The 144,179-nt window shown below is 38.2% G+C and overlaps 2 protein-coding genes and 2 long non-coding RNA genes across 5 annotated transcripts; 2 read left to right on the forward strand and 2 right to left on the reverse strand.

The window, feature by feature from the left end:
* Positions 1-2,967: 2,967 nt before the first annotated feature.
* On the reverse strand, positions 2,968-110,344 carry LOC126818650 (protein FAM221B). Of its 2 annotated transcripts, none has more exons than XM_050546176.1 (8): positions 110,335-110,344; positions 14,148-14,222; positions 11,146-11,338; positions 8,964-9,104; positions 7,954-8,064; positions 6,907-7,104; positions 5,576-5,695; positions 2,968-4,930 (listed from the first exon to the last, which is right to left on the reverse strand). In XM_050546176.1, exons 2-8 carry the CDS (start codon positions 14,187-14,189, stop codon positions 4,725-4,727), a joined length of 1,011 nt encoding a protein of 336 aa, XP_050402133.1. In that variant the 5' UTR covers positions 14,190-14,222; positions 110,335-110,344; the 3' UTR covers positions 2,968-4,724. The 2 variants fall into 2 exon arrangements, with proteins under 2 accessions (XP_050402133.1, XP_050402132.1); XM_050546175.1 differs by lacking the exon at positions 110,335-110,344 and adding an exon at positions 14,977-15,034.
* Positions 15,167-24,256, forward strand: LOC126818686 (uncharacterized). The gene is made up of 9 exons (XR_007679302.1): positions 15,167-15,224; positions 15,315-15,397; positions 16,109-16,157; positions 18,463-18,557; positions 18,948-19,053; positions 19,655-19,749; positions 20,639-20,696; positions 21,479-21,552; positions 22,707-24,256. It is a non-coding gene; the product is annotated as an uncharacterized LOC126818686 (long non-coding RNA).
* On the reverse strand, positions 31,779-103,449 carry LOC126818591 (uncharacterized). Its single transcript, XM_050546063.2, has 6 exons — positions 103,307-103,449; positions 63,049-63,200; positions 41,338-41,487; positions 40,937-41,028; positions 39,614-39,776; positions 31,779-39,273 (listed from the first exon to the last, which is right to left on the reverse strand). Exons 1-6 carry the CDS (start codon positions 103,316-103,318, stop codon positions 37,308-37,310), a joined length of 2,535 nt encoding a protein of 844 aa, XP_050402020.1. The 5' UTR covers positions 103,319-103,449; the 3' UTR covers positions 31,779-37,307.
* A 24,479-nt stretch (positions 110,345-134,823) lies between the features above and the next one.
* On the forward strand, positions 134,824-143,318 carry LOC126818696 (uncharacterized). Its single transcript, XR_007679316.2, has 5 exons — positions 134,824-135,082; positions 138,552-138,652; positions 139,409-139,557; positions 141,562-141,736; positions 142,651-143,318. It is a non-coding gene; the product is annotated as an uncharacterized LOC126818696 (long non-coding RNA).
* The last annotated feature ends 861 nt before the right edge of the window (positions 143,319-144,179 follow it).

A 144,179-nucleotide genomic window follows, 5' to 3' on the forward strand; every position in this document is an offset into this window, starting at 1 on the left:
TTATAACACTTACCTTTCTAAAACATGAACATTGTCCAGAATTATCAGGTAAAATACAATCTGTGCCATCATGATACAGTTTACATGATAAATCGGATTCACAATAAAGATATCCTCGACAAGCCATATCTTGTGAACAGGCCAGGGAACATTGGAGACGGTGGTCAACTTGTATATCTTTGATAAGATTATCAGAAGTACAACTATCAATAATGATATTCGTTTTTGAAAAATCCGAATATCTCAGACTCTCCACCATTTTCAGTATAATTATTAGATATATAAATATATAATTCATCTTTGATTTAATCAACGAAAGAAGAACGTGTCGTTTCCCAACGTGTATGAACATAGAGTGTGCGTTGAATGTCGATTGATGGCTATTGGAGATTTCCCTAACTCGAGTGAAGTAAGTAGATCGATATACCTGTTATGTTTAAAAACAGCGTATCATTCACTTAAAGGAGCTAAATCGCTAATATTTGGGATCTAGAAATTGACACAAATGGGCCGCAACACATACAATAATATAATATGAATGTATATAAATTGATTTACAATCAATCGTTTCTATTTTTTCTGTAATTTCTAATCGAAGTCTCAATCGAATGGAAATCTCTACACTGTAACAAAAATTTCCGTGAAAAAACGTAAAAAATTCCGGAAACAAAAATTACCAGGAAAATTTTATCCGTATTTGTTTTTCCTGTAATTTACAGAAATTCCTTCAATTAACATAAATTCCATTTTCAAATACAGAAAAAAAAATCCTGGTAAATTTTGTTTCCTGACCATAAAGGTGATAAAAATTTCATTGAATTAACCATTGACTTTATACGCGTGCGTGAAATAGCTTTATTTAACGTCCGCTTCCACCGAAGTGATATCGCAAATAATTTTTAAACGTAACCTCTTTTCGCTATTATAAGAATCGAGAGCAAGGTATCACAAACCGCTACTCGTCAGTGGTTGGAGGCTTTCAGATGTAAGTTTGCGGTATTATCAATTCGCAGGTATGCAGACTCTGCCATAGAGACAAACCGACTTACACTGGCCAACCGGTTGTACTATCCGGACTTTTGCGTGCTTGATTACCAGATATTACAACCTTAACACCCACAGCATTAAAACATACTTTTACATATTTATGAAAATACTTACAATCTGATTACCGTATGATGAATAACAATACACTTTATAGATCTTATAAATAATGGAAAATAGATATACATGTCAATTAATATACCAAACGTTACAAAATATGATTCTTCATATTATGGTTAATAAATTGAAATGAATACTATAACATGATGATTATTAGGAATGATTATATATGTATACGATTACTTATCGTTGCACCGTTTATCCCGTAAAACAACAGAATTAAGTCCATTACAGAACGGAATAAAACATTTTATCCCTAAATTTCACGGAACTTCCTTGTCATTCCACCGTTTATTCCGTAAAATAACAGAATTAAGTCCGTTACAGAAGGGAATAAAACATTTTATCCCTAAATTTCACGGAAATTTCCTGTTTAATACTGAATATTCCACAGAAATACATAAAACACGTAATTTGAAGAAATAATTCAGACAATTAACACAATTTCTCCAAAAAATCCATCGATTAACAGAAAAAAGGTGTTAAATTACGGAATTCGGCCACATAAAAAAATGGATATTTTTTACAGTGTAGCGTCTGGTTATTCCAGCCTACGCCGATAGTATTTATTGCGCATGCTTCCAGATAAGAATATAGCGTCACCGTTTGACATGACTTGTGGAATGTGCCTAGCTTCGTTTTTCGAGTCCTTTATTACCAATAGCGCTGATACACATTATGGTACACGATTCGTGTACCAATTGTAAAATGTTTATTGTGTCTTAAATATTAGATATCAGATATCAGAAGCCCATCTTTTTCCCGGTAAGATCACAACATCAATGTTGATTTAAACCGACAATTAATTCGTGTTTTCAATGTCGAAGATTTTGGATGATATTGAGTTAGAGACTTAGCTACTTTAAACTGATTACCTATTAGTTCTCCAATCCAATCAATCTTTGTTACCCCGATCAAATCGAAATTGAAATGAAATGAAATGGGGTTTATCGTCCTTCTGCTTCGACTGGGCTAATGATGACGGACATACGCCATGCAGTATGCTATGAGGGAAATTGGGCCCGGTCAGCGGCGCTACGGCCTACACTTCCAATGGTGAAGGGATCTTTAAGTGCATGCCAATGTGTACACGGGACCTCGGTTTTTTGTCCCATCCAAACGACTAAACAGCTGTCCTTGTCAGGTCCACCGTTCTGCACCATTAACAATGGGAAACCACAGCGCGACAATATCGAGAGATAAGCAAAACAAAATGGCGTATGCAATGCACCTTGTCGTGATGGAAATTTCCGCCTGTCGAATTATGTCAAGGGGTCTTTTACGTGCACACAAGCGTAGATATGGACCTCAGTTTCGTACCATCAGAGCGACTAGACCATGTGCCGTGTCAGCCCCTCCTTCTTGGACGACTAACAACAGGTTAATCACACAAAGCGGAAGGTGAAATAAAAGCTAATCGGAACTTGGGGAAGGGTGGGGGGGAGTGATTTATCACGTTGGCATTGGATTTATTTTCAAGTGGCGTGGTTCCGATTCCCAGAGGGTCGCCTGTTAAACCGCATTTACCCCCCCCCCCCCACTAGCCACTCTCTCAACGGGGTATTTTACGTGCACACAAGCGCGGATATGGACCTCAGTTTCGTACCATCAGAGCGACTAGAACACGTGCCGTACCAGAGCGACTAGACCATGTGCCGTACCAGAGCGACTAGACCATGTGCCGTACCAGCCCCTCCTTCTTGGACGACTAACAGCAGATTAACAAAAAAATCATTAAATCGATTTTCTTTGGAATAATAAAAAAAGCTGTGGGGATTATCAATAAAGATAAAAAAGAATACATCAAATAAAAGATTGTTTATAATATCTGGATTTTCAATAAAAACCATAAAAATGTTTTTTCTTCTTCAAATATTAACCGGAGAATCGACGGGAAGTCTCTGATTAGATATATAATTGAATAATTATGCATTTCAATTCAATTACAAATAAATTTAATAGAGCATTTATTAATAGAGCTGTTTATAATTACATGAAAATACTCTGACGTAATTATTTGATATTGGTGAGCCACGGTGGCTCAGTGAGTAAGTCGCTGGTTCACTAGCCTGGAGGTCCGAGGTTCGATCCGAGCAATGGTTGCGAACGTTGCCCGTGAATTTCCAGCGTGGTCTCCTCTTGTAAGTGGTGGAGAGAGAGAGAGAGAGAGAGAGAGAGGGAGGACCCGGCGAAAATCCACTAGTAGGCGACCCTACTCCTGACTCAATGACACACCTTGCGATCTAACCCCATAATTTGGGTGAGGTAGCATTATCACGGCAAGATTGATTTTGCACTGTATTAATCTATAAGAAGAGATCCATCTGGTCTTGGAGGGGTGGGGGGCATTTCCATACGGAAGAGTCATCTATCATGAATTCTGGGCAAGAATTAGGGTTACCCCAGGGTTACCCCTATCTGTATATCATGAGGTGTCTAACTCGGGGTGTGGGGATTTCCCCCGTCATCCCATCCGTCCTGAAAATAGACTACCCACCTGCATTTATCCACAAAAAAAGCTTAAAGAGAACATTGGATAAAATAGAGAAAGATGATATGTTGGTAATTATAATAAGTGTATAGGTAGGCTACGTGACAAAACAATATAAATACAATTTCACAGTGTGCTTTAAAAATACATATTTTAAAATAATAGACGGTATATTATCACAGATAAAACTATTTCAAAGCCGCTGGTATCGTCATCAAAAAATATATAATATCACCGTTTAATATCTACTCAATTCAAAGTTTAAACATACATTATGCAAGAGCTAAATTTATCTATTGCAGGTCTTTCTTTGGGCCTTAAATGTTAAATACATTTTTAATTAGACATTTATTAACATGCCAAGACCATAATCAACTCTCGATGCCGTTGGATACTCGAGATTTTAACTAGATTAGAACGGTCCCGCCATTTAATGATTTAATTTAAAAGTGAGGAAGCTAGGCTAAGCCTCTAATATACCAGTACCTTGGTTACGATAATACACAATCAATGCACACATCTAGTCAATACTACAAACAGTAATAACTTGGTTCAGAATAAAGTAATTTGAATGAAATTGTCAATATATTCATTTTACATTATCTATTTTAAACCTATTATAGCAAGAACGGTCAGCTCTTTATCCAAATCTTACATAATGTATCTTTAACAAACCAAAAACAATATTTAATTATTCACGGCGTGAAAAGAACCCATTTAAAAGTATAATTTAATATCCTGTGGGATATGTTTAGTCTCGTTCACCGAGCCGCTTCATTACCAATGGCGCTCGAAAACAATCTGGCACGGATTCGTTTGTCAATTTAAACATTTTCATTTTGTCTTAAATATTGGATATTAGAAGCTCATCTTTTCGCAGTAAGATAACAACATCAGTGTTGATTTAAATTGATCAATAAGTCGTGTTTGCAATGTCGAAGACTGTGGAGGATATTGAGTTAAGAGACTTGTCTCCTTTAAAGATTCAATGCTTACATTTCTGTACATATAGTTTATAAGGGATACAAAATCCTTCAAAGAATGACCAACGGCTTTAAGTTTATTTGATTTAGTCATAAGTTGGACGGAATCCGCTTTTACCAGAACTACCTCCACCAAAATTTACTGGTGCATCATTTCCTATTGCTCGCTGGTTTCGGGGAATTGACCCTTGACCTCCAGTCAGTGCGCGATACATGGAATCATCTTCTTCATCACCTGTCAGTGTTATGTTCCGTAAATTCGGCATCTCATTAAAGGGCAGATAATGCTCACCTGGTGAAGGAGAAAATTAAAATTAACATTGTTTATACGGCGATATTTTTCATAACATGCAAAATTGCACCAATATGACTAGTGGAATTCGATATAAGAGTAGGCCATAGTGCCACTGCTTGGGCAAAATTTCCGTCATAACCTGTCTTCATAAGCCCAGTCCGAGCAGACCAGTAGGACGTTAAACCCGATTTCATTTCTTTAGTCCCGTACTTAGTAAACATGGACAGGTGGGAAAACCTTAAAATGAGAGGGAAAACAATCATCTGTTGAAGACCCGAGGGAGAACTGTCTTCTCACAGAAATATTTATGAAGAACCACTGCCAGTCCAAACAAAGGTAGAGCATTTGCAACAGAAAACAATCTACACGTAAAAAGTGCACTCGCTCACACCCTATGCCAATTTACATACATGAGTAAACTATTCACATGGGTAAATGCTGCCACACGGTCAAATGTACTCACATATGGACGTTTTACACATTTGTATACAAATACCGTCATATAATTCAAACAAAGCTAACGCATGTAAGTATTTTAAGAGCAAGGGGCGTGGCTATTTTAAGAGCAAGGGGCGTGGCTATTTTAAGAGCAAGGGCGTGGTTATTTTAGGACCAAGGGGACGTGGTTATTTTAATAATTACCTATTGGAAGACCATTTTCAGCACGTATATCTTCTGTTTCAAAGAATGTTTCATGAACTTCCCAATGGCGATCACAAGCTGCACACAGGAAGTCGGAGAAGAATCGACCACATGAACACCCTGTGGAATACAGATTTATATAACGATATCAAATAGCGTCCCCTGTATTAGACAATCTCATTAAAAAACAGGAAGTCGGAGAAGAATCGAACACATGCGCATCCTGTGGAATAGAAATTTATATAACAACATTGAATTATAGCTTCCCTTGTATTACAAAATGAAATGAAATGAAATGGGGTTTAACGTCCTACTGTTCTGCTCCTAACCTGGGCTAATGAAGACGGGCATACGCCATACAGTGTGCTATGAGGGAAATTTTGCCCGGGCAGCGGCACTATTGCCTACTCTTATATCGAATTCCAACTGCCAAGGGATCTTTTACGTGCATTCCAATGTATACACGGGACCTCGGTTTTTCGTCCCATCTTAACGACTAGACAGCTGTCCTTGTCAGGCCCTCCGCATTTGTCTTATGAAACGGGACTATGTGCTTAAGGATATCTTGACCAGCCATCTGCGCTATAAGCGGTTGTATCTTATTTCAATGTTTAAATGCAACGGGATATTTTATCCAGCTACCAATGTTATACACAGGACCTCAGTTTTTCGTCTCATTCAAGCTATTAGACGCTTTTCCTTCCCTGTCGATCTACCCGGCACTATACTGACAAGACAAACCCATCTCAAACATCCTGGGATGGCATGAGCACGGTTACGTCTGGGATGGCATGTATCTGACATCATTAGACCAATCTGTGCAGAAACTAGGTCGTGAAACTGTGCAGAACAGTGGGTAGAACCTTAAAGGAGCTAAATCGCTATTCGTTGGCACCCAGAAATGGACACAAGTGGCTCGCAAGGCATATAATAATGTAATATGGATGTATATAAACTGATTTACATTCAACCATTTCTGTTTTTTACTGAATTTTTTAATCAGTTATGTTCGGCAAAATACGCGAAGAGTCCAAATTGAATGGCAAACTTTGGCTTCTGTTTATTCTAGTCTATTCCGGTAGTCTTAATGTTTAGCCTCGTTCATCACTTTATTCTGACACGCGAGGATAAAATTTTCATTGTGTCCTAAAAATTGGATACCAGAAACCCATCTTTTCAGGGTAAGATAACATTAATGTTGGTTTCAATTGGTCAATAGTTAAAGACTTAGCTACTTTAAACCCCATTTCATTTCATTTCTATTTCAGTTCAAACATTTTACGTGATATATATTCCATATACAGAGAATTTAAGAGTGACATGAAACCAACCTGACACTTTACACCTGTGACTTGTATTAGGGTCATGCTGTTCATGATGGTGTTTACATTTGCATTTGGCTCGCCATAACGCGGGCTCAAAATCACGACGTCTTTGGTGCCAAAATTCTCCGATTTCTTCCGGTCTAGCAGGAATCCAGGCATATGCTTTACAGGAACATTGTTGGCATGGAACTCGAACACTCCGACCTGATTAAATATTACATTTAAACCATGTATGATTGATTATAGATTATTGCATCTTTATTATTAAAATCCGTGTCTGTGATTAAAACTATACGCCACAGGCTTCCACAGTATCCAAGTAAACACTCGTTTTCTGATAGCCTACGAATTTGAGAATCAGAGTTTTCAAACGGTGCACTTAAGAAGTGTAGAGCTGTGTAGGTTTGTTGGTGACCATAATATTATGGCATGTTTTAACATTACTACTGAGGGTTTAACGTCCACTCGACACAAACTAGGTCATTTCGGGACTAAAATATGGTTTAACGCTTGCGTGTAGGGGTCTTTAGCAGTGGGAGGAAACCGGAGGACACGGAGAAAACCCACGAGGTTGGACAGGCGACCCTACTCCTTGTCACGTACAACCGGGGAATCGAAACCACGCTAGTTGACTCAATGACAGACTTCATGATTCAGCGCACACACGGTAACCATTCAGCCACCCCCACCCCCACCCCCGCCCTCGAAACAAGTTGTAGCCACTGCGTCATACACAATACCGTGCTGTAATACATTTCTACTACGTCAGTATACACATGAGGGCATTCCCAAGCACAGTGGCTCAGTGATTAAGGCGCTAGCTCACTAACCAGGAGGTCCAGGTTTCGATCCCGGTGTTGGTCTAGAGGAGAGAGAGAGGAGTGGGGTGAAACTAGAGGACCTGGAGAAAACCTACGAGGTTGGACAGGCGACCCTACTCCTTGTCACGTACAAGCGGGGAATCGAAACCACGCGAGTTGACTCAATGACAGAACTTATGATACCACGCGCACGTGTTAACCATTCAGCCACCCTGCCCGCCTTGGGACTTACCTGTGTATTTATTGTGCTCAGCTAACAGATGGCCACAGAAACATTTAGAATGTCTGGTTAATCTTTGACAATCATGTTTAAATTCTGGACATCGCCATCCTATATAGATTCCTGAAACAAAACAAAACATTGAGTCAAGCATTGTCTTAAGCCACCGAGGCCCTAATATTTCAACTTGTTTCAAATCCCTGGCTTTTTTTTTTTTAAGCAAGGAGTTTTAGCGTAATAAGCTAAATCATGGTGAACTATTTTTACCTCGTTGCATTAAACCGACACGTGCAGACAGTCCATTTAAGGCATCTTTTATGCAATGAAATAAAAAGGGGTTTAATGTCCTAATTTTCTGCAGCTATTGGGCTAATGAAGACAGGCATTTGCCATGCAGTGTGCTGTGGGGAAAAGTTTGCCCGGACAGCTACGCTACGGCCTACTCTTATTTCCAATTTCAACTGCCAAGGGTTATTTTATGTGCAGGCTAATGTACACACGGGACCTCGGTTTTTTCGTCACATCCGAACAACTAGACATCTGTCCTTGTCAGGCCCTCCGTCCTGCACCACTGGCAATGAGGAAATTACGTCGGAAAGTCCCGATGAGCTTTCCCGGTCAACCTAGGGATCGAACACGGGAAGTTCCGGTTAGCCTGCCGAGGGCTTACTCACTGGGCCACCGTGGCTTCCCCATCTTTAAAGAGAAGACAGATAAAGAATTGAAATGGGGAAACCACGCTAGAAAATCGAAAGGAACTTTCTGGGCCAAAACCGGGATTGAACTCACGACCTCCTGGTTAGCTGGCAAGCGTAGTAATCACTGAGCCACTGTGACTTCATACAATACAAGAACTCGGTGGTTCGATGAAAAGCTATTCTCATCCATTGGCACCAGTAAGTATCGTGCTTTATGAGACAATGCTGATGGGAATGATAAATCTAGTTGGGCGGGACACTGGTCGTATATTATGACTGTATGGAGATGAGGGATCCACTCGTCATATAAAGTATATAATTTACCGGTTCTCTGTGCTTCAATGGCGGCCTCTGTTTCTATATCAAACAGTTTCTTTAACCTGGGAGCAAAATCATCATTCATAGCACGAGCAAATGACACTACGTCATAATTCTTAGCTGGTTCAATCTTTCTCATTGTATAACCTGTTAATATAAAAATACAATGTGAACGCTGGTCAAGGGTATTATATTCAAGTGTCATGGGTTAAAGTCCAAGCTTGTGCGTGACATGGAGTCAGGTCGCTTGTCTATCTGAATGCTTTGATTTCCTCCCACTCCTTCAAGCAAGCTAATTATTCGTATACCATAATTATGTTAGTCCCCAAAATATCCTATTTTGTGTTAAAGATGGGTTCCCAGAAAAGATATTTATTGGGTGGTTATTTCCTATACAAGTATGGTAATTGTGGTATATATGGAAGGTAGAGATATCCAATCTTACTAGAAAAATACTGGATTCCCCGAAAAACACTCATGGAGCGTATACAGGACAAAAATGTAAGGGTTCCCCTAATCAACAGCCCGACGATTAGGAATTTCTGCACGCGTTATGTCAAAGGTCACACGCGAACATTGAGCGCTTGATGTACAAGTTGATAAACTTTATGAAGAGTTAGGAGTACAACACTTTCTGAGATAAAAATGACGGAAAAAGACGAGGGTAGTGGATAATCCGAGAATTTAATTAGGAATCGATATTTCTAATAAATAGTAAGCGATTAAAGACAGCATCGTCTTATGTATGCAATGAATTCTCGTCTCACTTCCAAGAGAGCAAGCTGATTAAAATACAGATCTATATTTCGTTTCGTTTTTATATACTTTCGATGGCCTACACTACATGAAGATCTGACAAGTTATAGCGATAGGTCACGTCAGGGGTCAAAAGACCGACTTATGACCCTATGGCGTCAGACATTTGATTAACCAATCAGCATTGATGTTACTAGTGGATTACCCACAGTTCCGTGAAAAACACGCCTAAAGTTCGCCGTAACAGACCGTTTCATTGGCTTATCCCTGACACCATTCAGAACACGAGTTATGCCCCCGTCAGACCGGGTAGGCGTCCTTACTGCTCTGCTGCGACCGTACGGCGACAAGAAAATGCACAAGGTCGCCGGCAAACGTGAATGTCAAATAAAATTACAAACTTGAAAAAAGTTGCTTTCTCACAGCTTTCCTGATCAGATTGCAGAACCTTGGCGTTTGTTTTTAACGTGCTCAAAATATACGCCATGACTCGGCGGTCATTGGCGACCATAGAGACCACAGCACGATTAGTGGCGTTTCCACCACGCTATTACCACGCTTATGGCGATCTTGACGCCCTCTGAGGCCATTTTCCGTCTCCGTAGCAGCGTAGTAAGGACGTCACCTCGGTCTGACGGGGGTATTAAATAACAACTCTTCCATATCCAAGTGTAGTAAAGACAAGTAAAACGAAATTTTGAATTATAAAAACGAAACGAAATAGGATCTGTGTTTTAACTAGATTGGTACCGGGAACCCATCTTTAAGTATGGGTTATTGTCAAGGTCCCACTGGGGAAAAAATCATCGGCGATGTGGAAATAAACAAATTTTCTCCCAATGGCCCCCATCGGTAGTACATAACCGAGGCAAAGAATGCCCAGTGGGACCTAGGCATAAGCCCTTCCCACCCGGGATATCTGCGCACTGTCAGGTCAGTGATAAATACTATAACAAACGACAATAGGTTGGTCAGCTTGCAAAAGTCGGGTTTACAACAGTCTTACATTTCATTTCGAGTGAAGTATTAATAATATCCCGTCACAAGAGGATGACCGTGTCCATTTTGTAAACATAAATTATGGTTAATTTTGTGATTTTATTAACACAACATAATATATAAAATTTTCCCAAGACTATAACCACAAAAAAATATATTCATTGGCTTTGGTTTTATAATGCTAATAGAACGAGAACGGATGTTCTATTTATAAGGCGATGTCCAAGAGACTATGTAGGCCTAAATGTACGTCATGTTTCACCCTATTCAATGACTATGCTGGCTATGTTTCACTATATTCAATGGCTATGCTGGCTACGTTTCACTCTATTCAAGAGTAATTGAACTTGAAATCTGGCGGCCCCCGTCTTTTAAGCCTATGATTGTATTTGTAGACTTGTGTCGTGTGTATGTACCATTCCGGTTAGGTTACCTTCAGGGTGGAGAATTCCGTCAATTTCTTTCATTTTGATTTGATTTCCACCAACTAGCGGTGCCATGGCTTTATTCCCTCGTGCAACTACAGCTTTATTTGTTGTTTTTGGTTTACTGGTTGCTGCTGTTGTTGATTTACTGGAACTACCAACAGCTCCTGGTTTAGAAGCAGACGATTTCCCACCAGTTCCCTAAATTCGGTTTAATGAAAAAACAAGACATTTAATTTGCTTCGCATGTTCGTGTGGGAATGGGTTTATTAGTTCCAATGGGTGGTGAATATGTTGAAATTAACGAACAAGGCCACACTAATTTGATTTGCTGTTTACGGTGTCTTGATAAATAAATAGAAACATTAGATAAAGAGCTGACAGTTCTCACTATAATAGTTTTAAAAAAGATAATGAAAACAGAATGTATTGAAAATTTCAGTCAAATTGCTTCACTCTGAACCGAGATATTAGGAATTCGATTTTAAGCTAGACTCGATGGTCATTACTACCGTAGGTACTACAATAAACAACTACTCGATTATCCATTTTTACGTTAACTCATCCATCACAAAACGTATTGAAATCCACTAAATACGACATGTTAACGATGACATCGAAAGTTGGTTATGGTCTTGATAATTAATTAAATAATATCTATATAAAGAAAGACATGCAATAGGCACGTTAAGCTCTTACATAATGCATGTTTAAATCACGCGAAAGCTGTTTTGTTTAAAATTTGGAACTACAAACTTTTGAACTGCACAACTAGTGGAAGGAATCTTGCCCAAACAGCGGCATTTCCGACTAGTCTTCTTCGAATTCTAATCGTCAAGGATTCGTTCGATTAATGTCTGGGCAATCTATTTCTTTTTTTTTAAATTGGAGATTTCGACATACTCAGAAACAAAACAACAACAACTAAAAAAGAGAAATTCTCTAACCATCAACTGAAAGAAAAGGCAAATATTTTGCTTTACAAGTCGGCGCAAACTAAGGTATCAAGTGATCTTACAAATTTTTATACGCATAGTCGCTGCCATTTTAAATAGCCGCAACATCAACGGTGGCGATCTCTAAAACGTCGCCTGCAAATTGACTTCACACACACACAGCCGTGATTTCGGCAGCATTCGGCAACATCGTTGGTTGCCTAAATATCTAAAAAATCGTGGTTTTTTTTTTGTCTCTGATGTGATCAATGAGTTGTTAACATTCAATTAAACGCTTGCATGAAGTCAATTATGTTACAATACAGAATATTTATTGATGGGAATATTTTATTGTGAAATGATTTTTAATAACAGGAAACACATTTAGTGTTTATGCTTTCATCGTTATCTATTATTCAATTCTGGAGTAAATTAAACGAACGGGCGTAAAGCTCTAAATCAATCTTCTCCAGAGCCTTCGACATTACAAACACGAATTATTGGTCCATTCCAATCAATGTTGATGTTTTTATCTTACGGTGAAAATATGAATAATTTTAAATCAGTCGGAGACGTCGTGTACTCTCTGCTCAAGGTGCCCATTTGTAATGCGTAAAGTGAAATGTCAAAGCGTACTCCTGATGTAGACTGTGTTAACCCGGCACGAGCGACCGTCATTCGATTTAAACTGCTCACAATCTGATTAAAATACAGATCTATATTTCGTTTCGTTTTTTAAGCTTTCGGTGTCCTCTACTACTTGAAGATCTGGTCGGTTGTAGGGGAAGGTCGCATCAAGTTTCATAGAGCGGCTTTTGACCCTATGACATTAGGCATTTGATTGAACAATCAGCGTTGATGTTTCTTATAGTGGTATACCCACAGTTCCGTGCATCGCACGCCAAGAAGTCGCCGTAAGAGACCATTTAATTGGCTAATCCCTCACATCAACCAGAACGCAGGTTATATAACAACTCTTCCATGCCCAAGTGTAGTGAAGACAAGTAAAACGAAATTTTGAACTATAAAAAAACGAAACGAAATAGGATCTGTGTTTTAATGGGATCGAACTGCTCGCGGATTTCGACGAACATAACTGGTTAGAAATTACAATAAAAACGTTTTTAAAAATTGAATATAAATCAGCATAGATACAGTCATACTATATTAATATGTGCCCTTTGGTCCAATTTCGTCCATTTCTGGACAGGTTCCAAAGAATACAGACTTAGTTACATTAAAACGGAAATAGAATATACTTGTAGGTTAAAATTAATTAAATGTGGTGATTAAAATCGATATCTCATATGCACTATCACACAAATATAAACTAAATATCTAATCGTTTATTCAATAAATTTTTTCGTCAACATTCAGAAAATTTATTAGTTTCATTAATAGATGGTAGAAATCTAACGTGCGTCAAGTAAATATTCAAGTAATAAACAACTTATCATCAATATATTCCACTTCCGTTGGGTGTTTAATTGATTCGCCACTGGAAGTACTTGACTAAACGTGCTGGAACGTATCTCTTTCAATCCATTTAAAGGTGTCAATTGAATGAACCCGATAATTACGGGGACACGTTATGCGTGAAAACTGAATATGTTACTACCTCGACCAATCAATGTGACACTGTTTGTAACATGAATTGATAATGTTGAAACCAATGCAAAACCGTTCTAGCTTCAACCATGTGTAGCAGGTGTTCATCAACGAAAACAGAGAGAGAGAGAGAGAGAGAGAGAGAGAGAGAGATGTGGTTTAACCTCCACTCGACACAAACTGGGTCATTTCGGGACTCACATATGGTTTAATTTTATTTCAATAATTCGCTTGCGCGTAGTAGTCTTTGGCAGTGGGAGGATACCGGTTGGACAGGCGACCTTAATCCTTGTCACGTAAAACCGCAGAATCGAAACCACGCCATTTGACTCAATGGCAGATTTATGATACAGCGCGCACGTGCTAACCATTCACCCCCCTCCCCCCACAACCAAACCCCAACGGAAACAGGCAGTGCCCTATCCACATTTTGATCTCACTATCAATTACCATGGACCTTATCCTACCTGTTTGGGTCTGGCACCAGATGGGTTTGGATTCTTACTCATGGTGTTGTATTATGTTGTATTAAAACCTCTACCCTACAATAAATAATTAATTGAAAATAAATCAGTGTTCCTACATAATTTTATTAATATAAAATGCGAATTTCCTTTATTCATTTTAATCTCGGAAGTTCTTTCTGTGAATGAAGTGGAAAGAATAACGTGAACCATATAACGTAACGTCCATTACACCCCCATGTTGTAGGTTCAAATTCAGGCCCGTCCGAGATCTCGTGAATATAAGCTAACATTTCGAATTAAAATAAAATCGGGTGTAAATGAATATGGAAAAGATTGTGTTCACACTTTTGGACGGGAGTAACAGTCGGCACTTGAAGGAATTTTAATTTCTTACATCATCTTATCTAACATACCAATATTGTAGTATGCTTGACAAGATAATGTAGGAAATTTTAATCCCTTCAAGTGCATGTGACCTGGGTGGCGACAGTATACGACTACGTAAATACAGTCGTATATTTAGGCCATACATTGCTTCAGGGGGTTGAACCCCAAATTAACTCGCATCTTAAATGCAGTTATCTCCCTTGCACACACTGTTGGTCTTCTCTGTACTCGCTTTCCATTAAAAAAAAGAAAAAATAGACTGACTCATATTATTTAGCATAGGCTACATTTAACCTTTACAAATCGTTATATCGCGAAGAAAGCCAAAATTGTAAACGTCGAATTAATTTCACCAAAGTGTTCATTCAAGAAGAAATTAAAAGCGTTTATTACACTATTTAGTATTAGGCTTAGTTGTGAAACACAAATTGAAATAACCTACACTAATTCCCAGTTCCACCATTTGTAAACAACTTGGTTGTTATCAAAAATAGAAAACGGAAATACCCTTAATAAAAATAATTTCCTAAAGAATAATTATTTTTAAAATTCATTACAATACTAGAAATTGTTATAAGTGGGAGGCATTTTGTACGAAATAAAGAAACGGACAAGTTCCTATTTTACGAACTACGTATTTTCTCGGACAAGCCACGTGACCATAGCTTTTCAAAATGTCGGATGATTGGGGTGAGAAACATGTGGATTCCCATATTTTTGACGATCTTGATCATAATATTACATTTTTTGAAATTATTTTTGTGTTTCTTTGTATTTCAGACGCAGACGATTTCGAAGTCAATGATTTCAAGAAAGAAAAGAGTGATAAATGGGATGGAGAAGACGAAGAAGAAGGGATCAAGGTAGATAATTTTAAAAAAATAGGATCGGGCGGGGTTGAATCATCATGATTAACAATGATGTGTTTATTCCATACGGTTATGAAATTTGGTTTTTGATTAATCCAGCCAATTAGGCCGATTAACTGCTAGGTGATCTAGGACTACTAGGAGTAATCATTTACTCAGGAGACTGTATTTATTACTAAAATTTAAAATAAAAAATAAAGTGTTTTCGTCCCCTATTTAGTAAATATAATTTAGTATTTAATAATATCATAATAAATATGGCCAAATAAAGAAACTTCCATTTGTAGTTGTTGATACATGTATATCAGCTCTGTTTTGAGTCAAGAAGTTTACTCTGTTATTTTGTTTCCATCTGATACGGTACCGACACATGAACTTCCAAGTTCCCTGGTGTGGCTCAGTGAAACTACTTTAACTAGTGACTAAGATGTTGGCTGAACACTTATGTATATAAGTGAAATTGCCTTGATTATATCTTATGCAGAGGATGACATACGTGTGTGTTGTGAAGTTTTTAATTCATGATTTCTTTGTAACTTCTGAAAGTGAAAGTGAAAGGAATTTAACCATTTTTGTACATAATATTAATTATTATATAACCCTTACACTAGATTCAACTTTCAAAATATGGTAGTTTGCAAGGGATACAAAATCCCTTAAATGACTATCAACAGCTTTATTAATTTTGTGTATTTATTTTTAAAGGACAGCTGGGAAGATGAAGACAAAAAACCAGAAAATCCAGAAATGAAAGGTATGCTACTCTTGTGATGAATTACGCTCATGCTAAGAGAGGGTGAGAGGGATGGTGTTTAATGTCCACTTGGCAAAAACTAGGTCATTTCGGGACCAACATATGGTTCAATTTTACTACAATAATTTGCTTGTGCGTAGGGATCTTTATTAACAGTGGCAGGAATTCAAAGGACCTAAAGAAAAGCCATGAAGTTGGACAGGCAATCTAACTCCTTGGGGAATCAAAACTATTGCACTTGACACAATGACAAACCTTATGATCTAAAGTGCATACTGCAGTACGTTAAACCATTCAGCCACCAAACCCCCTCACTCAGGCCAAGTAACATAATATCTTTATTTTATTCCAAGTTTAATTTGTCCACTCTTAGAAATAAAAAAAAAAACAGGCTAATGCCATGCAGTGTACTATGGAGGCACTTTTGGCCTTAACAACTTTTCCACCTACTTAAAGGGACAATAACACTCTTGCTGGCTTGAAAGCTCCAGAAAATAAATAATATATCTATCTAAGTACTAGATGTTTAAGTGTCCTACCTGTTGTGTAAATTATCCATTACATCCTATTTTACTTGTCCAGAGGGTTCGAAAATATTTTTAAATTGAAGTTTCATTTGAAAAGGTTTACGTTAGACGTTTCAAACCATTATGTTGAATTTTTCAAAATTTTTAAATAAGGTGTGTTAAGATGAAATTTGTATCATCAATTAATTGAAATATTCTAAAATAGTACAATTTGTTGACCAGAATAAAGATTGGGACATATTATTCAGTTACAATAAGAGTGGTATTGAGCCTTTAACTGTATTACATTCCAATTGTCAGTGTGTGGGTTTTTTTTTGTCCCATTCCAACAACTATACACTTTTTCCTTATCTGGCCCTCTACCACAGTATCTCGGTCATTACTGGGATGAAATCCAAGATCTGGTTAGTTAGCCAGTGTCGTTCTCACTGAACCACCGTGCCTTCATTGCATTTTTCGATAATATCTACATTTCGATTGATTAATCTACACTGAAATGTACTCAAATGGGTAAAGAAAACTAAATTAGAAACATTAGATAATTTCACAGCTTAGATTCATTCATAAAGCCCATCAAGAGTTGTCAGTGAAAATCATAAGTGGGCAAGTGGCACTGACTTGTATAATGACCATATTATTATTATATGCTATATGTGACTGGTGATAGCAAAATGAGTCTTAAGTCGCAGAAGTAGATTTCTAATTATACGCTAATTTGTGTCCCGAGTGCAAAAATTTTCAAAATTTGGTTTTGACCATTTTCGAATACTTGATCATGTTATTTATAGTACTCATTATAATATTCAACACACTACTCAGCCAATAGCGGCGTTCAAAATAGTAAACAAACCAGCCTTGTTGCTATGTGACGTTGTGGAGGTCGTAACCCAGTGATGTCAATGACGTTGCGACGTCTGATTGGTTGAACTCTGGCGATGTCGTCTCAACCAAGATGACATCCGCCTTTCGAGTTTTCGTCAATAGACATAAAGTTATGAATAAAACTGTAGTCATTTTTTTTTTTAAAAATGCGTAGTTTTAGTACATAAACCTCCCTTGTTTAAATGGCGATTTTTCGAAAGAGCAAACCGTGGCGAAATGTCTGAACGGTTTGACATCTTTTAAGTTGTCTGCATCAGCCAGTGTTCAACAATGGAACAATCTCGTTTTGGATTATTTTTGTGACAACATTCCCGAAAGCATGGTTTTATTGAAATTACGTGTGTCATGTTGAAATCTAATGTTCTTAACAATTGTGTCAAGTTTAGTGGAAGTTTGGCATTTTTAACCATGACTTTTGTCATGAATAACAGAAATTATTAACATAATCTTTAAACAAAGTTTTCTCGAAATAGGCCTTTCTGGACTCCCAGACTTTGAACTTGAATATCTCGACGATGTAGCAAGGTAGAGCAATGATTTTGGTATCATTAGACAGCTTGTGACATTCTCTTTAAGATGACGTATATAACTCATTTCTGAATTTTTGGTCATTAAGACTCATTTTGCTGTCACCAGTCACATATATCGTCTACAGTTGATGCTGAATGGAATTAAGCCACTGTCAGACTCCTATATCCTTTCAGAGATTTAATTTTCACAATGTACAGTAATAGTTTGCAAAGTATTAACAATCGCTGAAACGGTGATCAAAGGTGTCGTAGTCAGTGGCATTTTCCCAAAATGTTAAGAAGTCCTCTTATTTCAGAAATATTAAATAAATAGTACAAATATATTGACTTTGAGTAAAAAAAAAAAAATGTTTATTTATTTGATAGCATACCAGAGACCAAAGAAGAAACCGTTAGAGCAAAGAATAGCTGAACGAGAAGCAGCAAGGAAACAGAAAACGGAGGAAGTTAGATTAGAACTTGTAAGTTAAAGAAACATTTGGATCTTTCAAATTAAAATGACATTATTTTGCAGCTTCATAAATTTAATCACATACATGTATATACGCCATACAGTTTACTATGAGTGAAATTTTGCCTGGACAGCAGCACCACGGCCTACTCCTATATCAAATTCCAACTGCCATGGGGTCTTTGTAATATGTATTCAAACGACTATACATTGTACCTTGTCAGGACCTCTGTCCTACACAACTGACAAGGTGGAACCACACCAGAAACTTTCTCAGCCAACGCAAGGATAGGACACAGGACCTTCATGGTTAGCGAGCCAACCTCTTACTCGCGAGCCAACATGGCTCCCCCTTTGAAACGACAAGTTTGTTTAATATGGTAAATCTGTTTAATTACAGGAAGAAAAGGCCAGATTTAAAACAGCGGAGGGTCAGCAGGCAGAAAAATTACGTATTAAAAAAATTCAAGAAGAATCAGATTTTAAACTTGCTAAAGAGGCTTTTGGTATGATTCTGTTTTTCTTAATTTAATATTGGACAAGGTTATCCATAATCACATTGTTTATGAATACTGATTACCGTGTAAATAAACTATGAGAGGGACGATTCCTTCGTAAATACTTTTGAAGCATTGATGATCTAACCCTAGTGCATAGAAGGCTGCCAAGCACTTCTTGTGATTTTGGCTGGTGTGTGGGGAGATAGTCTAGTTGTTCAACATGTGCGCGTAAAATCACAAGATGTGGTTTCTATTCCCCTCTTGTACGTGACAAGGAGTACACTTAAACGATCCCTTGACATTCGTAGTATACTGAATTAACCCAGTAGATGCAGAGTAGCATTACCCCAGTGGTGCAAGATGGAAGGCATGGAAGGGAGCACGGTCTAGTTGTTTGGATGTGACAAAAAAAGCAGCCCTGTGTGCACACTGGCGTACACTAGGCAGTTGTAATTCAACAGAGTAAACGTCATGGTTTATGCCTGTTGTTATTAGTCGGTTGGGTGCAGAGCAGCACTGTTTCATTTGTAGTTTGTCTGATTTGTAAGCTTAGAGTAATTAGGGAAATAGCGATTTGTAATCCAAGGCTTCATTCTTGTTATTTCAGGTATATCTAGTGAATTAGAATCTATATCTGTAGAAACGGAAGAAGATTTTAAAAAATTATCCAAAGCATTAAAAGAAAAAATAACATCTTTTGAGGTAAATATAATCTATTTATTTATATAATCTATTGAGTGTTGGACTCCATAGCTAGAAGAATGTCTAGGTTTGATGGTGGTGGAAAATAGTCAAATTGTGAGAGAGGGGTTGGATGGCCAAATGGTTAAAGTGTGGACGTTGTATCATAAGGTCTGTCATTGAGTCAACTGCTGTGGTTTCAATTACCCGGTTGTAACAGACAAGGAGTAGGGTCACCTGTCCAACCTCGTGGGTTTTCTCCATTTCCTCTGGTTTCCTCCCACTGCTAAGGACCCCTAAACGCAATCGAATTATTGAAGTAAAATAGACCCATATGCTAGTCCCGAAATGATCTAGTTTGTGTCGAGTGGACGTTAAACCCCATTTCTCTCTCTCTCAAATTGTTAGAACACTTAGCTATCATGGCTTCTGCAAGGACATGGAAAGTGAGACTATTTGATTGTTTGGGAGAAAAATCAACCAATTCCACATGTGTACATCTCAGTGTACACATAGAGGAACCTATCTGATGGCACAAAAAAAATCTGATCCACTGGTGTACATATAAGTGCTCCTATTGGAATTTGAAGAAGAGCAGATGAAAATGCTACTGCCTGGGCAAAATTATTGCATTGCATACATAACTATAGAAACGGAATTAACCATAATAAATGCAGAAGAACTGCACTATATACAAAACAAAAACAATAAGACCGGGCAAACTCATAGTGCTGGCACGATATTAATGAATCGATGTATCATGCTTCACCTTCCAGTGATACATAGAACACAATTTTTATGGGAAACAATCACTGGTTTTATTTCTAAAAAAATCAGTGTTCTGTTTCTCAGTCACTATATGCCATTTAAAGATTAGTGTTAATCATTTTTTTATCATTTATCTTTACAGAAACATAGTTACTACTCAAGATTTTTAGAAAATTTAATTCAGGATTTAGCCGTAGATTGTAAGTTGTTTATATAGATTCCAATATAGCTCACTACAAGTTGTATTTTTTGTCCCGTGGAACTAGCAACATATTGTTGTCTAATTGCATTCGTTTCTTGGGGACACAGGTTCTCCGGTTTTCCTCCCACAGCTAAAAGATCTCTTTCTTTAGAAAATAATTGAAATAAAATTGAACCATATGTTAGTCCCAAATTGGGAGAATGGGATGGCCTAGTGGTCTAGAGTGTTGCCCTTCGAGTTCTGGCTGGTCGGACACCTCTGTCTTGTGGTCATGATTTCGATCCTTGGTGTATTACTCTGGGTAAAGTTGGAATTCGAAATAAAGAGTAGGCTATAGTGCCTCTGTCTGGGCAAAATTTCCCAGTCTTCATTAGCCCATTTGGAGCACAACAGTAGCCCATTGAACCACATTTCATTTTCTTTCATTTAGGGGGCTAAATGGGTTAAGACTCTTGCTCACTAGCCTGGAGGTCGGGTGTTCGATCCCAGCATTGGCCGAGAAAGTTCATCCAGATTTCTCGGCGTGGTTCCCGCTTGTCAGGGATGCAGGAAGGGGATCTGACAGCTGTCTTGTCCTTTGGATGGGATGGAAAACCAAGGTCCTGTGTACACATTGGCATGCATGGAAAAGATCCCTTGACAGTTGGAATTCGATATAAGAGTAGGCCATAGTGACGCTGTCCTGGCAAAATGTCCCTCATAGCACATTGTATGGCGTATGCCCGTACATGCAGATTTAACATTAAATATTGTGCTTAAAATGTTTTATTTTTATTTCAGTACCAGCAGAAGATATAAAAAGAATTAGTACAACTTTTACCAATTTACATCATGAAAAAGAGAGACAAAGAAAGGTCAGTTATTTATAAAATCGGAGTTGTCTCCCATTTTCTATTGTGCTGGCACAATATATCGTTGAATCAATGTATTTCAATTCTCCTTTGATTTGCATATTGAATCATGAGACTCTGAATTGATGTAAGTAACCTGTCATAGTGTTGCTGTACGGGCAAAATTTCCCTAATAGCACACTGTATAGCGTATGCCTGTCTTCATTAGCCCAGTGATCAGACATGGAATATATGAAAAGCAGAACGTTAGACCATGCAGCGTGCTATGAGGGGAATTTTGCCCGCACGGTGGCACTATGGTCTACTTTATATCAAATTCCAACAGACAAGGGATCTTTTACGTGCACGCCTGTGTTTTTACGTCCCATCTGAACAACTATATGTTGTCCCTTGTCAGGTCCTCTGTCCTGCATCACTGACAAGGGGGAACCATGCCAAAAAATCCTGAACTTTCTCAGCTAATGCATTGATTCAACATGCGACCTCCAGGTTAGCGAACCAAGGTCTTACCCAATGAACCACCATGGCTCCCATCTTGGAACAAAAATTTACCCTATGTAGGTCACAAAATGACATAAATATTGTGTTGACAAGACTTACAACCCAATTCTATTTCTTCAAACTTTAGATACATTAAAGGGGCATTAGGTCAGATTAGATAAAGAGCTGACATTTCTTGCTATAATAATTGGAACATGGATAATGAAAAGAGAATATGCTGAAAATTTCACTCTGAACCTAGATATTGGCGATTTAATTTTAGGCTAGCCCTGATTGTCATTATTATGATGATAAACAATCTTGAATGTCCATTTTTGCGGTTAATCCTCAATGGCCATTAAACGGCGAATTGGATTCAAATCAAATGAAAATCGGATCCATCAGATGGCATCGACAGTTGATTATGGTTTTGTCATTTTAATTAATGTCTAATTAATAATTTATATAACATTTAAGGCCTAAAGAAAGACCTGCAATAGGCAAATTTAGCAATTGAATTATGTGTCTTTAATACTAGAATAAATTAATAGTTTATATAACATTTCAGGCCTAAAGAAAGACCTGCAATAGGCAGATTTAGCTCATGTATAATGTATGTTTAAATGAAAAATTAAATATCGACTGTGGAATATTTCTACTTTCGCTTTATTCTTTAGGAATTGGAGAAAAAGAAGAAAAAGAAAAACAAAGCAGTGATAAAGATTGATAGAGCTGATGATTTAGATCTTATAGGCGATGCTACAGGAAATTATACTTATGAAGACGACGATTTTATTTAATTCATGGCCGTGACAAATTTATCATCCAGTTACAACAGTCTTTCTACTGCAGTATAATATAAAGTGACCTTGAACTCATGTCAGTTGTGACCTTGAACTCATGGCAGTTGTGACCTTGAACTTTGCTCTACATATGTGACCATATTTATGACCTAGATTAAAATCAAATTTTTAAAAACAAAAGACTGTACCAATGTTTGCATATGCTATATTGAATTGTATAGCAAATATTGAATTGTACAGCTAAAAGGCTGATTGGCAATTTCATTTGCATAACCTGGGCTTCGTGCAACATGGCCGGTAACCCTGTCTAGACTAAGGTCGACTGTCTTGATCCTACTGTGTAATTAAGTGTCAATGTTTATGATTTTCATCTGTGGAAAGTCTTTTTGTGGTGTGGGGGTTATATAATTATAACTGATTTGCATGAATCTGTATATCTTATCCGTTAAGCGCTTGGTATATGTAAATATTGACTACACCCAGTTCCTTGGAGAAAAAAAGAGATATAAATACATCCATGATACAGTCCAAAATGGCTGATCTTTATGGTTGTTTTGGTCGGTCTAAGTGCTAAAGGGTTTAAATCACATTGGACGTTCTCAGAAGAAAATAAAAACATTCTACCATACATTTCTTGTCTACAATAAAACAATGCGCTCTATTTATAATAAACTAGTGATTGTATTCCATGTAAATGGTGGCCATGTCGCAGAAAGTAGCCTGCTAAATTAAATAGTTTATATAGATTTTCCTCGCATTATGCTGTGTTAATGTGGGCCTTTAACCCAGCTTTAATAGTGGTAGCGAAATCAAACCAAGCTTTGATGTAAACCTTTGCATTATTAATAAAAGAATATACGATTTGATGCCTAAGGCCAAACCAAATTAATAATTCATAAATAGCAACTGAAGTCTTCGTTTACTGGTATTATGGGGTTTTTTTTGAAAAAATGAAAAACTTAAAATTTTGGGACTAAAAACTTTGAGACGAGCAAACAAATACTTTTTGTTGCTGAATTAGTTTTTTTTTTCAAAAGAAAAGGATGCAATAGTTTTTTTCCATAACAAAAGGAAGCAATGATTTTAAATAATTGTTCACCAAAGAACAAAAATTTAATTTGGTGTGGGCTTACTATTTTGTTATTCTGCAAGTCAGTGGTGTTAATATTAATTTCTGTTACTCAATTCAGAAAAAAATACAAAATCAATTGTAACTTAGTTATCTTTGTTCACATTTAATCAATTTCAAATGGTAACTTAACTGCAGGCCATAATCCAATGAAATTTGGTATGGTATTGAATGGCTATTATTATTGTTTATTTTTAAAAATGCATGAAATTTTTAACTTCAAATGATATATAAATAAATAAATATTGGAAGCGAAATGGTATTACCTTGTAATTTAATAAATATTAGATATCTATTTTGTTTTGGTTATAATCTTTTTTTTTTATGAATAGTAAGAGAAACCCAAGTGCACATACAGTAGGGCCTTAATGTAGCAATATTAAAAATATTTTCATTGACAAATATAAACCATGGTCAGTCTGTGTCGGGTGTTCGATCCCTGCATTGGCCGAGAAAGTTCATCCGGTTTTTCCGGCGTGGTTCTCCCTTGTCAGTGATGCAGTACGGAGGGGCTGACAAGGAAAGCTGTCTAGTCGTTCGGATGGGACGAAAAACTGAGGTCCCGTGTACACATTGGCATGCACGTAAAAGATCCCTTGACAGTTGGAATTCGATATAAGAGTAGGCCGTAGTGCCGCTGTCCGGGCAAAATTTCCCTCATAGCACACTGTATGGCGTATGCCCGTCTTCATTAGCCCAGGTTAGGAGCAGAACAGTAGGACGTTAAAACCCATTTCATTTCATTTCATATAAAAGTCTTAAATTATTCGGCAATCAAAATACGGCTTCTCTACAGAAAGTGACATACCATTTTATAGCCAATTACATATTGATTGAAGCTTACAAACCTCTCACAAATTTTTAAAATTCTTTGGCCTTCAAAATTAGGTTTCTTGAAACAGAGAAAGACATTATTCAAGAATATTGGTTAGACTTCTTAAACATACATTATGCAAGTTATAAATCTGACTATTGCAGGTCTTCTTTAGGCCTGAAATGTTATATAAACTATTAATTAGAGATTAATTAACGTATCCAGACCATAATCAACTCTCGATGGCATCGGATACTCAAGATTTTAACTAGATTAGAACGGCTCTCCATTTAAAAAATTAATTTAAAAATGGGAAAGTGAGGCTAAGTCTCGAATATACCAGTGCGCTGGTTACCACAATGCACACATCTTTCCAAACTACGAAACTTGATAACTTGGGTCAGAATGAAGTACATGTAATCTGAATGAAATTTTCATTTTACGTTATCTATTTTTGAGCTATTATAGCAAGAATGGTCAGCTCTTTATCTAAATCTTACATAATGTATCTTTAACTAACTATATTGATATGCATAGTCAACCATAAATATAAGTAAAAGGCTGATTGATTAATGCCAACAAATTATTCTGCTAATTGTCGAAAGTATGTGGAAATTGATCAGTAGAAAGTCAGGATTAATTTTAATTAATGAGATGAAAAGAATAATGTAAGCCCTTGTTATAATACCTTGATTATTCCACAGATAAATGTTGATTTAGAGAAAAATAAACATGGTGTTTATAACAATCTAATTATTGTACATTATTTATTGTGGTGATACTCTTAGCACAGGGGCTCACGGTGGCCAAGTTGGTAAGACACTGGATCGCTAGCCTGGAGGTCAGGTGTTCGATCCCTGCATTGGCCGAGAAAGTTCATCCAGATTTTCCGGCGTGGTTGCAGGACGGAGGGCCTGACAAGGACAGCTGCCTAGTCGTTAGAATGGGACGAAAAACCAAGGTCCCGCGTGCTTGTAAAATATCCATTGACAGTTGGAATTCGATATAAGAGTAGGGCGCAGTGCCGCTGTCCAGGCAAAGTTTCCCTTATAGCACATTGTATGGGAGCAAAACCCAATTTCATTTCATTTTCTACTCTTTCAACTTCAATTAAATAGTTGTGTATGGTTCGTCAATGTGGGATACAACCAAGCCCCCAACGTGTGCTTTATATCCCAAGCTTGTATGCAGGCCCATAGCTAGTCCAAAAGTGTTGGTGGGGGGAGGGTTCTGTTGGGTGCACCGATGTACCTACACATGAAGATCTACGGCGAAGGCCACCGTGGACGACGTCCCATCGGAGAAGGGTCTATGGTACTCTCCCCCCAGAACATTTTGGAAAATAGAGTTTACATCTGAGGAGAGGAAATAGGAAAATTTCAATTTTAAGACTGGATTTGCGATATTGGCCTATTATGATATTTTGATATGATTGATTCATTCTGAAAATTTGGGTGACAAATTCGGGGAAATAGCCCCCCCCCCCCCCACACACACACACACACATACACACCTTTGAGATCGGCCCCCTCTGCCTATGCTTATACTTGTCAAACTTGACATATAATACAGATGTAACCTTAGAGCCCTGTTGATAACTCTTTCCATTATAAGGGTCGCAGTTTCGATGGGGATTGTTTGCTTACTTTCCGCCCTTTCAATAAAGCTGAACTCTTGAAACTTATTCACAATTCCAAACCAACTTGGTGCCAACTAAATCCCGTTCCCACAAAGCTCATAACTGAGTTCCCGGATACGTTGCTACCAACCATTATGAAGATTGTGAATCTCAGTCTGGTGTGGTGCCCACTGTTTTTAAAACAGCAATCGGAAAGCCCTTGCTGAAGAAGTCAAATCTGGATATAAATGAACAGAAAAACTACAGGACTGTTTCAAACTTAACGTTTTTGTCTTGAGAAAACAGTCAAACAGCGGCTTATGGAACATTAAAACTATAACGATTTTTTATACAAGTTCCAGTCTGCTTAAAAGCCTTTTCACGGAACAGAAACGGCATTAAATTGTGTTTTGAATGAAATTAACATCAATGTAGATAATGGCAATGTTGCCTTATTGGTTTTACTTGATCTTTCTGCTGCTTTTGACACGCTTGATCCAACTGTATTGATAAACCGTCTCCGTGACGAATTTGGACTAGATGATACTGTGCTGAAGTGGTTTTCATCATATCTCCTAGACAGAAGTCAATCAGTCATTGTGAAAAACAGTCATTCAACATTAGTGACCCTACAATGTGGTGTCCCCCAAGGATCCATTTTGGGTCCTATCTTATTCACGCTCTATACTAGTCAACTTGGACAGATTATAACAAACTTTAGTTATTTCCCATCATATGTATGCCGATGACACCCAGTTACTTGATAGTTTTTCCTCAACAAATCAACCCAATAATCTTCTTAAGAACAATAAAACGTATCTCAAGGATAAAGTCATGGAAGTCTTTTAACAAGTTGAAACTAAATGATGATAAAACGGAAGTTATTCTAATTGACCACCATCAAGAATATCAAAAATAAGAATAGATAACATTCAAGTAGGAAATTCTTTGATCAAACTCTCCAGTGAAGTAAACAAATCTTGGAGTTTATTTAGATAGTAACAACAGCATGATTAGTCATGTGAACCATCTTACTGAAACATGCTACTATCATATGAAGAACATTAGTAGTATCCGTCATCTTCTCACAACTGAAGCCACAGCTACACTTGCTCGCTCGCTAATTTTGTCACGACTAGACTATTGTAACAGTCTCCTGCATCCTGTTAAATCCAGTATAACCCCTGCATTAAAATCATTTCACTGGCTCTGTTTCGCTGAAAGAATTGACTTTAAAATTCTATCTATTGTGTATCGTTGTTTAAATGGAACTGGTCCTGCATACTTGAATGAAATTTTCAGACTTTACCAACCACCAAGAAATCTTAGATCTCAGTCTCAACTTAACTTAGTTGTGCCTACAAGGAAATTGAAATCATTTGGATTCAAGTCCTTAGAAGTTGCAGCTGCAATTAAGTGGGATTCACTACCCGTATCTCTCAAATCTGCCCCGTCACTAACAACATTTAAATAACGTTTAAAGACATATCTGCTTGACAGTTCATACAGATGAACTTAGTTTTGTTAGCCCTTTGAGCAGACACTTTGTTCTGGAGTTTAGCGCAATATAAGAATCCTGATTATAATTATTATTATTATTATTAACTGTCCATAATCTAGCTGGCAATTTAAGATGGCTGAACTTGAGAGATCAGAATACATGTGTTACATTGAAATAAATATATACACGTCAACATGTCAACACGACTGAACATACAATAAGGAAGTGTGTAGTATTTCACAAAGTATAATCAACTGCCAACTAGATCAGGTCAACAAACCAGCCATCCATTATCAGTAAATTCCTGTTTCCACTGGTTCCTTCTGTACCAGAGGATGGTGTGAAGGGATACAAACTGAAATTGGACGTTTGAACCATGCCCACAAGTCACATTTTACAATGTGACGTCACTACAAATTTCGTACCTAAATTTAATTGTTGACGACTTAAAGGGCTGTATTGTCTTTAGATGCGGGAAGGCGGGATTTGGTTAGCGTGTGCGCGCTGTATCATAAGTTCTGTCATTGAGTCAACTGGCGTGGTTTCGATTCCCCAGTTGTACGTGACAAGGAGTAGTGTCGCCTGTCCAACCTCGTGGGTTTTCTCGCGGTCCACCGCCCCCCCCCCCCCCCACTGCTAAAGACTCCTACGCGCAAGCAAATTATTGAAATGAAATTAAACCATGTGTTAGCCCCGAAATTAACTAGTTTGTTTCCAGTGGACGTTAAACCCCATTTCTCTCTCTTTCTCTCTAGTTTCTTATGGGTCAACGTGACGACAAATAATTAGATTATTATTCTATTACAGGCAATTTTCTCTTGGTGTCTAATATCTATAGTTTGGTTTACATATTCCAGAAATAAGTACGAATGCACTATCGACCAGGAACCGAGTATGACGTAATGACATATCAAAAATCCGTCAATTGATGCGCAATTATCAAAGGAACAATTTCCACGTCGATCGTTTTTGAATTTGAGGATTATAAGGCGTTTTTCGAAAACAAAAAAAACTCTAAGAAGATTGGTAACGATGACGTCATACTCCGTTTCTAGTCCATAATGCGGTGATACATGTTTTCTGAGATTTTTGAATACACTATACCAACTAAATATTCCCGGGTACAATTTAATGGATACACAATTACAGGTATGTATTAAACTCAGTAATTGTGTATCCATAAAATTGTTCAATTACTAAATGGCAATCAAGGAAGATAAATATTCCTGAAGTTACTGATTGGGAATCAAAAACCATTACTTCTGTTATTAAATATGATTAGCTGTGAAGTATAACAATCTAAAACTTGAAGATGATAATGAAAACCTAGCGGGCATAGCATTGTATTTCAGGAAAACCACGTTAGGACATTTTCAAACAATTTGTGTGTGTGTGAGAGAGAGAGATGGGTTTAACGTCCACTCGACATAAACTAGGTCATATGGTTTAATTTTATTTCAATAATTCGCTTGCGTGTAGGGGTCTTTAGCAGTGGGAGGAAACCGGAGGACCCGGAGAAAACTCACGAGGGGTTGGACAGGCGATCCTACTCCTTGTCACGTACTCCTTGTCACGTACAACCGGGGAATCGAAACCACGCCAGTTGACTCAATGGCACACTTTATTATTCAGCGCGCACACGCTAACCATTCAGCCATTCAGCCATCCACCCCATCCCCACCCCCTCCCCTCCCAAATAGTTGCGTCATACACAATACCGTGCTGTAATACATGTCTTCTACGTCAGTATACACATGAGGGAATTCCCAAGCACAGTGTATGGCTCAATGGGTAAGGCGCTAGCTCACTTACCAGGAGGTCCAGGGTTCGACCCCGGTGTTTTTTCTCCTCGTCAGTGGTGCATGACGGAGGACGTAGCAACAGAAGCGTCTAGTCATTCGGATGGGAAGAATTGGCGTGCACGTAAAAGAACCCTTGACAGTTGGAATTCGATATAAGAGTAAACCGTATAGTCCCGCTATCCGGGCAAAGTTTCCCTCATAGCACACTGTAAGGTGTATGCCCCAGTCGGGGCAGATAAATAGGACGTAGGACCTTAAATCCCATTTCATTCCTAGAAGTAATGTGATACAATATAAGAGCACACAAATCAAATGTGGATTCAGAAAAATACAAAACACGGTTTTCAATTTCTTCCATCAGAACAATGGATTATACAGTGTGATTTCTCTGTATATGGACCCACGATAATACTTCAGACATCATGTGAAATTTATGTGTTAAGTTTTAAATTCATTTCTGAATCAAGTTATCTCATCAGTGTTTTCCCATCTTTCAAAATATACTATTCAAAAAAAGTAGGGGATATTTGATTTTTAAGTGTTATTAGAGTCACCTAATGAAACTGACGAAGAAACAAATGACAAAATGAAATGAAGTTCACATTCATCGATTTATTCCAAATGATCGTTAGACTAAGTAAGGCACAGACTGACCATTATAAGGGTAAAATGATACCCGGGGTCAAACAGCAAAGTTACCACAGCATCACAACCAAGTCAGTAACGGGTAAATCCTCCTCTGTTTGCCAAACAAGCATTGATCCGACGTGGCATACTCCTAATGAGACGTCTAAGGTCATTTTGGTCCAGATTGTCCCATTCCTGTTGCAACGCAGCAGCAAGTTCTTGGACATTGGCAGGACGTTGTTGACGTTGACGTAACCTCTGTCCAAGCATGTCCCAGACATGCTCGATGGGGGAGAGGTCGGGACTCAGTGCTGGCCAAGGTAATGTGATGATGTTCTGTTGTTGGAGGTAACCTGTAACGATCCTGGCCCTGTGACATCTTGCGTTGTCATCCTGGAAGATGACACGGCGGCCATGACGTCGTGCGAACGGCACAACATGGACTGTCAAGATGTTGTCCCGGTAGTACTGGCCTGTAACACGCCCTGCAACAACATGTAAAGCCGTTCTTCCAGCAACAGTGATGCCTCCCCACACCATAACAGAACCACCCCCAAATCGATCATGTCTGATGACGTTAACGTCTTGGAAGCGCTCGTTTCGACGACGCCACACCCTCCTACGTCTGTCCAAAAAATCAACAGTGAACCTTGACTCATCTGAAAACATCACATTGCTCCAGCGTCGATTATCCCAGTGTTGACGATCCCTACACCAACGACATCTTGCCTGAATGTGATGATCTCTCAAACAAGGGATCACGCGAGGACGTCGGGCGCGAATGTGACCCCTATGCAGTCGATACCGAATCGTCTGGCCACTCACTCTCACACCAGTGTCTGTTTGAAGACGAGCGCTGATCTGATTTGCTGTGATGACACGATTTCTCAAGGCCAAGGTACGGATAAATCGATCCTGGGCTTGAGTTGTCGCCCTTGGTCGACCTGAGCGTGGTCTGTCCTGTACAGATTGTGTATCACGGTATCTGGACCATAGCCTGCTTATGACAGACTGAGAAACATTCATCGTCCGCGCCACAACCGCCTGTGTTGTGCCGATCTGTAGCATGCCAAGGGCACGTAACCTTTCATTTTGGGTAAGCCGACGCATATCAAAATTTGTTTTCTGGTCACTAAAACAATTAAACTGATGTTTCCCCCTGGAATTCAATGCCACAATGACTGTAACATTCAAAGTCAGAGTCGTGCAAATCTTGGGTTGGACCCCCATAATGATCCCAAGCATCACCTGCATTCCATGCGGTAGCTATTGGTGCGTTTGGGCGTCACATGTAACTGGAAATGTTTCTTCTGTTAGGTTCTATAGTGACTTTTTTCGTAGTCATTTGCATATTTTAGTATTATGCCCCCAAAATCAAATATCCCCTACTTTTTTTGAATAGTATATGTTAACAAGCGATATCAGATGTTCTAGATAAACCAATAAACACAGTAGCTTTATATAAAACAGGCTTTATTTTGGTTGGGGTCATGGTGTAAAGGGGGAAGGTCAAGAAATAACAAAAAAGTAACAGTTTTTGGTCTGGAGTCAAAACATACAATGAAAATATACAAAGATAGATTTCAGATAAAAATAGAATTAAATTATAATTACAATAAAATATCATATAAATAATACTAGCGTGTCAAAGGATCGGTGTCCCAATGTACTTTTCTTCCATTATTGTATTTAACAAATTGTACCTAGAAGGAATACCAGTCCAAAAATGGTCTGATTCCTATCAGTATTTGTTAACATTCGGCATCCATTACAGATGATATTATGGTACAGTCTATCAATCTGATTAAAATACAGATCTATATTTCGTTTCGTTTTTTATACTTTTGATGGCCTACACTACATGAAGATCTGACAAGTTGTAGCGATAGTCGCGTCAGAGGTCATACGAGCGGCTTTTGACCCTATGACGTCAGACATTGATTAACCAATCAGCATTGATGTTACTAGTGGATTACCCACAGTTCCGTGCAAAACACGCCTAAAGCTCTCGCCGTAACATACTGTTTCATTGGCTAATAGCTCACATCATTCAGAACACGTCAATGATAACAACTCTTCCAGATCCCAGTGTAGTAAAGACAAGTAAAACGAAATTTTGAACTATATAAATGAAACGAAATAAGATCTGTGTTTTAATCAGATTGACAGTCAACATAAACTATCGAAATCTATGATTTTCACTGAAATCTATTGAAGAGTCTCTTTATAATCCTATTGATACCAAACCGGAAGATTATCTACCCTTGATATTAAATTTTGAGTTTCTTTTCCTTATTTGATTACACTTAAGTCGTGAAAAATTAGATATTATCCGAAAAATACGAACATTGGAAATGTCGATCCGATCAGGGACTTTTATAAATGAAATGTTGACAGATATCAGGTTATAACAACAATAATATTGATAATATTAATAATAAATAATATTATGGATAAAACGATAGAAAAATAGTGTAATGTGCCGAACACAATATCAATCTTTAAAATACATTAATTTTAAATCACAGAAAATGTGCACCTGCATGGTATAAATTATCAATGCACGTGTTAATTGGTGATGTCACATGATAAACGACAGAACACGAATTACATATATATCTACAGTATTTTTCCTTTTTTTTCGTAAAATATCGAAATGTTAACAATAACAAAATTTACACGGATAACAAAAAAAAAAAAAAATGTTTAAGATGCATTATGTAAGCTTAAGACACTGATAATGATAAATGAATATATTGAAAATGTCAGTCCAAGCTAGAACTCTTTTTCTGAGCGAAGTTATGAATATTGAAGTTTTGGCAAGAAAAAGTGTAAATAGTCTCGATTCTAAATTTTCTATTTTAACGTTTAACGAAGATATGGCAAATATTTCCTAATCCACTTAATATCTCATCCATCCGATAGTATAGAGGGTTGATTATGGGTTTGCAATGTGAATAAATGTCTATATAATAATTCATATAACATTTTAAGTCCAAAAATGCCTGCAATAGGCCGATTTAACTCTTACATAATGCATCTTTAACTATTATAGACAGGTTAAAGATAATATCCATTATATAATTGATTTGAAAAAAAAAATAATTAAAATGGTTTTAAAATAGACGCCATTTTTGTTTCATCTACATGTTGTTCCAATTGGGTCAGGACCGTCAGTGTTTTATTTAAGCAGCAATTTTCAAATATGTGAGCAGGAGAGGCTTAGAATTAGCATAATAAAAAATAATTCTCAATATGAGAGTATAGTTTTCATGTTCATTAGAAATACAACAATATGGTATTTCAGGGGAGTAATTTGTATCCCAAAAACCCACGATGACAATAATGTCAGCATCCATAGCGATTTAGGATTCAAATTAAAGTAGCAATAAGAGAAGTTAAAAGCCATCATCGTGCCATTAGTCATGACAATTTTTGAATTTGTTAGCAGCAACCCTAGCATGTAAATTCGTTGTTTATCTCTCGATAACTTCAGGGACTGTAAATAAACATCACTTTGGTTGCTAGCTAATACAAGAACTTGTATTTGTGAAATATGGCGGCTTGTAAAATACAGTAAGATCGCGATGATTGAAGTTTATTTAGAACAATATGGCCACTTTAAGGTATTTGTGAACCGGAAACTGATTGTATACACTTGGTAATCTACATTTGGCGATGTTCCCTTAGCAACGCTCTTCAAAAAGGCCCAAGGCATGTTTGTTCTTGAGACAACTACAATTCATGAAACGGGCGTCTCAATTCCAAGATGGCTGCGATGACGCCATATCCGGTTCCTGGTTCATAATACTATAATAGTACTTTTTAACTTGCGCTCAGTTTACTACATAAAGATTCTTGGAAAGTCAAAAAAGGAAAAATTTACACCTCCAAGGCGAAATAGAACACGAATATTTACATTAACATTAATAGAACTCTAACATTGGTTTTAGAAACAGTCAAAATTTACAAAACAATACAAGTTAAAGATGATAGAAGGTTAAGGCGAACATATTTGGAAGAATCTTCGTGGGTAATAAATTGAGCATTTAAGACTCGTCGCTACTATGATCGCCCACTTCAGCATATTAATATTTCACAACAGATCCACAGTTTCTGTTCAGACACATTCTCGTTATAAATACTATTTTACATTTAAATAGCGATTGAACTTAAAGGAAAGCTGATGTCACAACATTGGGAAAATAAAACCTTAAAAAAAACAGACACTGTCCGAAAAATGCAAATGACGATCAGCACCTTTAAGAATTTTGACAATGTGCGTGTGACAGAAAAATAACCCGAATACACAATAAAAAAATCATTTACTTTCAGAAATCAGCATCTACAACTGAGACGCTTATCCCATGAATGAAAATATATGCCTTACTTTTACTTAAGAAAAATCTTCCTATTACACTTTGAAACAAAACATGCAATTTGTTAATAATATGCTGAAAGATGCATATTGTTCTTTGGATATGCCTTCAGATTTGTAATTGAATACGTTCAATAAATACAGAAGCTATTTCGTTTCATTCTATTTTTAATTCCATACTTTTAAACATTTTTATTTCTAGTGGGCGAGGATGGGATATATTCGAAGGTATGAAAACGAAACGAAATAGGCTTCTGTATTTATTCCGATTGAATTCACGCGAACTATAAAAAGAATAAAAGAGATAAAGACATGTAATACAGCAATCAAACCAACGTGATTTTGAACACTGTATAAATTAAAATGTTGAGGGAGAAACTTAGTATTATTCGGCTAGCGCTTTAAGTTTCATCGGAACATCACCAGGCCTTTAATGCGCATTCTTTGTTAACAATAAAAGAGCAGTTATATATACACACTTGTCTTATATATTACATTAAATAATATCAATATGGCCTGAAGAGGTTCAAGAGAACTGAAAACGTTAGCCATAAACATGTGTTTATTTCTTTTTTCAACGTAATTTTATATATATTTCTCTGGGAGTAATTCAAAGAAACTTTTTTATGTGTATACATATAGCTATATAATATATATAATTTTATTATCTCTTTCGCTTTTTTAATTTTGGTAAATTTTCAAGGGATTTGTTTTGTTTGACTCTATGTCATCAGGAAGTTTACGTTTGGAATTGAAGAGTGGGCGAACTGTTGGGTTTTCAACGCATTTGACGTCAAACGTGTTTTATTATTTTGATAGAAAATACACTCGGCAATCGCTTATTGTGTGTTCCTCATAAAGTAGTCCAACTCTGTTAAAAACACACTCGACAGCTTTGAGGTGTGAAGTACACATCACTTATTACTTGTCGTCCGCTTGATTCATAATTTAGCAGATTGCATGGTAATGGGGTACTTTAATTTATTTTCTAATCGACAGGAAAATTAATTAATCTTAATGTTAAAATGTGTGGGGGTCATCTGACATTCAGAATTGCCTATCTCTTAAAGTTACATTTAATAACAGATACATTTTAAGATTTTAAGTATCGAAGTTTTAATGGCTGTATCGTTGTTGTTGTTAGTGTTTAACGTCCGCTTCAACAGAAAGTGATATCGCAGACAAGTGGAGTAAACCCATGAGGTTGAGAAGGCGCCCCCATCTCCAAGCCACATACGCGCACACCAGTGACCGAAACAACAACCATAAGCCAGAGGTGACCGGCAAGCTAGAGGTCGAATCGCGGCACTCTAGACCACTAGCCCCCCCCCCTCCCAATGGCTGTATCACAACTTCCTGATAAATATAATGCAACAACAAGCAGGTGGGCAATGCGATGTCGACAGTGACTTTAAATCTATTTTTAGAAGCACTCTCACCACCTTGTCGAAATTACCTTGACAGTTAGAAATCTTATTTTATGAAACAATATTTTTATACAGGATATCTGAATGGGATTGTGGAACAGGCTTAGTCTATTTAAACCTCTCTCCATTTAAAATTCGATTAAAATTGCCATTACAGAACAACGCATGGCATATGACGTCTTCATTATCCAACCAAGCTGGTAACGAAAAGTAGGATGTTCAACTCCCATTTCATTTTGTCAAATTCTAAGTCAGGAATATCAAAACAATTTGATGACAGAGGTTGGCTTGGTGTATAATATTTCGAATTATGTTGAAAATTAAATTGAACTGGGTATTAATTTGATCTCATAATGTCGGCTTCAGCATAAATTCGACCCACAACCGCTGCGTGGAATCGCAATTAAACCTGGAATTTTGTGCTATCGCGAACGTACAGTCGTTCCGATGGAACCGAGGTCCCGTGTACACATTTGCATGATGTAAACGAACCATTGCCCGGGCAAAATTTCCTGCATAGCACACTGTATGGCGTATGCCCATCGTCATTAGCCCAGAAGGACGTTAAACTCCATTTCATTTTATTTTGTATACTATCATATACAAGAAAGATCGAACGCAACTGGTAAATCGAACAGCACGATCGGATCGTTCGAACCACGACATCGTTGCATCGATTAATAGTCTTGCGTTAGAATTATGTCCGCCGCTATGCAATAAGCCAATGGTCGTTGTGTGTGTGTGTGGGGGGGGGGGGGGGGTATGAAATGAACCCATTATCAAACAAATTATCGATCATACTAGTGACTTAAAATTAGACCAAAGCCGAATTTCATTTGATTTATGACAATCGAAAACAATGGATAACGAGATAATTTCATAATCCCCATCCGCTTTTCGCATGAGTAATAGTGGACACCGGGAGAGGATTGAGGTTATTAGACGGTCCTGTTAAGGCCTAGATACAATATAATGGTTTTTAGGTCGTACCTAAGTAAGTTTTAAGGCTGTTCAGACATGCTTTTGTAGTGTAAATATCCCTTGATGATGTGTCGCTATTAGGCAACAATCAAGAGCATCACGTATCTGTCCGAATAACATTAAAAATGCCTTAGGCGTTGCAGGGCCATCGTTAGAAAGTATGACGAATTGGTTTTTGTCGTCTTGATGTCAAGGTTGCTAAGAATCGCCTGACTCTTCTTCTGGTAATTTGATGATAGGTATTGGGTGAATGGCGGCAGGTTGTGAGACGACAGCACGTGGTCGCGCACTCTCATCACCCCACGTGACTCGTCGCTCCTCCTCTTCGCCCTCGAATTCCTCCTCTTCTATGCTATCTTGTGGTGACAATCGACGAACCGAACTCGCACTACTGTCACTTCCCAAACTTGTACTACGCGTTTCCGGTGCCAAACGATCACGTCTTCTATCCTGACCAAACAAGGGGTCTGTGTGTTTCCGGTGTAACCGATGTCTGTTATGAAGTCGAGGCGACTTGCGTACACCAAGTCTTGTGCATGGCTCACGTGGAGGCTCTGTGCGAATAAAATCGTTAAATATTCTGTTCGTTTTCTCGTCTATACTATAATCTCGCGTTAAATACCGATCACGTGATCCCCTAGAATGGGATTTAAAAAATCTACTGAACACAAACATTTTACTGGGGGCTGTATTATCTTCAAAACTGTCACCAGAGGGCAGATCGGAACGCGAATCTGTTTCCGGTTCATTAATAGATTCGTAAACACGCACGGCTTGTCGACTGTATTCTCGCCTCTTTTTTGAAGCAGTCCGAACATTACGACGATCAAAATGATTGGGATTTCCATTACGTTTTCCGACTGACTTCTGAGCAGATTCGTCCACGGCGTCACGTGGTGGAGAACTGCGATTCATTGAACCGTTGGGAGGCGACGTCTTTTTTTCGCCATCTACGGAATCTTTAGTAGATTGTTGAGTTTCTAGCGATTTGTATCCGCTGTCAGCTTTCATTTGTTGCAGTCGATGTTGACTTTCCGTAGTACTGTCCGTATTGTCCGTCGTTGATTCAAATGACGTCGTAGTCACCTCGTATCGACTTGTATCCGATATTTCACCGTCCGTTTCAACACTATCAAAACTATTTTCACCGCTTGTTTGATTGGGACCGGCTTTTTGCAATCGACGGGTTAGAATATTTCTATAATTCTGCCTCCTATTTTCTTGATTCGGCGGATGAAGTAAGTTATTTACGCCCTTGTTGGATCTTTCCCACTGGATCCCACTATCTAACTGATCACTTACACCCGTGTCACTAGGCGGCTCTGTATTGGATTCAAATGACGTAGTATAAGGAGTCGCATGATCGCGGTCTGGGGATTCCTCCGGTGACGTCATATTTTCCATTCGAATTGTGTCACTGCATTCTTCTTCTTCCTCTAGTGTTGTTCGCAAACTCCACAATTCACGATATTTTTGTGTCCCGTTTAACGTTTCTGTATCGTCACTTTCGTCCGGCATGACGCCTTCTAAATCTAGGTCACCGAGATATTCTATATGTTCTTCGTTTAATTTCTCTAAACTTCCGGTATCGTTGTATCTCACTTTACAAAAGAATGGCGAATCACGTTCCGATATGACGTCATAGTCAGCACTATACACCGAGCCCTTGGAGAACTCAGTGATTTTGAGAACGTCATAATCCGCGACGTCTTCATAACTTTTAACCTTTCTAGTTTCTCGATAAAGTTTATTTTGAGTTGGGCTTACGGTTTCTAGGCTATGGGAATATGGCGGCTTCTGTCCAACGATAGTTCGCCGTAAATTGTGAGGCGGCATCGGTCGAAATTCTCGTCTTATTTCGTACAAGTCCCCTCTATATTCTCCTAACTTAGGCGAATACTGATGAATTTCCACAGAAACTTGCGTTTTGATTGGTTTGTTTATGAGTAATGGCGACCCCTGTGTGACGTGTGTGGGAGTAGGCGGGTCTCTGGCAATGACTGACAAGGAATGCCGATGTCGTTCGGGTAAACCTTTATTTATGCACGATTCTATTCCATTAAAAGAACCGTTTAATGCGGGAGTACCCAGGGAATATTGACGAGGAATGGAGACTTTAGCTATTTTAGAACGTTTCAGGTGATGAAAATCTCCCTCTGTATACCTGAAAATAAAATGTATCGATTAAAACACGGTATTATTAAAACTGAAAGTATCAGTTCGAGTTCGATGCAGAACAAATTTATTAATAAACTCCGATAATAACAACCTTATCAGTTCGCTAAATAAAAAAATTTGGGTGGCAAGAAGTGGGTGATAAGAAACGATGACTCAACGGTGCCGGACGGAGGAATTTGTAAGAGGGCATAAGGATGTTGTACGTAGCACGTACGAAAACATACTTGGTGAATGGGCAGATACAATTAACGCCATTTAATTCGCTCTGAAAGGTGCGATAACTCCGAGAAAATGAAAATGCCCGCCTCCGTATTAATAAAACTCACCTTCTAAATTTTCTAAGAGGATGATTTGGATTAGATTGTGTTTGTGGAGGGAGGTTTTGAAGTTGAAAGGATACTCTACGCGCGCCATTATGACTCTGACCTTCTTCTGAAAACGAAACAGGAGAACCGCCTTCTTGTTCGGATGTTCTGTCTTTTAGAGGCCCTGAAAATAATAAAGTAGGTATGCCTATAATTTATTGTCTTTTTTCTAGAAACTCATTAGGAACATCTACAGCAAAATCCCAAACAGACACTAAACAAAATGTCCCTCTAAATGTATAAAACTGTAAATATTTACGCCCCCCTTATGGCACCCTCGACGGCTTCATAAGTCCGGTAGGTGTAGAAAAGTAGAACGTTAAACCATTTCATATCATTGTTTATCAACTGGCGTGGTTTCGAATCCCCGGTTGTACGTGACAAGGAGTAGGGTCGCCTGTCCAACCTCGTGGGTTTTCGCCCGGTCCTCCGGTTTCCTCCCACTGCTAAAGACCCCTACGCGCAAGTGAATTATTGAAATAAAATTAAACCATATGTTAGTCCCGAAATGACCTAGTTTGTGTCGAGTGGACGTTAAACCCCATTTCTCTCTCTCTATCATTGTTTATTCTACAATAACGTCCACAGCAAAATATACAGCATACAACCAATGCCACTCTAAATATATATAATTGTAGGACTCGATATTATATAGTGAGAATCTACGCTCCACTCACAGCACACTGCCTGGAGTATGCCTGTATTCATTAGTCCAGAAGGTGTAGAACATTATGAAGTTAAACCCTATTCCATTTCAGCTCATTTACTGTTGTTGGTCTGTTTTTCAGTAAAGGGCTCGGAATTTAAAGTAGCAATACATTTATCAATTTATATAAACGAACAGAAATCCCTGAATATTATTATGGTCATTTACACAGTTATTGCCTTTTACAAATCTTTACATTTCTCAAATAAAGTGTTTGAAAACTCTAATTCTTAAATTGGTTAGCTACCAAAATTACGCTTGTCTACACCAAGGGATAAAGAATGGGCTATTTTTTAAGAATATTGCAATTATCGGGGTTTAAACAATTAGAATTTAAAAATTAATATACACATTCAGGAATAAAGATAAAAATGATTAATGACATATCAATCTCTCTGGCTTACACAGTTTAATTGCCTCTTGTCTTTCGGATGGTACAAAAAACCGAAGTCCCGTGTACACATTGGCGTGCACGTAATTGTACCCTTGACAGTTGGAATTCGACAGGGCAGAATTTCTATCGTTTGTGGGGAATTTTACTGTGTTATGCTACTTGTGACAATGGACGACTGGCTTACCCTTTTCATATTCTGAACAGTGTTTTAACGATTCTGGAATTTCATCAACTAACGAAACTTTATCTTGACCCTTTTCACAAGAAAAATTGTTTCTGAAATGAAAGACGTGTAAAAACATTTTATTAGTTAAATAATATAGTATGTCCTGATGTGGACGGGGATGCCTGGGGACAGATCCAGAGATGGAAATGCCAAATAACAGACCCAGAGATAGAGATGCCAGAGGATAGACCCATGGGAGGAGATGCCAGTTAACGGACCCACAAAAAGTGAGTATCGGGGGATGGATTCAGAGAAGGGATTGCTGAAGGCGGTTTCTTTTTTTTTTATCTAAACGGCGGTGCAGAATTTATCTAGGGTGGATTAGGCGTTGCTTACCGGGAATTTGTATAAGGACCAACCTTTGTTCTGTGTATCTTCTTGGACTAACTGGTGGCCCGTCTAACGAAGCACTGCTGTGATCTGAGAAAACGTCGGAGTTGATAGTTTCGTATCTCTGAAGTGGGGGGAATCTTCGATCGAATGGTTGGTCTCTTTCAAATGCTGAATATCTGAAATTTACAAATAAAACCCAATAAACTCAAGTCAAATATAAGTTGAGTATGGAACTGACTCATTAGACCCTGCGTCCCATGTTCGATTCCGGTGTTGGCCGAGGAATTTCACTGAGATTTCAAGACCAGGTTTCTCCTTGTTGCAGAACGGAGGGCCAACATCCTCTAGTATTTGGTTGGTACGAAAATCCGAGGTCTACTCGATGGAGCGCATCTAAATGAACCCTAGTAATCCACTCAAGTGTAGGCGGAAACGCCACTGTCCGGGAAAAATTTTCCTCAATAGCCCACTGAATCAAACAAGAAGGACGTTAAACCCCATTTCATTTTATTTCACAACCAGAGACACGATTATCTGTCTCGATTAAACCCGAGAATGAATAATTCAATTAATGAACATCACGACCATGACCTAATGTTTCGCCTACGACTCCTTTAGTGGTTAAAGTCACCTTTTCAACAAAAGTTCAAACCTTCGTATCTATTTCCTGTCCGCGATATACTGATTGCAAGCCTGTTTCCATTTGACGTCACGGGTGATTTTTATCGCTGCGTTTTTTAGCGATAATTGAGATTGACAGTTGGATATCATTTAGCAATCCATTACAATAATCAACATGTCACGCTACAACTACTGCCTCCTACACTAATGCATCTTTTGATTCATTGCGCATTTTAGAAAACCACGACTTGACTTATTGGGCTACACGGTGAGCTTTCGACCTATTTTGCCCACTGCTTTTGACTCATAATATTTTTATTGATGGAGTGTTAATCTCACACTGGAGTTTATTAATTGGTTGTGTTGTTAAAAGTTACTAAACGCAAATCTGATTTCATTTTAGGTTTTCATAACGATAGCAATTTCAATAATATGAGTTCAGATTTTCATCTGACATATATCCTATCTCCATTTGAATTACGAACCGTAAAATGACGTATGTAACTTTTACGTCATATTTTAAAAACCGTAAAGGTCACCAAACTCATCTAAAAAATAATACCACATAAGTGGTGTGCAAAAAGGTGGGGGGGGGGGGTAAAGGCGACGAGCATCCATTTCAGCGGGACATCCTCTTAAAGAGTGTAATTTAAATCAGTTTTTTGCAATTTAAAATTATCGTTAACTTTGTTGTACACACCGCCCTACTTAATTTAAATAAAGAGTTTATTTTATCTGTTTTAAGATATTTAAAATAAAATAAAACCAAGTACGAACAATCCAAACCATAAGACAGAATTCGAAGTCCTAAAAAACGTCATAACCCTATTTAAAATGTCTTATACTGTTATATTTAGGAGTTCTAGATCCTGTAAATGAATCTATGGTGCCTACAATCTAGGAATTGTACCCAATCTCACAACCAAACCTCTGCACGCCATTGTAAACGAATGCAACTTAATTCTGGGTACAATTTGAAAATTATATTCACCTCAAACCCTTGTACCTTGATGAAACCTTGGCTGTAACAGCACAAAGGGGGTGGGGTGGGGTGGGGTGGGGTGGGGTGGAACTACATTCGTATATCATGAGATCAAGAGAAGCAATTAGTAGTCGCAGACGTAGTCCATGCGGGGCCTATCACCATTGATTTCCCCATTGATTATAATGTTAATTCTGACCTCTGTGCTCGGCTCCAAATTTGTCCCAAATATTTGCTGGACTAAAAGGTTTTCACTACAGATAAAACAACCTCTGGTTTTATCACTCAATACTACATTCTACAGTAGATATCGCGTGAGTGATAAACTTCATAATCTACTGCGAAAAGAACTACATTTTTTTTATTTTCAAAGAACAATTCATTTTTTATTGAAAGTAACCTCTTTTTATATTAAAAATGAACTATTTTTATTTAATTGACCTTGATGGAATAGTGGGTCAGTATAAAGGACTTTGCAATGGTTGAATTGCTGTCAAAAATTGATGTATCACTACGCCGTAATATAACCAGGTCCAGTAAAAGTGAAATCTATAGCAAAGAATTATATTTATTTATTTGTGCACGTAAGAAAGGATTGGGTGATAAAAAAATCTCCTACTCGTCTTTTTTGATATAAAAAAATATCAAATCTCGTCGTTAAAGTAAAAAAAAAATAACCTCTGTAAAGTCTCGGTTTTTTTTTATTTTATCGACTTATGTTGATATTTTTGATATAAAAAAAGACAAGTATAAGACTATCTATATGTGTTTGCTCTAAAGTATTATGACCTTTAGACTTGATTACATCTTGACATAACACAGAATTACAGTCCATTCCACGTACTGTATAACGAACCAGCATGCGATAGAGCAAGAACTGGCCATGCCTTAGCTTCAAAGTCTGTATTACTTGTAGACACGATTATAACTTGACATAGAACAGAATTGTAGGTCGTTGAACCAGCATGGGCTTTTGTATAGCTATCGACACGATGCGAAAATATTATTTTTCGGGAATATCAAATTTTCCACGACTTCATCCATGCTAAATTAAGAAAGCAAAATCAAAATAACAATAGTACTACGCGGATTGGAATCAATCGAATTAAAAATGAGACCCATCAATCGACCGCAGCGAAACGCATACGTGGCACTGGCCTGTGTTGATTATGACCCATATATCGTCTCCAGTAAATGCCAAACAAAATTGCACCATTTTAGAGCAGTATTCCTTTTAGAGTTTCAACATAATAATGTAGTTTGCAACGAAATGCCCCCGACCCGACCCCTCCCACCTCCTTACATGACACAGAGACTTTGAAATATAGAATGTACAAAATAATTAAAAAAGATTCAATTAATTAAACACTTGTTTTGCTTCGCTGGCATTTTATGTCGCGCCCCAAGAAGCCATTTTTAAATCTTTAATACTAATATGTTTGTCTCATCGTCTTTCCGTACGTCTACTTTACACAGCAAGTGTCACTGGGTTAGTTCTTGACGTGTTAAATGGAAAGCTAAAAATTAAGATGACATTTAACTGTCCACGAAAACCAACAGAGATGTTAAGTTTTATTGAATATGTCACTATTCCCCGATTGGTTATTGTGACTGAACGTAATTTCCAATTTAGCCAGACACCATTTTCATGGTTAATAAACTATAATACATACTTATGGAAAACAGCAACTAATTTATTTGGGCGTCGTTTCGAAACGTTATCAATCTAATACAGTAATACGTTGAGAGAATACTCTTCGAGACGTCGCCCAAAATAAATAAGTAGCTGTTTATCCATAAGTATGTGCTATAGTTTATTGTTCTGTCCAGTTACTAAGTGTGGGGATCACGTGGCTAAGTGGGTAAGACGCTAGCTCGCTAGTCTGGAGGTCGGGTGTTCGATCCCTGCATTGGCCGAGAAAGTTCATCCAGATTTTCTGGCGTGGTTCTCCCTTGTCAGTGATGCAGGACGGAGGGGCTGACAAGGAAAGCTGTCTAGTCGTTCGGATGGGACGAAAAACCGAGGTCCCGTGTACACATTGGCGTGCACGTAAAAGATCCCTTGGCAGTTGGAATTCGATATAAGAGTAGGCCGGAGTGCCGCTGTCCGGGCAAAATTTCCCTCATAGCACACTGTATGGCGTATGCCCGTCTTCATTAGCCCAGGTTAGGAGCAGAAACGTAGGACGTTAAACTCCATTTCATTTCATTTCATAGTTACTAAGTGTAGGATAAAGCATGAGACCGAGGTTATGCTGGGGAAAGAAAGACTGAAGATAATAACCCGAGAAAAAGAAAAACCGAGGCCTGCAGGCCGAGGGTTTTCTGTCGAGGGTTTTTTTCTGAAGATTTTCTTCCCCAGCATAACCGAAGTCGAGGACTTTATCTTGCTTATAAACCGTCTATGTTTACATGTACACTAAATGAGAATATGCCAGAATTCCCATAAGAAAAACCTTAGATCATGTTTTCTTATGGAGAAAAAAAAACCAACCCTGGAAGAATAACCTGTTACAGGTTTAAAGAAAAACTTTCAGAAGAATAACCCCAAATTCCCCTCGACTTTCAGACCTCAAGTTATTCTGGGCATAGAATATACCCCAAAGATCAAAGAGATTTACCGTTACAGGTTTATAAATGCCTCTTAAAGATTATTTCCATGGTTGTTCGGTTCGCTAATGTCCCATTGTTCTTCCAGTGACATTCAGAGTTTCGGTAATGCATGTCCTGGTTGTGCGACTCAAATTTAGGGCCTAGTAATGACAATTGTGAGAAATAAAGACCTTCTATGTAAAAACAGATGACATAAATTCAAATTCGAATTAATACAAATGAAATGGGGTTTAAGGTCGTTCTGTTCTGCTCCGACTGGGCTAATGAAGACGGTCATACGCCATATAGTGTGCTATGTGGGAATTTTTGACCAGACAGCCGTCTATACGCTTATATCAAATCTCAACTTCCACGGGGTCTCGGTTTTTCGTCCCATCCAAACGACTATACGCTGTTCCTTGCCAGGTTCTCGGTCCTGTGCCACTGACAAGGAGGAACTACGCCGGAAAATCACGATGAACTTTCTCGGCCAACGCAGGAATCGACCATGGGACAGCGAGCCAACGTCTTACGCACTGATCCTCCGTGGCTCCCCGATAAATAGGGCGATAAGTTATCAGAGATAACTTAAAATTTAAGCAAAAATTAATTTCAATTTCACTGTTTGATTGGATGCTCATTATGAAATGGGTTCCTAGGGCTGTGACCCCCATTAGGTCCATCTCTCCACTTCACTGGACCCTTAACAATCAACAATGCATTTAGTAAACACATTATAGTCTAATTTTTATTCAGATAAATCTATTCTAAATTACGTTTTGATCATTTAAAGTTTACATTGTTTTTTTGTAGATTTCACAAGTCATCCTTACGTGTTGACGAATCATACCAGTCTAGTCGCCGAGACGTGTTGTGTCTACTTGTAAATAATAACATAATAACAACGGACTTTACATGTCCAACAGTGTCAAGTCGTTCGGATGGGATGCAAAATACCATAGTATCATTTACACGTTAGCGTGCACGTAAAATAAGCCGTGACAGTTGGAATTCAAAATCAGGATAGGCTGTAGTGGCGCTGTCCAGACACAATTTCCTTCATAGTACACAGTGAGGCGTATTCCCGTCTTCATTAGCTACCAAGTCCCATTTCATTTCTTTACCCTTGAAGTCCAACTGACATCTATCTTTTAAAGCTAAAGTCTGTAAACATTTCTTCACGTCGCGAACGGTCTTTTTTATTTATCGATTAAGCTTTTACGTTTTGGAATAAACTCCCACGATCTATTAAAGATGCATTATGTAAGATTTAGATAAAGAGTTGCCCGTTATACTAGTTCATAAATAGATAATGAAAACATGATTATTTTTAAAAATTCATTGAAATTATTTTAATTTGAGCAACGTTATAAGTGTTTGAAAGTTTGACAAGATATAACGCGGATTGTTAATTATCGTAGCAACAGTACTTGCCAATCGAGTCTAAGTCTCGATTATCCATTTTATCGTTAAATTATGGAGAGATGATTAAAAGTTTGTCATGTGAATAAATGTCTAAATATTAATTTATATAACATTTGAAGCCAAAATAATAACATGCAATAGGCCGTTTTAGCTCTTACATAATGCACCTTTAAACGCAATCTATTGGCTGAATTGTTAAAGATGTTTTAAAATTGTTTAAAAGCTCATGAAAGCGCCTTTTTTTATCTTATGGTCGTTTTATTTACATAAACACCATTTCATTTCATTTCATTCATCATAAAGCAAACCCATAATTTGTACATACAGTCTTTTAAATATAAAACACATTCCAGAGCTGACCCCGTTAACGCTGTTTGTTGCGTTTACTTTTGTATTGATGCTGTGGGAGTGACTCACATTCGTCCACCGTAAACACTTCACAATTACTAGATTTTGTCTTTACGCCTGTGTCAAATAATCAACAAAATAAAAGTAAAGCAATTTGCTTCATCTAGGAGTACTTATAAAATGCAATTCATGTTCCAATACTGTTTACGTCATTCGGAAGAAAACAATAACTACTGACGTCATCACTTTGTGTTCACATTCTTATGGAGTCTGTAAATACTTGAAATAGAGTGTTAACGATTGGATATTGATCGAGACATGAGCGCACTTTGCTTTGTGCCTGATAAGAGATTTCCAAACAGCTTATGTCATCCAAATCTATATGGAAATAACAAGAAAGAGGGCGTCGGTGGCATGAAATTATTTTGTTTGGAAATGTTTTGCTCTGATTTTCTTTCACGATAACATTCTCAATCCAATTGACATTTTGTTGATCAAAATCGATTTGAGACCAGAATTCCCAACAGGTGAATCTTATTGGTTGATGGTGACATCATAGTTACCAGATACAAGCTGATAAACATTTTGCAAATGATGTTTTTAAAGTACCGGTATGGATTATAAATGTTAGGTTTCCAGGCATCAACACATGCAACTACAGCAGCAACGTCGTCCACATAGTCCACAAAGGATGTCACATGTTACTGTTACATCATAATAACCAGATAAAAGATGTGTTAAACATTTGGAAAAGGTTTGCCGCATGTTACTGTAACAACATACTAATGAAATAAAACTTATTTCTAAGAAAATGTTTCAAAATACAGACAAAAATATATAATATTGTTATGTTGGTTTTGTTTTTTTTTTTTGGGGGGGGGGAGGGGGCTGTAAAAAAGATAGGGTGCCAGGCAAAATAAAAGCCAAAATATACATCCGCTACCGCTAAATAGTCAGATCAGGGTAATAATACCCCATCAAAAAATTAAATGTTAACATTGCAAAAACATTGCAATAAGCAGGTGATTTAGTTGTGCATAGTCATCGGATAGGCCTACTGTTGAAAGTCAGTCGACTCTTTCGTCTCTCGAACATTAGCAAATTAGGTCATTTCGGGACTAAAATATGTTTCAATTATATTTCAACAATTCGCTTGCGTGTAAGAAATCCGGAGAAAACCCACGAGGTTGGACAGGCAACCCTACTCCTTGTCGCGTACAAGCGGGGAATCGAAACCACGTCACTTGACTCAATGACAGACGTTGTGATCTAACGCGCAGGTGTTACATTATTCGGCCAACCAAACCCTTGAGCACGGGAAAGCCTTCGACTTTACTTCCGTAATAATAATAACATTATGTCTGCTTCGTGGAGCTTGCGTCATTAAGATGAAAACTAGGACATGTACAGCTGAGGAAACTACAAAGATAGATTTATAGAATTAGACTAGTTATGTCATACGAGCCAAAATATCCAATCACACTTACATGGCAATGTTGAGAAATCGATCCGCTATACCGCTTGTCATCCAAAAACACAAATTAAAGATACATTATGTAAGATTTAGATAAAGAGCTAGCCATTCTTGCTATAATATTTCTAAAATAAATAATGTAAAATGAATAATTTGAAAATATCATTCAAATTACTTTATTGCGAGCGAGGATATTAGCCTTTGAAGGTTTGACAAGACGTGTGCAATAATTTCAACCACCGTACTGGTTGTTCGAAGCTAAGTCGCGCTCCCCCATTTTTTTTAGCTTAAATCAAAATATGGCTGAACAGAGTTGATTATGGGCTAGATAAGTTAATTAATGTTTAATTAATAATTGTTAGATAAAATTTCAGCCCTACTGAAAGACCTGAACTAGGCAAAGAGAGAGAGAGAAATGGGGTTTAACGTCCACTCGACACAAACTAGGTCATTTCGGGACTAACATATGGTTTAATTTTATTTACATAATTCGCTTGCGCGTAGGGGTCTTTTAGCAGTGGGAGGAAACCGGAGGACCCGGAGAAAACCCACGAGGTTGGCTGAACTAGGCAGCTTTAGCTCTTGCATAATGTATGTTTAAAGTCCCGGAATGTCATTTGAGAGATTGGGGAATTCCTTGTATACTACAATACTGTGAACGTTGTTGGAATTCCGCACATGATTTACAAACATTATGACGTAATAAAAACATTCGACATCCTTTAGCTGCAGACGATATAAACAGCAGCCCCATCTGTAATATTGGCTAAAACTTTAATCTGACTGCATCGATGCCAGGACATTATCTAGCGTTGATATTTTGATTTTGCTTTCTTAAAGATGCATTGTAAGATTTAGATACATAGCTGGGCGTCCGTTCTATTGCAGTTCAAAAATAGATGAGGAAAAACGAATATATTATTCTGATTACTTTTTTCTGAGCCGGGGGATCACGTGGCTAAGTGGGTAAGACGCTGGCTCGCTAGCCTGGAGGTCGGGTGTTCGATCCCTGCATTGGCAGAGAAAGTTCATCCAGATTTTCCGGCTTGGTCCCCCTTGTCAGTGATGCAGGATGGAGGGCCTGACAAGGACAGCTCTCTAGTCCTTCGGATGAGACGAAAAACCGAGGTACCGTGTATATATTGGAATGCACGTAAAAGATCCCTTGGCAGTTGGAATTCGATACAAGAGTAGACGATAGTGCCGCTGCCCGGGCAAAATTTCCCTCATAGCCCACTGTATGGCGTATGTCCTTCTTCATTAATCCAGCATAGGAGCAGAACAGTAGGACGTTAAACCCCATTTCATTTCATTTCATTTATTCTGAGCCAAGATATGACTATTTGAAAATACAGCGTAGATCGTCCTTTATCGTCGCAACGGTACTTGATGTACAAGATTTTCCAGTTTATCTTTACATTATTAAATCCTGCACTCGACACAAACTAGGTCATTTCGGGACTAACACATGGTTCAATTTTATTTCAATAAATTGCTTGCGCGTAGCAGTGAGAGGAAACCGGAGGACCAGGAGAAAACCCGCGCGGTTGGCCATGCGACCCTTCTCGACACAAATTAGGTCATTTCGAGATTAACATATTGTTCAATTTTTATTTTAATAAGTCGCATGCGCGCAGGGAAATCGCACGAGGTTGGACAGGTTTTAAACACGACGCACTGAGACTTGGAAATTACCGTCTATTTTTCTGTAAGATAAATTAAGTACGCGCCATGAACACTGAACCAATTTGGCTTCCTGTTATGATTTTATACAATGTATTTATATTGTTCTAAATAAATGCTTAATGGAGATTATTTTATTTAAGCTTCGGCTTTTTTTGAGAGAGAGAGAGAGAGAGAGAGAGAGAGAGAGGGGAGGGGGTAATGTCCACCCGACATAAATTTCGAGACTAAAATATGGTTCAATTTCATTTCAAGAAATTGCTTGCTAAAAGGAGCAGTGGGAGGAAACCGGCGAACCCAGAGAATACCCGCGATATTGGGCAGGCGACCAAACTCCTAGTCATGTAAAAGCTAGGAATCAAAACCAAGCCACATCACTCAATGACAAAATATATTAAGATCTAAAGCGCACGCGTTTGACCCACCCCACCCACCCACACACACACAGAAACACATATGCACCCCCATGTACACCTAAATCGAATACGCGCTTGTCATACATGTGGGTTTAAATACGATACAGATAAAATATTTTCAGATAAACTATTTTCAGTAAATCCCTAGAGCGAAGAAAAAGTACTGATGTTTTTTTAAATTTAATTTTTTTAAATACGACCTTCTCAGACAAGATGTAATAAAAACTGCTTCCTCTGCTATCTAATCACAAAATCTCAAATTATATTAGCAGACGGCTGTAAATTGTGTGGGCAATTACGTCAGCAACGCATTTAAAAGAGTTTAATATATTTCTTTTCCGGTTGTGTTTAGTTCTGGTAAGTGCAGTCTTTGTTGTTAGTCTTAAGTTCAGTTGGTGTCCATAATAATTACAATTTCTAATAAGGAACACTTTTAAAATTAATGTCCTATTCAACTCAACAATATAGTTTATTTTCTGAAAGCCTTATATTATTTAAAACTCTAAATAAATGGACTTGTCAATCATGTTCTTTCAGAACCCCATAACCTGATTTTAAGTAAGAACGTACTACATGAACCATAAACCGAACATGACGTCATCGCAACCATCTTGGAATTGCGACGTCAATTGATATGCCATTGCCGAAAGAAAAAGCATGCCTAGTTTCATTTTGACCGTTCATGATGTGGCGGAGCCTTAGGCTTTTTTAAAGATCATTCGCCCCAAGAAGAAGCAATAAAAGACGATTCCCAAGTGTATACTAATTTCTGGTTCAACAAGTTGGACTACGTCAAGAACAACCCTATGGTTTCCAGCAATTTTCGTCAAGTTTCGGCCATAAATGGTTGGTTCCGGTGACAGACTAGCCAACCAAAAGGAGGGAAGCAGCAGAAAACCCCGTATCGCTGGCCAAAACTAAAATAACCAGAAGAACCTACTGAATCAACAAGACCGTGATTTCCAGCGAGCCTCGTCAGCTTTCGGTCACGAATGGTTGATTGCGGTGACCAACTAGCTAACCACAAGAAGAGAAGAGAAAAGGAGAAGAGGAGAGAATGCGATCAGTACCAAGTTCTAGAAACTAAAACAACCAGAAGAAAACACGCAACTCATAAGATAGAGAGACCATCTCCACATGAAACTGAAATCGCCACTTCGCCGAGTTATCAATTAGCGTAGGGTCGATCGCCAACTGCAAGGCGAATGGATGCTGTCATGAGTTTGATTTTTGTTAAATGCAAGGAAACTTTAGACCCAGGGCCCAATGCTTTCTGTGGAGGATTATGTTAACCCGCCCCCTCCCTCCTCCCCCTCACCTAGCCTAACCCTATATTGGTGCTTAACGTGACGGGTGTTAATTTCACACCAGCTCGACCTTACGGGTCATAAGATAGAGAAACCATCTCCACATGAAACTGAAATCGCGGAGTTGTCAATCAGCGTAGGGTCGATCGCCAACTGCGAGAATGGACGTTGTCATGAGTTTGATTTCTGTTGGGAGCAAGGAAACGTTAGACCCAGGGCCAATGCTTTCTGTGGAGGATTATGTAAGACCCCCCCCCCCTCCTCCTCCTCCTCCTAACCTAACCTAACCCTATATTGGTGCTTAACGTGACGGGTGTCAATTTAACACCAGCTCGACCTTACGGGTTTGCTAGTCTGGGTTAAAATTATTTTATCATAACTAATATCTTGTTAACTAAACGAAATGTATGTTAAGTGAGAACTGGATGTTAAACTATGTACATTCCGTCAAGCTCCGGTTAATTATTACCGCTTATCAAACAATAAAAATGACTTTACGTTAGTTGTCTTGTAACTATGGAAGCCATGGGACGCAAACTTGCACGTGACTGGGGTAACAATCTGATTTTGTTCTCACTTCTAAACTCCATTTATTAAAGGGAGGAGGGAAATGGGGTTTAACGTCCACTTGACAGAAACTATGTTATTTCGGGACTTACATATGGTTCAATGTTATTTCAGTAATTAACTGCGCATAGGAATATTTAACAGTGGGAGGAAACCGGAGGATCTAGCGAAAACCCAATAGACTGGGCAGGCGACCCTACGCCACTTGACTCAATGACAGAAGTTATGGCCCATCGCGCACGCTTTAACCATTCGCCCCTCCCCCCATTTATTAACATAATAAATAACATGTTAGTCTCGAAAAGACCGAGTCGGCATTAAACCCCGTTTCTCTCAAAATATCTAACGTGGTCTGAGATTCCATCGTGTTAGTACGAAATGACTAGTCACCGTTAACTGGACGTTAATCCCCATTTGTTATCCTGGAAATGACACAAGTCTGTTTATGAGACTTTAATAAAGGATTCCATCGTGTGGCATACCGTGATAGGAGAGATACAATTGTAAATGGTTTTATAATAGTAAGTTGTACGTGGACGAGCATACAATATCTACCACCGATAGAAAATATTCCTCTATAGAATAAAATTAACAGACTGGCCTGGCTTTCATTGAAAACGTGTGATGAATTTATTAACACGGTTTCTCGTAATTCCTACTGAGTTAAAGGGAAAATGTCAATTACATAAGCTGTTCGTGATGTAGTTGTCCTCTCAAACGTGGGACGTGGTATAAAGATGTTTAGCTACATGTATTGGTATTATGTAGGATTTAGGCCAGTGTTTAGTTGAATGGATTGGGTGCGAAAAGGTATTGACATTGGGTACATTGTTTAGTTGTATATATTACCATTAGGTATGACTAGGTCGCTGTTTAGCTGCATGTATTAGGTACGCCTTAAGTCACTGTTGACTATATTAGATACGACTTAGGTCACTGTTGAAAGTATTGGATACGACTTAGCTCACAGTTGAATGTATTGGGTACGACTTAGTTCATTGTTTAATGTATTGGGTACGACTTAGTTCATTTATTAATTATTGGGCACGACTTAAGTAATTGGTTAGTTAAATTTTTTGACATTGGGTACGAGATGTGTTGCAGTTGAGCTCACAGTAAAATGTATTGGGTACGACGTGGTTCATTGTTTAATGTATTCGGTACGATTTAGTTCATTGTTTACTTATTGGCTACGACTTAAACATGCATTATGCAAGAGCTAAATCTGCCTATTGCAGGTCTTTCTTTAGGCCTGGAATGTTATCTAAACTATTAATTAGACATTAATTAACCTATCCAGACCATAATCAACTCTAGATGGCATCGCGAGCCTGCGATCTTTAGTGGATTATGAGCCGATTTACTGCATAACTTTCCTTCACGATTTAACGATTAAATGGATAATCGAGACTATGCTGTTTATCGTACTGACTTTAGTAATGATGATCAAGGCTAGCCGGAAATTTCAACCGCTTAGTTCTCGGTTCATAGTGGATCATTTCGAATGAAATTTTCAGTAAATTGCCTTTACATTTTCTAGTTTTTAACTATTATAATGAGAACTGCCAACTCGTTATCGAATTTCCGATAATGTAACTGACTTGTTAAATATGTTGACATTGGGTACGAGATACGTTAAAGTTGAGTGTATTGGCTACGACTTAAGTATTTGTTGAATGTATTGGGTACGACTAAGTAATTGGTTAGTTAAATGTGGTGACATAGGTACGACTTAGAATATGAAGTGTCGAGCGATCGCACCGCCACGTCAGTTGATCACATAGGGTCTAATATGACATTGCAGAACATTAACATATTGTGGAACAATCTCTCGTTCAAAGCAGTGTTATAGTGCTGCCAATACAACTCCGAAACATAAAAGAACCTTTCATGTCGATGAGAGGAGCGAGGATGCAAATTTCTCTTGACCTAAACGTCCTTATACCAGTAAAAAAAAAACATGTGGGAAAAGAACCATTTGCCATTTTCAGTAACATGCCTTTCGGAAATGATTCAGCTGCTTTATCCAAGCGTGTTCATTTTTAAGACAAAAATATGGCACACCCATGGGGCGACTTCTCAACCCATTGTCACTCTCACAAAATCTCTCTCGCTCTGTTTTATTGGCTACCTAGATCTGAACTGTGCATATTTGAAATGTGCATATTTGTAGGACTCAAGCCATAATTCCGCTGTCCGGGCAAATTTTCCCTCATAGCACACTGTATGGCGTATACCCGTCTTCATTAGCCCAGTTCGGAACAGAACAGTAGGACGTTAAACACCATTTCATTTTCGTGTGGGTGTACTACTATAAGTATACAAGCACCGTTTGATATTTAAATATTATTTACAGCATATTCATGTATTCATGGTTGTTAAGATAACAGTGTATATTATACTGGGAGTCAACTTTGATATTTACCAACGTATTAAGTGTAGAATTATTTGTTATTATTACATGTAAGATGATATCATCGCACCATACTATTATTTTAGTTACAGTTTTTTTTCCATGCATTACGTAAGCGGCTATCTTATTTTTGAGAATTTGTTTTTCCCTTTTGACGTTTTTTGGACAAGATCCGTTGTTTTTCAACATTTTTGAAACCGCCTCCAACTGTTCAGTCTTGCTTTCCAAATATTTCCCCACCTACGCAGCCACGATCCCGATACGATGACTTCAGTTAAAGTGTTAAATGGTCGGCTATGCGATATTAAAGTGCATGCTATTAGCGCCGAACGTCGACTGGCCATGTTGAACACAGAGAGAGAGAGAGAGAGAGAGAGAGAGAGAGAGAGAGAGAGAAATGGGGTTTAACGTCCACTCGACACAAACTAGGTCATTTCGGGACTAACATATGGTTTAATTTTATTTCAATAATTCGCTTGCGCGTAGGGGTCTTTAGCAGTGGGAGGAAACCGGAGGACGCAGAGAAAACCCACGAGGTTGGACAGGCGACCCTACTCCTTGTCACGTACAACCGGGGATTCGAAACCACACCAGTTGACTCAATAACAGACTTTATGGTACAGCGCGCACGTGCAAAGGTGACACAGATAGTAACGCCATAGAAATATGTCTATGAGTAACGCAGTGCTGTGAGATGTGACGTATCAGCCACGGCAGTACTTGGGTCAGGGTTGCCTAGTCTTCTGCAGCAAATGCTGGCCAAAACCACTTGCGGCGACGTAGGGGTGACGACAGGGTGACACGGTTGCGAGAGAGAAAGAGAGAGAGACAGAGAGGGAGGGGGGGTTAACGCCCACTCGACACAAACTAGGTCATTTCGGGACTAACCCATGGTTCAATTTTATTTCAATAATTCGCTAGCGCGTAGGGGTCTTTAGCAGGGGGAGGAAACCGGAGGATCACTGCGGCGTCACGACTGAGTCACAATACGCCAGCGTAACATAGGCCCATGTGAACGAGGTTTAAGTCTGTCTGCACTATCACTACTGAAGAAGCTTACACACCACCGCGTACTACTACATGCAGTACTAGATCTAAGTCTGTCTCAAATATCACTACTGTAGAAGTAGCCGTTAAACCACCGCCTACTGCTACAACTAGATCTAAACCATCCACTATAATAACAAAAGTGGTTACAAGTGTTGTGTACAAAGTCATCGTTATTGTGTCGAACAATACGAAACACTACACAATTAAAGATGCATTATGGAAGATTTGGATAGAGAGTTGGCAGTTCTCGCTATAATAATTTAAAAATACATAATGAAAAGGGAATATTATATTGAAATTTTCAGTCAAATTACTTTATTCTGAGCAAAGTTATGAATGTTTGATGTTTTGATAAGAAAAGCATAATCTCGATTATCCATTTTTAAATTAAAAAAAAAAATTAAAAAAAACAAGTGGCGATCGTGTTTCAATCCATTAAAAATCACGACCATCCAATGATCTAGAAAGTCGATTATGTGCTTGACACAGGAGAATTAATATCTAAATAATAATTTATATAACATTTGAGGCCAAAAGAAAGATTTCCTTGTGTGCTTGTCATGTTAATAACTATCTAAATAATAATTCATATTATAACATTTGGGATCAAAAGAAAGATCTGCAATAAGTAGATTCAGCTCTTACATAATGCATATTTAATATGGTTTGTTCACATAATAGCAAAACCTTTCATTTGTTTATAACGCATGTACTTCTTAGTTTACGACCCCACACCACCGTATCGCACACACCCATACCCACCCTCACCATCACACACCCACACACACACACGCTACATCAAATTAGAAATGAACTCGTAAAAATACCATTTGTCAGTCTCATAATAACCATTCCTTTCCATTTGGTTACGTCTCATGTATGGAAATAAATCACACATCATTCAGTTGTACTTTAAACTTCTGTAAACAATTCCATTTTATTAATTATTTTTAACGATTCAATATTAACTTTATTAAAAAGTTAAAATAATTCTATGTCTAATATATCTGTTCTAAAGAGATAAGGTATTGACGTCATCACTACATATTAGTAAGTAAATTGCACTAATTATCTGCTAATTGCCCAAAACATGTTATTCTAAATTCGATGATTATCTACATTAACAATAATTCAAGATAAAGAGAACAGAACAACAGTGGTCACAAATATTACACAGTCCCACAACAGTCAGATGTACGCAAACGACCCATAGCTCTCTTGTTCTTATTTCACCCCTATTTTATCACACATAGGACTAAAATATAAAAGACTCAAACGAAGTTTTTGAAGACTTTTTTTTATCACAGTGAAGCACATTGTACATATGTGTTTAATTCAATTTACTAAACGTGTAAATTTACTATTTTGATTATCCTTGCACATCTTTTATGTAAGACGGAATTGTTTATGATTTTATGAGAGGGGTTAAATAGGCCATGTATGTTCCCAAACTGCATTCAATTATGAATAAAATATTGTTTATATAAAAATATAAAAAAGAACAACTATTGAACAAAACGTAGTACAGGTCAAACATTAAACAAATCGTAAATTATAAATCTTTCAGTAGCTTTATTGGTGGTTGTTGGAGTCCCGTGTACACATTGTAGCGCACGTAACAGAACCCTTGACAAAGTAGTGCCGCTGTCGGGCAAAATGCCCCACATACATACTGTATGGCATATGTCCGTCTTCATTAGCCCAGTCGCAGCTGAAAAGTAAAGCTTCAAACTCCATTATATTTCATTTCAAAACGTTAAACTATCCACAAATTATATTTATTTGAGTAAGTTTATTTGTTGCTGATTATTGAATCGAGACCACGAATTATTCTTCATGTAGTTTGTTTTTCATTTCGTGCACTGGACTTTTTGTTTGCTCTTAATTTTGAAGCGGAAGGATCAGGAAGTAAACAAACATGAACTAGGGAAATCCTTTACGAAAATATCGCCAGATGACGTAAGTTAATTGAGTTCACGGAGTCAATACTACGAAAAACCACGTGCTAGAAATCAGTACAAGTTCGCAAAGTGAACATCTTTCGACGTCTGTCTTAGGACATTACGCATGCGCATGCGTTGGTAGTTTAAACATTATTGTTATTAGGGAGTGGCCTAATGGCCCCCCACTACTTAATCCCTATACGGTTTATAGTGATACACATATTGGGATATTTATATGGGGGGGGGGAATAGTTCAGTTTGGCAATATGCACCTTTAAACAATGAATCAAAACTACATAAAATTTCTTTATAACCAAATGGAATTAAATTTATACGGTTATTTAAGTCAACTGCTTTCATGAAATGTCATTTGTTTAAAAAATGTATATTATACGATTCAATCCTACTATTAAACAGAACATTTTTAAAATTTAAAATGACAAAACAATTTATATTATACGATCCAGTCCTACAATGAAAATGCAGTGTGTAAGATTTAGATAAAGAGCAAGTCGTTCTAGCTATAATAGTTCAAAAATAGATAATGCAAAATGAATATATTGAGCCAAATTACTTTATTCTGGGCAAAGTTATGAACGTTTGAAGTTTTGACGACAAGAAATAGCCGAATGTCAAGTACCAATTGGCATATTTAGCTCTTGCATAATGCATCTTTAAGTTTCAAATTTAGAATTATAAAAAAAAAATGTATATTGTACGATGCAGTCCCATCATTGGTTAGAACAGTTTTGAATTTAAAATGACAGAAACATAAAATACCAAAGATGAACTGATCATTTAAACGTCGACTTACGCAGATTTAAATACCTTTGAGAATAATTTATTGTTGGATGTCGGTTACTGTTAATTTGGCTTATAGTTCCAATCGGTGCCGTTAAGTAGTTATGAGTAAAAAAAATGTGGTGCCTTTCATTCAAACAAGTATGGGCGTACCATGGAACAGGACCCGAGTGTGACGTCATAAAAGCCATCTTGTGACGTCATATCAAAAGAGCGTCGCCCCATGAAAATCACCAAAAATGAAATACAATGGGGCTTAATGTCCTACTTTTCTGCACCAACCGGTAATACGAAGACGAACTTCTATTATAAATCGGGGAGCCACGGTAGCTAAGAGGGTACGGAGCCGGCTCGCTAGTCTGGAGGTGGCAGGTTCGCTCCCGGTTTTGGCCGAGAGGGTTTATCGGGATTTTTCGGCGTGGTGCAGGACGGGGGGGCTGCCAAGGACAGTTGTGTTGTAGTTCGGATGGGACGAAGAATCCAGCTCCCTTGGCAGTTGGAATTCGATATAAGGGTAGGCCGTAGCGCCGCTGCCCGGGCAAAATTTCCATCACAGTTCACTGTATGTTGTATGCCCGTCTTCATTGGCCCAATCGGAACAGAACGGTTGGACGTTAAACCCCATTTCATTATTATAAATCGATAGTTAAATGTTGTTGGAAATCGTAGATGTCGGTGTAACCATGTTGTTGTTAGGTCCCGGTTTTCTGCAATCTGATAAAAAACACAGATCCTATTTCATTTCGTTTTTTAAAGTTCAGCGCGTTCAGAATGCGTTACAGCCCCATTTGTAACAAAGACCTCGCAGAAAGTGGCTAGACATATCACAAGTCATGTCATATTCCTATATCTGGTGAACCCGCGCAATAAATACTACCGTTGTAGACTGGAATAACAAGACGCTAGAGAATGCCATTCGATTGAGACTTCTCGCGTATTTCGCGGAACATAACTGATTTGAAATTACAGTAAATTTTAAAACCGGAAACGATTGAATGCAAATCAGTTTATATGCATTCATATTACATTATTATATGCGTTGCTACCCATTTGTGTCAATTAGGTTCCAAATATTAGAGATTTAGTTCCCGTAGATAAAAGTCTGACGTCATAGGCCAAAAGCCGCTCGTATGACCCCTGACCTGACCTCCCACTACAACCGGTTAGATTTTCATGTATATAGTTGAGGCCATCGAAACTATGAAAAAAAACCGGAACGAAATAGAGTGTTCTGATAAAGTTCCTCGTGGTTATCCAGCCTTTCTAAAGTAGGGTTTCACAGAGTGATTACGAAATTCATAACATAACCAAATATGAACTAAGGAAACTACATATAGGTTGCTTTGACGGAACGTAGAAAACAAATCGAAACTGTCAATTCCCTTTAATATTTTTATCAGATAATTGTGACGTTGGGCTCTTTCTGGTTATAAAGATACATTGAAGTTGATGAGAAGAAAATTACTGGTCTTAATCCTTTTGCGACTCCCGATTGTGATTTTAAGTCTAAGTTGATATAGGAGCGGTTATCTAATTAATGCATAACTGTCTGATTATGCTCGTAATAGTAGCTTTCCAGAACATACAATCAATCTTATTTGTTGGAAAGTTTAAAGTATTATGCCTTGATATATTTGACAACAGACCTGGAGTCACGGTGACCCAGTGAGTTAAACGCTGGCTCACTAAACCGGAATTCGACCTCGATATTGGCCGATAAAATTATTTTATAAATTGTACATACTGTGGGATCAAGCTATAAATTGTACATCCCGTGGGACCAAGCTATAAATTGTACATCTTGTAGAACCAAGCTATAAATTGTACACCCCATAGGACTAAGCTTTAAATTGTACATCCTGTGGGATCAAGCTATAAAATGTACATCTTGTAGGACCAAGCTATAAATTGTACACCCCATAGAACCAAGCTATAAATTGTACATCCTGCAGGACCAAGCTATAAATCGTACATCTTGTGGGATCAAGGTATAAATTGTACATTCTGTGCGATCAAATCTGTAACATGCATATCGGTGGGATCAAACGAATATCATGTAGACGTAACATACCTCATAATCTGCGCACGTTAAACCCCCGACCCCCCACATACACTTCTCCTATCGAAACCGAAACTCTCCTATACCTTTTTTGCTGTACGTTTACAGTGTTCTGATCGTTGAGCATGTGCATCATCAATCACTGTATTAAGACAAATAAAACTGTCCAATCCCATTGTCATGTTCATGATGTATTATATATCATAATCGCGAGAGAAAAAAAAATCGAAATGGTTTTATGAAGAGTGACAGTTTCAATCTGTTTAGATTGAACCTACTCGCACAGTTGTAATCCTAGAAATGAAATCAAATAAAATGGAATGGGGTTTAACGTCCTACTTGTAATCCTAGAGAATGACAAATGAAGCCAACTTAATCTGCTTCAGGACTTATATGGTTTTAGCTACACAGGAAATGATATAGATTTTCATTCATGGCTTTCCGCGCGTGATCTAGAGATAGGTGACGTATGTGATATTCCCACAAGGGATTTAAATCATCTCAATATTTTCTTAATAAACGTTTATTTTATTTTATTTCTATTTTCCTGCTTCTTTTATTTATTTTTTTTATTTTGACGGAAATTTTTCAGTGGTGGAATGTAAGGTTATTTCAATATGATGTACAATTTGTTTCACAGAGGTACTGCGAAAGCCTTCTTCCAACTCTGTACAAGTTGACTGATCTTTAAGTTCACATGCAGCATATATCTAGCCTATCAAACGGCTTTGATTATTAGTGCGTTGCTTACAGAGAGAGAGAGAAAGAGAGAGAGAGAGAGGGGAGGGGTGGATAACGTCCATTCGACACAAACTAAGTCATTACGGGACTAACAAATGGTTCAATTTTATTTCAATAATGCACTTGTGCGTAGGGGTCTTTAAAAGTGGGAGGAAAAACGAGGACATGGAGAAAACCCACGAGGTTGGACAGGCGACTCTCCTCCTTGTCAAGTACAACCGAGGAATCGAAACCACGCCAGTTGATTCAATGACAGACAGTATGATACAGCGCGCACGTGCTAACCATTCGGCCATCCAACCCTCCCGCGTTGCTTACATCGGACAAAGTAACACAAACTGGTCCTGGCAGAATAGGTGTCTTTTACTCATTTTACTCCTTCATGTTCTATTTACACTGAATATGAAATATTCTTTTATCTAGATATACCTACAACACCCTTTTTTGTTTCTGAATAATTTTTAAAAATGCAGCAGGAAAAAAAAGTTAATGTTGAGAGCTAATTAACTCACCCCAATATCAACTGGTGATCCGTTTGTATGGCAAAATGTGTCTCGGTGAGAATAGAGTTGGCGGACTGACCAGGATGTTGCGGATTCGCGCGCACATCCCTATCCGCGACATGAAAGGACACAGGGTTTAACGTTCTACTTTTTTCTTCTGATCCGAACGACTAGACACTGTTCCTTGCCAGATCCATACTGATAAATTCTGAGGAAGTGTTACAGCCATCTATCGAGACTGAGCTCGGGACCTATTGGTTAGTGAGTTAGCGCGTTACTTTCTGAGCTACCATGGTTTATTTCTATTCACGAACATCGAGGAGGCTAAGATCGTATCAAACATCGGTGTTTTGTCAAGAGACCTCGTTTAATTATAACTGTTCAATATGCTGCATTGTAACACCATTACCATGCCATATCCTTATATTGTTGGAATTGTGTGATTAATACAAATAGCATATCTTCCAATCGTTGTCATTGAAACCATGCCATAACCTTCTACCGTTGTCATTGCGTCATTAAAACTATGGCAAATATTTCTATCTTTGACACAGTGTCAATAATACTAATATTATGTAATATCGTTGACATCAGGCCATTAATACAATGTCATATCCTTTATACAGTGTCGTATCTTTTTATTGTTGTCATCATGTCATTAATGCCACGTCATATCGTTATATCATTCACATCTTGTCGTTAAAACTATGTCATATTCTTATATCGTTGACATCGTGTCGTTAAAAATATGACATAGTTGACATTGTGTATTGTCCTTATATCGTTGTCATTTAAAAACAAGTGTGTCTTACCTTGGTGGATATCTTTTGGTTTTTATACAATATTTACAGAATATGATGACACACAATACGATTATAATACCGCCAATAACGCCGGTCACTAATATTATAAACGTTATTAATGGTGATAGGCCAACAGTTACTTCCCCTACATCTGCTGGAATCTGAAAAATATATATCAAAAACATATGATAAATATAAATAGACCGGGAGTTACTTCCCTTTGCGACATTAAATATGCACAGGCTTGGCATGTGAATAAGTGTGTAAATAATAATTATTATCACAGTTGAAGCCAAAATAAAAACCTGCGATAGGCAGATTTAGCTTTTACATAATGCACCTTTATAGGATATGAAATGAAATAATTATTTTTAATTACATGCTCGACCTTGAGCAATAGCATAACACGACTGAAATACTATAGTAACTTGATCTAGGTCACAACAGGTGTCTTCGTTGCTGTACAATAATATGTTTATAATTTTGTAAACTCATTAGAAACATCAATCAGTAAATATCATTAATGAGATATTACCGGATTCGATGACGTAGTTTAAGTCATTATGATGGCGGAATGAAATGGTAAATAAGAAATAGTCTATTACAAGTAAAAGAAGCCGAGGTGATGGAAATGAAATGAAATGAAATGGGGTTTAACGTCCTACTGTTCTGCTCCTATACTGGGGTAATGAAGACGGGCATACGCCATACAGTGTGCTATGAGGGAAATTTTGCCCGGGCAGCGGCACTATCGCCTACTCTTATATCGAATTCCAACTGCCAAGGGATCTTTTACGTGCATTCCAATGTATACACGGGACCTCGGTTTTTCGTTTCATCCGAAGGACTAGACAGCTGTCCTTGTCAGGCCCTCCGTTCTGCACCACTGACAAGGGGAAACCACGTCGGAAAATCCAGATGAACTATCTCGGCCAATGCAGGGATCGAACACCCGACCTCCAGGCTAGCGAGCCAGCGTCTTAACCACCTAACCACCGTGGCTCCCCCGTGGTGATGGACAAAAGGCGAAAATAAACATGATGGCACTCAACATGGTGTATACTGTTAAAATTATATGTACATTTACACTTATAAGTATAGTAAAAATACAGTGTCGGATTTGTCAGATCACATGGTTTGTTAACTTATGCCAGTTTACAAAATATGAGCTGTATATTAACAGAAATGCCATTTGAAATATTACTTTACAGCATTTTGTAAATTCACTGTCAAACAGTGGCCACATCGGTTATTTCCTCTTTGACCACATATCGAATTTTGTGCAACATATTTAATGTTCTGTCAATTTAGTCGATTTTACAGAAATAGGTTATTCAAAATCTGAATGCACCTATATAACTCGCTAATGAAGACATTGTGTTGTGTGGGAAATTTTTCTTGGACAGTGTCATCCAACCTTACTGTTTCCATTGTCTAATGTTGCTTTACGTGTTCGGCTGAAGGGTCTCCAAAACTTTCTGTGTTCGACAGGATCGAACCAAGGACTATTTAGCCAAGTGGGGACATGTACCCCATTTACAGATATGTAAATTTACCTATTTGTTATGCGGGAGTAACACTTATTAGGGTTTCACACGGTGAAGCTTGTGTGAAACACTGTTATTTTTGTTCTGATTAATATCATTATGTTTTTGTGTTGCTTCCACTTTGCTTATTTCGGAGAAACTGCTCAATGGGTCACCCTGTTTATGATAGCAAATTCTAGACATGTGACAATTTTATAAACACTTTATTGTCCTTTAAGTGGCGTCAGTTAAAGGGTAACGGTCACCGGTGAAACATCGTATTTCTAGTTTTCGTGTTGTTTCTAAACCTATTTTGCAAAATAAATATCGGATCATAGATAGTCAAAGTATTGCATTGCTGCCAAAATGTTCCCCACGGAACACTTATTGGCATGCTAACCTTTGGGATAATTAACTGTGCAAACCGCAATGACTTTTGCATATTATGGACCGAGTAATTATTGGGTATGTTCTATAGCCTCCTTCCAAATTTCCATCACGTTTCAGTTCAGGTTAAACTTGGACTGAGGCCAATTAAACATTCTAGTCAGTTGGACACACAATCCCGTAAATAGCGCTTTAAAATAACGTTACATACTACTGGGTCGAAACAATTATATTAACATCCTAGGCGACCTTCGGTTATAATTTTTTCACGACTAGTGGTCGGAACTAGAAACCGAACGCGAATGGTCCGGACCATCGTCTGTTCAAAGACGGCTGCCCCCAGGGACATGGTGATGTCATTATACTCTGCTTTAAACCTCGAGCATAACCCTGAAAAAACCCTGAAAAAAAACCCTTAACCCCAAAGGAAGGTCTATACATATCTCCATGGAGGATAATGAATCGCTGTGTTACATAGTTTAATAAACAAATATTACTTTCATGAAGTTAAATTTGCGCGACTCAAATTAATTTTAGAGATGGTAAAATTCCTTGTAACTAAATGAAATTCGGATTCAGTTAGTTCGACCATAGTCAAGAAATCACGATAACCGAAGGTCGCCCTAGTAGGCCGAAACGGCCCAAAGCCACACCAACACCCCTGGTCCGCTTGGGCTGATCCAGATAACTAGGTCAAACCTGGCTAAACTTCAGTAGCGCGATGTAAACAAACCTCTATTTTTCAAGGGAGAGAGGTTATACAGCTTTGATCTGAAATTGATTCCCTCGTGGTTGAAAGCAATGGAGTGACAATTCTAGGTATGCCACTAAGTTTTAACCGTTTTAATTAAATATTAAAGATGTGGCTAGCCAATTTCGTGTCGTGGTGTAGCCTGGCTCCCGTATAAACAATCATTAAATTTTATTCTGGCAGGATAGTTTTTTAAAGATAGAATCACCTGTACTCGGACAATGGCATCCGCGCCCACGTGGTAATTAGATCAAGTCGGGTATTATTGATAGTATTACATGTATATTGTGTATTATATAAGGAGCTAATCTGAACGTCTCGCTAAACCCTTATTAAAAATATATCAGTGTAATCTGGCGCCATTAATATAAGAAGCTATAGTGAATGAAAGATCGAACAATTCCTCAATTACATAATTATGCTTTTGCTGTTCGGAACCGCTAATTATATAATTAACCATGTTATTGACATTCGGACATATACCCATTACCTAGACCACCATTATATTATAATACTGGAAATAGGAAAGAAAATATTATCCATTGCCAATCAAGAAATAAAGCTTGTAATTTAAATAACCATTTATTCTATCATAATATTAGTGAAACAAAGGTGTGCCCTAGATGTAATTCTACAGACGAAGATAACTACCATTATTTTTTCATATGTCCAGCCTACTCTGCCCAAAGAACAATTCTCCAAAATAATTTACACCACCACCTCAAACAAAATGTTACAATTAACTTAATCTTATATGGCAACCCCGACCTTTCAGATGATACCAATTTGAACATATTTAACATAGTGCAGAACTACATTAAAGATAGCAAGAGATTTTAACACTTTAACATTTAATATTTTATTTATGATATGCAATACTTTTTATCTGATATAAATTTCATAATCTAAAATGAAAATGTAATACTCTACGATTAGACTCCAAGAAATGTATATATGTTTGTAATTCACTGTCTATACACATGTCCACCATTGTCTATTGTAAACATAAAATATAACTGTTTTATATGTTTGGAGAGAACTTATATACGCCTTTGCCTGTTGTTAAATCCAGTTCAGTTTATTGAATAAAATATTGTTTAAACTAAACATTCGGACAGATGATATTGTTATGGAGACGTAGCGACTAATAATCTTTTCTGTCGAAATGTTGGCTGTTAATGGGCAGCGCACAGAATACAGGGGCCATCATCCATGACGTTACGGTCCGATAGATGCCAATATCGAAAGGAATCAATAGATCAACTTATAAATGCAGGGGACTTTAAAGAAGGAGGAAAGCGGAGGACCCGGATCAAACCCACGATCAGACGAACCTACTCCTGATAACGTACAAGTGCGAAATTACTGTCGATACTTGATTTAATCGAATACGTTCATTAGATTTTACCCTACATTGCATTCTACACACAGCTAGAGGACTGTCTACTTTGAGAATAGATCTCCGCCCTAAATGAGCGCCATTTGTAAAAATAATAGTATACTATGTGGTTCTGGTCCGTTTTTCATCTTTCGTACACACGAATGTTATATAAACATCTTGAATTTCATTGTATGAAAGCGGAATAAATGCTGCTCAATATTTTCGATGTATGCCTAGTAAACAAAATCGTCGATGTAGAAATTAAAATGTTGGTCAAGTAGCTTCGAGTCTGATTCCTACGCATAACTTACTTTCTATCGGAAACCGTATTCTGTCATTTACAGATACATTGTATGTACGTCATATTAAAACTATAAACGTAGTCCTATAACTTTCGGCTATAAAATCCTCTTATTTCATTATTAATAAATCCATTATACCATTGCAAGCACTGTGATTGGTCAAACCGTTCCTGCGATGGGAACACCCCCATGAAAGAGAATTGTATATAGTACCAACACACCAAAAATCAACAACCAGCGGAAGTCATAACAACAACCCAAGGTGGTCACTATAACATCCCACGGTTGTCATAACAATATCCCATCAAATGAAATGGGGTTTAACGTCCTACTGTTCTGCTCCTATACTGGGCTAATGAAGACGGGCATACGCCATACAGTATGCTATGAGGGAAATTTTGCCCGGGCAGCGGCACTATCGCCTACTCTTATATCTAACCCCAACTGCCAAATCTTTTACGTGCATTCCAATGTATACACGGGACCTCGGTTTTTGTCTCATCCGAAAGACTAGACAGCTGTCCTTGTCAGGCCCTCCGTTCTGCACCACTGACAAGGGGAAACCACGTCGGAAAATCCAGATGAACTTTCTCGGCCAATGCAGGGATTGAACACCCGACCTCCAGACTAGCGACCCAGCGTCTTAACCACCTAGCCACCTTGGCTACCAATATCCCATCAAGGTCATAACAACAACCCAAGGAGGTCATAACAACAAAATACTTGGGACATAACAAAAGTCAGTAAAGGCGTTGAGTTAGAATTGGTCCAGCCCCTGGATGTATAGCACGCACTCTGTAAGACGGAACTGTATTAGCACCGATCAACCCGTGTGAACTGGTCACAGTAGCAACATTATAGGAAACTGAAAACGTAAGATCCTGCAGATTTTGACGGATGTACCGGTCTTGTAGAGGCGTTCTAACGCCCTGTCATCCATGTCTTAGAAGATGTCTACTGGGCCATGTCTGCTGGACACGGTCGGCCAGTCGCAGAATGATTTATGAAACCGGGGTCTGTTATCGTCGTGATCTGCAAAACCAAAGCATGTCTCTCAAATGAGATTTAACCTACATTCAACCGTTTATAAAAGTGGTGCGTTTTACTTCCGTTTCAGTATATCATAACAGCTATCCAAAAGACAGATCATATTCTACGGTCATACATACATAATTAGTGTTTATTTTAACAAGAGAATGTAAAATTGCATGAATAATGATGTGCGAATAAAATGTATCTTATACATGGAATTAATATAATATAGCCAATTGTAGGACGTTAAACCCCATTCCATACATACGTTCATTAAAAACACATAACTCTTAGCTCAGGTGGAGTAAAACGTACGACGTTAAACGTAAGTTCATTCATTCATTCATTCGCCCATTCATTAAAAACATAATAATTTACCTTAGATCAATTGGAGTAGAAAGTAGGGCGTCAAACAAATTTCATTCATTCATAATTCGTTCATTCATTAAAACACATAATGAATTACCTACATGCTAAAACTGAAAGGTACTTTGAACATGATGTTGGAAAGCGTAGTAGATTTCAGTTACTTAATACACACGTTTAAATGATACTCGAATCTAGGAGGTTAACCGTCATTTCATTCATTCATTCGTTCATTCATTATTTAAAAAACACATAATGATTTACCTTAGCTCCTGAGTAGTAATACATGTTAAAACTGAAAGGTACTCTGAACATGATGTTAGGTTAGATGATAGTAGATTTCAATTATTTAATACACACGTTTAAAATGATACACGAATCATGATACATATTTATGGTTACATTCAATAGATCTATAATATATATACTAGTGTACACATGTCACGTGACTATCGATTATTTTCCCATAATTATGTATGGACAATACTGATTTATATTCTTTACTATATCACCAGTCATTAACAACATTATTATAGCTGGTCCTTGTTATATGGACATCACAGCGATGTCATTATTTATATGTAAATCTCATTAAAGGGACATTACTAGAAGGCACATTACGGAGACATTAAAACAGAATCACGTTAATGAGACATCACTACACGATTATTATATAGATATCCCCACGACGGGGTCTTTGACATTATCTATATTTATTTTATGATCAGTAGTGGAATACCGCGTTTTATCAGTGAAATAAAAGTGTTATTCCACTGGCTAGTTGTTTTTACCTAAAATGATTGTAAAATCATAAAATAAATAGAACATTTGTCGTTTTGTCGTGAATAACATATTTTATTTCATCTCTAAGCAAGAAAACGTTTATATTTTCACGAATGTTTTAAGAGGTCGCGTCAGAGGACATACGAGCGGCTTTTTACCCTATAACGTCAGACATTTGATTACCCAATCATCATTGATGTTTCTAATGGATTACACACAGTTCCGTGCACCACACACCAAAAGCTCGCCGTAACAGACCGTTTCATTGGCTAACCCCTCACATCATCCAGAAGGTTTAATCTCACTGTGCCCCCCAATCAACTGGTGTTATAGGGTAGTGGTGTAAAAATTTAAGTAAACAAAGGATTATAGACTGTATCCTTATTAGTACTGTTCACCTAGTTAAAATTTAATTATTTTAATGATTAAAATATATAAGTTAAGTTCACGTGTCATCAGTTAACGAGTATCTTAAATATTATTCACCTACCTTTCATTCAGACAGTACTCATAAATCAATCAAATATATGATTAGAAACTCACTATCATTATATAAGGATAGTTGTCACCCCCAATTACATTATATCTTTTAAAATGGCTCAAGTTCGCATAGGGTTTATTCCTAATTCTCAAGGACGTCAAAATTTAGTTAATTTGGGGTATAAGTACAGAGTAAAAAATACGAAACCCAATAGCACCAGCAGACTTTTACTGAAAATACAATAGTTCAATTGGATAACGGGGGACGATTGCCCCCTAAAAGACGAAAATATAAAAGAGTAGAAGAATCTATTAATAATCTAAAAATCAAACTGTTAAATGGAGTAAAAAGTGCAATTGAATATACTGACGCCATATCACATTTAGTAGGGTTATGATTTATGTTTGATACATGTATTTGTTGTTACTTTTATGAAATTTATTGTGAATAAAGTTGTTAATTAGTTTAAACCTAGTAGTTTAAAAAAACAGACTATACTTTTAACACCATTGTATTCGATAATCCCCTTGCTTGATTAATCCCCCCATGAGAACAATAGCAGGGGGCACAGTGAGATGTCCCCATCCAGAACACGTCAATGATAACAACTCTTCCAGATCCTAGTGTAGTAAAAACAAGTAAAACGAAGTTTTGAACTATAAAAAAAACGAAACGAAATACGACCTGTGTTTTAATCAGATTGCTAAAATCAGAGAACCAGATAAATGAGCCTTTGCTACAATCATAGAATAAGATTAATGAGACATTACTACAACCATAGCCAGATTAATGAGACATTACTACAACCAGAGAACTAGATTAATGAGACATTAATACAACCAGAGAACTAGATTAATGAGACATTAATACAACCAGAGAATTATATTAATGAGACATTACTACAACCATATAATCCGATTAATGAGCCATTACTACAACCATAGAATCAGATTAATGAGACATTACTGTAACCTTACTGGGAAAATAAAGACGGGCATACGCCGTACAGTAACGGGAATTTAGCCCGGACAGCGCTGCTACGACCTACTCTTACATCGAATCCCAACTGCAAAGGGGTATTTTACGTGTACGCCAATATTTACATGGGGCCTCGGTTTTTCGTCCTATCCAAACGACACTATGGTGTCCCCTTTCCAGACCCTCTGTACGTACTACAAGCTCAGACGAGATTAAACAAAACACATTACTAGAAGCATAGAACCCGCGATATACAGTTTAAATAGGCATTGCTACTACCATAGAACCGGACTAATGAGACATCATTACAACCATAGAACCGGATTAACGAGACATCACTACACAGAACGGGATTAATGAGACATCACTACAACCATAGAACCGGATTAATGAGACATCACTACAACCATAGAACCGGATTAATGAGACATCACTACAACCACAGAACCGGATTAATGAGACATCACTATTAGCCATAGAGACATTACTACAGCCACGAAAACCAGGTTAATGAGACAATATTACAAAAATAAAACTAGATTAAATGTGCTCATCCCATGGGGTATCAAGAACAAGAGTACCCTGTCAACATCATATATCACATTCCAACAGCCATATACTCGCATCAAGTCCCACCAGTATTCAAACTAGGTTTCCTGAACCACCGTAAATTGGGAAGGAGAAGAAAGTGTCATATAATTAGTTCACTATGGAGCTAGGATTTCCATTCACAGGAAAACAGGAGAGACTTATTATCTGGAACATATTATTAAAGGTCTGATGACCCCCGTTGTGGTCAAAACTATATTAACACATTGGGCTATCCATTTAGTTATAGTAATTCAATACATATATATATCCAAAAATATTAGCACAACCGTAAATCTGCACTACTTTGTTTCACGGTAAACGATGAAAAGATAAAAGGTATGCCGACACAAACTTATAACATTTCAACAACCGTAAAGCTGCACTAAAAATATATGCGTGTGTCTTGACTGTAAGAACACAAGGATGGAAATGGAAAGGAAATGGAATGATGTTTAATATAATACTTTTCTGCAATGAATAGGCCAATGAAGACACACATGCGTCATCCAACCCAAAAGATATTTCCAGTGTAGGAACTTTTTGAATTTCACTAAATTAATATTACCTACAAATATAACGGAAATGGCACCAGACAAACTTTGATATATAAGGTCACGCCATTCTACCCTAATTATCAATATTAGTGTGAGACATTAAAATCAATATATGATTCTTCTCCCCGTGGTCCCAATACTCAACCATGTCTGGAACAGATAAACGCCTCATCCGGGAGATACAAATAAATGAACTGAAATGAATTGTGGTTTAACGTTCTACGCTCCTGGTCCGACTGAGCTAATGCTGGTGTCACCCTGTCTCGAAATTGAAACCAGATGGCCATACGAATATGGAATTTTGAATTTCGGGTTAAGATGGCCCCGAACCCGGTAAAAAAACAAAAACAATCAACAGCCGAAACAAGTGCGATGCCTACAGAAAGTCACGCGATGGCACCCGAACCACACACGAAGGTATTGCGAAGATGTGAATTTTGTGGGGGATTGGATGGCCGAATGGTTAGCATGTGCGCGCTGTATCATAAGGCCTGTCATTGGGTCAACTGGCGTGGTTTCGAATCCCCGGTTGTATGTGACAAGCTGTAGGGTCGCCTGTCCAACCTCGTGGGTTTTCTCCGGATCCTCCGGTATCCTCCCACTGCTAAAGACCCCTACGCGCAAACGAATTATTGAAATGAAATTAAAAACCATATGTAAATCCCGAAATGACCTAGTTTGTGTCGGGTGGACGTTAAACCCCATTTCTTTCTCCCTTTATGTGAATTTTGTATAGTAGTTTATACCCACAGACCACACGAAGGCAGGCCACACGATGGCTCTGTAAAATTGCTCAGGACTTGCTCGGGAACCTTTTTTTTTCGGGCGTCATAATCTCTTGAAATTAACACCAGATAGTCACACGATGCAGTAAATGCGGCTCTGATCGTAAAAACATCGGGTCATTCTTGGGCCTAAGGACCTTGGGAAGGTTCATTTTCGCGTTGAATTTGTCTGTTCATTCTGCCATTCATAAGGCCTTCTTGAGAGAATTGCGAGGGCTTTACGTAGTCGTGTTGCCTAAGACAATAGGGCAGATTCTTGTTATTTCGTACTGTATTCGTATGGGAAACAAGCGGTTGCTATACAAGATACGCCCACATTTTGCAAGAGTTGGACAGAGGTCGAGCTAAATAACGCGATTTTACGTACAATCAGTGGCCATAATCAAGGACGTCACTTTCCGATAACCGCGAACCCTACGATGGCTTATATTATGAAGCCCTCACGTGTGTGTGAGTTAGTTGTATTTTACGTCCGCTTCCACCGAGGTGATATCGCAGACAAAGATGCCCTCACAATGGCCCGATGTTTTTACGGTCAGAGCCGATGGTGTGTCTACCTGGAGTCAATTTCGGGACAATGTGATGCCCGCTTAATGGAAGACGGGCCAACACGCCATACAGTGGGCTTTGAGGGAAATTTTTCCCGGACAGAGGCGCTTACAGGGTTCTTTTACGTACACGCCATATTATACACGGGGCCTCGGCGTTTCGTCCCGTCAGAATAACTATACGTTCACCCTTCACAATATTGTATTTGGCAAGGATTTAAATATATCTCAGACTAAAATCACAACTGTCAACCATGTTATTTTTCTTGCCACAAGGAATATTACAGTGTAATACAAACAACACACACGACATCACGATTAATAACGCTTGTCTATAATTAAATAAAAAAATCAAAACGGAAAATATCAGTAGAATTTTCCTCGTTTATATTTTAGTTCTCAGAAAATAAAAGACAATTACAATCAAACTTGTCAAACATTGCCAGCCAATCGGATAACATCGTTCATTGACAAGGAAGAGGTTTTACAATCACCTCATGATTATCTTATTTATAAATTTTTTGCAGGGTTGGATGGCCGAAGGGTTAGCACATGCGCACTGTATCATAGGGTATGTCATTGAGTCAACTGGCGTGGTTTCGATTCCCCGGTTGTAAGTAACAAGGAGTAGTGTCGCCTGTATAACCTCGTGGGTTTCCTCCATGTTCTCCGTTTCCTCCCACAGCTTAAGGCCCCTACGCGCAAGCGAATTATTGAAATAAAAAATAAACCATATACCATGAAATAAAACATACATCGATCAAATAAGAAAAGTATAATCATGAGCAAACTACTGGGGGTGTCTAGAGACATCTACAATCTGAAATATATTGGTAAGCACGATTAATAAGAAAAAAGCAAGGTCACCAGATTTACAAATGGGTGAGATTTTAGAACCTGTAGAAAGTTCATCGGGAAGTTTTGGCCCGGTTCCCTCTTGTCAGGGATTCAGGACAGAGGCCAGGCAAGGGACAACGTATAGTCGTTCGGAAAACCTAAAAGGATCCATTGGCAGTTGGAATTCGATATCAGAGTAGGCCGTAGCGCCGCTGTCCGGGCCAAATGTCCCTCATACCCATAGCACAGTGTATGCATGACCTATGCCCGTCTTCATCAGTCCAGACGGTGCAGAACAGTAGGACGTTAACCCCCGATTCCATTTACAGCGTGTCCAACACATGGATAAGCAATATATGCAAATGTCGGGATTACCTAAGGTATAGTGTAAGACTCAACAGCATAAATGGATTTAATCACACATTGCATTATATGTTAATAATTTCGCGATCAGACTAAATAAATTTAACTACCCATTGCATTATATATATTATATGTTAATAATTTCGCGATGAGACTAAATGAGAAATTGGGTTTAGCGCCCTACTGTTCTGCATCTACTGGGCTAATGAAGACAGGAAAACAAAAAAAAGAAGTCTATTTCGTTATATCTTAAAATTTATATCCTAAGTCCGTTTGAATCAGAGGGGTTGGATGGCCGAATGGTTAGCACGTGCGCGCTGTATCATAGAGTCTTTCATTGAGTCAACTAGCTCCCCGTGACAAGGAATAGGGATGCCTGTCCAACCTCGTGGATTTTTCTCCGGGTCCTCTGGTTTCCTCCCACTGCTAAAGACCCCTACGCGCAAGCGAATTATTGAAATAAAGTTAAACCATATGTTAGTCCCGAAATGACCTAGTTTGTGTCGAGTGGACGTTAAACCCCATTTCTCTCTCCCTCTCTCCGTTTGAATCAAAGTATACTTTGTGAAATATGAAACTTGATTGAAATAAAATAGGTTTAACGTCCTACTTTTCTGCACGAACCAAGCCAATACCGGGAACTATTACCCGGGCAGTGGTGTTTGCTATTCTTCATCGAATTCCATTTGTCATGGACTCTTTTACGTGCACGCCAACGTGTAGACGGGGCCTCGACTTGTTCGCACGATCCGAATCAGGCTAGCAAAAGCCTGAGGAATTTTCTCGGCCTAAATTGAGATGGAATCAGTGACTTCTTGGTTAGTAGCGCCATTGTCACACTCACCGAGAAACCGTGGTGCCCAAATGTGTATATAATGGCGAATAATTCAATCTCTGGAACCAGTCTAGTGCTTCAAATGATTTCATTTGCATTGATTGTTGATGTCGGGTTGCATTTGTTGTAATTACCTATGACGGACAGCCTCCAAATACTGGTGTATGTCAGAAAGGGCAAGACTGGATTTAGAGTTTCGAAAACTCAATATTTCAATCATTTTGTTCTGAATATAATAGTTTATATATTTCGAGAGCTGCGGTGGCTAAGTTCGTAAGACATTGGCTCGCTAACAAGGTCTCGGATTCTTCGGGATTTTCCGACGTAATTGTCAGAGGTGCAGGACGGAGGTCTAACATAGAGAGAAATGGGGTTTAACGTCCACTCGACACACACCAGGTCATTTTGCGACTAACACATGGTTCAATTTTATTTCAATAATTCGCTTGCGCGTACGGGTCTTTAACAGTGAGAGGAGATCGGAGAACCCGGACAAGCGACCCTACTCCTTGTCACGTACAACCAGGGAATCGAAATTACACCAGTTGACTCAATGATACAACGCGCACGCGCTTACTATTCGGCCATCCACCCCCACCACCGCGAGTCTAACAAGGACAGTGTCTAGTTGTTCGGATGGTACGAAATGCCTAGACCCTGTGTAGACACATATTCCCGAAGCAATGGCCCGAGAAATCCCTCTCTGGCCATTGCTGGATTATCTTATGATATTTGCGCTTTTGAGGAAGTGTGTCTATTCTTCCCGTTTAATCAAATCTATCCCCAAGCACAACAACATGACAGTCCTTCTTTTAATCAGGGGCCTTCCCTAAAACTTTGGACAGTGATTTAAAGTATTAAAAACAGTGAAAGTGTTGTTTGCCTCAAAACAGTATTGTTTACATTATATCCGTGCTGATAGCCTCGTTGGTCACACAATTAGTTTTTCTGCAATATTCTGCTATGCACTGGTTAATTGGGCATAATAAAATCGCGAGTCATGACGTAACGTTATGTATTTGGTCCAATTTGGGGCTCTGTTTGGTATTATTACGCAGTTAGCTATTGGTTGTTAATCCGACTGTTGACCAGTCATATTTTAGAATAAGAATTTGCTTTCTTTACAGCTGTGAGTAGTGGGATTAGCTCTAATCAAACGAAACACTGCGAGGAGTATGGTGTAGACATTGACAGTTGGAATTCGAAATAAGAGTAGGCCGTAGCGCCGCTGTCGGGAAAATTATACTCATAACACACTGTATGAATACAGTATGGATTATGCCCGTCTTCAATAGTTCCGACAGAGCAGAAAAGTAGGACGTTAAACCCATTTCATTTATTTAGTTCCTTTGTCTTCATTCTTCATTCATCTGGACTTTCCTGTGTCTTAAGTCATTCAGACATTTCACACAATCTAAACACACATAAAAACAATCAATCGATGTTACCAATTGTGCTGTAAAATCTTAACGACCTTTTTATCTCTTTCCCCGTTTCTAATCTTTTCGTCGTTCTGTGAGAGTCAATAGTCTGTAGCAGTTTCCAGTATAATACACAACGTCATTAACTAAAATGTCAAACGGCATTTTAGACGGTCGCGTACGTCAGAGAAAGCATCAATTATTCATAAGGGACAATTATTCTCTTTAAATTGTCACCAAGAAATTACAAATTTCTTTCAAAAAAAGAGAAGCAGAATGAAAGAAAAACATGTTTTTATTCTGCGGAAATTGCGAGATGTTCTTTTTTATGTGGATAGATCTATCTATATATATTTATTTTATTACCCAAAGAAAATATATTTCTGAAATAAAGGGCGATGAATGAAGAAGATCAAAAAGAAAAACATTTTTAACACTTGTCGACGTTTTTATCATCGACCATTTTAATTTTAAAATAGAAGCATTGTCAAAACACAAAGCACAAAATATGTTTCAAGTCCACCATTCACGCAAAAACATTGTAATGACTACCATCGCAAGATCCAGGCTTTTAACAAAGGACCCCAACGAAACAAATAATATGTTAGATACAGCATGGGACCCACAAAGTGTTTTTACGAATTAAACAATTATCTACACGGAATGCATAGAAGACTGAATTGGACAATAATAAGGATTTATGGCTCTACATTGTACTTTGAACATTGAAATACAATGAATTACTAACATTATTACAAAGAAAGTATTTTCATAAGACATCAAGTAACATTTTTAATACTATATATTGATTTCCATGTGGTGTAAAATTAAGAAATTATTTTTCAATTTTGTATTTTATAAAAGTGTTACCGTTAAAACTCGGAAAACGAAACATAAAGCCAATTTCTTCTTTAAAATGTTGATTTTGTGCATGGAATGTTGACATAGACACACGAAGGTAGAAACATCAATCATTAGTTTAAAATGTTGCTTTAGTATGCAATATATTCAAACTATAATATAGAAACAAAAATCATTTATATTGTCCGATTTGGCGTTCCGTAGAAATGAAGAGGTCTTGACTACTGACGTTGCAGTTACGGGAGCCTATTTAAAAACTCTAACCAGTTACCATCTATTTCGATGCCTGTTTCCGAAACGTCTGTATCTTAACGTACCCATGCACCGCATAAAACGCCTCGTACAGATGAAGCGAACCCATTGGATAGAGGTGTGCCTGAAAGACGAAACCTAGTCCCGTCCAACCAACTATGAGTATGCTCTCATAATATAGAATTATAAAGTCTTTTGAAATTGCTTCATCCGTGTTTTGCGAGTTTGCTCATTTTTCTCATTTATTATTTATTACTAACGAAGCAACGGAAGTCAAACGAAATGGTCCGAGACTCCTGATTACTCACTGGGTCACTAGGTATCCCATCCGAACGATTAAACACGCTGGAAAATCTGGGAATTTCATCGGCCAATACAGGGATCGAATCCGGAAATCCTGATTATTCACTGCGCCACTATGGCTTCCCTTTGCTGTTTGTCCAAGAAGGAAGGCATAATAACCTTGAAACTAAGTGACTGAAATTGAAACTGTGACTGGAATCATGCAGCGTTTGAAGATTAAATCTTAAGACACATGCCGATAGCCAGTCTTCCTCATGCCACTCTAGATATTTATCTACAGGCAGACACAAAACGACATTTATATGACCAGTATGTATTGTATTTTATTGTATATTGGGAGCCGCGGTAGCTTAGTCGCTTGATAGCTAATCTGGAGGTGTCAGTGATGCAGAACAGAGTATCTGACAAGGGACAGTTGGAATTCGAAATTTTCTCCCCCATACATGTAGCAAACCACATGGCGTTTGTCCGTCTTCATGTAGCAAGGGACAGTTGGAATTCGAAATTTTCTCCTCCATACATGTAGCAAACCACATGGCGTTTGTCCGTCTTCATTAGGCCGGATGAAGAAGTAGAAAGCAAGACCTTAAACCCTATATCATTTCATTATTCTTTTTGCTTTTGCTTTCATTTGGCACGGATGTAGGACGTTTCGGACATCGACTTTTCCATAATTTAACACTAACTCTAACCTTCAAACAAAGACACCTTCTAAATTTGTGGTGATATACGGCAAACTGATGTCATCGCATTCAACCATTAACGTTTCGGTCACAGAAGGTTTTAAACCTTAACCCAAACCAGTTAGCTTCTATTAGCATACGTCAGTATCCAAGCCAATGTGGTTAAAAGGTCCATCTACAGCTGTGTTTACCATCTTTTGGAAACATGATACCCTCTAGATTTGTCGCGATTTACGGTGAAGTAATGTTTTTTCCCAGTATTGAGGAAAAACCAATAATAGCTGGCAATGTATAATCACTGCAAGTAGATATATCTCGAACAGTGATCCCAACAACGTTTGTTTAGGAAAGAGAAAGAATTGGGTTTTAATGTTTTATTTCAATAATTCTCTTGCTTTGTAGTCTTTAGCAGTAGGGGAATCGAAGGACCTGGGGAGATAACGAACGGGATTGGAGAGGCGACACTACTCCTTGTCTCGTACACACTGGGAATCGAAATCACGCCAGTTGACTCAATGACAGACCTTATGAACTGAACGACAAACCATTTGGCCACCCAACCCCTCATTTGTTATGGAAATGATGTTCTGTCACACATACGATAAAGTGATATATTGAATTCCGATAATCTTATCAATATTCGATACCACATGTCATTCGAGCATAAACCAGAATATGAGGCAGTGTTAACTATTAAGACTACAGATTATGCACGACAATGACCCCTTCATCTCTACCGGTAGCCGTGTGTTTAATTAAGACACATGCCAAATTCTGACTTACATATGTTCTAAATTATGCACAACTATAATCTAAACTGACTTCCTTGCTCAGTTTGTGGTGTTGATCACTGATTCTGCAATAGGGACAAGAGCCCAAAGGGGCACAAAATCCCAATATATTTTTTTCGGGTTGCGAAGAACACGATAAGCCGATTTATAGCATATCTGGGGCGTATGTTTTATAATAGTTAAGAAATAAATGATAAAAGCCGGGTTATTACACAACAGTAAGACATTAAAACTTATTTTTATTTCGCAAATACACCGAGCGGAAACGTGAAGAATAGTTGGTTAATCGGTCTGTTTATTTACTTAAAAGGAATTCAAGTAAAAATCGACAATTGTTTAATGCTATACAAAAACTATGAACACTTCGGGAATTGAGTTCAAACGACCCCAGGACCTGTTGATTGCACACCAGTGCACACCAAAGAATTAGAAGGAGGAAGAGATTGTCTCCTACATGACCTGAATAATGATGTGTTAAATTACTTAAAAGGAATTCGGATAAAAATATCCAGTCAATAAATGCTTTGAGTTTTGGGTTTCAATGATTTCAGGCCATAGCTATCTCTTGCACATCCCTAATTTAAAGTTGCAATTTCATATTTTTAAGTTATATTTTTAAAATGTATTAAAATAAAGCCTTAAAATAGATGGTACATGCATCTATAAACAATCCTACCTTGTTAAAGAATAATCCTATTAATCCTATAATTCACTATTGCCAGTTGAGAAATATCATTTTCAACTTTAAATTCAAACGTTTGAAGATAGCTATTCCATGGAGGGGGGGGGGGGGTAGAAAAACAAGGGGGGTAATTGTGTTATTATTTCCAGGGTCAAGGATTTAAAAGTGGGAGAATGATACCTATGATCGTATAATAGTGAGTTGACAACCTATTGAGCAAAGACAGAAATAATTATGTTATGACTTTCTTAGAAAATATGAAATTCTCGCTTTGAATCAGAAAGTGGTGGTCTCCTACACGACCTGATAACGAAGACGGGCATACGGCGGACAGCGCGGACTGTGCTGTTGAATAAGGGCGAGAGAGAGAAATTGGGTTTAACGTCCACTCGACCCAATTAGCTCATTTCGGGACTAACATATGGTTCAATTTTATTTCAAGGCGTAGGGGCCACGAGGTTGGACAGGCGACCCTACTCGTTGTTACTTACAACCGGGAAATCGAAACCACGCCAGTTGACTCAATGACATACCTTATGATACAGTGCGCATGCGCCATTCATTCGACCCCCCCACTCCCCCGTGTTGCTGGACAACGAGACAAAAAGCAGCAAAGTTTGATCATAAATAATGGCTAAATTTTATTCTTTAACCGTAGTTACTGTAGTTCTAATGTAAATCAGAGATCCACTCGTGCGTGTACTAGATGTCGTAGGGTGGGGGCTTGACAAGGAACAGTGTCTAGTCGTTCGGATGGAACGGAAAATTCAGGTCAAATTCATACAAAAGAGCTCCAACAGTAGGAAGCGCCGCCTCTGTTCAGGGTACATTTACCGCAAAAAACACTGCATGGTACATTATATTGACCAGTTGGTACGAAAAGTAGGACGTTAAACCCAATCGCATTATACTTCATATTTCATATGAGAGAGGGAGAGAGAGAGAGAGAGAGGGAGAGAGAAATGGGGCTTAACGTCCACTCGACAAAAACTAGGTCATTTCGGGACTAACATATGGTTTAATTTTTATTTCAATAATTCGCTTGCGCGTAGAGGTCTTTAGCAGTGGGAGGAAACCGGAGGACCCGGAGAAAACCCACGAGGTTGGACAGGCGACCCTACTCCTTGCCACGTTCAACCGGGGAATCGAAACCCCGCCAGTTGACTCAATCACAGACCGTATTATACAGCGCGCGTGCTAACCATTCGGCCATCAAACCCCACCTTTAGGTAATCTTTAGGTAATCAAATCAAACTGCATGGTGTATTTCCATCGACATCGACATCGAAACGCAGATGTCCCAACTACACTTCTACCTTCTGGCATGTTGTGAAACACAACAAAACCCAGTCAAATTGTTGACGAGACGACCACATAACTTTCTGAATAGATTCATCTTCTCTCCAATTCAGAATGATTTCATTGACACAATATTATTAGACAGTAGTAGACGTCACAGTGTGTCAGTGTCCACATGCCAAGATAACTTTTCGCACAAGGTCAAAGCCTCCCAATCGGAAGTTCCTTAAGATGGATATAATATAGGCTTGGTGTGATTGACGTCATCAAGATGGATGCCAACATTTCTATGTTAATGGATATATTCAATGATTGACATTGCTAAGAGCTTGTTAATGGCACAACCCGTCTGATCGTTTCCCTTATGAATTGAAAAAGATAAAATATATACTGATGGAACAATAAAGTAGGACTTTAAACCTCATTCCATGGTATATACTGTGGGCTGTTGATATTAAGCACTGCAAAACCCTAGTATTAAAAAAAGAAAAAAAAACTAGCTTCATGAAAAATTGGTTAGATTGTACAAAACGGATTACAGCATTATTTATACTTTATTCTTCTAAGACACAAAGGGGGTTGAATGGCCGAATGGTTAGCACGTGTGTGCTGTATAATAAGCTCTGTCATTGAGTCAACTGGTGTGGTTTCGATCCCCGGGTTGTACGTGACAAAGAGTAAGATCGCCTGTCCAACCTCGTGAGTTTTCTCCTGGTTCTCCGGCTTCCCCCACTGCTAAAGACACCTACCCGCAAGCGAATTATTGAAATAAAATTGTGTTAGTCCCGAAATGACCTACTTTGTGTCGAGTGGACGTTAAACCCCATTTTCTCTAATCAGGAGATACCGGGGTCGATCCCGGCTTTGGCTGAGAAAGTTCCTCGGGAAGACCTTGCAATAATAGTAGGTTGCTATTTTAATTTTCTGGTGAGTCATTTTATATATTGATAGATAACACTCACATTAATTGATATATCTCTATTTCGTTTCGCTTTTTTCTTTTTCTTTTTATTTTAAATAGACTATCCTGTAGAAGTATATATGCTAGTTTCAGTTTAGCTAACATTGTCGATTGCTGAACCAACAAATGACTGCCATATAGCTAACATTGTCGACTGTTGAACTAACAAATAATTGCCATTTAGCTAACATGGGGAATTAGATGGCCAAATGGTTAGCGTGTGCGCGCTGTATCATAAGGTCTGTCATTGAGTCAACAGGCGTGGTTTAGATTCCCCGGTTGTATGTGACAAGGAGTAGGGTCACCTGTCCAACCTCTTGGGTTTTACTCTCACTGTTAAAGACCCCTACGCACTAGCGAATTATTGAAATAAAATTGAACCAAATGTTAGTCCCGAAATGACTTTATGTCAATTGGACGGTAATCTCTCTCTCTCTCTCTCTCTCTCTATTTCCCTTGCTTTAGCTAACATTGTCGATTGTTGATCTAACATCTAGTTAAACAGAAACTATCCGTGTACCAACTACAATATTTCCATTACTGTCACCTTTAATGCGCCTACACAATTCAGCTTATTCCTTATTTTATGACGGCGCCATTACTCACACGATTCAGCTAATTCCCACATTATCTCCCCAACATTTGTTCTAATTTACACAAATCAGTATAATTATTATTATCATCGATTGATCTCTTGGGATCTGAGAAATCGGTTAATTCTTATAACAACACTCCCTGTCATCCACGTCACTAACTGACAAACTATCTTACACTCAGTATACTAGCATTTTCTGTGAAAAAGGACATATAAGCTTGTCCTAACTTTGTTGAGCCGTGGTGTATTAGTGGCAAGAGGCACTGACTCGCTAACTAGGGTGTCTTTGATTCGATCCCTGTGTTGGCTGAGAAAAGTACTTCGAAATACCCTCCGTGCTTTCCTCACGTTTCTGATGCTGTGGGGATGAAATGAAATGAAATGGGGTTTAACGTCCAATTGTGCTAATGAAGACGGGCCGTACGGAGGGTCGGGTAAGAAACACCACCTTGCAGATAAAAGAACCCTTGGCAGTTGTAATTCAAAATACGAGTAAGCCGAAGTGCCTCTATCCAGGTAAAATTGCCCACATAACACACCGCATGACCTTAATACCCGTTTTCAGTAAGCTAATTGATGTAGAAAAATAGAGAAAATACGAATAAGCCGAAGTGCCTCTATCCAGGTAAAATTGCCCACATAACACACCGCATGACCTTTATACCCGTTTTCAATAACCTAATTGGTGTAGAAAAATAGAGAAAATTAAATGAAATGCGGTTTAACGTCCTACTGTTCTGCTCTGACTGGGCTAATGAAGACTGGGATACGCCATACAGTGTGCTATGAGATAAATTTTGCTCCCCTACACTTTTATCGAATTCCGACTGCCAATGGATCTTTATGGGGGATCACGTGGCTAAGTGGGTAGACGGGAATACACCATACAGTGTGCTATGAGGGTAATTTTGCCCGGACAGCGGCACTACTGCCTACTCTTATATCGAAATCCAACTGCCAAGAGATCTTTTACGTGCACGCCAATGTGTACATGGGACCTCGGTTTTTCATCCCATCCGAACGACAATACGTTGTCCCTTGCCAGGCCCTCTGTGCTGTACCACTGACAAAAAGGAATCACACCGGAAATGCCGAGGAATGTCCATTGCTGACATATTTTCTATTCATCATATCTTTGTAAATACTGAACAGAACTGAACTATGTTTGGACTGGAATTCATTTTAGAGATTCAATTTCAACAATATAAATGAAATAAAATTGTTGTTTTGTGTGGATTTTCCCCACAATAAAGGATTTTGCAGGGATTACAAATCCCGTGGGCCTGTTAAAGACGTCAGATGGTATACCAGAGAAATGAGAAAATATATTACAGGCCTTTGTAATATAAGTGAGACATTATAATATCACAGTCCTTTGTAATATAAGTGAGACATTATAATATCACAGTCCTTTGTAATATAAGTGAGACATTATATCACAGTCTTTTGTAGTATAAGTGGGACAGTATATCACAGTCTTTTGTAGTATAAGTGAGACAGTATATCACAGCTCCTTTTAGTATAAGTGAGACAGTATATCACATCTGTAATATCAGTGAGACAGTATATCACAGTCCTTTGTAGTATAAGTGAGACAGTATATCACAGTCCTTTGTAATATAAGTGAGACAGTATATCACAGTCCTTTGTAATATAAGTGAGACAGTATATCACATTTGTAATACAAGTGAGAACTGAGAGAGAAAGATAACATTTACAGTGGCGGAAAAACTCTCAACCTAGAAGGAGATTGGTCGAAACAAAGACTTGTTGTTGTAGATCGAAATCAGATGAAGAGCTAAGGCAATACGATCTTTGTTGGTTTCAAACCGTGAACAATGGTGTTTCTGCAACAAAATGAACGAGACGGATTTTGAATCTTACACTCATTTCATACTAGGGAGTTTGAGTTCGCTTCCGGTATTAAAAGAGAAGGTTCTCGCGGGAAAATACGCCTTGTCTATTGATTTGGATCACAATTGTGGTCATCTCAACTCATTTGCATACAAGTACAGAAGCCTGAAAAGATGGAATTCAGCAAAGAGACTTGGCGCACAAGGCGCTGTCCGGACAAAATTTCCCCTATAACATTCTTCCTAGCATATTTACTTGATTTTCTCGGTTTGTGCGGATAAGTAGGGCGTTAAACCCCATTTCCATTCATTTCATTTGGAAATTCGATGAAGGATACGCGGAAACGCTGCTGTCCGGTCAAAATCTTCCCTATAACACACTGCCCGGTTGGGTGGCCGAATAGTTAACGCGTTTGCGTTGCATAGTAAGGTTTGTTATTTAGTCAAGTGACGTGGTTTCGATTCCACGCTTGTACTTGATAAGGAGTATGGTCGTCGCCTGTCCAACCTCGTGGATTTTTCCGTGTCCTCTGGTTCTTTCTCACTGCTAAAGACCCCTACGCGCAAGCGCTTTATTGAAAGAAAATTGAACCATGTGTTAGTCCCGAAATGACCTAGTTTGTGTCGAGTGGACTTTAACCCCCTCTCTCTCTCTCTCTCTCTCTCTCTCTCTCTCTCCGTTTTACTAGCTAGTACGTTAAACCCAATTCCATTCATTACATTTGATAAAGAAAGGGTAAAGTTAGAAAAGTCAATAATGACGCACATAATCCATCAACGATTAATGGGTTGCTTAGATTCCGTCTTTTGTCATCTAAATTGACAACAACGAAGAAATTAATCAACGAAAACAACATTTAAGGTGTAATTAAAGGTCTTTTGATTTCAAAGTGGCATTTCATTGCTTTACCACTTGTACTAAAATAACATTTAAAAACGTGGATATAAAATATCTGGTAACCTAGCAACGACCTGATTTCCTTGATTTCAATTTTATAGAAGGGGTGGGTAGACGAATGGTTTAACGCGTGCGCTTGGGATCATAAGGTCTGTCATTGAGTCAAGTGGCGTGGTTTCGCTCCCGCGCTTGTACGTGACATGGAGTAGGGTCGCCTGTCCCACCTCGTGTTTTTCTCCAGGTCCTCCGGTGTCCTGCCATAGAAATAATATATCGAACCATGTTAGTCCCGAAATTACCTAGTTTGTGTCGACTGAACGTTAATACCCCCTCTCTCTCTCCCTCTCCCTCCCTCTCTCTCTCTCTCAAATTTATAGAGCATGAACATTATTCACGAGAGACTTTCAAAAAAAATTAAAAACTGCGTCCTTTTCATTTGCTACGAGCTAAAATCTGTATTATAACTTTAAACCTCAACTAAAGAAAACGCTGCATTATTAAAATATTTTAATTTAAATTTTCATGAATAACGCACCAGTTCCTCAAATTGGAATATATGTAGTTGATTTAATAATGTTTCCAGCGTATGTTTGATTGTAATCAGTAATACCTATAGCCTTTAGCCTATTTATTTTACACTTCATGGTAGAAATAAGGTTTAACCTCCTAGTTGTCTGCATCAACCAAACTAATAAAGACTCCAATTCGTCGTTCACTGGGCTCTCGGAAAATTTTTGGCCCGGACAGCGGTTTTCCGCCTACTCCTCGCCGAATTCCAACACCATAAAGATTGCCCCGAAATAGGCCCGTAAGCCGTGGATTATTAACGTTATGTCAATGGTTTGTCGTTTAACCCAGGAAGTATAAGTCATTGTCGAAGTGTACAAGAAATAACTCCCAAAGTAAAGGACTACAATTACTATCCCCTTATCGTACCAGCCAATATTAAGTATACAGTACGATCGGCCAGACACTGTGAATACTTGTCAGTATACCCTTAGATGCCGCGATCAAATAGTCCCACGAGTAATTAAAGCCAGGTCTCTATTAGGCTTGTAAAGCGTCAACTGAGCTGAAAAGATTCATGATGATAATGTATCAGTAATGTATACTGATAGAAAGCCTGGAGACACCGAACTCTCGTTCCATTATACTTGTGCGGAAGTAATTAATCATTTCCGTTAACTAATTCAGCAAGGGAGATAACCCTATTGAAATGCGCAAAGAAACCCGAGTGAAATAGAATAATGTGATCACGTTTTCCGTCAATTATTAATGTTGAAATATTAACACTTTAATAGTTATCGCACATAATAGAGGTAACACAATTCGCGTCAAAACAAACATGGCGGCTGTATGTTGACATCAAATATATCAGTCGACCACCTTTGCCTGGTTACCATGACATCCAATTGTTTGAATTCTACAATATTTATGAATAAAACAGACTATGGATTAATCGTTATAAGAATTAGTTGATGAAACAAAAGAACACTTCCACTTCCACATTAACGCAATATTATTTATGTTGTGTTATCTGACATTTACAATAGAGACGTGCAAACCATGGGCGATAAACCAGTTACACAATATACCGTAGCCAATTCCCGACAAGAGGGTCTTTTGTCAGTATTGCAAAAAGTGTTCGACAAGGAAAGGTATGTTATATCCAAGATTTCATAACAAAATTGACAAAATTATTATAATTAGTAGAGCCCCATTAAATGACGCCAAAACAAAGAACATCCGTCACAATTTTTATTTTAAAGCAATTTATAACTCAGCTAGTAATGCACTTACACATTCTTCGGATATTTAGTGTGTTACAGTTACAATACAAAAGTAAACACCAAGGGCAATAAGTTAGTTACATAATATGACGTCAAAAACACAGAAACGTTATTATTTTTATTAACTAATATGAAAAATATGATTATGAAAAATAAATATATTGAAAATTATTTTTTCTGAGTGAAGTTTTCAGAATTAGCAACAGTACTTGACAACCGAGATAAGGTCTTTTTAAATCTCCAGGGTGTTCGAATCCATTTAAATCTTTGTCATCCGATGGTCAAGCGAGTTGATTATAGGCTTGCCATGTGCATGGATGTCTAAATAAAATAAAACCAAGTACGAACAATGCAAACCATTAGACAAAATTCGAAGTCCTAAAAAAAACGGCATAGGCAAAATAGTGTAATAAGGCAAAATAGTGTAATAAGGCAAAATAGTGTAATCAGAATAATAGTTTATATAACATGTAAAGCCACAATGAATATTTAGCTCTTACATAATGCATCTTTAAGCTATAATACACAATGTATCTTTAAGCTATAATATATAATGCATCCTTAAGTTATAGTACATGATGCAATTGAAGCTATAATATATAATGTATTTAAGCTATAATTAATAATGCATATTTAAGCTATAATACATAATGGATCTAAGCTATAATATATAACGCATATTTAAGCTATAATACATAATGCATCTTTAAGCAATGATACATAATGCATTACAAAACTATAATACGTAATGCACCTTTAAGCTATAATACATAATGCATCAATGCATCTTTAAGCTATAATAAATAAATATTATTAACCGTTATTAAAACTTGCAATCATATAACATTATCAAATAATATGGCAGGATGTTCACATGAAATAACTGAGTAATGATTGAAAATTGTAAATGTTTTTAGGTGTCAATATTTAGAACGTAAACTATGGATCAATTGAAAAACAAACACCACCTGCAATAACATTATTTTATAGAAGGCGGAAGTTGGTCTTTTTAAGGATTTGACTTCCTTGTTTTCATCTTATCAGATTTTCACTCAATAAAGAAATGACTTGATATGACATTTATAATTGGAAATATTATTAAACGCCCAACTTTTCTCCAGAAAAAAGGATAAATAAATGAAATGAAATGGGATTTAATGACCTACTGACGAATTAAATGAATTTATTCAGAAAAGAAATGCGACTCAACGTCCTACATTCCTGCACCAACCCGGATGATGAAGACGGGCATGTACCGTGCAGCCTGTTGTGACCGGACAGCGGCGTTTCAAATTTTAAGTGCCAAGTTTGTACGCCGCTTTTGTTCGCCCTCTCCCAATAACTAGACACCGTCCCTTGCTAGGTCAATGACAAGCGGGAAACAACGCCAGAAAATTCAGAGAAACTTTCTCAGCCACCACTGGGAAATACTGGAATGAACCCGAGGTGTCCAGTTAGTGAGAAATTGCCTTACTCACTGAGCCATCGCGACTCCTCTGACACGTGATATATGTACCGTATATGTAGGTACCGTATATGTGTCTATTCAAAATTTAATCTTGCCACTGGCGAGGGTATCCATGGGCTGGGGTTAAAGCGCCCTCAAACTTATTGTCACATAATTCCGACTAAGAGTAATCAGTAGTAATTGAGAAAATATGAACCCAATTTCAAAGCCTAAAATCGAAGCGGAATTCCCACAATTTTTAAAAGCGTGAAGCGACTGTTGTTTCTAAATCGAGGAATTGACGTTCGTTGATATCGTTTTATGAATTGATCAAGTCTATATCTATGACGCAGCATTGTCTAATTGGTGAGTCTAAAACGAGGTTAGTATACTCTGATGAATTGATCGAGTCTATACTTAAACAACAACCATGTCTGATTAGTTAATCAAACAATAGGAAGTGGCAAGATTAAATTTTGAATAGACACAACGGTACCTACATAAACGGTACATATATCACGTGTCAGAGGAGTCACGATGGCTCAGTGAGTAAGCCAATTTCTCACTAACAGGACACCTCGGAAGTGGAGTTGGTTGATATCGTTTTATGAATTGATAGACACTATCTCTAGTACGAAGCGACCGTGTCTGATGGTGAGTCTAAAATGAGGAAGTGGCATTGGTTGGTATCATCTTATGAATTGATCGAGTCTTTTAAAAGGCTGATTGTTGAATCTGGGAACACGTTACCTTAGCGTTCATTCGACTACTTTTTCATTTCACTAAATCTAAACCCACGCTACTTGTACGTTATTGTGTTAGTGTTAAATCGACTGTCAATGATGAATTCCAACTAACCTTTTTCTATCTAGTCCATTGGGCTAAATCTTGCGCATCACTGGCATTTTAGATTTGTTTAGCGATATCACCAGAATAATTAATTAATATAGGAAATCTTCTTATTCTGAATCTATTTAAAGTCCGCGAACATCATTTTTTTTTTATCTCATGTTAAAAAAACCCCAATGTAGTGAAAGTTGAAAAAATCTCTATAAAACTTGGATGTAGTCAAAAAGGAACCCTGACCAAAACGACCGACATTCACCTTTGTCAAACTGACTAAACATTTTAATTTTATATAATTATACATCACCGGATTGTTATTAAATAATAACTATTTAAGAATCGTTTTGATTTTGTCATTGCCGTATGACCAAATTTTGGAGCCGTTTTGATTTTTACGGTCATTCTGTCGATAGGCACCATTTAAACAAACCGGTTCCAAGTGTGAACCGGGCTTGAAAACTTCTTCTTTATAACTTTCGATTTTGTAAGTACGTACATTATTATATCTGTTTACGTGACCCGACTTGACTTGAGCTCAGTATAAAATTGATGCATTATCGACACGGTAATAATAAAAACTGGGGAACAATTTGGTCGGGAGGACGATTTTCATGTGATCAAAGTGGACGTGAAACAATAATATGAATCTAGTGAGTATGTTGCTACGCAACAACTTGATTTAAGCCATGTCGAGGTGCGAGAAGTTTCAGTAAGAGAACAGAGGCGGGTGTGACATTACTTCTTAAAGGTGTGAATCAATTCCACAGAGATATATTTCGAAATAATTAATACAGCATCTTAGAATGTATTATGAAATTAGTCTGAAAACATACTCATACAAGGGGGAGGGTGGATGTGGGTGGCCAAAGGAGAGAGAGAGAGAGAGAGAGAGAGAGTGAGAGCGTGAGAAACCTAGACGGAGTTGAATGGACGTTACCTCTCTCTCTCGCAATCTGGGGGGTGGATGGCTGAATGGTTAGCGTGCGCGCGCTGTATCATAAAGTCTGTCATTGAGTCGACTGGCGTGGTTTCCAATCCCCGGTTGTACATGACAAGGAGTAGGGTCGCCTGCCCAACCTCGTGGGTTTTCTCCGGGTCCTCCGGTTTCCTCCCACTGCTAAAGACCCCTATGCGCAAGCGAATTATTGAAATAAAATTAAACCATATGTTAGTCCCGAAATGACCTAGTTTGTGTCGAGTGGACGTTAAACCCCATTTCTCTCTCTCTCTCTCGCAATCTATCTCTCTCTCGCAATCTCTCTCTCTCTCTTTAACAACGGGTTATTCAAATTATTCACATACAAAAACAATATACATAATGTAAGAAAGGTTAACGGTGTTGTACAACTGGGCTTAACATTATATTATTATTATTATATAATATTATTTATTATTATTATATTGTATCAATTCGCAGTATTATCGACCGACGCCATAGACATTTCTTGTTTTCACGTGTACTCGCTATAGGTACAGTGGAAGGTCATGATGTTCTAGTTGATAATGTAAGTATTTATGGAAATTTCCACTAATTCATATCATGACAAAAAAGGGTATGGGTTATTGTTTATGTTAAAGGCATTTGATTGACCTGTCGTCATTAACCTGGATATAGTAGAAACGCAAGACGTCAAACCCCATTTCATTTTGCATTTTATTCGTGGCTAAAAGAAAAGGGCACCAGCTTACTAACCAGGAAAGCCCTCGCCATTTATAATGGCCTGGCAAGAAACCGCGACAAAGAACAAGGGTCGGTGTACACGTTGACATTGGAATTCGACAAAGGACAGGCTGAAAGGCCGCTGTCCGGGCAATATTTCCTTCAGGGCACACTGCATGTCGCATATCTGTTTTCATTAACCCTTTTGGTGCAGAAACATAGAAAAGTTAAGTCCATTTCATTTGCATTGCCATGTAATTCCAAGAAGTGGCGTGATCGTGTTTCCTTACCAATTCCGATTAAAGTAGCCAAGTCTCTAACTCAATATCGTCCAAAATCTTCGACATTGCAAACACGAATTATTTGTCAATTTAAATCAACATTGATGTTGTGAACTTTCCGGGAAAAGATTGGTTTCTGATATCTAATATTTAAGACAAAATAAAGATATTACCATTGGTACACGAATCGTGTACTATAATCCGTTCCAGTGTCGAAGAACGACGCTAGACATATTCCACAAGTCATGTCAAACGATAACGCCGTATTTTTATCTGAAAAGCATTCGCAATCAATACTATCGATGTAGACTGGAATAATCAGACGCTAGAGATTGCCATTAGATTAGAAATTACAGAAACGATTGAAAGTAAATCAGTTTATATACATTCATATTACATTATTATATACGTTGCGACCCGTTTGTGTCAATTTCTAGGTCCCAAATATTAGCGATTTAGCTCCATTAAGGTAACGGTAGTGCATTAGATTCTATTAACAAACGAGTGGGCTTCTGAAATCCATGTCCAAGCTATCGCTGTAATTATGTTTCGGGTAACGTGCAAATGTAGGGTATCAATATGATTTCTACAACACCTTTTTACATGTAATCTCGATTTAGTATATAGTTATTTACATTCAATTTTTAAAACATTTCTTGTAATTTCTAATAAATTAGGTTTGATGAAATACATGAATAGTCCAAATTGAACGGCAGTCGTTTGCGTCTATTTAGTCCATTCAGTTTTTATTATTACTACTTTTTCGTTTGTTAATCAGCCTTTTTAAATAACTTTTAATTGTCTTCTGGGATATTTTTAACTTTGTTCATTACAAATGGAACTCGAAACAATTATGACCATAGAATACACGACGTCGTGTACTAATTTTAAAATGTTCATGTGTCTTAAATGTTGTTTATTAGGATCCCATATTTTCAAAGTAAGATAAAACAGCAATATTGATTGAAATTGACTAATATTTAAACTCCATTTCATTTCAGCTGAAACAGTCATGAAATAAACTATTGTTCGTTTATTTCTCATTTCACAATCTCCCTTGCATTACAGATTCCTTAAAATAAAACATTCAATAATTTCAAAACGACCAAAGCACCGAAAGAAAACAGTGAGATACGCAATAAACGCCATGATATTTATTTCTTCATTTAAAACGCCCACGTAGGTGTTGGTATAATTGCAACAATAATTTATTATGACTAATCGGATGGCGACATATTATTATTATGGCGATAAACAAACGATTATTGAACTGAGAATGCTAATCAAAACAACCTACACGATTTTTGAAATGGGGTTTAACCTCCTACTGTTCTGGTTAGACTGGGCTAATAAAGGCTGGCATACGCCACACAGTGTACTATGAGGGAAATTTTACTATGACATACTGTTATATCTAATTCCAACTGCCAGTGGGAGTCACGGTGTCTAAGTGGGTAAGACGCTGGCTCGCTAGCTTGGAGATCGGGTGTTCGATCCCTGCATTGGCCGAAAAAGTTCATCCAGATTTTCCTGCGTGATTCCCCCTTGTCAGCGATGCAGGACGGAGGAACTGACAAGGACAACTGTCTAGTCGTTCGAATGGAACGAAAACCCGAGGTCCTGTGTATAAATTGGCGTGCAATCTCTTGACAGTTGGAATTCGATATAAGAGTAGGCTGTCCGGGCAACATTTCCCTCGTAGCACAATGTATGGCGTATGCCCGCCTTCATTAACCCAAATTAGGAGCAGCACAGTAGGACGTTAAATCCCATTTCATTTCATTTCATTTATTCCAACTGCCAAAGGTCCATTTAGGTGTACGCCAATGTGTATACAGAGCCTCGGTTTCAGTTTATTCTTGGGTTTAAAATATCCTTTCTCTACTGCTTGATTTTCATTGAAGACACACTCCACACTTGCTCACTATATGATAATATCGTTAGATATTCAACCAATGAAATGGTTTATTCAATATTATAACTATCATTGCTAATGAAATGAAATGAAATGCTCCGACTGGGCTAATGAAGAAGGGCATACGCCATACAGTGTGCTATGAGGGAAATGTCGCCCGGACAACGGCACTACGGACTACCCCTATATCGAATTCTAACTGCCAAGGAGTCATTTACGTGCATGCCTATGTGTATACGTGTATACGGGACTTCGGTTTATCCAATGAATGCAACAGTCCGAGGTCCCGTGCACACATTGATGTGCACTTAAAAGAACCCTTGGTAGTTAGAATTCGAGATTAGGGTAGATCATAGCGACGCTGTCCGTGCACGGTTTCCCTAATAGCACTAGTATAACATATGCCGGTATTCATTAGCCCTGTCGGAGCAGAACAGTAGGACGTTAAACCTCATTTCATTTCATTTCCTGTTTAGTGAGCCAGCGTCATGATCTTGTAGCCACCGTGGCACCCCTTATAATGATTATAAGTGTCGTATGATCATTAATGACATCTTGTGGTGGATTTATTTCTAATCGAATGTAAACACTGTTTTCATACGAGGATCAATACCTTTTTACAATTCCAGTAAATCACAGCTGATTGGTCAATAATTGCAACGGTCAATACTTCTATGGCACGAAATCCCTCTCTTATGGTTTCCAATAATATTGTCCTACCCATAAATTTAACGACATTCAAAACTCAGCAAACACTGAATATCTACAATCAATGTCAAGGTTAACTTTCGTCACGTCCAAATTACCACTTAATTTATTAGGCCAGTAAATCTAGTTCATTTCTGGGAGGGGGCGGGGGCGCTTAGAGCTCTTCTTGGACGATGGACTCTGGTCTGGTTTAGGATGGCCTAGTGGTCTAGAATGTTGCGCTTAGAGCTCTAGGGGGCCAATTATCTTTGGTTTGCGGTTTAGAATGGCTTAGTGGTTTAGAGTGTCGTGCGGTCGTCTCTGCGTTGCGGTTTAGGATTGCCTGGTGGTCTACAGTGTTGCACAAAAGCTCTCGTGTGAGCGTATACGGTTTGCCGATGGTACCGGTTTCTCATCCCCGTGAGTTTGCGTTGGGTAAGTCGTTTCCTCCGCCTGAATTTAATATACTATAGAAGCGGACGTTCAACCCTAAGAACAAACAATAGCTTATTTTTTTTGTAATTTGTGATTGGATCCAATATTGTGACATAACTAACTATATCTATGAAACAATATCAAAATATGAACGGTGGATGATCTTCCTGTTTGGATTCAATCGGATTAAAAGGGGCCCATCATAAGATTTAAAGAAAAATTATAGGTGGGGCTGGCTTGTTTTCATCCAGCTCATATATAGTCTATATATGATCTCAAATAAGAGAGGTGGGGGTTTAACCAAACTAGGTCATTTCGGGACTAACATGTTCAATTTTAATTTCAATAATTCGCTTGTGTAGGGGTATTTAGCAGATGGGGGAACAGGGCGACCTGGAGAAAATCCATGAGGTTTGGGAGGCGACCTATTCCTTGTCACGTACACGTGTGGGATTTGACACCACATCTCTTGGTTGAAAGACAGACATGTGATCTAGAGCGCCAAACGAAAACATCCACAAGGTCATATAATCATTCTATTATTTTACCGATCACAACCGGAAACGGACGTGGAATATGGCAGATGCATTCGTCAGAGAATGAATCAAGTCGGAAGTTTTGGCTGAAAGGTCTCTTAAGTACCTCACGATACCACCGTAATTAACACACGTGATTCGGACATGTTATATACAGTACAATTCATAGAAATTAAGTTGTTAGTTTAAACATATTTCATTGCAAATACTTTAAAAAGGGTTCAGGACAATTTATAGAAATGATGAACCTTCTTCAAAATTTGATGAGTTCACATAGCTTATAAATTAAGTTTTTTGGGTGACGATTACTTTAAAAAATACTACGTATTCACTACACGTCCCACTGTCTATGTACATAAATAAAATGGGGTTTAAAGTCCTACTTTTCTGTATCAACTGAGCTAATGAATTCCAGTTGTCAAGCTTTCAAACATGTAGGTATATTAATTTTGAATTATCTCTGTGATAAGTTTTTTTTTGGTATAATATTTATGCTATATAATTACCGATTCTTAGCAGTTCCCACCTCTTACACAATTCCTGCCTCTTACCCGCTATATCACTGACGATTGTTTTGTTCTGATGTTGATGTATTAAATGAAATGAAATGGGGTTTAACGTTCTACTCCGAACCGGGCTAATGAAGACGGGCATACGCCATACAGTGTGCTATGAGGGAAATTTTGCCCGGACAGCGGCACTACGGCCTACTCTTGTATAGAATTCCAACTGTCAATGGATCTTTCACGTGCACGTCAATGTACACACGGGGTCTCGGATTTTCGTCCCATCCGAACGACTAGACAGCTGTCCTTGTCAGGCCCTCCGTTCTGCATCACTGACAATGGGAACCACGCCGGAAAATCTGGATGAACTTGCTCGGCCAATGCAGGGATCGAACACCCGACCTCAAGGATAGCGAGCCAGCGTCTTACCCACTTAGCCACCGTGACCCACCAGATTTATTAAACTTATAGATTGGGTAACAAAATGGTGACCATTGCCATAATTGGTCAGACTCTTTTTAGGCTACATGTATATGGTTCTGATTCAGGGCCGTCTACAGCCACCCTCTCCTCTCCTAATATGATATTCGTTCTGATCAAATCCACAATCACATCACGCATTGTTCTATTTCAATTAAACCAAGCAATACGAGGGCTGATTGAAACGTTTTAAGCCTATTTGTGAAAGACCTGTGAAAAACGCTGTACAAAGTCGATGGTTTCCATTTATTTTTTCTACATAGTTTCCTTCGAGGTGTACACACTTTTGCAAACGATGTTGCAAGGCCTGGGTGCCGGTCAGGAAGAAATGTTCTTCGGCCACAGCTGACATGACGTCATCAATAGAGGAAAATAACGACCGGCTAGTTACTTTTTCATTTTATAAAAAAAGGTCTCATCCATGGTTAAAAATCTGGCCCAAAATGTATCAGGATCGGCTTCAAAACGGCGAAGATTATTAAGGGACGTCAGGAATTTGACGATCTGACCCGTAGTCAAGAGCGTTAGCACTCATCTTGCAGAAACTTTTGGCATTCCTAACTCGTTTGTGATAATGTGCTAAACTCTCTCATGAGAGATGCCCACAAAACTGGCAATACGTTGAGTGGTCAATCGTCCGTCAGCCATCCCCATGTCATACACCCGGGTAATGTTTTCTTGAATGGGTGTTGTTGATGGCCTTCCAGGATGCAGGCATCGTCAAGGCTCTCTTTGCCACGCATAAATTCCACAGGAAGGAGCATCATCTCCTAAACTGGAGATCATGTCGGCATGTATCTGTGTTGGGGATAGTCCTGTCAGTTGCAGTTACTCGATGACTGCCCTATAGTTAGTTTTATCCATTTCTGTTGATTTCAATTGGTAGGTTCACAAGATGGTCTGGTACGAAGACAATAATAACGCTACAGTTGCAGTTCTTTCAAATGATTCATTCAATGATTGTACTTGTTGGTTGGAAAAATTGTGTTTCAACCCAAATGATCTATCCTTGGCGGGCTTAGAACTTTTCAGCCAGCCCTCTTAAAATAAGACAGCGAAGATCGCCCTTTCAATCATTCAGCCGGAATCGAAAATATAGCTGTATTAATCTGGTCGAGTAATGTCAGTTTGTATTGACTGCACAGACTACATCAAATACCAATTTATTATAAATTGAATTTTCACAATAAATTAATATCAGAATGGCGGTTCAGGTTACTGGACGACTAGAGATGTTATTGAATTTAGACTAAATCAAATCTTCATTGTGATCGCTACGGTGTTTATTCCGGTGGGAGGCAGGTTGGCTCGCTAACCTTGAGGCCCCATGTTCGATCCCTGTGTTAACCGAGAAAGTTCTTCGGTATTTTCTGGCGTGGTGCCCCTTTGTCAGTGACGCAGGTCGGAGGGCTTGGCAAGGGACAATATATATAGTCGTTCGGAGCGGACGAAAAAACAAAGGTCCACTGTACAAACAACTCCTGGCAGATGGTATTATATTGAGAAGGCCGTTGCGCCGCTGTTCGGGGAAATTCCCCCCCCCCCCCATAGCACACTGTAATCTGTATGTCCAATTTCATTAGCCCAGTCGGGGCAAAGTAATACGACATTAAGCCCTCATTTCATTTTCCTATTACAAAAATGACCTTGGAGCCATATTATTTCCGATAGCTGCGGCGTTTCTGAAGACCACGAGAAAACCACAGACAGTGTCTCTTCCGACTATTCTTCCTCAAAATCAAGGGATCGTTTACGTGCACACCAATATAGCCACTCGCCCTTGCCAGGCATTCGTTTACTCTGGGTATTTTCGAAACCCATAGGCTTGATGTCCAGTAATGAGACAGAGTTACCTAGTTTCATTTTTCTGGAAGGGTAGGATCTTAAACCCCATTTCATTTTTTACAAGAACATCCGATACCAATTAAGGAGATAGAGAGAGAACAATAAAGTTAGGATTAATGGAATTTACTTGTGGAATCAATAATCGATAAGTTGATTTTCGATAATACAAATTGATTTTGGATCTTATGTACGATAAACTGAACCTGTTAAGTCAGTCCGCGATAGAGAAAAATTTCGAAAAGCGTAAACTTTAAAGTGCATTTGGAAAAATTAGATCTTTTAGCGAAGAATATAAATTTTCAAATCTCTGGGTAAGGTATGATGTAGCTACCAAAACAATGTTTTGTTACAAATTCATTCACTGGTTGTAGTGCACCAAAAAAGCTTTCAAACAAAATGGCCTTTGCAAAGCAGACAAGAATTTTGTAAATTGTAACATCGTAATTTTATGTATTTATATTGAAAATAAAAATGTAATAAAATTACTGAACAAACCTAATAGATATTTTTATTATTATTATTTTTTTTTTTTTTTGCGGAAAAATTATATTGTTAATAAATTAAAATGAAAAATGGAAGCCGGAGTGAGCACTGCTGTTGACAATAATAATACAGTACACCAGCCATTGATTTTATCATTCGGTATTGTTTTATATTTTCACTGTCATAAATAAAGTAATTTAAAACAAAGCAAGATAGACGTTTGTCATGCAACTCGCACTCCAGACGGTCCATGTTTTAACTTTAAGAGAGAGAAAGAGAGAGAGAGAGAGAGAGAGAGGACGCCCATTAAAGACAAATTACGTCATTTCGGGACAAAATTAACAAACGAGGTTTGTGAAGTCTATGGTTACATTCCAGAGCGCCAAGCCCCGAGTTCACAAAGCATTCTCAGACTTTAGTCAACTTGCAATCACTGTTTATGAGAAATATCTTTAATCCAGATGGTACGTCACTATACCGGTTCCACTGTCTATGTACAGAAATAAAATGAAATGAGATGGGTTTAACCTTTAACCTTTCTGCACCAACCGGTTTAATGTAACATTTTGGTCCTTGAGACAATTTTGGTTCTTTGCAAAATTGTTGCTTCACTCTGTCTATAGAGTCAAATCACACGTACTTAATGAACGTGAATATATAGTTATACATAAAAACATTGATATTTTGGTAAAATCATAATCATTGTCAAGATATCCATCAAATTCCGGCTGTTAATTGGCCTATGGTTGGTAGACCAAGTAAGGTAATGTCTCCTCAATTACTCGTGAGAAATAAAGAGGTTTATTCCATATATTGGATGGAAATTAACGTCAAGGTTATCGAAGACCTGCAGAAATTAGGGGGTATAAATTAGGGTGTAGAGCGAGTTGGATCAGAGCTTATTCAGAAATTCCTAACAGCCATTATTATTGAGAACGAGGAACCTTCAAAGCCATTAAAGCTTAGCAATAAAATTTTAAAACCATTGATGTTGTAGTTTTGTTACGATCACGAAGAAACAGACACAACAATAAAAGAAGTCCGATAGTACTACACTAATGAAGACGGACGTATGCCTGAAGAGACACTAGTTCTGTTTCTGACTAACATATTATGGTTTAGTTTTATTTCAATAATTCGCTTGCGCTTAGGGGTCTTTAGTTGTGGGAGGAAACCGGAGGACTCGGAGAAAACCCATGAGGTTGGACAGGCGACCCCACCCCTTGTCACGCTAATGCAGGGAATTGAAACAACGCTATTTGACTCTATGACGGACCTTATGATCTGAAGCGCACGCGTTAAACCATTCGAATTCCAACTTGTCAATGTGTTCATTCATGTGTTCGTTTTTTTGTACCATCCGATCGACTATACGTTGTTATTTCCCTGACCGTTAATCCTACACCACTGATAAGTAGGAACTACGCCGCGGCAAATCCCGATGTTCTCGTCCAAAACTAGTATCGAACACGGGACCTCTAGAATAGCGACTCAACGCCTTGCCCATAGCTTGCTCACCGAGCCACCGCGGCTCGACTGATTAATACGCCCACTAATTCATAAGCTGTGAAGAAAGATATCAGATATACGGGATGAATTACTAATTTTAATAAATCTTAAATCGGATACCCAACTCAATATGAGACTAACATTAGACTGTTAATTAAATGCGAAGCGTATTAGGTTGGGCATGATTTAAATCATGTTAAAGGGACTTCGTCCAGTGGTTAAGAAATCTATTTTGATTTTGTTTTCTCAGATAAATATTAAATAATGTGTTTGAGTACATTTTAGCGTTGCTATTTTCCGAAAAATGTAATTGACGCACATATACTTTAAATCGAAATTTCTCTGTTTACCAAGAGAGATTGATTTTAACGTTCACTCGAAATAATGTCATTATTAACATGGCTCAAATTCATTTCAGTGATTGCTCGAGGTACTCTAGAACTCCGGGATAACACCGGGGGACGCGGAGAAAACCCACGGGGTTGATCAAGCTGGGAATCAATGACATACGCTCGTATCTTATGATCTTAAGCGCATGCGTTAAACCAGTGGTTCTCAACATTTTTTTTGCCAATGGCACACCTAGGAACATATGAAAAAATAGCGACCACCCTGGCTAAATATATATGAAAAATATTGGAATTAGGCAAAATAAAAACATGGCAAGTCATAGACGGCATACATCCGTAGAAACAGACTAGTCAAAGACACATATAATGACTGGAAAAATAAAGAAAAACCCAGATATGAACTTACCAGTAGACACCAGTGAATACGCAATTGGGATCACGTGGTTTTTCGCATTTTCTTAGTGTGCTGTTCAAAATTTCGCGAGACACTTAGGAAGATCTCGCGGCACACCTGGTTGAGAATCACTGCGTTAGACTCTTCGGTCCTCAACGTATTGAATTTCGATGTGTAGAAAATGGCGTGACAAAGTCTGTATTCTAAGAATGCGGTTACCCGCATGATGGAAGTTAAATTGACACTGTCATACTAAACCAAGCTTAAAATCACATGCAAAATGATGAAACCGGTTTTCACCCGATTAGTTCACTCTTGTTATAAATTCGACCTCGACACATAAGAAGTGATATTGGGTTTTCTAGACGGAATAAGTATACACGTCCATCATCATTACCTATCACCAAATTAAGCGATCGGATCCAAGAGTTGTCAGTTTGTCTGTAGAAGGTATAGAAATGAAATGAAATGGGGTTTAACGTCCTGCTGTTCTGCTTCGATTTGGCTAATGAAGACGGACATACGCCATACAGTGTGCTATGAGGGAAATGTTGCCCGGGCAGCGGCACTGTGACCTACTCATATCGAATTCCAACTGCCAAGGGATCATTTACGTGCCGCCAATGTATACACGGGACCTCGGTTTTTCGTCTCATCCGAATGACTTGACAGCTGTCCTTGTCAGGCTCTCCGTCCTGCGCCACTAACATGGGAAAACCACGTCGGAAAATCCCGATGAACCTTCTCGGCCAATGCCGGTATCAAACACGGACCTCCAGGCTAGCGAGCCAGCGTCTTACCCACTTAGCCACCGTGGCTCTAGTAGAAGGTATAGAGAAAAGGGAAAAACAAGGAAAAACCGTAACAGCTATGTGAACTCTTCAAAATGAAGCATCATAACGTATAACCAAATTAAGCGATTGAACTCCCGAATTTACAGTTTGTAGAAGGTTTAGAAGAAGAAACAAAACACCAAAAGAACAAAAATGAAAGCTTTGTGAACACGTCAAATGAGAAGTTTCATTAGGTATTCTAGACTGAATACGAATTCACGAACACCCATTATCAAAACGTATAACCAAATTAAGCGATTGAACTCCCGAATTTACAGTTTGTAGAAGGTTTAGAAGAAGAAACAAAACACCAAAAGAACAAAAATGAAAGCTTTGTGAACACGTCAAATGAGAAGTTTCATTAGGTATTCTAGACTGAATACGAATTCACGAACACCCATTATCAACGACTTAAGCAATCGGTTTACTGAAAAATAAATTAAATTTAAAGAAGGTAGTATTTGTTAATGACACCAACATAGACATGGATATTGGCCAGATCTGAGTTCCAAAGTCATTGCAGAACCAAGTTCATCGGGATTTTCTAGTGTCGTTCCCTCTATCAGAGGTACAGGACAGAGGTCCTGGGAATGGACAACGTATAATCGTTCGGATGGGACGTAAAACCGAGGTCTCGGGTACACATCGACATGCACGCAAAAGATCCCTTAGCAGTTGGAAGTCTATATAAGAATAGGGCGCTGTAGGGCAAACTTTCCCCTCATAGCACATTGCATGGCGTATTCCAGTCTTTATTAACCCAGTCAGAGCAAAACAGTAGGACGTTAAACTCCATTTCATTTCATCAAATAACCTAATTGGCGATCACTGAGGATAAGGGACGTTTTACGATAGAGTAATAAATTATCTAAGATTTCCGTCCATTATTCGTTTCGTTTAGCCACAATAAACCCATTATGAAAACACGAAGCGACCAGGAAACAATTTAATAAAATATTTATGTAACCATTAATCAAAGAATGATTTGACTGTGTAGACAGTCGATATTAAATCCGTTAAAAGTGTGTATTACACTCCGTAATGCTAAACCCCTGTGTATATATATATACAGATACACACATATATATAATACAAGATCATCCCTTTCATATATACATATATATAAACTAGACAATATACAGATATATATATATAGATAGAGATAGCTTACCGAGTTATCCATCTACGACGATATTTATCACATATGGCTGTGCCGATCCCAAATTGAACAACAAACAGACCCGACGTAACATCGTCATTTTATGAATGCCAAACTCTCACTTCTTGACGCTCATTGTCACATTCTAACCTGCTGCTCGCTCGCACCGTTGTTCGTTCACAGCGCGTGCGCCACTCATTCTTACGAGTATTATAAACGTTAAACGATGAATCTGGGAGTTAAGGTCAGTGAGTTTCAGCTCGACAGCCAGATCGATCGATATAATGACATTTTATTTGTACTGATGACAGTGAAAGTATTTCACATCATTTCGCGGTCGACCATTATTAGTATACAGCGTATTCTACCCATTGACACAGTTCCTGTTGTCATCTAAATCCTACTGTTGTATAATAAATATAATGTATATTTTATTCGCATGACTGGGCAGGGAACTTGTAGCATCTGGATAGGGAACTCGCAGCCTACCAAGAACACCCGACCCCACTTCTCATTAGAGTTCTACCCACTGACACAGTTCGCATTTAAAATCTACTGTCGTAGAATATATAAGGCAATATATGCTATTCGGGTGACTGGGCGGTGAACTCTCTGTATGCCTGGAGCACCCGATCACACTTCTGATTAGAGGCGTATATATAGCTGCAAAGAGTTATCTTTCTGACTCTAATGCTATTGTAGGGCATAGGGTATCGGCTATGACTGGATAGGGAATTCTTCGTCCTTCTAGAAGGTCTGGAGTACATATATAGCTAGACAGCGTACTACCTACTGGCACTTTTATTAGCTACTAGCAGGATACCCGGCTTCGATCGGGGGTCATAACTCCGAAACCGGAAGAGGTAGACTAACGCCACCTGGCCTATGTTACTCCCCGGTCCGAGCTACCCCTATACCCCAAATTTCAGACTCGGGGCAGACCTAGTGTAGCCGCCAACGCCGCTTCGCTCGGGGGACATAGCTCCGAAACCGGAAGTGGTAGACTAACGCCACCTGGCCTATGTTACTCCCCGGTCCGAGCTACCTCTATACCCCAAATTTCAGACTCGGGACAGACCTAGTGTAGCCGCCAATCAGGAACAGACAGACAGACAAACGACAGTCACAAATATTAGTATAGATATAGTACTGTACTATAATATAATGCTACTGTCGCAGAAGACCGGACAGTGGCTCACAAACCAGAAGGTTGCGGGTTCCAACCCGGTTTTAGTCGAGAAATTTCCCCCTTATTTCCCAGGGTAACCTTGTGCAGGACGAAGGGCCTGGTGAGAGACAGCGTCTAGTCGCTCAGGTGGAACGAAAAACCGAGTTCCCGTGTGATCGTTGGCGTGCACGTAAAATAACCCTGGGTAGTCTGAATTTGAATAAGAGTCAGTGGAAACTTCACTGTCTGCCTAACAAGTTATGCTCATCCTTTTTATCTCGGTTGGTGCAGAAAATCTGCTGGTTACCAGGCGTTACACAGGTAGAGGCCTCCGAAGCTTCCTTATAGAAGTTCGCTCGACTCCATCATCCTGATTGATGCAGAAAACCAGCTAGTTACCTGGAGTTACACTCGTGAAGTCCTCCGACGCTTCCGTATAAAACGTTTCGTGAAAGCGGAAGTAGTACAACCCCCAAGCCGAAAGTGGTAGACTCGCCATCTTAATTTCGCTGACTGATATAAATATATACACGTGGAATTGCTAGCCTTAATTAGTGCGCACGTGTTTAGAACAAAGTGTATAGTTGAAAAGCCGATATGATATATTATCAAAATCAGATGGGGGTCAGTAAGTTCTATGCACCTATATGATCGTTCAATTTGATGAAAGCTATAGAGCACTTTGTCACACTGACTGATGTTTGGTGTTATTAGTGCGGATAGAAAGAAAAACCCGTGGGGAAAATGAATCGCTTCTCACAGTAAAATCCACGTGTCAATCCCGACTCGAGTCGCCCTTTATACCAAAATTCCAACCTCGGAGCAGCCGCCAAACCCTCAACAGACAAACGACAGTGACATGTAATAATTTACATAGACATACACACTAATTATGCTGGACTGTGGTTATAGCTCTAGAATTAGGCTCTTTTGGGTAAAAGCTTCACAGAGAGTCATTTACGAGGGAAATTTCATCGAATTCCGACAGTTTAAGATACCTTTACGTACTTGTGTACATGGGATCTCCGTTGACCGTCCCACCCGAACGACTAGATACCGTGCCGTGTCATAGACTGGAAGCCATCTCTATGCGATGCTCTATTTTAAGCATTCGTTCTCCTTAGTTACAAAACCGAAAAAAAGCCCCCATAGATAGCCCACCCCCAAATATGAGAACCACCACGGAAACAATCTTCATTCTAACGTTTAGGCAATCATCTTAAAAGCTATATTTTATTTGCAATATATTATTAATGGTTTATCCGCATGGATAATGAAAATGCATAAAGCTATGAATTCTCTCAGCTCGTATTTCATTGTTATTTATAGATAGTATACATATGTGTATTAGTTAGTAGTATGTATCGTATACGCCAACGCGAATGACTGAATAATTATGTACAGTATTGAAAAAAATGATATAGGCAGGTGCACTGGATGTTCGTTCAATTGTAGCCGCGGTGGATCACCAATCAGGAGGTCTCATTTTCATTTCCTGGTTTTGTTCGAGAAGGCTCTTATGGATTTTCCTGCACGGTTTACACTTTCCAGTGATGCACAACGCAGGACTTGACAGGGACGGTGTCGTTTTGTTCGAATGGTCCACAAAATATCCCTTGACAGCTAGAATTCGAAACAAGCTACATAAAACTATATATATTATCATAAAACTTGTAGAATAAGCCCTATATTTCCCCGTCATAAAACGAGCAGATTCTAATTCCCCGTCATAAAACTAGAAGCATCTACACCCTCCCCACCCCACCCCCACGTCATGAAACTAGAAACACCTGTTTCCCAACCACAACAGACAAAAGAGATGCGTTTATTAGGTTAACATCTCTCTATAACTCATTATACCGACATATTATGGATAAATGACCGCGTTATTATGTAAGCATATAACAGGCAATATTGATATTAGTCTAATGGCTTACAAAATATATAAATATTAACTCTCTTTGTTTCCATAGGTTATATACATGACAATGGAAATGAAACGGGACATCAATTAGCAAACTTGATCTGTAAACACACTGATGTATGTTCTTGGCTCACTGCAGCTGGGTTTCCAATCCAATTACCCCTTTCAGTTGTAGAGGTCGGAGGGTCCTGCAAGGAAGAGCGTGGAATCCTTCTGATGGGCTGCAAAGCAAATGTCCAGTGTACACGTTGTACTTTTTAGCAACAACTTGCTTAATGACGTCCCCATACGCCTTTAAATATGCTATGGGGACAATTTGGTAGGACAGCATGGTTTTTACCTATTCTTCAAATAGGGGCTTGTTTTCTCCTCCCAACCTATAGGCTAAACACTGTTCTTCAGACAGGACTTTACCCCGCATCATTGATAAAAGAGTAAATATATCTGCCAAAACCGGGACCGAACACTTGGCCTTCTGATTAATGGGCAAGGTCATTCCTCAAAGAGCTACTGTCGCTCTCAAACTGAACGCGGGGAGGCATGTACCTAACACCACGATGTTGCACAAAATATACAAAAGATAAATTTTATGTATTCAGAGAAATGACCAGTTAATGATGCATTATGTAAGAGCTAAATCTGTCTATTGCAGACTTTACTTATTATCGTAGCAATGGTACTTGACAATCGAGACTACCCTGACAAACCTTCAAATACTCATAACTGAGCTCAGTTTAAAGCAGGTTCAGGTTTGAATGAAATTTCAAAACCATTTCTCGTTATCTAGAGAAAAAGATAGAGAGAGACAGAGGACAGATGGTTGGGGGGGGGGGGGGTGAAAAGCCTGAGAAAACCAATGAGGTTGGACAGGCGACCCTACCCCTTGTCATACAAAAACTGGGAATCGAAACGACACTTGATTCAATGACAGACCTTATGAACTACAGCAAACGCGTTAGATTATTCAGCCAACCAAACCCCGCATGGTATAACCCCCCCCCCCCTTATCTTTATAACCACAAGAGGCCAATACATTTCAGTCATGACTAATGCCAATTATCTAGGTTTCTGTTACGTGTCCGCTTACATGTACACTATTCCTTGCTAGACCGCTCATCCTGCAACACTGGTATGGGGAAAGAGAGAGAGAGTGTGTGAGAAAAATGGGGTTTAACATCCACTCGGCACAAACTAGGTCATTTCGGGTCTAACACATTGTTCAATTTTATTTCAATAAATCGCTTGCGCGTAGGGGTCTTTAGCAGTGGGAGGAAACCGGAGGACCTGGAGAAAACCCATGAGGTTGGACAGGCGACACTACCAACCTGGTCACGTACAAGCGAGATCGAAACCCGGATGTCAAGGTTAGGGATCCAACACCTTACACACTGAGCAACCGAGGCTCTTGAAATCAATGCGTTACTAACTGGAGGTATACGCCCACTTCTAACTGGAATCATATCGCATATAGGAAATCACTGTTGTATAAGCCGTTCTAGAATGATCTTTTTACTAATACGGTTTTAACATTCGTTCCAGCTTTAATAATTAATTTTTATTATTTCATTCTTTCATTCAGTTGAAACGCATAAAGCTATCTATTACTATAGTGTAATAATCAGTGCTTTGTATACGATGTTTGTAAAATTGATATTATTATTTATAAGAGTAACATGATCTGTTATATTATGTTATGTGTATTTTATCACATAACATAACATAACACATTCTACAGTAGATAATGCTTGTGTGATAGAATTAATTTCATAATCTACTGGTCAATAAAAAGGAACTAAATTATTTATTTTCAGAACACAATTCAGTAACTTTCTTTTTATTAAAAAGGAACTACGTCAATATAGAGGACTTTGCAATGGTTGAATTGCTGTCAAAAACGATGTATCACTACGCCGTGAAGTAACAAGGTTCATTAAAAGTGGCATCTATAGTAAAGAATTATATTTATTTATTTGTGCATGTAAGAAAGGATTGGGTGATAAATAAAATCTCCTACTCAGTTTCTTTTATATCAAAAAAAGACTCGTCTGAGATTCTCTATATGTTCCACTGCTCGTAAATATTATATTATGTAGCCAGCAAGCATTCATATATTGCATGAGTGTCGGTGAAAATTGTTTCGAGGTAATTGTGCATGATATGAGTTTATTCGGAAAATATCAAATAGTAAACACTGCTAAAATGTACCCAAATAGATTATTTAACATTTAATTAGGAGAAAATAAACAAAATATCAACCATCAGGAAAACGTTTACCACTGTAGCCTACATGGTAATGTTGTTGTACATGATATTATTGTTGTACATGATAATATTGTTGTTGTACATGATAATATTATTACAACATTTCACTAATTCAGATTACGGAAACCCATCGATCATTGTTAAAATATGGTATGATTAACTCAGGTTAAGTCATAAAATATGACAACTTGAATGATATTGAAGCAAATATTGGATTATTGGCGTTAAGCTTACTGTTGTAATTTACCAAAGACATGTTGACCTAGAACTTATTCAATCACGCTTCCCTAGTTTGACAGACTGGTGGAACAGACGTACACAATTGCGGGAGCATCTATTGTTTGATTTTGAAGCATCTCGTCTCCTTCCTTGTTGCTTGTGATCATCTGATGTTGAGACAGCGCCGTCCTCACAGAGTCATGATAAAACGGAAGTTGGCAATACAGCGAAACAGTATGTGGACACATATGAGATAAATTAAAATAGTCGGCTATCAGTTACCATAAGATGAGTAAGCGAAAAATTTAATTGAATGAATTCTATGCCATAAAAATCAATATCATAATGGTTGTACAGTATATTGATCAGATTAAAACATGGCTGATCAAATTACAAATTGTGTTCCTGTACATTCTATTAAAAAGGTTAAACGTCGACAGGTAGATTTAAAGATACATTCCCACGGGAGTATTTATAGGGTAGTTATTTCCAATAAAAGTATGACATGTTTGGTTTATATAGAAAGTAGAAACACCCAATCTTACTATCAAAATACTGGATTCCATGACAAACACACCACGGATCCCCCACATGCCACAAATGTATTTAGTTTATTCTATTAAAAAGGTTAAACGTCGAAAGGTAGATTTAAAGATACATTTCCACGAAAGTATTTATAGAGCAGTTATTTCCAACAAAAGTATAACATATTTGGTTTATATAGAAAGCAGAAACACCCAATCTTACTATCAAAATACTGGATTCCACGACAAAGACTCCACGGATCTCCCACATGCCACACATTTAAGGGTGTCACTGCTCGAGTGACGAGAGGAGAGCCCCCTATGAGATGACCTAATGGCTACCGGGTTTGAGAACATTGAGAGATTTAAACGTCCAGTAGACTACTACATGGCGGAAAAAGAAGTCGACAAAGGATCATCCAAGAATTCTCTCTATCCCAGCAGATTGCTTGCTCAATTTGTCATCTCTGCAAAATTAAAAATCGTCACATATGTAATATTATAGTGTTGATGTCCATGAGCAATTGCAATAAGGTTGAGATAAGAGTGAAATTAATTTTTTTTTGAAATTTGAAATACTCGCTGTTGACTTTCTTTTACAAGCTGTCCAGATTAATCTTACGCATTTAAAATGCCCCCCCCCCCATTTTCACATTTCTTAGTGCTAGACGCTACACTTGTCCTTTGGTGGCAAGAAATCAAGGATTTAACCCGGGAAATCACCGAACCTCTGCATCTAGCATTTCACAGGGAACCCTAGACATGAAAGAAAAGTAAAATGTCCAATATGTGATAAACAATGTAAATATCCTGTTGATGTTTTTTATTTATTTTGATAATGTCAAAAGTTAATGGCTTTAGGTTTTACCGATACTTGGAAATGGCGGCGTCACAAACTCTTAGTCATTTACTGTTGTATAAATATCGACCAGGCGAATATTTAACTAATTTCCTGGCATATCACTGATAGCAGAGAGAGAGAGAGAGAGAGAGAGAGCAAGATAGACTTTAACGTCCACTCGACACAATTAGGTTATTTCGGGACTAACATAATATGATTAAATTTTATTTCAACAGTTCATCTGCGCTTAAGGGTATTTAGCTGTGGAAGGAAATCGGAGGACCCGAAGAAGAACCACTAGGTTGGACAGGCGATCCTACTCCTTGTCACGTACAAGAGGATAATCGACACCATGCTCAATAACAGATTTTATCTAATGCGCCTATTGGAGGGCGTTTTGTGGCTTTTCTGTTATATAAACAAGCGGTTACCATGCAAGATACGCCCCCGGTTTGCAAGAGATGGGCAGAGAACAAGCTAAAAAAAAAAAGGCGATTTTTCGTACAACCAGGGACCATAATCCAGGATGTTCCAGTGAGACATGCGCCAAAATCGAAAGGAATTGGGATATAAACATATATTTGGGATAAAAATTGTGACCTCTAGAGGATCCACATTCCACAACCTTGGTATTACATGCTCATTATTCTATACTTAAAGGGGACCGGTCATTATGTCCGATTTTCACGAAATTCGAACTCAACCGTAATTATGCTGTAATGGTGATAAATCAAATGAAATTTATTCTTACTATTAGGGGCCATAATACGGTAAGTTATAAGGTCCGATATGCGCTTATATCGCAAGGAACCAAGTTCTTTGGGATATAAACATATATATTAACCTCTAATGAGATATTAGTCATTCGAATCTGACGAAAAACTGAGGTTCCTTCACTTGTTCATATTGGTGTGCAAATAAAACACCCCTTGTCAGTCATAATTCTATATGAGAGTACGTCGTAACGTTGCTGCCCTTTAAACGTTTCCCTCATAGTACACTGCATGGCCTATTCCTGTCTTCATTAGCCCAGTCGGATCAGAACAGTAGCACGTTAAATTTCATTTAATTCCATTTAATTTGTAATTCGAGATACATGTACACAGTAACAGATATGATACAGTATAATACATAGATAATTAAATATAGAACATATAGGATACTTATAGTGGATGATATTGAGACATTGTTATAAATATATTTGAATAGGTAGATTTTATTGAGAATGCAGTGTTTAGTACTGGTTGCTGTGATAGTGTACAGGCCTGCATAACGTACAATCATAAAATTGATAATATTCAGACATTGTTATAAATATTTGAATAGGTAGAATTTATTGGCTGTTATGGTATGGTACAGGCCTGCACAGCGTGCAATGTATGGACGACCAAACAGTTCTTTATTCAGTTTTCTTAACTCTTAATTGATAGTCCTTAATTCTTAATTGATAGTCCTTAATTCTTGTTTCTTCATTTGTTGCCGTATTTCGACTTTTGTATAATAAAATTGACATTTGTATCTTAAAATCAATATTTGGTTTACAAATCAGCCATTTGTCATATCAGATTTGTAAATTGTATAATTTAAATGTTATAAATATTTAAATAGGTAGAATTTATTGATAATGAAGCGTTTCGTATTGGCAGTTATGGTATGGCACAGGCCTGCACAGCGTGCACTGTATGGAAGACCAAACAGTTCTTTATTCAGAGTTCTTAATTCTTAGTTCCTAATTCATAGTCCTTAATTGTTATTTCTTTATTTGTTGTCGTATTTCGACTTTTGTTGCCCTATTTTGACATTTGTACACTAAAATTGACAATTTTATCTTAAAATCAATATTTGTTTTTCAAATCAGACATTTGTCATATCAGATTTGTAAATTGAATACTTCAAAATCTAATTGTAGTTTAATATAAAAATCGAATTTTTTTTACAAAAGATTCGATTTAAATAGCCTACATTTACATTTCATCAGAGACATACAACGAAAAACAAATTTCGAACAACAAATCTCCAAATACAAATCATGGAAAAAAAACATTTTTCAAAAAACATTTCTCGAAATTCATCGAACCGGAACATTATGGAGACATGAGCGGAAATCAACCTAGCATACGATAAGTCACCATACAATAATGGGGAATCCAGCAAGCATATATGCAAGAAGAAAAATCGCTCGATGACCGTGACTACAGTGAAACTACCTGACGTACGTGGTATGGCTAATCGGACCGGGCATTCGATAAAGAAAATAAATTGAAAGTGGTCTTTTTTCAGTACTTGGGTTATTGTCTGATAGCTACATATTTCTTTGCTCAAACGAAAGAGTGTCCTATCTCTTCTAAATAATGTCATAGTAATCATGAATGTGTCAGGGAATAAGTAATATATTGAAATAGCGATAGAAAGATACTTTCCGACGATGAATTAAACGATTACTTGTATTTTAACTTCTAACCAAACAACCCCCCCCCCCCCCAACACACACACTCACAATCACATGCTGCATAATGTATAATAGGGATCTTTCCAAGGTACCGTACGTAAATGTGCCAGAAAATAATTTACATTTTCGAAAAGAACAATAAAAATACTCTTCCATAGTAAATGAAAAAAACATCATGATTTCGTATGTTTGTTCTAATAAATGCCTGGTTAGATCCTATTAGGGGCGTCATTTAACATTAATGCTATGTGTGTCTATATATATAATTATTGATCTGCACGCGATCTGTATTGTGCACGGTCTGTTGATTATATAGATCTGTGTGATAAATATAACAGGAATTCGGTCAAGTGTTGTAAATATTTATTATAAAAGTACAAAGCGAACTTTCGAAAGTACTAGATTCAGAAATTATAATGATGAAACGATTTAACACCAGCTTTCTTGAAACTGGATCTGAAAATGTCCGATTTCTTGATACTGGATCTAATATCCTATTTTTTGATACAAAAGAGGTGGATTGATATGTCTCTTAGCGCCATATCCAGCCGATTACGAACAGTTTTGTGGGCATGGGGGCGGTGAGGATGATGTCGCACGAGTCTCAAAAGGGCTGCATCTTCTCTTGCATTTTAGTCTGTTGATGATTTCGAAATAACCGACTAATGATCCAAGGATGGTGACCTGACTGTCGTGCAATCTGGCTCATTGACATTCCAGCATTCCTCATGCCAATAATTAACTTGCCATCTTTTCGCGGTAGGTAGTTATCGAGGTCCCATTGTGAAATACATACAGTGAACAAGGCGACTTTAAAACTTACCTGAGTCCAATAGCTGATATCCCAAATATGCTTTTCTTGCACCGTAGGTCTGTTACGTGCTGCACCGAGAGTTTCACTGGTATGTATGGGAATTTTCATTTCACTTTCGCATATATTCAACAAACAAATTTCTGTTGAGTGCATAAAACTCTGGTGTTATAATACCCTTTTCTTTGTATATGTTAATCTGACAAACAAGTATCAAGGAGGTGAAATAAAATATGTACAGCTCTTCTTTTTTATGGGATTTGTGTGAGATCAGAGCTTATCAAATTTGCGAATTCATTTGCTATCCAAATAATTCTATAAAGACAAAGTTTGTTCTGTTGGTGTTAAAGCTATGGTATTATATTCTATTCACGTGGAGGAGAAAGAAGGAACTGTAAATATTTCTAAGCTAACGAATCAGAATTTATTCACCAAAATTGTAAATACCAAAACAGTTAGTCACACCAGAGATATTACCACCAGCAGAATCTTCCCTAATTTATCAATCTCCATCGGATGGATAACGCTTAGCAATATAGTTCTACAGACGAACTTTGTTCTGCTGGTTCGAAAGCTATGATATATTATTGTATTGACACTATCAAGAACCTTCTAGCATCATAAATTAATAAAATTATTATTAATTATTATCTCACTATTACGGACAGCAGCTAATGCATAATATAGTTATTTTTACATTTTTATTTTGACATCATGCTCAACTACACAAACTATAAATAATACACATAATCTGACGTTGAATTCGCAATCCTACACTTCAAAAACCATAGTATAGACACAAATATTATATTTTTACCTCAAATACAACCACAGATACTACAATTTTTCTTTTTGGAGGACATCTTATGACAATAATAACCCATTATTAATAAACCATTTTTGTGTCATTATCATCTATTATAATAAATAATTTTGTATCTGACACTAAAATTACACTCTTTAAGAATGTATACACCCTTTTAACTATCGATGGGATCAGGATAAATTGATAGCTATTACATTGTATTCATTAGCAGTGGTTTACCGTTGGGTCGGTGGGCTACAGATGTGACCACATCTTTTGATGTTAGTGTACTACAAATTCAACCCTCTTCATTAGCCCATTTGTGGAGGAAAGTTGGACGCTAAAAACTATTTCAATTCATTTATTATTTCAAATAATAGTAACATATTAAGACAAATATTGTTTTATTACTTTGCAGATGTTTTTATAAGGCAAAAATGCACTTATAGTTATATTTATTACTCGGCCAAACATAGAACTCATGCATAAGCCGTTTTTATACGCCCAAATTTTCATGTGGACGAATTATGCCGATTGTACGAAAAATGTATGGCTGATTGTACGAAAAATCACGTTTTTAGACAGTGAACACTTTAGAGTCACAATTTTCATCTGCTTTTGATGAAACTCGAAATGTATGCTTATAGTCCGGTAGCTGAAGGGGGGGAATCGCCACCCGAGCTGTGAATTTATGAGACCAAGTTTTTCTAGACCAGTTTTTGCGTAGATTCCGAATCTGGATGGTGATCAGGCGTTTGAGGGGGCGTTTTCGAGATATAGGGGGTCAAATGTCTACAATAGGGGGGGGGGGGTGGATGTCATTTTGTTGGCATAATATATTAATAAAACATAAATTTCCAGGACTGCCCATCTATAAATAAGTGTTTATGATGCCCCTGGGCAACTGTTTTGATTTATGGGGTGGGGGTAGCAGGTGTGGAGGGGTGGGGTGGGGATAAAATTGGCAGGGTAATGAGTTCACGTTGATTTAAATGATGATTTTCTAAGAGCTTGATGAAACATCTCTAAATATGTTTATAAGATTCCTATTGTATGGGGGTGGACGCCGGGGTAAGTGCCCGTGGGGCAGGGGTGGGGGGGCGATGCGGGTGATGGCGGGTGGCAACATGTATTTTTGTGGACAGAAATCATTTCGTTCATAATTGAGCTTAAAGTGGTATCTCGTTAGCGTTTTCGTTCGAAATATTAAATTATAATGGTACTTTTCAAGAGATCTGGAAATGTAAATCAAAAACACATTAACTCAGAGATATGTTTAGTTGTTAGTTTATTCTTAGTCTTCATCAGAAGATTCAAAATCAAAAGTTCATATGAGCGAGATAAATATTTTCTTGGTTGCTGGCCAGAAACTCGAATATCCTTTGAATATGCTTCAGAAACCAATTCACATTGTAAATCTTCATTCCAGCCATGCAGCAAAAGACCACGTACATGTGTATACGACAAGGTGGTAAATAAAGAAAGGTCTGTTATTTTTTCACCCAGAAAATCTTTTTTCTAGATTCATCTACTGATGTAAGTCGTCTTTCGCGATATTTTCTACCATTGCCCGTCTCATTATCGATCAAAATTTGTATATTTGGATCATCGCTTGCGAAGAGATTGATTGGGATGTCTATTTCGCCCGAGCAAGAACGCAAAATACAATTTGTTTCACCACCTCCATTAATTTGCAATGCGAAGAGGAGTAGGTAAGATATTTTGGTGTCCTCGTGGTTGGTTGTCAGTTTTAGGATATTCTCGACACTTTCAATACTAGTCTTGATATTTATATTTTTTGATCCAATCAAGATTAGTATTTGAAGTGTCGAGAATTTCTCGGCCTACGGTACATGCTTTCTGTGGTAATGACTATCTGTCTTTCTTTTTCAAGATAATCCCAACTTTCTAACAATTTTTAAAGAGCTGAGAAAGACAAATGATGCTTCTGATGACGTAATTGCTGGTTTAGAAAAAATTGTTTGTACATGTACTAAATGTACCTTGTACGGCGAAAACCGACTTACATCAGTAGATGACACTAGAAGAAAGATCTTCTGGAGGAATTTTATTTGTGATGAAAAATAACAAAACTTTCTTGCCTGAGTAGTCTTTTGCTGCATATTAAACGCAATAATTATGTTGCAGCAATATGGAGACAGGTTGCAAAATTAATGATCGAACAAGATGACTCGGCGATACAAGGCTGGAATGAAGTTTGCAATGTGAATGGGTATCTAAAGCATATCCAAAGGATATACGCAGGTTGTTGATCAGCCATCAAGAAGATATCTATCCCGCACATATTATAAGAATAAACTAATATCTAAACATGTGGATTCTTTATGTACATTTCCAGATCTCTCGAAAAGTACCATTATAATTTATATTTTGAATGACGATATTGACACTAAACAAAATCTCGAGAAACCACTTTTCAGGTCAATTTTGAACCAAGTGGTTTTTGTCCCCCAAAATACATTTACCCTCCCCCATACAATGGTAATCGTATACACATATTTAGAGATGTGCAGTGGAATTAAAAAGTAATGTTTTTACCAACCTCTAAGAAAATCATCAACGTGAACTCACTTCCCGCCAATTGTACCCCCCTCCACGCACTTCTATACACGCACACCTGCTACCCACACCCCACCTCCCCACAAATCAAAACAGCTGTCCAGGAGCATCATTAACACTTATTTAAAGATTGGCAGTCCTAGAAATGTATGTTTTATTAATATATTATGTCAACATAATGACCCCCCCCCCCCACACACACACACACACACACACCTGCTATCCCCACTTATGAACTTTTGATTTTGAATCTTCTGATGATGACTAAGAATAAACTAACAACTAAACATATCTCTGAGTTAATGTGTTTTTGAATTACATCTCCAGATCTCTTGAAAAGTACCATTATAATTTAATATTTCGAACGAAAACGCTAACGAGATACAACTTTAAGCTCAACTATGAACGAAATGATTTCTATCCACCAAAATACATGTTGCCCCCCCCCCCCCGGCACTCACCCCCATACAATTACCCCCACCCCACCTCCCTATAAATCAAAACAGTTGCCCAGGGGCATCATAAACACTTAATTATAGATGGGCAGTCCTAGAAATTTATGTTTTATTAATATATTATGCCAACAAAATGACATTTGACCCCTTATATCTCGAAAACGCCCCCTCAAACGCCTGATCACCACCCAGATTCGGAATCTACGCAAAAAACTGGTCTAGAAAAACTTGGTCTCATAAATACACAGCTCGGGTGGCGATTCCCCCCCTTCAGCCACCGGACTATTACATCATGCATATTGGTTCCTTTCGATATTCGCGCATATCGGATCGTAACTTCCTGAATTATGGCCCCTGATTATACGTTTTAGCTTGTGGATCCTCTAGAGGTCACAATTTTGATCCGATTTTGAAAATCGTTTACATATATCACCGTTACACCATATCGATGGTTGAGTTTAAATTTCGTAACTGCCCGACAAATCTCTTGCAAAATGTGAACATATCTTGCATGGCAATCGCTCGTTTAAACTGGGGGGGGGGGGAAGCTGAATTATTTTATCGCCACTGCGTTAAATGACCAGGTATGTCATTAAGTCAAGTGACGTGGTTTCGAATCTCCGCTTGTACGTGACAAGGAGTGGGACCGTCTGTCCATCCTCGTTGGATTTTCTCCTCACAGCTAAACACCCCTACGCGCAAAAGAATGATTGAAATAAAATTGAACCGTATGTTAGCATCGACATGAACTAGTTTGTGTCAATTGAACTAAACACCCCATTTTTCTCGTGCCTTTTCAACGTAATGGTAATGCCATACAATGATGTCGGTTGTCCGAACTTCTTCGATCTAATGTTATGCATGTGTATCGGGCTCTCATTTATTACGATAAAAGAAATTATATTGGAGAAAATCTGTGTAGAAAGTCTGAAATATAATGCTGTAAGTACTAAACCTGTCATTTCCGCGATATGCCAATCGGTAAAATTCTGTTGGAGAAAGAGAAAGTAGAAATTCTGTTGATCTAAATATAATTCTGACGACTTAAATTTGAAAATCTTTTCGATAAGACAATCTTGTGGAAAAGACAATCTTAAGGACAAGACAATCTTGTGGACAAGACAAAATAAGCAACACATATCAAATCAAGCGAAGGGACGTGGGTTCTCTCTTGAAAACATTATTACCAAATCATCTAAAACGACGTCAATTCAAGACTAAAAGGGCCCCTAAACATCGTGAGAGCATTAGTTTCTTTACCCATCCACCCCAACCGCCATGTTTCTGAAGCATCTAGACGTTTCTAGCCTGGTCTGCAATTCCCGAACTCATAGCTACGTTATCCGAATCATCTCCCTTTAACAATTAAACATGGCGACCTCCACGGAAACCTTGACACAAACTAGAAACATGTACGTATCACCGTAGCCAACCTGATAACCCATGTATCATGAATATTTACCACAACCGGACAGAAAATGTTAATTCAAATCCTCTTCGCCCATTCTAGACAAAAAAAATCAACAAAAATGGGCATGCAAAAGAGGAGAAAAGAGGCAGAGAGAAAATTCTATAAATAGACGAACTGCAATTTGTGGGTACCGAGATGGTGAAATTTAATGGTGGTCTGCCTCCTGATAGGATGTACGGAGTTAAATTGAGATCAAGCCTTCTATTGAAGATGCCCCCTCCCACCCCCAAGCCTGTAATATTTTTGCATTTTTTTGTGCTGGTGAATTTTCATCCGAGATACATGGCTTAAACTAATCCCCATCCGATCTATGCGTTTAAATTCATCTTTCAAATTAATTGATTCCACTTCATAGTTATTGTTTGCGGTCTGGCTTCTGCCCATCTCCTAACCCGGTGTATTTTGCTCCATCGCCCGAAGCTATTTAACAACTCAGCCAAATCCTATTTAAGTGCATCGTACTTCGTTTTTATCTGGTGTTACTGTTGTTTATTATGGACAGAAAATAATATAGTACGCTTCACGTCTTTCAAATTTTAGTATGTCCCAACCTTTCTCATCCATAGTGAAAAACACAAATCTTCGGCAATGCTGGTTTCTTGGATGCATTTTGTTCTCTGATGGGTAAACACGATTTATTCTGACATGTTTGAACGCGATGCACTTCGCATGACAAGTCTGCTACATTACGATCGGAAGAACTTTTATATTTGTCAAACACTGAAAGCGCCTGCTTAATGTCATTATCGTTCACGTTCGGTATACCTCCATTTTATATTAAACTTAATTAAAATTAAATAATTTTACTCCACCAGCATTATCTCCTACAAAGAATTTAAAATCAATCAGTCCTTTTATGTAACACTGCATTAGCATTACTGAATCCTTAAAAGATGTAAGAAAAAAAAATCATTTCTTAAACGTTTAAAAATATCAGCAACCACGTGACACCACCATCTTCTATCAAAAAATGTCTTAAAAGTACTCAATGAGAGGCATGCGAATGTGTAAGGACAGAATTACGCCAGATTTGTTGATTTATTTGGGTTACAAATTGCCCAAGGCTAGTCCTCGATTCCTCAAAGAGAACTGTTACTTAAAAGAGCGCGACGGAAATTCATAGTGACAGTGAGCCTGACATGATTGTCAATTTCTTATTCTGTGGACATGGTATTCAATTATTAGATCTTGGCCCAGATAGACTAATTAGGTACTGGTAGCAGATATCGACTCCGACTTGACTTGCATCACAGTCTCGACTTGAACGTTTTGGCGCGACTCGAGACTTAACCTCAAATGTACTCCAATTGTGGGTGAAGAGGGATTTTTTTTCTTATAACGTGTTTAGGCCAAGATCGTCCGTACTGAAAACCCGCCCCCCCCCCCCCGCTCCTCCCTACACGGACAGCCAACCATGGAACACAATTTTGGCTCATCCGAGCCACACCCTTCCGTGTATTGATTTGATACTTTTCCCCATGTTAAGGATTAAAAAGTGCAAGCAGAAATTATAAAATGTCCATGGATTCGTCGAAAACAGTAACCCGTGGACGATTTGTATCGAGTCTTGCACTTTTACATCAAGAAAAGTATGTAGATTTCAGTGTCATGGCCACGTTGGAGAAAGCAATGCCGGCACCGTAATACATACTTAGTGCCTATGGTGTCCAAGGTGGCTTCTCTTTAGGCCAATTACGAACTCCAGCGTTTTGTCGATTATATTCATTTATGAACATAAAGGTTATTGTGAAATAGAAATCTACACAACACGTGATTAAGATGAAGAGAATGTGGATGAATTATCAGAAAGTATACTCAGCGAAAACTGTAAAGAAACGTCCACTCGACACATCTAGTTCATTTTGGGACAAACACATGGTTCAATTTTATTTCAATAATTCGCTGCGCGTAGGGATCTTTAGCAGAGGGGGGAAACCAGAGGACCCGGAGAAAACCCACGAGGCTGGACAGGCGACCCTACTTTTTGTCACGTACAACCGGGAAATCGAAACAAAGCATACGGCCATCCCCCCCCCCCCCCCGTAAATAAACATGGCAATGACTGGGTGGTTGTGAGCTCAACCCAACATATCACTTTGAGAACCCAGCAAATTGAAGCTTTATTATCAATTACATGTGTTGCAGATTGTAGTTTCTAACGGAACTTTGAAAACGTACTACAACTGGTAGAACCTGGGGGATTTAACAGTGATGTGTATTGTATGTAGAAACCTATTGTAGAAAACTTTGTCATATGGAGGTACACCAGCAATTACTTCCACAACCTCGGTGACTGTCATGTATGGTCAAATGCAAACGTTGGGGTTATTGCTCCGTCGGTGGTGGAGAGCGTGCATGTCCAGAAGAATCGCACAACACGCAAAACAAAACCGATAAGGCAACCATGCTGACAAACCCAACTATACAGACATTGCCAGAAATAAACAACAAAATATCAAAGGAAGTATATAGATATAGCGCACTGGTGCTACGGGAATCAGCTAGAATAAGATTAATTTCAGCGAAATATATTTAGTGGTCAAAGTCCACACTTTATCGAGTTATTTCCCTTTACACTATCTGCTTTAAAATGGGTACGGTCAACATCAAATCGGATTTCCCTTGATGGTGTTTGACAGGTTTTGAGACAAGGGAACTTATTTGTTAGCAAGTTATGCATATTCTGTTGCTGTGTTACCTGTTTAGAGGTCGACTACCACCCATTATAGAAGCAGTTATCTCCCTTTAACTATATGGACTAAACAAAAGATGGCACATGATCGTCTTTTGTTATCCATGTGGCGAGTTAAAAAACTATGTACATAAATATGTACATACATACATTTTTATCACCATCACAATTTATCACATTGAGTGGAGAGTTGGTCATCCAGTTGAATTAAAATACGAAAATCTTCTTGACCACTTCTTGATCTCTAACATAAAGTAGCTAAGTTTTTAATTACACAGTCTTCGACATTGTAAACACGACGTATTGATCAATTTAAATCAACATTGATGTTGTTATCTTACTGTGAAAAGATAGGCTTCTGATATCCAATATTTAAGACATAGTGAATATTTTAAACTTTATCCAATATTTAAGACACAGTGAATATTTTAAACTTGCACACGAATGGTTTTGAGCGCCATTCGTAATGAAGTGACTGGATGAACGAGGCTAAACAGAACCCACACGGGACGACTACCAGAATAGAGTGCAAGAACCAGACGCCAAAGACTGCCATTCAATTTGCACTCTTCGCGTATTTCGTCGAACATAATTGATTAGAAATTACAGTAAAAACAGTAAACGATTGAATGTAACTCAGTTTTTATATATTCATATTACATTATTATGTGCGTTGCTACCCATTTTTGTCCATTTCTAGGTGCCAAAGAATAGCGATTTAGCCCATTTAAACGTGCGTTATGGCTTCTGGCTAAATTATTAATTAGGCGGAGTACACTATAGGCCCAAAAAAATTTAAAACTTAAGTAAAGTGTAAAATTAATGAAATTCCCCACTAGGAGTTCACTAGGACAAATGAAATATAAGTTGCTGTCGTTCGCAAAATAGACTGTGAACTCATCGAAATGAGAGAACCGTTAAAGTTGAAAATTGCCTTAAATTCCCAATTCAAATGTTAGCTAAAGATGGCATGGGCGATGGCTTAAACAAGACCGTATTAAACAAATTTGATCTATTACGTTTGTTTTCCTTTTCACCTTGGCTCGGAGCACCAATTGATTGTTGTAGGCCGACTGGTTGGCATATTTCTAAATATCAGTATTTCTACACCTTCATAAATTTTCGGTTACATTTTAATTTCGCAAGCGACCCAGCTGATCGAGCAGCTAGGGCAAGCCAATTATCAGTTCTCTAGACCCTTGGATGGCAGTGATATTGCATGGATTACAACAGGCTTTGGATAATATTTCTACAATATAAGTATGGTTAAGAACTGATTTAGGGCAAAAAAAAAATCTGGTCTGCATAGACGTTTTGCTGCATTTAACAGAGTCTCAGAAATAAAAATCCATGCACGTATGAAATTTAAGCGCCAAAATATAGAGGGATGGTGTATTGACATTGTCTAAAAATGTTAGTTCAAAATATTGAGCCGTTTGGACGTGAACGTCAAGACCGCTTATCCGGACACCTAACCGTTTTAAGATTTCGGGTCAATTTTTTGGTTGGGTGACCTGATAATCTATTGCCGTTCCATTACAGATCTATACAGTGCATGACCCACGTGCTGTACTTGATAACGAAAGGTAAATTTCACCTTCAGGTTATTTTTATAAAATAAAAATCTGGTTTTATCCAGACACAGAATAATACAGCTCTAGACACCGGTCTCCATTTCCAGATGAAGACTGACGTGTTTAAGTTGTTTTGTATCACGTATATTGAGTTAGTTGCTCGGCCCTAAGGTAGAGGATTTTAAGGAATTTTAACACAAAAGTAAGCAGTTTTATTCTCCAAAATACAATCGAAATCGCCCCTTAGAAGATAGCTGTGGTTGGATAAAATATTACAAAATCTTGGTCAATTCTGTAGCCGTGTTGATAATCTGGAGGGAGTCACGGTGACTTGAGATAGTTTCGTCTTGGTTTTCCCTTGCCGGTGGTGCATATCACAGGGAGTGGGACAAGGTACATCAACTAGTCGTTCGGACCGAAGTCCCATGTATATATCAGTGTGCACGGAAAAGACACTGTGGGAGTTGGAGATGGGAATAAGAGTAGGCGGTAGCGCCACTGTCCGAGCGAAAATCTCCCCATAAACCACTGCATGGCGTAAGCTCCACTTCATTAGCCCAGTCGGTGCAGAAAAGAAGGACGTTCAACCCCATTATATTTCCTTGCCTTGTATCGGAAACGAATTGATGTTCTAACTCAGCAGGAGAGGAAAGTAAATGGATTGTGGCTGGTATTTTCGCTCAAATGGTCACCTTTAATGATAGCAGCAATTCTTTCTTTGCACTCGGGTGGGATTTATCTTTCACGTTTTCACAAAGAACCATTGACAATTGGAGTTTCATTATCCCCATAACACACTGCATGACGTAGGTTATTCCCGTCTTTATGAATAGCTTTTAGTTTAGTTTCTTTCATGTACAAATACCGAGATACTCTGTAAACACATCCGCTAGAATTTTACAATGTTGATTAATTCTGTTCCTTGTTTGTGTTCATTTTGAATGCAGATATATCACTCCAGTGTTGTAAATAGGTTTGGTTAATCCCAGTATCAAACCCTTGATTGTATGCCTAGTATTCAGAAATTTGAGAATATGAGATGTCATTTTAAATATTTCATATAAGATGAAATACAATTGTCATTTCCCTTTGTGTACGCTACTGTCCATGCACGGCTCCCATTCACTTGATTTGATGTTATTTTATCGATTATTGCTCGAAGTCCATGTATCTGGTCCGCGGGTTAGTCTTCTGGGTTTCTCGTCGTGTATGGGTCAGGACATTATTATCCCGGATGGTGCCGAATGGTATCATGTTAATCCCCGTTTCATCCATTTATTGTTTATGTGTCCCGTTTTCATTTTCCCTTTAGGTTCAGAAAAATGGGACGTTAAAACCCATTTCATCCATTCATTGTTTATGTGTACCGTCATTAGCCCGATTGGTGCAGAAAAGTGGGACGTTAAATCCCATTTTATTCATTCATTGTTTGTGTCCCGTCTACATTAGCCCGGTAGCTGCAGAAAAATGGGACATTAAACTAATTTCATCTATTCTTTTTTATGTCCCGTCTACATTTGTCCGGATGGTGATTAATAGGAGAACGTTACACGAAATGAAAGAAATGGGGTTTAACACCCTACTGTTCTGATCCGACTGGGCTGATGAAGGAGAACGTTAAACCCCATTTCTTTCATTCATGGTACATGTGTAGTTGGGGTTATCTTGCGAGAGAGAGAGAGAGAGAGAGAGAGAGATGGGGTTTAACGTCCACTCGACACAAACTAGGCCATTTCGGGACTAACATATGATTTAATTTTTTATTTCAATAATTCGCTTGCACGTAGGGGTCTTTAGCAGTGGTAGGAAACCAGGAGGACCAGGAGAAAACCCACGAGGCGGGAGAGGCGATCATACTCCTTGTCACGTGCTAGCCATTCGGCCATCCCCCCCCCCCCCGGGTTATCTTGTACTTATTAGTATGTTTACATAAATCAAAGTAGTTTTGATCTTAATATAAGAATGACAAATATCTCAAACATTATTTAGTTAGAGGTAGATACAATCATAAAACTGTAAATATTATTATCGTTCTAACCCCATCCTAGAAAATTATTAATTAGCAAATGATTAATATCTAGTGAATATACCGCTCAAAGCGTAATTATGATAACATGAAATAAATTTAATAAATCACGCTAATGACGACTGATAGGTGACAAACCGGAAGTAGATCAATCAAACCGAGGATTAATCGCCATTAAATGAAGTTTATTCCACAAAATCAATGTTAGGGCAGTGAGATAGGCGTGTTTTAGCTTGAAGGTATATATCGCTACTTATTTTTAAAAGAACTTCTGTGGGTTTCCATTCCAACACGATCGAGTTCGGCTATAATCAAAGTTATGATGTACGAAATGAAATTGGGGTTAACGACCTACTTTTCTGCACCCATTTGACATCTATCTATAACAATTTTTAAGATGGTCTTATTTTCGTATACGATCGAGCCTGTCCTACTTGTTTGAAGGATTGAGGGATCTTCCAAACTCGCTTACTTGTTGATCCTGTGTTCGATCCCTGCGTTGACCCAGAAAGTTTATCGAGGTGCAGGGTGTAGGGTCTGGCAAGGGACAACGTATAGTTGTTCGGATGGGACGAAAAACCGAGATCCCGTGTGTACATTGGCAGTTGGAATTCGATATAAGAGTAGGCCACATCGCCGCTGTCCGGGAAAACTTTCCCTCATAGCACAATGTATCGTCTTCATTAACCCAGTCGGGGCAGAACAGTAGGACGTTAAACCCCATTTCATTTCTTGCAAACGACTATATTATGATGTTTGGGTCTCTAAAATGAATTTAAGTTCAAATATGTTTCAATTACCCTCAGTATTTACAAAGATAATATGGAACTTTGTCAAAGTTCAACATCCACTGTAGTTATATCAACGGATATTATCAAAAGCCATCGTCACGTGTGAAATCGCTAATATCTGTTGATGGACCTCTTTGTATTTCCACCATTCGAGAGAGAGAGAGGGGGGGGGGGGCTTTAACGTTCACTCGACACAAACTATGTCATTTCGGGACTAACATGGTTCAATTTTTATTTCAATAATTTGCTTGCGCGTAGAGGGGGGGGGGGGGACGACCACTCGATTCAAACTAGGTCATTTCGGGACTAACATGGTTCAATTTTTATTTCAATAATTCGCTTGCGCGTAAGGGGTCTTTAGCAGTGGGAGGAGACCTGAGGACCCGGAGAAAAATCCACGAGGTTGGACAGACGATCCTACTCCTTGTCACGTACACCCGGGGAATCGAAAACACGACAGTTAACTCAATGACAGACCTTATGATACAGCGCGCACGTGCTAACCGTTCGGTCATCCACCTCCCCCACACCCATTCGGAAGAATATCTACCGTTGACACTTTGATTTCTTAAACCTACTTTATGTAAGATTTAGATATAAAGAGCTGACCGCTGACCAAAAAGAGATAATGCAAAATGAATATTTGGAAAAGTTCGTAACGTTAAGAGAAAAGCGTACCTTAATAAAAACAGTCTTACGAAAAGATATAATTTATTTACTTCGTTTTCTCGAAAGCCGACGTAAGTTTTTTTCCCTAAACGGACAACGTGTTGCTTTGCAGTAGAAGCTACAACCTTAGTAACCATGTGTATTACTTAATTACTTAATGTGGAGTTTCGTTCTTACTTACGAAAAGATATAATTTTTTTACTCCGGTTTCTCGAAGGCCGACGTAAGTTTTTTTGCCCTAAACGGATAATTTGTTGCTTTGCAGTAGAAGCTACAACCTTAGTAACCATGTGTATTACTTAATAAAATAAAACCAAGTACGAACAATCCAAACCATTAGACAAAATTCGAAGTCCTAAAAAACGGTATAGGCAAAATAGTGTAAGCTTACCCTGCCTGGCGCCTCACCCGCCATAGCTGCATCCAAACTTTTAGGCGAAATCTCGGTAAAATAGTGTGATTGTTCAATGAACTATCGGTATGCAAAATGCACGTGATGAACAGTGTTAACGATGTAGTAGACAGACATTATTAGGGATAGTGTATACGCGTCAATTAAATATATCTAGAATAATAGCCGAGAGAGACATGTTATATTTACCAATCAAGTCAATATGACGCCCATAAAACTTTTTAAAGGTTTTAATAAGTTTAGTTCGCAAGTATCCCTGTGGTTGAAGCTTAGATGACAAATGCCTCGATCTACTTAAAAAATCAGAATAAAATGAACAAGCTCTCGCGTAACGAATTAGTTGAGACACAAACACTCCATGAGCTGGTGATATTGGAATGTTACTACTAATAAATGGAAAGTTAAAAATCGGAAAGTCAAAGTCATCACGTTTATCGTACAATTTAACACTAAGTTTATGGCAATTGTCAAAATCGAGACGCAGATCCAAGTAGGAAGCGTAATTGTCACTGTCAGTAGTGTTTTTAATTTCGAGCTCATCAGGATATATGAATTCTACATAATCACTAAATTTTGGATTATTCAGTGATAGAACATCATCGATATATCGATAAGTGAAATTAAAATGTCTGACTAATCGTTTATTTGATTTTACGAGTGTCTGTATGTAATCGGCTTCGTAGGAATAGAGAAACAAATCAGCAAGCAAAGGTGCACAGTTGGTGCCCATGGGGATACCTACCACTTGCTGATAAATTTCCCCTCCAAATTCAACAAAGATATTATCAAATAAAAAACCCAACATCTGAATTATCTTGTTGGCGGTGAATTTATTTTTGGAATCACTATGGTTCTTAACAAAATATGTGTAATAATATTGCTAGAATTTTTGCTCTTGAAATAAGATGCCTTTATATTTCATTAATTAATATCTTTGGCAAGTTAGTAATTTCAAACATATTCACATATATAGTGTGCACTAAATCAACTTAGTCTGTAATTGACAGTTGACATATAAAAAAGAGCTCTTTAACCAAAATATGTCAATTATTTACCACCAGAATTACACGTGAGTGGAATTATTTTAATTGCATCATTTGATTTAAAGTAACCAATCATTTTGTTAATTACACAAGTTCAGGGCCATGATCACGCTTTATGGTTCATGATATCTGTAAACCTTTAAAAGAAACCGTGGAACCCAGTAAGTCAGACTTGCATTAGATTCCAGAGATCGAGGGTACATCTGAGTTCCTAGACAGCCGAGAGGCTGGATAGGGTGGAGAAGTGGTTTTAGCTATATAGTATTGTAATTTGTGCTATGCTTGTATACCTGTATTCAGTTATATGCTATATAAAATGTAGAAGCCAACTATGCATTATTATTCCTGGTAAGACAAACGTCTTAAGAAACTGGAAGAAGTAAATACACAACGTGAAGCAGAAGTAAAGACAGCTAGAGACAAATTCTAGACGATCACAAGGCTACAGAAATATGAAGTAAGAAAAGATGCATGGGTTCTACGTAGGATCTGGCGACCGGTTTCCGACATATTCCCGCTCTCCACGTCAGACAGAAGACTCATGGTGCTACATATGTGGAATTGTAATTTACAACTAAATATTGATATCTAACATTTCCCGATTTAGATGAAAAGACACTGTGAATAATATCTTTTAATCGAGCTTTTAATTTACTATGGGGAATTTTAGTGTACAAAGTAGAAAAGTCAAACGTTTGTATAGATGAAATACCTTAATGTGGAGTTTGTTCTTACTTACGGCTGAATTTTATAACGTCAGCGGATGACTTAATATACACTAAATTATCATGCTTTACACTAAAGCGTACTCTTTCTTAAAATTATTCTCAGTCAAGATTTACAATGGATGCTAGTATAATCTGTAGGACAGGTGGTGACATTTATTTTTTTTTTCATTTTTACATTTTTTGCGCCAAAAATGTGTCAATCTTTATTTATATGTTCAGATTTACCCACAACTTTCTTTTGCTTCTTCTAATATTTCCCTTGTAAGTGGTGCAGGACAGAGGACTGTCTAGTCGTTCGGATGGGACCAAAAACCGAGGTCCCGTGTGCACATTGGCGTGCATATAAAGATCCCTAGGCAGTTGGAATTCCGAGCAAAATTTTCCCCATAGAACAATGTATGGCGTATGTCCGTCTTCATTAGCCCAGTCGGAGCAGAACAGTAGGACGTTAAACCCCAATTCATTTCTTCCAATATTGCTTCCTACCTCATGCGATGCCTATTTTTCACTTGCGTTCTCTTCTCTGTTCTTCTAGACAGTTTTATTTATGACCGTAATTAGCTGTTCATGACCTCATGTTAACTAAGCCCGTTGGCAATCACGGGGTTCTTTAAAAGACGGAGCCGAACTTCTTTCCCGTAATTCACATACTTTTTTAAACTGTTCTGTCTCACTTCCTCTGTGCCGCTTTGGGGTTAAATCAAAACACCCAAGTATGCTTGCCTGGGGCCCTTCCATAAACTTGGTTACTAGCATGGGTTCGGCGATCCCCGGGACCAAGTCTTTGATTGTATACCCCCCGCCCCCCTCCTCGCCACAGCATACGGACATCGCGTCGCTTACTAAGGTATTGGGAACGCGGAATATCAGTACGTGAATAAACATTGGTGGAGAGCCATTGTGACAGGCCAGAATAAGGGGCACTGTTATGCCGGAGTCCTGCGGCTTCTAGGAGACGATTCCTGGAGGGAGGTAACTCGTCCTTGGGATCCAAATAATTCTTATTGGATTCAAGCGGGTGTCCATTTACATTTTTTACCGAGCTTGCTAGGATAATTGCCTCCTTTCACATTTTTGGCAAGTTTTTCGGGATAATACATTGTGTTGCCAGACATTAAGACCCCCCCCCCCCCGGACTTTAAACCCCATTTCATCTCTATATATTATTTATACTCTAATTAACCGTAATATAACCTGTATGGTCCCCTGCCAGTTAAAGCAAAAGTGTCCCCGCATGTGAGGAAGTCTTAAATGGTGATCAAGAGAGAATAAATCTTTTGGCTAAGAGTGGCTTGTATCATTTAACCCGCTAAAAACTGAAAAACTAGCACTAGTTCGGAGAACTTAATTAGTCTAGCCTTAATGTTAATTTCGATATCAATTAGTACACCCCCTTATCTACAAGTGCGGGCGATGAAATCAATTCTACCCAATATATAGGAATACTATCAAATATTTATTCATATAATTGTTTAACTGTGGCGCGTTTTACATTTAAAGACAGTTCCAGGACCTTTTCTACTATTGTTTCTGTTGTATAGAAGCCTTGAATTATGTCATAGCCAATATCTGCTACTGTTGTCAATTGACTCTTAATAAAAATATCACTATTCTTAATGGTTTTACTGTTTTCTAAATTCTGATTACAAAATAGAGATTGTTTCATAACCTCGCCAATATTCCGAGGTGTACATTTAAATTCACCTCGAAAAGTATCCCATGCTATTAATAAATATGCATAGAATTTGGGCAATTTTTTTAAACCTGATTTCTCATACTTGCGATAAAAAATGCCCTCTTTAAGATTTTAGTTTCTATAGGAATACAAAAATAAAGTCATAGTTTTCTTCCAGATAAATTGATCATTACGTACATACTTTTTTCTAGCAGTTTTAGGAGCAAATAACATTTTTGGAGACTCAAATCGGAAATATTAAGACCACCTTTCCTCCTTGGCCAATTATTTAATTTTGGGTGGTTTCTTGTTCCATAGAAACGCTGTGACAATTATTTGAATTCGGTGTTAACACATGTATTACACATGTAAGAAACCATATTTCTGACGAGATTAAAGTATTTATTATGACTGCTTTCCCCATTAGAGAAAACTCACGTTGTGTTCAAATATTTAATATAGTTTTTATCTTCGTTAATTTTTCTTTTCAATTTATTATTTCACATTGTTCCTTATTGGCCCCAAGATATACATCGAATAATCTTTGTACAATTCTTATTGATAGGAATATCTATATCATTGATCGTAATTTAATCAGAATGATTATTTCCAATACTAAGAATAACTGTCTTTTCTATATTGACCTTTCCACCCGTTGCTTTACTATAGCGTGAAATAGATTTGAAGCACTGAATGACCGAATCTTCATCGACTACCGTAACGGTGGTACCGTCTACGTTACAGGTTGAGATGTTAAACCTGTTAACGAACGAAGCGCGTGCTATAAATGACTTGTAACATTAATTGACACCTACTCAACAAGCTAGTTGTTATTGCACAGAAAACCCACCCCACTTTTCTATATGATTTCTTCTAAAACTAGTGTAAACCAGCAAAAGAGTGCAATAACATTGAACATGTCTAGTTATTGCGCGGTTAAGCTCCACCCAATCTGGTTATTCAACGAATTACAAATGTTGATAGAGAATCGCTATTGAATCCTGTACTTTTACACTTGTAATTAATTAATTAGACCTGTCTTTTATAGACATATTAATAAGGGTTTCCGATATTATAACGAATAGTAGAGTCGACATCGGACAGCCATGTGGCTGAGATCTTTTAACATCGAAAAAGTTTGAAATGTGTCCATTGCACTTAATGCAACTTTATATATTTGAATACAATATCATAATATATATTGACGAAATTTGCTCCGAAGCCAAAACTATTTAATATTTTCGTTAAGTAGTCGTGGTCCACCAGATCGAATGCTTTCATTTGATCAATCTTGACAATATATGCAGAAGACCTGTCGTGAATTATAAAATCAACGATGTCTCGTATTGACATTTAATCTATCTTTAATATGTGGTTCGGGTCCACTGCACATACTATTAGTGTTTGATGCTGCCAATTGAGAGACGCGGTAGATCCTGTGTTCATCTGGATATTCTGGCTTATGGTCTGTCATGGTAAATACGTATAGTCGTTTGGATAGGACGGAAAACCGAGGTACCGTGTACATATTGGCATGTAGGTAAAAGTAGGCAAAATTTCCCTCATACCACACTACATATCGTATGCCCGTCTTCATTAGCCCAGTTGAGTCAGAACAGTAGGGAATTAAACCCCATTTTATTTCATTTCTTAGTTATTTCGGGACTAACATATGGTTCAATTTTATTTCAATAATTCGCTTGCGCGTAGGCGTCTTTAGCAGTGGGAGAAAACCAGAGGACCCGAAGAAATCCCAGGAGGTTGTACAAGCGACACTACTCCTTGTCACGTACAACCGAGGAATCGAAACCACGCCAGTTGACTCAATTGCAGACCTTATGATGAAATGCGCACGCGCTAACCGTTCGGCCATACGACTTCCCAGATGTCCGAACATTGGCCCTACATTATAATGTTGTCGCTACTGTTAACGTCCTTCTTATATTTTCCTTAAAACGTGATCTCTTTATTTCCATAAAACGTTGTCTCTACCGTGGACCCCCCCCCCCCCCCATACACACACACACACACACACACACGTCCCCGCTGCCCAAATTCCTGGACGGTCATTTGTCAATGCAAAATCGGTTATACGCCCTTGATTTAAATTAGTTGCACAGAACTACTAGTCTGCTGATCCTTCGCCGACTGGTTGCAGACGATCGCAACCGTGACAAGTCAAGGAAGGTTCCTCAAAACTTATAAATGAAGCGAAAATGATTGCTGACGGCGCAATCTACGGGGATATACATAGTTTTTTTTAAAAAAAAATAACTAATAGGAAAAAAAATATATGAGAGAGAGAGAGGGGGGGTGGGTTAACGTCCACTCGACCCAAACTAGGTCATTTTTGGACTAACACATGGTTCAATTTATTTCAATTATTCGCTTGCGCGTAGGGATCTTTAGCAGTGGGAGGAAACCGGAAATTGGAAAATGAACCCAACGTAACTTACGAAAATTTGTCATCACAGCCAACAATTTTCAAAAAAAAGAGGGACCTCTGCATTAAGGTTTTCAAAGATCTTCTGCCAAACACGCGATATGTAGCATGGCTTAGATTGGGAAATACAATTTGAAAGGGAGAATACCCTTGCATGGAGGTCGGATAATAACCTGCATAAATTTGTCAGTGATTTTTGAATTTCTATGTCCGTTTGATAGACATAAAATGAGGTTTGATATAAATCAAATGAAATGAAATGGGTTTAACTAAGCCGCTGCGGTCCCTATTTGATAGAGGTAAAGAGGCACTACCAGCGCAATCCCTGCCATTAAGACTGGTTAGCGTTATATTTTTATTTAGGGCTTTATTATTTGGTGGTATGTGTTAAGACGGTATCACGTTAATGGATTTTTCAGGACTTATCAAGTCGGCATACATCATGCAGTGTGGTAGGCTATGCGGACAATTTCACCGGACAGCGGCGCTACGGCTTGGACAAGGGACGTTTTGGTCTCACCTGAACGACTGCTGACCATGCACGTTCACTGGCCCTGTTTCCTAATCAGTTTAGATTAGAGTTTGAACATTAACAAGATATAAGTTCAAATTTTATTAGAACCCAATTCAGTGACAGCCATTTCGTACTTAACATTGACAAAACTACGAATATTAAATTCTTCCAATAAACTGTGGGAGACATGCCGTTTTGGGCAGTGTGGGGTGTGCTCTGTACAACATAAGGTACATCGCTTGTAACTGGCGAAGAGTACGGACGTCTGCCTAACCCCGTGCGTTTTCGACAGGCTGTGATATCCTTCATCGCGTGTATTATCCCATGCGTATAGTTGGCGAAGAGTACGGTCGTCTGTCTAACCTCATTGTGTTTGATAACGACAAGAGAACTAAGCGGTTGAAATTTCCGGCTAGCCTTGATCATCATTACTAAAGTCAGTACGATAAACAGCATAGTCTCGATTATCCACTTAATCCTTAAATGGCGAAGGAAAGTTATGCAGTAAATCGGCTCATAATCCACTAAAGATCGCAGGCTAGCGATGCCATCTTGAGTTGATTATGGTCTGGATAGCTTAATTAATGTCTAATTAATAATTCAGATAACATTTCAGGCCTAATGAAATACCTGCAATAGATAGATTTTGCTTTTGCATAATGTATTTTTAAATCATAAACTGTTCTTTGGGCTGACACTCTTCGAAACAAGCCAAGGTTTCTCCAGTTGAAGTACCATAGACATGATTGATTATTCTGTGGACAATTCATTCTTGGTTTCTGGTCCATAGTATCGCTCGTAGTCTTTTTCGTTTTCTTATTCATGTTAACATGTCGATAGTCAACTAACTTCGGTGGGAAAAGATTATATTTGAACACAATCGCAGCTTTAACAAAAACGAAAATCATTTTCCTGATTTGCTGGATATCACTACAATTTCTTTATTTGTAGACTGACGTTAAAATGCGGAAAGCCAACTAACTTCGGTCAAAATCTTAGCTGGACTAAAAACAAGCCCTGCTTTTGATGGAGACCACCACAATTTCATATTTCTTTTTGTAAATTGGCCAATATATTCCCCGATTTAACTGGATAACACCGAAATTTCTTTCTTTCAACCTTTCGGACAAGTTAAAATTTGAGCAAAAACCACATTCCTGAATTGTTCGATTCCCGAAGTTTGTCTTATATCCCAGGAATTTAGTTTTAAAAATAAAATTAATTGGTGGCTAATCATCAATATGCGTGTTGGTGTCTTTTATTTATAAATTGAGGTGTGTTTTGATTGGCCTCGGGTAGACATATACTATGTCTTTTGGGTCTATAAACGTCAAAGTGCGTGACATCTCATAATTACACATAACCATCTTAAAATATAAGATTTGTTCTTCCCAGAATGCACAGGATATAAAATGTTTTTAGGTTAGGTAAAAGAATTAGTCAAATGATTGTGTATGTTAGTTGACTCAAGCCCGTCATTATGGCTGTTTCTATGTTGCACACATTTCTAGTAGCCTCGACTGTGTTCTTCAACCACGCTGTGAATGGACAATGGAATCCAATGTCTAACGGCTGGAACGAGATGAGTGGATGGGAATCCGGCCCCGGTCAATGGGGGGATTCCAGTGGTGGTAATTGGGGTGATGGTGAAGGTTGGGGTAAAGCCCCATCTACATCATGGGGTGGAAATCCCTGGGCTTCTTCAGGAAACAGTAAGTATCAATCTAGTTCATCTTCAGGTTGGTGTCTCACCAATATTTGTATTAACACAATTGATTCACTTACTTGTGTAAACTATCCTCATAGCACCAAATTAAATTTCGCTATATTTAAAGTTCATCTTCAGACAGGTGCTATTAGCAATTTATTTATCAACACATACTTTGTTTATTATTTGTCATAGCACCTCATTTGTCTAAATTTAAAGTCTCTATCTATGCGTCATTTGAACGGTTGCTAATTCCTTGCAACAAACGATATTGTGACCGTTGAATCTCTAAAAGGAACATAACATCAGTCGAGAAATGGTTCAGTCCCATTCAGCATTTAAAAAGAAATAATGAATTGAATTCGGCAAACTCTGCAGATAAAAGAAACTGTATATCGTCAACCACAAATCATGAAAATTCATTTAAATATATATATCACTGGATTCTTATTAAATAACAAATATTTAGTCGATCGTTTTTATTTATCTTATGGTTGTGGCCGCTTATCTGTGGTGGTCGTTGTGTTTTGACCAACTTGTCGTTTAGAAGCCTGTTAAACAAGCTGAACTCTTTTTATGCGTCTGTTTTGAAATCCTCTGAATCCAAACCGAAGATTCTCTACATACAAACATACAATTAAATCGAATAATTATTGTCCTATGAAATTTGTTGAATTGTTCGAGGTATTGGGTGAACGCTTATTCAACAAAAGTTATTCTAAGTTAGGCGGAGCTGGAATTTTCACAGTCAACTAAATAAATTCCAACACTTCAAACTTTTATTTTTCGGTTATTCGCCGCACTTCATCTTGGTATATAGGCAGTTATCACTACGGTATGTAGGTTATGATTGTCTACTTCAAAACATCCTACCAATCAAACCGCTTGATGACAAAAAGTCTGACAGGGTTAAAAACTTTAATTGATTGTCTAATTCTGCCCTTTAGATTGTTTAAGAGTGAGAAATGAAACGACGCGGGGAAAATAACATCGAGTTCATATTTTCAAAGGACACTGTGCTGTACAGTTCCGAATTTGTAATATAGGTGAACAGACGTAGTATAGGTGAGCAGATGGCAAAAACACAAGTATTTCATTAATTCGCTTGCACATATGAGTCTTTAGCAGTGGGAGGAAATCGGCGGCCCGGATGAAATCCACGAGGCTGGACATGTGAAATTACTCTGTGGCATGATTTTTGACTCAATGACAGAACTTATGATCGACATCACAAGGCATATTATTGCAGGTCAATGAAATTGACCCGTTTATCGCACATGTTCAGATTAATTGACGGGTCTACGTCAATATTTCGGCATGCCCAGTTGTCGTATGCACATGACAAGCTCATAATCAATTTACTAGAATATCGCCTGGCTAATATACGGAATGGATTAGACCACCTGCGCCTAGCGATACGATTAACGTCGCTCAATAAAAGAACCGACAATATAGACTATCCTGTCAAAACTTCAGTCACTCATAACTTCGCTTAGAATAAAGTAATTTGACTGAAATATGAAATATATTCATTTTCCATTATCTATTTGTGAACTATTTTAACAGAAACGGCAAGCTGGTTACATAAATCTTATATCAGGCAGCTTTATTGGGAATATATCAGATCTGTATTATCACGGAATCTAGAATGAACTCTAAGTATCGCCAAAGAGAGAAATCAGGTGCTAAGTGAGAGGGACGCAATGACGAGCTTTGCGTCATGGTTTTCCAGTTTTTGCGTCTCCTTGAGTTTCTGCGCCCTCTCGGCAAATTGCAAAATATCACGCGGTTTTGGAGCTCGGAAGGAATGTTGTATTTCATGCAAAATCATGATTCTGCAAGCTCATGAGTGAAATATAGTATTTTCAGCAAGTAAAGAAACACAGTTTGGTACCTGTTAAAAAGTTTATCCTCCACATTGGATACAAATATTGTTGTAGTTTTGGTTTGATATAACGGTGTTCTTTTACAAAACTGGAGTTAAAATTCATATCGGTTTGTTTAATTTTTACCCCCAAAAAGCTAAGAATAGTGTGCTCCAAATGTTTTAATGGTACTGATCAGCAGCTCGTTATTGCAATTTGTCTAAAACACCTGGTGTGAATTTTCAGGCTTGTCCCCCTCTGTGTTAGGATAGATAGGTACTGCACCACTAACAAGGGCAACAGGCTTGGTAATCGACTCAAATTCTCGAACTATAACTTAGTGTTTTCAAATAAAATCGTCAATTAAGGAATTCAAATATCGGTCAACTAGCTTGTTCTCAAATGGGGCAAATTGTAGACAGATTAACTTTGGTTTGCGAGATTATTTGTGCTTTAAACTTAATAAGATTAATTGCTTTTACTCAATGTTTGGATGCCCCTTGAATCGCCTAAAAACCATTATTCCATCTGATTTGATATATTTTAATTGTCTTCCTCTGTCTCACATGTCTGGGGGATTGGTTGGCCGAATGGTTAGCACTCGCGAACTGTATCATAAAGCCTGTCATTAAGTCAACTGGCGTGGTTTCGAATCCCCGGTTGTACGAGACCTCGTGGGTTTTCTCTGGGTCCTCCGGTTTCCTCCCACTGCTAAAGACCCCTGCGCGCAAGCGAACTATTGAATATAAAATTAAAGGAGCTAAACTGCTAATATACCGGACCTAGAAATCGACCCAAATGTGTCGCAACGCATATAATAATGTAATCTGATTGTATATAAACTGATTTACACTCAATTGTATCCGTTTTGACTCTAATTTCAAATCAGTTACGTCCAGCGAAGTACGGTATGAGTCTCTACCGATTTGCAATTTCTAGCGTCTAGTTATTTTCCAGTCTATTGCGCATGTTCTCCAGATAAGATATGGGGTGACCGTTTGACATGAGATGTGGAATATGTCTAGCCTCCTTCGGCTCACTTGTTAGAAACGCACTATGGTACACGATTCGTGTACCAATGGTAAAATGTTCATTTTGTCTTAAATATTGGATATCAGAAGTCTACCTTTTCCCGGTAAGATCACAACATCAATGTTGATATGAATTGACAAATAATTCGCGTTTTCATCGTGTAAGACTTTGGATGATATTGAGTTAGAGACTTAGCTACTTTAAACCACATGTTAGTCCCGAAATGACCTAGTTTGTGTCAAGTGGACGTTAAATCCCATCTCTCTCTCTCTCTCTCTCACACACACACACACACACATGTCTGAGTACAAATCAAGAGGTGAGCCCTGGGAATCACCAACTCTGCACGTCACACCCAACAATGTGCTTCCCGTTTAAGAGTCAGATTTGTTATTGTTTTGTTTTGTTTTGTTATGGTTTTTTGTTTTGTTTTTTTTTAAAAATTCCCTAAATAACAATGTTCAAGAGCCAGATTTGTTATTTTTTGTTTTGTTTTGTTATGTTTTTTTTTTGTTTTTTTTTTTAAATTTCCTAAATAACCATGTTGATTATAATGTTTGTGTTTGTATTGTTTAGGCTATGAACCCACAGCTGCTACTTGTCACGTCCAAGATAAGCACGGTAACGGATTTGAAGTAACGATAGAACCTGTCCAAATGAATCCATGGGCTTCAGCAGTAAGTGTTATTTTCTAGTTCAGTTGAGTAAAAAATTGAAACATCTATTTAATTAAGGCCGATGCATTGATTTCATAAGCGAATGTAATGTTGTGATATGCCTATTTTTAGGTTCAACAGTCGATCGATACGGCCAACAAGTGCGATAGTACTGTATGGACCAGAAGAAGAACATTACGTCATCACCGCCGCCATGGATGCGCATTTTTCCAACAAACATGCATGCCAAATTTCATGTCGATCGTACTTGAATTGACGAAGCCTTGTGCTTTTTTTCGATGCGCCACGCCTCCACAAAATAGTAGACAAATCGACTGAAGCTTATTGAGAACTGTAATAGCTCGGGCGCCATTTCTAATAAAAATAATACAGATCAACCCAATTTAACAGTTTATTTGGGTCTAATAGTAAGTGTTGGAGAACCGCCTTATACACAAAACAAAGCCGTTAGACAAAACTGCACACAGCACGAACTATACCGACATTGAGTCAACTAACGTGGTTTCAATTCCCTGGTTGTACGTGACAAGGAGTAGGATCGCCTGTCCAATTTAGTGGGTTTTCTCTGGGGCCTCCGGTTTCCTTATACTGCTAAAGACCCCTACGCGCAAGCGAATTATCGATATAGAATTGAACCATGTGTTAGTCCTGAAATGACCTAGTTTGCGTCGAGTGGACGTTAAACCCCATGTCTTTCTCTCCCCTACAAACACCATATACCACTTCTTTATTTATGTTTATCATTTGTTTTTCTAGTGGGGAGGATTTCAACAACAAGGTGGTGTTACCATTCGCATACACGTCCATTCTGAAAACTTAGATGATAAATACATCATTGCTGTCACAGAACTATCTACTGACTACGTTCAGTGTGAGACCGGTGATCTTGGTTATGTAGTGGACGGGTAAGATTGAATCAGTTCAATTACAAATAAATTTAAATGGATTTTAACTTCCTACTTTTCTTGGAGCCACGATGGTTCGGTGAGTAAGACGTTGGCTTGCTAACCTGGAGGTCCCGTGTTCGACCCCTGTGTTGTTCAGTGGTGCATGACAGAGAGCCTGGCAAGGGACAACGTATAGTTGTTCGGGTGGGGCGAAAAAACGGAGCACGTAAAAGATCTCTTGGCAGATGAAATTCGATACAAGAGTGGGCTCCATTCCATACTGTATGGTGTAAGTCCGTCTTCATTAGCCCAGTCGGTGCAGAAAGTAGGACGTTAACCCCATTTCATTTCATTTCATTTCCCTCATTACACACTGTATAGCGCAGTCAGAGCAGAAAAATAGGACGATAACACCCATTTCATTTGGTCTGTTTGGTCTGGCGGCACAATGTTTGGGGGTATAAAGTATATAAAATCTAAATCTGCCACACTGTAAAGCATAGTTAATCAAATAAATCAAACGAAATGGGGTTTAACTTCCTACTTTTCTGTACCAACGGGGCTAATGAAGACGGACATACGCCAGGCAGTGTGTTATATTTAAAAATATATTTACATTTATATCTGTATCAAAATTTAACATTCAATTTATATCTTAAATATTTTTATACGCCCACATTTTCATGTGGACGTATTATGCCGTCGCCCCTGTCCGTCCGGACGTCCGTCCGTCCACAATTTGTTTGTGGACACTCTACAGGTCACAATTCTTATCCGATTTTGACGAAACTTGAAATATAGGTTTATCTCTGCTTTCGATATTGGCATGTATCGGATCGAAACTTCATGGATTATGGCCCCTGTTTGTACGAAAAATCACGTTTTTAGCTTGTGGACCCTATAGAGGTCACAATTTTTATCCGATTTTGTTGAAACTTGAAATGTAAGTTTATAACCCAAAGATCCCGGTTCCTTTCGATATTCGCGCATATCGGACCATAACTTCCTGAATTATGGCCTCTGATTGTACGAAAAATCGCGTTTTTAACTTGTGGACCCTATAGATGTCATAATTTTTGTCCGATTTAAAAAGACGTATTATTATATCACCATTACACCCTTAGGACGACTGAGTTAGTATTTCGTGAAAATCGGCCCAAAATTGACAGACAAAATGGCCGCCGTTCGTTCTCAAATAGCGTAAAAATATGGTATATATCAAGGTTGTGGCCCCTATAGAGGTCACAATTTTTATCCGATTTCGTTGAAACTTGAAATCTAAGTTTATAACCCCCAGATCTCGGTTCCTTTCGATATTCGCGCATATCTGGCCGTAACTTCTTGAATTATGGCCCTTGATTGTACGAAAAATCACGTTTTTAGCTTGTGGACCCGATTTTGTTGAAACTTGAAACGTAAGTTTATAAGCCGAAGATCTCGGCCCCTTCGATATTCGTGCATATCGGACCATAAATTCCTGAATTATGGCCCCTGATTGTACGAAATATCGCGTTTTTAGCTTGTGGACCCTATAGATGTCATAATTTTTATCCGATTTAAAAATACATATTATTTTATCACCGTTACACCCTAAGGACGGCTGAGTTCGAATTTAAGGAAAATCGGCCAAAAATTGACAGACAAAATGGCCGCCGTTCATTCTCAAATAGCGTAAAAATATGGTATATCAAGGTTGTGGACCCTATAGAGGTCACAATTTTTATCCGATTTTGTTGAAACTTGATATGTAAGTTTATAACCCAAAGATCTCGGTTCCTTTCGATATTCGCGCATATCGGACTGTAACTTCCTGAATTATGGCCCTTGATTGTAGGAAAAATCACTTTCTTCTTAGCTTGTTCCCTATCCATCTCTTGCAAAATGTGGGCCTACCTTGCATGGCAACCGCTTGTTATATAATTCTACAAATCGTAAAATAAATATCTATATCATATTTAACAATACATTTATATCTTAAATGTGTTTAAATATTTGTACAAATCGCAAATTTGTTATTTTCAGTCAACCTTCTACACCAAACCCTGGATTCTGGGGTGCTTTTAATAATTTCGGGCGAATGAGACGTCCTGCTGGAATAGGGTCTGTTACTCTTGAACCTGGAGAAGAAGAAGACGTTACGATCACAAATAGTGGTATTTACCAGACTTTCCATGATTTCCGTGGACGAGGTTTAGCTGTAAGTAACTGTTTCAATGACTTCGGTTCCAGAATTACACTTATTTTTGCGGGTGTTAACTAGTGTTAAAGCAGACGTTAACCCCTCTATCCCCTCCCCCCAAGCACAGATATTATGTGGATATGGCAGTTAGTTAAGGCCTACCTCCAAAGAGCAGGCAAATGGCGCGAGGGTTGAGAGAGAGGGGCCAATGGCGTGTTTCTGTGAGGCGAGATTTGTCTCTGGTAGACTTCTTATGGTATCATTCGCTATTTTCGTTACAATGCTGCTGCAGGTGACCCTTGTAATGATTGTAAGTGCGATTTACAATCATTCATTTATAATAATGGTACATTTTATTGCGTCTGGTATTTACCCCACCTCGCTTTCAAAAGAAGACTCGCCCTGTAGACGACCCATTCTGAAACATCCCACCCTGTAGAAACCACGCCCTGCTGATGTCGTTTATCCAAAAAATTTCTCTAGTCTCATTTATGTATTTATGCATGTTGTCAATGCATGGTATCAAGGCAACGTCGCTTCATCATTTTGAGACTAGCATATAATTGTAATTTGAATGATTACGCGTGTGTTGAAGGGTGAGGAGGATTAGACCGCCTAATTTTCAAATTCCAAATATCAAGGGGTTCTTTTACGTGAATGGCTAGTCAAAGTGTTCCTCGTGTTCCTTGGTTTTACCTCGTGTACAAATGCGGCTGATGGAGGGTGGGGGGGATATGATCTAAACGTGCACCATATTATCTAACACGCACACGTTAAACCATTCGGCCACCTCCCCCACCTCTATCGAAGCAGAGGACACGAGAACCTTCCATTGCGAGGTGTCCGTATCGGAAGCATTTTTTTCCATACCCAGAAAACACTCGTATCTGTTTGTGATACATTGTATACTCAGATTGACATTTTGATTTTAGTTGTGTACTGAAGTGGTAGAAGACCACCCAAGTGGAGGCCATGGTGGATGGGGTGGATGGGGTATGATGCAACAAAGCCGTCCCCGATATGTCTGTGAGCATCCAGTTTTGTGTTGTAAACTCGGCTTGGCATCGGCTCCCAGCGATGCAGCTCACCATTAAGCAGCGCTCTCGTCCGCTTTGGGTTTCAATGGGAACCAAACAAAACACTAATCTATAAAATGATATATGTACATCAATTTATTAAAAATAGTTTGTTTTATAACATTCAAAGATACGATTTACATATCATTACATAGTTTATAAATGATAATTAAGACTTATATATAAAGGAAATGATTAAATATTTTTGATGACAATAACTTGCACATTAGTTGCACGCTGATTGTATTATCATAAACACCAGTTAATTATACAGATATAATAATAACTCTTTGATTGTATATTACGGTATCATATTTCATGAACATTTGTTTTTAACAGTTTCGGTGATGAATTTTTCAACACAATAAAATTTGTACAATTTTTTGTATTGATGTCTGTCTTGTGCTCTCTGAATTAATATCAAGAAAGCTGACTTGTATTTTGTTAATGGTTTAAATGGTTAACAAAAATGGTTTTAACATTCTCAGAACATAAAGAGGCAGATTTTACAAAACAACTAAATAATTTCTAGAAACAATTATCTTCTCTATGAATAAAATTAATCTGTTGAATTTATGTTTTCTCTGTCATTTTCTTGGGTTTCTTTTTTGTTTTCGTTTTGATTGTTGTTGTTTTTTGCTTTTATGTTTCCTCTTAGCATATTAAGAAATGAAATGAAATGGGGTTTAACTTCCTACTGTTCTACTCCTATGCTGAACTAAAGAAGACGGGCATACACCATAGAGTGTGCCATGAGGGAAATTGTGCCCGGGCAGCGGCACTATGGCCTACTCTTATATCGATTTACAACTACCGAGGGATCTTTTACGTACACGCCAATATATACACTGATCATGGCAAGGGGAAGCCACTTTGGAAAATCTCGATGAACTTTTTCGGCTATTGCAAGGATCGAACACGCGACCTCCAGGCTAGCGGGTTACCCACTTAGCCACCGTGGCTCCCTAGGGTAAATAAAGACGGGCATCGGCTATACAGTGTGCCATTCGATGAATAGTGTCCAGAAAGTGGCGATACGGCCCAGTCAAGGGTTGTTTTCCGTGAACGCCGATGTGTACACAGGTACGTGGTTTTCGTCCCAACCGCCCTGTACCACAGGGGGAAACCACGCCGGACAATCCTGAGGAACTTCTCGGCCCATACCCGAAACCCGCGATCTCCTGGTTAGCTAGATATGGCCTTACTCACTGAACCATCGCGGTGGTCCATCTCACTGAAATGTAAAAGTGTAATACTGTGGGGGCTATTTTAGTTCTAATAAAGGTGTCTATTTAATATAGAAATTCTTTACCTACTTGATGTGTGACGAAAATTTGGGTAATGAAGTAACTTGCATTAATCTATATATACTACTTTCTTAGACT

The sequence above is a fragment of the Patella vulgata genome, chromosome 4 (assembly GCF_932274485.2).
Source record: "Patella vulgata chromosome 4, xgPatVulg1.2, whole genome shotgun sequence".
Classification (NCBI taxonomy): Eukaryota; Metazoa; Mollusca; class Gastropoda; family Patellidae; genus Patella; species Patella vulgata.

What these genes read in the sequence shown, in the direction of transcription:
- LOC126818650 (XM_050546176.1), bottom strand. Translation starts at nt 14,189, where the DNA reads ATGAGTAAGAATCCAAACCCATCTGGTGCCAGACCCAAACAG. An exon ending in TGAGCACAATAAATACACAG is followed by an intron (nt 7,105 to 7,953) that starts GTAAGTCCCAAG and finishes ATATTTAATCAG; the next exon opens with GTCGGAGTGTTCGAGTTCCA. An exon ending in TGAAAATGGTCTTCCAATAG is followed by an intron (nt 4,931 to 5,575) that starts GTAATTATTAAA and finishes CTCCTTCACCAG; the next exon opens with GTGAGCATTATCTGCCCTTT.
- LOC126818591 (XM_050546063.2), bottom strand. An exon ending in AGAAGATACACAGAACAAAG is followed by an intron (nt 41,029 to 41,337) that starts GTTGGTCCTTAT and finishes CTTTCATTTCAG; the next exon opens with AAACAATTTTTCTTGTGAAA. An exon ending in CCTCTTAGAAAATTTAGAAG is followed by an intron (nt 39,274 to 39,613) that starts GTGAGTTTTATT and finishes TTTTATTTTCAG; the next exon opens with GTATACAGAGGGAGATTTTC.